The 129,760-nt window shown below is 37.5% G+C and overlaps 9 protein-coding genes across 9 annotated transcripts; 4 read left to right on the top strand and 5 right to left on the bottom strand.

The window, feature by feature from the left end:
* Positions 1 to 9,002: 9,002 nt before the first annotated feature.
* LOC117793065 (protein kibra) lies at positions 9,003 to 33,801 on the top strand. The gene is made up of 9 exons (XM_034633449.1): positions 9,003 to 9,985; positions 27,893 to 28,194; positions 28,779 to 30,471; positions 30,542 to 30,722; positions 30,995 to 31,391; positions 31,457 to 31,768; positions 31,838 to 31,958; positions 32,023 to 32,232; positions 32,294 to 33,801. Exons 1-9 carry the CDS (start codon positions 9,771 to 9,773, stop codon positions 32,682 to 32,684), a joined length of 3,822 nt encoding a protein of 1,273 aa, XP_034489340.1. The 5' UTR covers positions 9,003 to 9,770; the 3' UTR covers positions 32,685 to 33,801.
* Positions 33,802 to 34,647: 846 nt separating this feature from the next.
* LOC117791005 (formin-J) lies at positions 34,648 to 45,074 on the bottom strand. Its single transcript, XM_034630634.1, has 4 exons — positions 44,781 to 45,074; positions 36,409 to 37,557; positions 35,228 to 36,347; positions 34,648 to 35,128 (listed from the first exon to the last, which is right to left on the bottom strand). The coding sequence occupies exons 1-4, from the start codon at positions 44,787 to 44,789 to the stop codon at positions 35,067 to 35,069; spliced, it is 2,340 nt and encodes a 779-aa protein (XP_034486525.1). The 5' UTR covers positions 44,790 to 45,074; the 3' UTR covers positions 34,648 to 35,066.
* Positions 45,075 to 49,944: 4,870 nt separating this feature from the next.
* On the bottom strand, positions 49,945 to 51,570 carry LOC117791201. The gene is made up of 3 exons (XM_034630888.1): positions 51,367 to 51,570; positions 50,648 to 50,928; positions 49,945 to 50,580 (listed from the first exon to the last, which is right to left on the bottom strand). Exons 2-3 carry the CDS (start codon positions 50,772 to 50,774, stop codon positions 50,141 to 50,143), a joined length of 567 nt encoding a protein of 188 aa, XP_034486779.1. The 5' UTR covers positions 50,775 to 50,928; positions 51,367 to 51,570; the 3' UTR covers positions 49,945 to 50,140.
* A 3,318-nt stretch (positions 51,571 to 54,888) lies between these two features.
* On the top strand, positions 54,889 to 60,922 carry LOC117790886 (transient receptor potential protein). The gene is made up of 14 exons (XM_034630492.1): positions 54,889 to 55,368; positions 55,437 to 55,680; positions 55,743 to 55,885; positions 55,943 to 56,144; positions 56,212 to 56,388; positions 57,125 to 57,359; positions 57,422 to 57,720; positions 57,778 to 58,145; positions 58,207 to 58,564; positions 58,708 to 58,927; positions 58,992 to 59,157; positions 59,222 to 59,382; positions 59,445 to 59,596; positions 59,986 to 60,922. The coding sequence occupies exons 1-14, from the start codon at positions 55,223 to 55,225 to the stop codon at positions 60,808 to 60,810; spliced, it is 3,696 nt and encodes a 1,231-aa protein (XP_034486383.1). The 5' UTR covers positions 54,889 to 55,222; the 3' UTR covers positions 60,811 to 60,922.
* A 1,093-nt stretch (positions 60,923 to 62,015) lies between these two features.
* Positions 62,016 to 63,351, top strand: LOC117790556 (cardio acceleratory peptide 2b). The gene is made up of 3 exons (XM_034630037.1): positions 62,016 to 62,156; positions 62,624 to 62,788; positions 62,846 to 63,351. Exons 1-3 carry the CDS (start codon positions 62,078 to 62,080, stop codon positions 63,064 to 63,066), a joined length of 465 nt encoding a protein of 154 aa, XP_034485928.1. The 5' UTR covers positions 62,016 to 62,077; the 3' UTR covers positions 63,067 to 63,351.
* Positions 63,352 to 63,372: 21 nt separating this feature from the next.
* On the bottom strand, positions 63,373 to 70,454 carry LOC117789489. The gene is made up of 9 exons (XM_034628519.1): positions 70,340 to 70,454; positions 69,016 to 69,203; positions 68,739 to 68,947; positions 68,035 to 68,682; positions 67,007 to 67,164; positions 66,736 to 66,937; positions 65,550 to 66,682; positions 65,075 to 65,279; positions 63,373 to 63,890 (listed from the first exon to the last, which is right to left on the bottom strand). The coding sequence occupies exons 1-9, from the start codon at positions 70,452 to 70,454 to the stop codon at positions 63,560 to 63,562; spliced, it is 3,189 nt and encodes a 1,062-aa protein (XP_034484410.1). The 3' UTR covers positions 63,373 to 63,559.
* A 1,829-nt stretch (positions 70,455 to 72,283) lies between these two features.
* On the bottom strand, positions 72,284 to 73,012 carry LOC117790985. Its single transcript, XM_034630612.1, has 3 exons — positions 72,943 to 73,012; positions 72,575 to 72,702; positions 72,284 to 72,512 (listed from the first exon to the last, which is right to left on the bottom strand). Exons 1-3 carry the CDS (start codon positions 72,958 to 72,960, stop codon positions 72,287 to 72,289), a joined length of 372 nt encoding a protein of 123 aa, XP_034486503.1. The 5' UTR covers positions 72,961 to 73,012; the 3' UTR covers positions 72,284 to 72,286.
* An 18,456-nt stretch (positions 73,013 to 91,468) lies between these two features.
* LOC117790251 (opsin Rh3) lies at positions 91,469 to 92,888 on the bottom strand. Its single transcript, XM_034629612.1, has one exon. It carries the CDS (start codon positions 92,839 to 92,841, stop codon positions 91,699 to 91,701), a length of 1,143 nt encoding a protein of 380 aa, XP_034485503.1. The 5' UTR covers positions 92,842 to 92,888; the 3' UTR covers positions 91,469 to 91,698.
* A 4,895-nt stretch (positions 92,889 to 97,783) lies between these two features.
* Positions 97,784 to 99,319, top strand: LOC117790250 (another transcription unit protein). The gene is made up of 3 exons (XM_034629611.1): positions 97,784 to 97,826; positions 97,896 to 97,935; positions 97,992 to 99,319. Exons 1-3 carry the CDS (start codon positions 97,811 to 97,813, stop codon positions 99,187 to 99,189), a joined length of 1,254 nt encoding a protein of 417 aa, XP_034485502.1. The 5' UTR covers positions 97,784 to 97,810; the 3' UTR covers positions 99,190 to 99,319.
* Positions 99,320 to 129,760: the final 30,441 nt, after the last annotated feature.

Here is a 129,760-nt window from a genome sequence, read left to right as displayed (position 1 = left end):
TCCACCGCACAGATATGATTATTTATTATGCTTGTGCAACCCTTCATTCATATGTTCATATAATTCAATTCATGAATTTTTCAATGCAGCAATTTGTAATTATCCGCTTAATACCACAAAAGAATGTACATTATAGATAATTATTTATTGATTATTAACTGAGCTGCCTGAGCGCATGGAATCTGGCAATGCAGCTGCTTCCCGGGTTCATAGTTATGCAGAAGTTACCCAGAAGGGCAAACTTAAAGTTGCAGTCAAAAGCGAACAAAACAAAAAACCTCGCCTTGATGAATATCAAATGCGGGTAAGTGAGGGAAGAGGAGAGTATATATATATAGAATGGTGTGCGTGTTGGCATTTTTAGACTGACGATGCCATCAATTCAATGGATCTCCGTCAATGTATCTTAATGCGTTGAGAGGGCCAACAAAACAAAAAAACAAAAGTCCAGCGTTAAAATTTGCTATAAATGCGGAAGTGTGCGCTTTGCCTGAAACTTTTACCACACACCCTGTACAGTGTACACTGTACACACAGACAGACAGCACACACACACACTCACACACACACAGCCACACCCATAGACGTTACCATGGTTGCTGTTTTGTTGCAAAAGTTTTGGCTTTTAAATGGCTTTTACTTTTTTGCCGTATGGCTCCCAGTGGCATCATAAAAAACAAAGGTAAATCGAAGTAGAAGCTGCCACAAGAAAGACGAAACAATAACAACATCAAGAAGTCTGCTGCATTGTTATAAAACATTAAATTTCATGGCTTGAACAGGACGAAGGGCTATAAGCATTTCGTCTCAGCTGTCGCTGAGAAACCAACAGTCAAGACGAACTTGAGGACACTCTCTTATCATAAGTAGAGCAAAACTTTTCTTACCAAATTGTTATTAATTGGGCTTTATAGTCTATCGAACTGGTCTGGTCAAGAAAAGTTCATTAGACAATGCGTCCCTCGATGGTCTTTGAAATGCATTTACTTTTGGTTACATTCGACCAGTTAAGTCTTTGCTTTTAGCCTTAAATATCTTTTTCTACTCCGACTACTTGTAATTTTCATTCTTCTCACCCAAAGACTCATCAAGCAGTTCTATGAAATGCCAAAGGTGCGTGTTTTGGCCAAGTTAAAGCCTTTGTGACGTTCAACAATGGACGCAAGTCACAAAGCCGAGCGTTGTGTATTAACCAGATGAAGGTTATTTCATTTGCTTTTAATTTAGTCCGACCGGTGAGCAATCCACAAACTGGCAATCAGCAACTGGCAGAGGTCCTTTTGTGAACCCGCACCTGGCCAAAACTCGAGCTACCTGTTGCAGACGGTTTATGTTGTAATCCTTTCGGATTTCTTAAGACCCTGCTGCCCACACACATAAACTAATTTTTTAATACACTAACAGCAGTACAAAGATGTGTGTGTGTGGCATGTGCCATAAATTGTATTTGGTGTTTGTCCTGTGAGGATATTTTGGGGCAGCCACCTTTAGTTGGAATTGAGTGCATATTGTGCAAAACTCATTAGTTGAAATGCGAACACAAGCTTGCCAAGTTGCTCACAAATGGAACAATGAAGTAGTCTAATCAAGCCGACCCAAAGGAAGGAAGTTCGAGGACATCCGGCACATTGTGCTCATACATTATGCATTGTAGTTACATTACAGGCGACATTAAAGAGTTATGTTAGTTCTCGGAATTTGCTAAGAGTCAAGTAAGCAAATTATGTAATGTATGTTACGAATTGTTCAATAACTTTCCATTTCCAGCAAAAAAAGTCTCGATTTTCCATCTCAATAAACCAGCCAAGCTGACAGTCTTGACAGCATGCAAGTACAAGAATCAGATATCTCATCGCTTGCAGTTGCCAAAGCATACCAATTGCCCTATGACCTCTTTGAAACAGATCCAATCATTGTGGTTTAAAACAGATCCAATCATTGCGGTAATGGACTTTCAGTTTACTAGCTGCCTGTCCAACATTATTCAAAGTCTAATCCATTAGGCACTTTGAGTGCCAATCGGTGTTCATAATCAATCATTGAACACATTCTCCTACTGACGCATTCATTTCCTGAATTCATGTTCTTTGCCCAGTTCCCTTGTCCTTTTACAGCCTTTTTTTTTGTCCTATGATTGGCTCCTTGCGGATTAAAGCTTTTCATTACCTTTGCCCTGATCTCGACACTCAATCAAGGCAGCAATTACAGTTCTACCAACTGTAGACTTAATTATTTAAATTGTTTACTTCTTTATATAATGCAATTTACAATTTTATTTATGCTTGATTTTGAAGTAATATTTAAATACATTTATTATCATAATAGTTATCTATAAAAAAGTTATTTTACAGACTTAAAACATCAAGGATAAATTGAACAAAATTGGGTTTAAACCATTGTAAAAATATTTAGCACACGTAGTCATAAGTAGTATGTAAGACTGTATTATATTGTAAATAGTGTTATTTATTAATTATATTTATCGCACTGTAAATATAATTAATCATTTATCGATTACTAAGAAGCGCCCTCTGGCGTAAATAAGAGTTAGCTCAAATGGAGCAAGCGTCACTTTTTGAAGAGACGTCGCCCGGTTAAGACTGAATAAATTATAAAAGATCGGAAATCTGAGTATTTACTTATTAAAATAACCCCTGACTATACCATTAAGTCTGTATATAAATCTATTCCACAGTTTTGATGCTTTGCAGCCTTGCTTATAATTTTCTCTGTTTCCAGTTTGGGAAGATGAAATGAAATGAAATGAAATTGCATATTTGACTGCAAATCAGCAAACCTGATTAGTTCCTTTATGATCATATTATACGAAATGAAAGAATATTTTCGTTTTACAATGTGGGGTAAATAGTTTACAAATTAAACACATTAAAAACACTTGCCCATTGTCAGAGCAAACACAAAGTTGCATCCACACAATTAGGATACAAAGTTGTCGGAAAAACAAACTCAGAACTCAGCACTTGAGATAATAACTTGCCTGCTGGATCCTGTCAGTTCCCAGAACGTGAACAGGGTGCAATCAATGGGCCAACAGTGTTGCATCCTTGGGATCCAAGCTCATAAAACATTTTACCCGAAACGTGCACACCGCTAAGTGGACTAAGAAAGTGGCTACTAAATGTTGGCTAAAGTCAAGCACCAATTTCTCAGATACAAACATTTCAGTTTGATAGTATGAGTATCAAGCGTAATTGTTTGCACCCGCAATTTATTACGATCATTTCGTATAAATTCATGGCATCCAAATTGGTTGGTAGTCAGTTAGTCACCTGTACTCGGTAACTGTAACTGTGACTCTAACTGTATTAGAGGGAGCTCAGCAGAAATGCAAAAAGGGTTGTCGTCCTTTGTCGGCATTCGCATGACAAGTTAAGCCACCAAGGACCAATATCACTTTGCCAGCAGCAGAAGCAACTCTACAACAACAACAACAACAACAGCGACAACAATAACAACGGCATCTGCAAGAGAATAACAAACAATAACAAAATATATAACTGAATTTGTGCCAAGCCAGCATAGTTCATAAATGTATGCTGCTCCTGTGTGTACTTATATATGTGTGTGTAGGTGCGATTGTGTGTGTGTGTGTGAGTGTGTGGTTGCATCCTTTTTGTGACTTGTATCTAGATAAACAAGAGAACGAGAGAGTGGCCATCTACGAAGATTTAATACCCTCAACTCGACAGCGATGATAATCCCACAGATAACAAGAAAGTAATGATAAAACTGCATAGCCGACTATTTAATACCCTTTGAATGTGACCCTATATAAAATAGTTGGTTTTAGTATTGGAAAAGCCTATAAATAAAAGTAAATAAGTAAAATAAAGTATAATTTTAGAATTTGAAAGAAAATGTATTCAAATAATTTTTTTGACTGCACAAAATTATTTCAAGATAAAGCTGTCATAAAAAAATCCTGGAATGTAAAAAATAACCCAATATATGGGTAATTTTTCTTATATCGAATGCAACATTCACGCATTCAAAGTGAAAAACATATTTCAAAACATTTTTTTATTGTGACAAAAGGCGAAACTTATAGGTCTTGATTAGCACTGTTATTGGTGCTAAGATGGATATTGGGCAATTGTTCGTTTTCAAACAAATTTAAAAAAACCAAGGCATTTGCACGCGACTCAAAAATAAGTATTTTTTTTGCGACCAGTTCAAAATTTGAACTTCAAATACTGATTTCAGTGAAACGTGAACGAATATTTTGATGCAATTAATTATGAAATGTTATGTAATAATTTTTTTAATAATGTTTTTTGTCTGATTTAAAATATTAAGTAGTTCTTTTTTAGTTTAATTTGAATCACTGTCGCATGTTTTTTATGTTTTTTGTTTACTTTACATATTAACTTTTAAGTCACCAAAAGCTTTATTACTAGAATTGAAGTGTTTTCTTTGCATTTTTATAAATTTGTTGTTTCTAAAAGAAAGATATCGTCAAAAAATCATTATAATACAAACACTCCATTTTGAAAGTCAGCTTTTAGCAAAACAGACAAAAATATGGAAAAACTTAATTTATTCAAAGATGCAGTCGATATGCTCAAACTAATGAACAAATTTATGTGCAAAATGTTTAAACAAGTAACTTGATAATGTTTCTACAAGAAAATTTCACAAGATGTGAGTTTAAGAACAATTTTACGTTTTTGGCTGCGTTTGACATTTCTGGAGAATTGTCCATATTTAAATTTATAATTATGCGCAATCATTTATTTACCTATTATTTATTTAATGTATTTTATTTTGTGTATTTTATTATTCCCGTAAACTTTTGATATTCAATAGGTATGTCTCAGTCGATTAGACTCAACTTAAGCACTCTTTGGATTCATTTTGTGGATTTATGATGAAGATGCTTTTAAAATGTTTTGGCTGTGTTGCGTTAGGTTGAGTTGCGTTCTGGTGTACCGATGTCACCTTGATTTGGGCCAGGGTTCACTTGCTTGTTTTTTGCTGCTTCTTTGGGGCAACTTCAGTTTAGCCGCAAAAACCCAAAATGAAAACTGCGCTGAAATCTAATTTGTGGCTGTTGCCAGTCCATGTCTGCTGTCGGCTGTCTGCTGTCTCAGGGCGTGCCGAGAGACTGTCAAAATGGGTTCTGGAACGATTTGTGGCCAGAACGAAACCCAAAGCCATACTCAAAGCCTGAGTCTACAGCAAATACTACCGCTGCTCATACTGTATAGATACGATGGTAGTCGGTACTCATGCCCCCTCCCTCCCACTCCATCCATACCCCAGACACTAGTTGTTGTTGCTGTTGTTATTGTTGATGTTGTTTTTGTTGATACTCGCACTGTTGTTGCTTTGGTATTTGAAAAAGCGGATTATGACCCTGATCTGGTCAGGTGCCGCCCACGTGTGCACCTGGGAACATTCTTTCATGTATGTAGTGTGTCCTGTAGCTTAAGTTTCACTTTACCAACTGCATGCCAATGTCACCTGTGTTCATCGTCCTGACCTTAAATGCCATTGCCTCTCAATCCGCACGTGTGTGTAGATGTGAGTGTGTCTGTGTGTGAGTGTGTAGATATGTGTGTGTGTCTGTGTGTTCTAACTTTCTGGTTACTCTTGTTATTGGTTTATGTACCGCATGTGGCTGTCGTCTCTGTGTGTCATTAATATCAGGTTTTTTTGCATTTCTGCATTGAGGAAAGTTATTTTTTAACCTCCAGACTCATTTTCTACATTCTGAGCATAACAAACTCACGGCAACCCAAACTTTGTGGCTGATGTTTGATGATATTGAAATTTGTGTATTTAAAAAAGAGTTCTACCGAAAATGCAGATTCAATTACCAAACAAAATACGAGTTACTTTCAGTATGATTAGTCTTATTATTTAGGCTTCGTTTTCCTGGCAAAATTTACATCCAAATCCATAACTAGAATAAAATCATTAGATTCCATTAACTAATATTGATTACAGTGGTCGGCATATTTATTTTGACAAAAAAAAAGTTAAATCTACTCATAATTTGAACTAACTTTATGAAGATTTTAATATCAATGAAAAGGTCATTTAAATCCTGTTTGGATGATACAAAATTTTCCTTTGTAATTTCCCATTGAAGATTTTGAATTTATGTCGACGTAGAATTGAGTCAAATTTTAAAAATTTTTGGCTTTAACAAAAATGTTTTAATGCTTTTAATAGTGACTGTAAAGAATTTTTCAAATCTCTTTTTTATATTTTTTATGATTTTTTGAAAAATGGCTAAAAATGACTATTTTAGCCACTTTTTCCTCCATTTCGTACAACATTTTTCTGAGATCATCCCATTCAAAAAATCATAAAAAATATAAGCAAAGAGATTTTGAAAAATTGTACAATTGTACATCCTTATACATTGTTATTTAAATAAATAAAAATAAGGTGTTAAAAAAGGCTTAGCTTTAACGCACTTAAACCACGTAAAAATCTGTTTAGTTTTAGAGTCAAAAAGCTTTTATTCCTTTTTAAAATTACTAAAGAAAAAAAGCTAATCAATACTAACAACAATTAGATTGCTTCAATTTATCCGTTCTTTCGTTATTGTGCTTTAATTATTCTTAAAGAATGTGTAAAAAATCGTATAAGACATTCTCGAGAAATAAACAATAGTTCGTGAACAACACTGAAAAACAGCTTTTAAGAAAAGAAAATATGAAAAACAAAAAAAAATTTCCTTTAAGTGGGTATGTTAAAAGTTAGAATCTGACTGTTTCCTAGTGTAATTGAGCAAAGAGCAAAAATCAAAACAAAACGGCTGCTAAACACATCGTTTGTAGGCGTGGCAGCCTTTCAGTAACTCCACTTTTGCCTTATCTGATTAATGCGGTTGAGAAGGCGTAACAAAGGCGACGACAGCACAAAGTGAAAGTGGCGAGGAGGCGAACAACGGAGCAACAGCAAAGAGAAAGGAACGGAATAGGTGAATAAAACATGCGAAAATGTCTACATTATCTTTACATGTGCGATATGTAATTGTGTGCATGTTTTTTGTGCATGTTCATCAACATATGTAAGTGTGTGTATGCATGTAAAAATAATATAGGTCTCAAGCAGATGTGAGAACTAATTAAAATTACATTACAGTGTTGAAAAGTGTCTTTTTTAATAAACAACCACAAAGTCTGCCATAACAATATCAACAGCAACACAACAGACACAAAGAATATTGTTTCGTTTTTGTTGTACCTTTTACTCAAAAGTGAATGAGTTTTCTTTGCTTAGTTACCTGCTCTGCTTATCCACTTCAACTTCGTGGTTGCTGGGTATCTCTTAGTCAGTCGTTTTTTTTTCACTTTCGATTAGAACACGCTTATTTTCTGCTCCTACTTCGGAGCTGCCACCCGGCCCAAAAGGGTTTGACCAAGAAAACAAATTTCGGATCTGGCAAGTCGTATTATTTTAGTTAAAGGTCTCAGAATCAAGTTTAAAGTGTTGTTTTATACTAATTACGATATAGGGAATTGATTAAGAGTGAAAACTTGAGATTTAAAATTTGGAATTTTCGAAATTTTAAAGGGGGGACCCTTAGTATCGAAATCAACATCTAGTAGAATCCAGAGGAAAATATTTTTTTTTTAAGAATTTAATTAAATTTGAATGCTGAAAGAATTCACAGGCCAAATCAAGATAAAAATGACATTCGGCTTGAAAATCGGTTCAGTTTTGATCAAGTTATGACAGTTTGAAGTTGGTCAGACTGCTGACTTAGTCACTTTGCAAGTCCAAATTTTTGTTCAATTTCACATGATTTTTTACAAAAAAATGAAAGGTCTCAGAATCAAGTTTAAAGTGTTGTTTTATACTAATTACGATATAGGGAGTTGATTAAAAGTGAAAACTTGAGATTTAAAATTTTGAATTTTCAAAATATCAAAGGGGGGACCCTTAGCATCGAAATCGAACCTTGGTCGAAAATAATTAAGTTTTCTAAATGAACAAAAATTGAATACAGAATGAATTTAGAGGCCAAATCATGATCAAAATGACATTCCGCTTGATAATCGGTTCAGTTTTGATCAAGTTATGACAGTTTGAAGTTGGTCAGACTGCGGATTTAGCCATTTTACAAGTCCAAATTTTTGTTCAATTTCACATGATTTTTTACAAAAAAATGAAAGGTTTCAGAACCAAGTTTAAAGTGTGGTTTTATACTAATTACGATATGAGAAGTTGATTAAAAGTGAAAACTTGAGATTTAAAATTTTGAATTTTCAAAATATCAAAGGGGGGACCCTTAGCATCGAAATCGAACCTTGGTCGAAAATAATTAAGTTTTCTAAATGAACAAAAATTGAATACAGAATGAATTTAGAGGCCAAATCATGATCAAAATGACATTCCACTTGATAATCAATTCAGTTTTGATCAAGTTATGACAGTTTGAAGTTGGACTTTAACCACAACCGTATCGGTACAAACGTTTCGGTATTCGGTTCTTGACAGAGAATTTATTTCCGTTACGTTTTCAGTCCCTGATTTTCTTAAATAAATTAATTTTTTGCCAAAAACACACACTTTGAATTCTTCGCCTTATTCAGATATTAATAATTTTTTTCCGGTAGTGGCGCCATCTGGCTTTCATTTACTGTAGCAATAGTATCGGTGAGTTTCTTACTTAGCGAACGCACATACTTAACGAATCACACTTATCAAAACTGCTCCACACTGAACAGAATTGCTCCACTTATGTACAAATGCCGCCATGAATTTAATCATGACTCCAATTAAATGTAAGAAGAACATTAGTTAGCTTATCACAACTGCAATTTTTGTTTAAGCATTATAATTAAAATTATATTTCTAATCCGATTTCATTTATAGATAAGCAATAATTAATTATTTAAAGCTGGCATCTAATTAGCAGTGCCATTTTGAGTATGCAGCGACTTAGCAGCTGTTATTTTAACATAGCAGCATACTGTTCCCAACCACAACGTTGAAAAACTGTAATTTTGTTATTGTAGAATTTTATGTTGAAGCGTACGGTCGGTTGCGCGGATAAATAAGTTACAAAAAATTTAAGCACAAGCAAATATTTCGAATTAAATGTGCACTAGTTCGGAAATGTGCCCACAAAACATAGCATAACAAGAAACACAATCAATTTTATACTCGCGGAACGCTATTTGGATATTTTTCGGTCGGTTTCTGTCGCACTTCGGGGACTCAAAAAACCAGAAGCTGATTTATTTTTTAATTTGTTTTAATTAAGTATTAAAAGCAAGCGAATAAACAGCATTTCAATTTTCAATTGCACTAATTTCTGAGTGACTTGTGAGTGAAAAAGAAGCAGCAAAAACGCCAACAACAACAGCAAATACAAAATCCAACAACAATAAAGTGATCGTATGGCGCGTCGTGCGCGAGAGTTTCAGCCTTCGTATGTGTGACTTGTGACTTGTGAGTGTGTGCGTGCGTGCGTGTGTGTGTGCTGGAATGGAATGCAGTTATGAAAAAATAAATAAATAATTGAGAGCGCGCGCCCGCGCCTTGGTAGCTGCCTCTCTCGCTCTTGCTCTTGCTTCCTCTCTCTCTCTCTCTCTCTCTTATCGTATATCGCGCCTGTGGAAGTATGTTGTTGTATGTAGTACATTGCACAAGACAAAGCGAAGCAAAGTAATACCAATAGCATAAACAAGAGAAACCGATACGTCAAAAGAAGCAAAGAAGAAATATAAAAAAAAGCGCGCGCCAAGTGACTGACAAGTTTTTGTTTTTTTTTTATTGTTGCCAAAATGTCGAATCAACAGCAACAGCAACAGCAACAACCGCGACAGCATCCACATCCTCATCATCATCATCAGCAGCAGCATCATCATCATCATCAGCATGGACAGCACAGTGAATTCCCGTTGCCGGATGGTTGGGATATTGCCAGGGATTTTGATGGCAAGACCTACTACATAGATCATATCAACAAAAAGACCACATGGCTGGATCCCAGAGATCGGTAAATATACAATATATAAATATATACAAAATAAGTATGTGTGCAGTTTATAGAGACATCTTGGCGAGAAAGAAAGCCTGACAAAAAAAAACCCATATAAATTCCAACTCAAGTGATCCAACTCCAACCGGAAAGAAAAGGTGCGTCGTGCATCTGCCAGCGTCTGTGTGTGTGAGTGTGTGTGTGTCTCTCTCGCTCCCTCTCTCGCTCTGTGTGCGTGTGCAATGGAATGCGGGAAGAAGAAGAGACAGCTGCAGCCGACAACAATAAAAGCAAAATAAATTACATATTTTAACAGGGCAGCAAAACAAAATACAAAACAAAAAACAAAAAGACAAAGACCCAAATAAAAAAACTTCAAGTATGTAAACATTCCAATGCGATGATTAAGACTCCAAGTATAACTGAACTGAACTGAGCGGCAACAAACAAAAACTGAAATGTAAAACAACAGCAACAACAACAGAAAAATGTACAGCAAAGCGAACGGCACACAGACAGCAAGGCGCGGCAGGGGGGAAAGGGGAAGCGGGTGTCTTGAGAGGAGGAGGAGAGTAGAGGAGAGGGCACTGTACAATGGTGCAAGGGGCCAAGATGAGAGAGCAAAAGTTAAATAAAGCTCAGCAAATGATCTGCAAAAAAAAGAAAAAAATGAAAAAAACGAACAAAAAATTTAAGGCGAGCAAACTAAAAACCCCTCATACGTAATGTGTACATTTGTGAGAGTGTATGCCTCACACAGACACACACACACACACGCTAATAGAGTGATAGAGAGACGACAGCCAGAGAGTAAGAGAGTGAGAGAGCGAGCTGCAATGGGTACAGTAGTTGGTGCTGGCCATGGGGGGAGGAGGAGATCGGGGCAAGTGCGGCGTCCACATCAGGCCATGTATCGCATAGATACATTTTAGTTTGCCCCACGAGCGTTTTGCCGTTTGTCGTTTCGCCTCGACGTTCGCTCACATATTTCTTCTTTTCTTCCCCCTTTTTGTGCTCTCTTTCTCGGTCTTCTCGCTCAGGCTCTCTGACAGTGTGTCTGACAGTGTGTCTCTCTCTAGCTCTTGCTCTGTCTCTTTCTCGCACGTTTTTACCATAAACAATTGCAAATGTATGTAGGAATTTTGCAGTTTCGAAATAATTGATTTCTCAAATTCTTCTACATACATATTCGTAGCTGAATGTTTGTATGTGTGTGTGTGTGTGTGTGTGTGTGTGTGTATGTGTGCGCTTCACGCTTTCAATTAACACAAACATTCCCTTTGTTTGTTTCAAATTGCATGGACATTGTTCAAAATGTTTCACTGAATTAAACAAACTGAAAGCGTTGAAGAATTTTGTTCGTTTCGTTTTTGCTTGGAAATAAAATGAAACATCTGCGCATTTGTTGGTGTTATGCATCAACTAGATTTTGAATACACACAAACATACGTACGTGTACATGTAAGGCCAAGATACAATGTACGGAATATGAATAGAAACGATATTGAGTGTAAACAAGAAGCGAGTCCTTGAAACAGTTTGTAAATGGCGTTATATACAAGTACATGATAGATAGAGTCCCTGAGCTTTCACTACAATCTCTGGGAACATTTGAACACTGATTTACTAAAGAATGTGTCCGATCTATTATACACTTTTAATATATGTATACTTATTGGCATTTTGTGTGTAAAGCACATATTTTTACCACAATTATTTCAAGTCTGTCTCTTTCTCACTCTTCTTGATCTTTTTTGGCTTGGCCATATCTCTATCGTAATATCGCTTTCTCGCTCTCCCGGCATGCGAGCTGTTATTGAATTTTAAAAATTGCTGCCGGTAGCGCGAAAAAATTCCAATAAGCCATAAATAAATTTCTACCATGAGGCGAAGCGAGCCAGGCCTCGGGGCTTTTTGGGGGTCTCGACGTATTTGGAAGCGAGCAAATATTTCCGAAAATACAAACCATCCCAAATCAAGGCCGAAGCCTGTATACTCTTGGCAACAAGTACTTGTTGTTAATATTGATCATAAATAGCTTTCAATATTGATATATTCATCTTAATTCTTTTTATCAATTAAATTAGTTTTAATATGATCTTCCAGTTACCAAAAACTCAACAGAGTCCAACATTCCTTTTAGAGTATTAATATGCTTATGCTCGAGTATTTCACTTGTCTGTACAACATTTCGACGGGCGTTTTTTTTTTGTTATTGTTTTTCTTTTTCTCTTTTATTTCAAATTTTTTTTTTTGTTAACAAAAATCATCGGCGTTGCCGTTGGCCATGCGAGCAGCGTTTTTTGCCCAGTTTTGGCCAATTGTTTGCCATAACCCAGCGACACAGTGGAATTTTTTTGTTTTTTCTAAAGTCTTAGACGCATACATTAGTGTATATATATGTAGGTATATATAAAATAAACTGTTAAGCGACGAGTTGAGGATTTTGTGTGTTGGTGACAGTTTCTCGATTCATTGATCATTGTGAAAAGCTTAAATAATTATGCATAGATGCCAAATGAATTTAGATACCACACATCTTCTAGTCTCAGTCTCGGTCTCAATCTCAGATACATTTTTGAAGTTATAGTCGGCTGATGAATTCAGAGATTCATTGTTAATACAGCTACCTTAACAGCCACCGATTGAGCCGCAACTCGAAACACAAACTTCAACTTAAAGCCAAGCTAACTCGTTTGTTTTACATACAAATCGTTGTTTAGCTAAACTGAGTTGAGTTGAGTTGAGCGGAGCCGCCAAAATGGGCCTCGGCGAAAGCGGCCATTTCTATGATAATTCGAACACAGTGGCGCCAGCGGCGGGGGACGATACAAGAGACGTTGCAACCGTGCAACAGTGCAACCGTGCAACCGTTTCAATCTACGACAAGAGCTGCGTCAATTATCTGATCGATATGCGTATCTGGATCTCAAATGGGCAAACTGAAATGCATTGGCGAGTCGTCGAACGTTCTTATTCTTTTGCTGGTGCTCAATTTGTGCCATTTCTCAGTCGTATCCGTTGCCAATTGCATAAAACCCGCTAAATGCTAATGTGTAAGCGTTTGTGTGCTTGTGTGTGCTGCATGCGTGCTATTATACATTAGATGTGGTGATTTTTTTCTTTTTTCTTTTTGCCAAAGTAGAAACAGTAAAATTTGCATAAAATTCAATTTGGCTGCTGCGAGAAATGCCAACGAATCTACAGACATACTTAAATTTATACACACACACACACACACACACACTCGCACACATACACACAGGCAATGCAACTTGGAAAGCTGCAAAACGGCATTTTTCATTTAATAAATTGCACAAGGCAAATGCAACAACAACAACAACAGCAACAAAGTCAAGAAAAAGTAAAACTATCTACGCAACGTCGAATCTCAGATACACTTGAAGTTTACTGTAACAACTGAAGAAAACATTTAATTTTAATAAAATATAAATCTCACTTTATTCATATTTTAAAAGTATGAAATTTAACTTGTTAAAATTTTAAGTAATTTATATAGATATGCATATATTTGCTAGTTGTACTTAACAGAGCTTTACTGTACCGATGCATATATGCAGTGGCAACAACGGCAACAGCCTGCATTGCATTTGTGCAACAAGTATTTCCACTTAACAACAGCAACAACAACAACACAAGAAAAAGCTGCTGCTGCTGTTGTTGTAGTTGTAGTTGTTGTTGTTGTTGTTGTTGTTGCTGGTCTCGTCCAAGCCGTGATTACAATTTGATTACGCGCATGAATGCAACGCGACGTCGCCAGCAGCAACATTTTCTAGTTTGCAGCGGCCCAAAGCGTCAAAAAATATTTTCTTTGCACTTGCTGGCAGCAGCACTAACAGCAACAACAATAACAACAGCAGCAAAAACAACAACACGACAGCAGCAACGACACTTCACAGCGTTAGCTCGATGCCACATACATAGATACATAATGTATCTGGCAGATACATAAGCGCTGCTGGTCGCACTGCATGTTTTGCCCATTTTAGCGGCTGTTTTTCCACATCCACATCCACAGTTGCCAGTTGCAAGTTGCAAGTTGCGAACTGCCAACTGCAAACTGCAAACTGCAAAATACTAAGCAACAAGCAACTGCGATCTGAGTTTAGCGATCTGTGAGTTTTTCCTGTCAACTCTCTCGCACTTGTTGCCGACTCTTGGCTGTCGCCACTTTTTCCCCTCCGTCTCAGTCTCCGTCTTCGTTTTAGCGCAATCAACACTTGTGATTTTTATCAAGCATAATGATTTCCTTTTCAACATGTGCTAATTAAGAGCGGGTTGCAGGGATACCCTTGAAAATGTGGCCAGTTTGCGAAGCAAAGCAAATAACATTGCCTATTGCTCGACTATCTGGCTATCAACTGAATACCCCCCAACCCAATGTTTTCCATTTCCCCTACTCCCATATCGATTTATAATAATTCAGCTGTCATTCCCGCAGCTGGGCAATTTTTCACTCGCTCAAACTGCAAAACTGCAAACGTGAGCAGAAAATTAAGTTGCCCCTTTGGAAGTGGCTTGGAAGTTGGAGCAGCAAGAGCAACATATGGGGGCCGTCTCCTATATCTATAGTAGCACCAACTGGAGACTCTGTCTCTGGCTTCAACAAGGGCTCTATGTCTGTCTCCGTCTTCTCTGATTCTCTTGCTGTCTCTGTCGCTGACTGTGGATTTGGATTTCGAGCTGCCTGAATGCGCGTTCCGCAGGCGTTTTCTTGGCTTTTTCTGTTGTTTTGTTTTTGTTTTTGGACTCGTCTGCATTGCTGATCGTCGTCGTCGTCGTCGTCGTCGTCGCCATGTGCTGAGCTGGCTCTTGAGTGATCGTGATATATGCGTTTGTGTGCCCGCAGCTCGCAGCTTGGCCTGCAAAGGTAGCAATTTTCCATGCATGCAATGAAAAATAATAAAGCAAAGCAACAGACAAACAAAATACCAAAAAAAAAACCAAAAAAAAAACACAAACAAAATGAACAAAAAGTAAAGCAATCACAAAAAGAAAAAAAAAACCTCAAGTGAAATGAAACGAAACAAGCGCAGGAATGTGCATACTCAAGATAAATTGCTGTGAGATACTTTTGCATTGTTTATGTTGCAGTTGTTGCAGTTGCTATGCCATTTTTGAAGCGGAAGGAGACAGACAGACCCGAAAAATGTAACGATTGACATCAAATTACAAACATACATACAGTTGGTCAAGTAACTGTTTTGACAAACTTAACAATTTTCATTTTTTAAAAATAAATAAAATTAAATAGGAGAAAAAATTTTATATAACAAATAAAATATGTGCATTCTTTTTGTCAAAACAATTTGTTGTATCTTCTAAGTATTTGTACTGAAGCATTTCCAGATTTCATAATCAAAACCAAGTGAACTCGTTATGAAAGATACTTTTTCATATGCTCAAATGTTGTTGTTTTTGATCTTTATTCATATTGAAATTCGGCAACCAACAGATCACTTTTTAAAGGCTGAGATGCCCTTGCTGACCCATCCCAAAAACCGAAACGAAACGAACTAAACTGAGCCCATGCCATACGTTGCCATACCAAACGATACGATGCCATACCATGACATACCATGCCACAAATGGCATGTGTGCCATGTGTTGCAGCTGCTTGGTATGCTATTGCCTTGTTGGTCATTGCCTGGCTTGTGGCCAGTGGCTAGTGGATATTGGCTGGGGGAAGCTGGAGTCCCTGTTTGGCATCTGCATTCCAATCGCTGGCAATTAATTGCCCTAATCAGGCACTGGCCACAATGCCGATGTTCGTTGTAATCAGCTGTTCCAAGAGACGATGCCCAAACACTTTATGAGCTCCCCAAAGACTGAAGGAGCAGCAGCAGGAGCAGGAGATGGCGCAGTGAAAACTTAAAGTCATTGCTAAGGAGTCAGTCTGCCTGCTGCTCTGCTATCTACTCGTCTCTGCTCTGCCCTCTTCTCTCCTCTCCTCTGCTCTGCTCTTCAACTTCAACTGCCGCCCTTGTTTGTCTCGTTGTCTTTTTTTTCTTTTGTTGGCTGCACGAAACTTGTATTATTTTTCAGTAGCACTTTCCGAATGCCATTTGAGTGCGCATAACATATTCTTAAGTCGGCCCCAAAGACGAGCCTGAAAATCGTCGCAATGCAGAGCAGACGATACAAGAGGAGACGAGACGAGAGCAGAAGAGAGAAGAGCAGAGAAGAAGTGAAGTGTAGAGTAAAAAAAAGAAGAGGCTTATGGCCTCTGAGCACGCGTATACGTATTCGTATTCGTATTTGTATCTTTCGGATGCATGCACCGCATGCTGCATAATTAACGTAGCTGAGTGAGAGGGGAAGTATCTGCATCTGCATCGGCATCAGCATCGGCATCTGCATTTGTAACTGTGTATCTGTTATGTAGGTGCTTGAGTTGTGTGTGCCTGCTACTCAATAAAAAGCGCTGTGGAATTTTCATGTTGCTTTTTGTGCTCATGTTTTGTTGTCGAATTTATGGCCTAATGAAGTGATAAGGCAAACCAGACAGAGGTCGTCTCTTGGCTGCATTCCCCAAATGCCACAAAATGTATCTGTATGTAGCTGTATCTGTAGCTGTTGTGGTATCTGTATCTGTTTGTAGCTTTGGCAAAGTATCTGCTGCGTGTGCTGTCAAAATGTTTAGCACAGAGCGCATAATTCATTTTGTGGCCGATCTTCTTGTTCTCGTTGTTGTTGTTGTTGTTGTTTTTTTTCTTTTTATTCTTTTTGTTGTTGTTGTTTTTTTAGCTGCATTCTTCAGATTCTCGAGCTGGAATTTATTGGTTTGTGGGTCAGCATTGCAACACTTTCGGTCCAAATGCGCCAGGCTCATGTTTTTGGTGCAAAGTTGAGAAAAGTGCAATCACATTCGAACGTTGCATAGAATTTGCGACGTGCCACAATCGACAACGACACACACAGACACACACAGACACACATGCAGATACATAGATACTCTTGGCATTAGCTATAGCTATAGCTACAGCTACAGATACAGATGCATGCACTCAAGTGAAGCACATAGAATGCCATGCAATGAGTAGATGTGGGCAAATCGGGAGAGGAAAGGGGAGTGGAATAGGCAAGCAGAAGGGTAAGGGGTTGGGGTTGGGGTTGGAGTTGGAGCTGGGGAAATGCATGCATGAAATGGCCAAGAAACCGGCTCCGATTCTCCGATTCTCTGGCAGCCCGCGTCTTAGAAGACAGCAAAGACAGGCGACTGGCAGAATAAGGAATAAAAAAAAAAAAAATGTTGATTAAACTGCTTAAATGCGCAAAGCTGACATTCATGTCAAAGCAACTCTGTTGGCAGTGCCCCTCTGCCACCGATGCCCCTTAGTGTGGCAGCAGCCTCAGACTCAGTCCACGACACATCGTGTGCAGCTTGCAGAATACAAATAAACATACCTAAGACGTACAAACTGCATACATACATAAATAAGAACATTTTATAGCCAGTTGGAATGTTTGCCAAATACAAAAGGCAGTAACAACAGCAACAACAACTACAACAAGCTGGGCGTAGCGTAGTATGGCAGCAAAAATAGTAGTAAGTTGGCATTTAAGGCAATGCGCGCATTGCTTCAATAAATGCATTCACACCGATGCAAACAAACATACAGATACACACACACAAACACACACACACAGGCACACAAATTGCATTCAATTGGTGCCGCGTTTGCTGCGAGTTCACTGCAACTTTGAAATATTTTCCAACAACAGCAGTTGCTGCCAATGTTGCTGCTGCCTCTGTTGTTGTAGTTGCTGTTGCTGCTGCTATTATTATTGTTGTTGTTGTTGATGTTGTTGTTGGGCTTGCCTCAAGCAGCTTGCTGCACACACTCTTTGTCTCTGTCTCAATCTCATGATGCCGTTCCCGCTCCCACTGCTGCCGCTTGCTAGACTCTATACCCTGTAATCTAAGAAAACGAATGGGCTATGCTACTCTGTTCACAGTTATTGATATACAAATATAGCTAAAGTTGCAGATATGAATAAAGATACTACTATCAAATCTTTCAAATTAGCTATGCCTTAAACCGGAAGTTTTTTCTTAATGTTTAGCTTTTTAAATTAATGTGTTTAGAAAAGAAATGTACAGAAATATCATGTTCTATTATATTTTATCTATTTTATCAATTTTTGTATATAAAATTGATTTTCAATCTATAGAAATGTACTAATAAAATAATTATATAAGATTCAATTCTTTCTTGAAGAAAAAAAATCAAATAAAAATTAAAAGAATTGGGAAAAGAAAGTTTTCCTTTAAAATATAATGTTGCTTTGCTGCCATGATCAATATTTAATATTTATCATTATATATTTATATTACATTATTTAATTTTTAACTTACTCTGTAAAATAGTTTATAGGGTATCATAGCTGTTTGATTCACCCGAATGCTGCATTCTTGTCTGTTCTGCTTTCCGCGCTCCTTCGCACACTCGCCAGCTCTCGTCGTCGTTGTTGTTGTTGTTGCTGTTGTTGTAGTTGTTGTCGTTGTCGTTTCATAGCGTAAATAGCAAAGTTGCTCGTACAATTTTAGAAGAACTTGTCAAAACCGCATTCCTGAGTCGCTGCCGCTGCGCAGTCGACAGCTAGCGCGACGTCGCTGCTGCTCATAGTGTCTATGTGTGTGTGTGTCAGCAAGAATCTGTGTGAGTTGCTTTGCTGGAGGCAAGAGTCGTTGCCGTTGTCGTTGTTGTTGCTGTTGCTGCAACTGCAACGAGTTATAGTTATTTATGCATGTTTGTGCGTTTGTTTATTTGTTTGCTTTGGAGTAAATGATCGCGTACACACTCACATACATAGATACATACATACATACATACATACATACATACATATCATATCTATACATAGTGAGCACATCTGCTGCCGCTGCTTTGGAATATGTATGTACTTTGTGTCATTTGTCGTGCATTTTTGCTCGATCAACAACTACAACATGAATATCTCAATTGGCATACAATGTGTATGTATCCAAAATGTATCTGATAGATACGTAATTAGAATCCCTCTTTTACTGCAGCTGCAACTTCACATGCATCACATACAAATAATGTGTATCGAAAATGTATCGCATTTGACTTATTTCAGATTTGTTTTCAGTTTTCTTCATCCTCATATGCATATGCATATTCATATGAATACCTATTCAGCTACTGTGCTTAACGTTTTCTATTCGCATAGCGCAAATCAATTGGTTATACTGTGCATTCCTCAAACTGCCACGAGCGTTGACCATAAAATCGAAAATCTTTCACGTTCTCTAGCCCTGTCTGTGTGTGTGGGGATATTGAGTGTATTGGAAAAGATAAACAAAAAAACAACAGCGAAAAATGAAAAACAATTATTTTTTGGAATTTTTAATTCTGTTTCGGTTTTTGTTTCGACCAGATTTATTTAGAAATTATTTTAAAGGAATGAGCCAAGTTGAGGCAGCAAAATAAGCTGCTATCAAAATGCATGCATAATTTATTTATTTATGACCTGGCGTTAAAAATAACAGCGCACAAATATTTCGCATACAACAACAACAATAAAAACACCTACGAAACTTAAACAAAACATTTTTGTTATTTATAAAGAAAAGACCCGAAAAATAAAAACAAAAACAACAAATAACAGAAATGTTAATTGGCCCATTTGACATGCGGCTTTAAAAAAAAAAACTTTTTCATTATTTATTTTGTTTTATTTAATTTTTGCATTTTGGTCAGCAGCTTTCATTCTTTTTGGCATTGTTGTAGTTGTCGAAAAGTATGTTCATGCGCCTTTGCGTTTTTGTTGGCATGTAAAACCAAAAGACAAGACATGTACATATATAAATATTTAAAATAAATTTAATGAATAAATATTTGAAATAATTTTGGCCGTGATGCGAATTGCCAAACTGTCTACAAAGTGTGCGAAACGAACGAAAATCACTGAAAAAAATAAATATTTGAGAAATATTTTTGGGTTTTGGTCGTGCTGAGAATTTCCAAACTGTCTGCGAAAGAGATCTCAATGTCTATAAATAAATTACATATTCTATGCAAACACGAGTAACTTGTGTTAATTGAATTTTAAGCATACTTTGGTTCAGTATTTACTATAATATATCGCGAAATGAATTTTAGTCCAGTATTTGCAAATTATTATGCAAATACTAAATTGTCTGGCAGCCAAAAATAAATTTGAATTATTTTCTTTAGCCATAAATTATGAAATCGAAATTCTTCAACAGAATTTCAAAACGATAAAAATTTTGGAAACACACAAAGCAATCAGAAAATCAAGAAACAATAAATAAATAATGGAAAAATTTCCAAGACAAAATAATTATATACGTACAAGTATTTTATATTTATTTTGAAGATTTTCAGCTGCGGCTTGAGTATAAAAATGATTCTGTAGAAATTTTCAGTCATTTCCTCTGGAATTTCGAAGTGAAATTGCTATGAAATTTGTATCAGACCATGGCCGGATTCCCAGCAGTATAAATCTGTGTGTAGTGTGTGCATACATTGTAGGTATGTATGTAATGCATACGTTAATAGTTCCCCCAGCTATACGCTCGACCTTATGCGAGGAATGCGCCCCCAGTTGAACTTAAAGTGTTCGTCATATTTACAGTGCAACTTCCCTTTTCAGCGCATTATATTACGAGCATATTCTATCAGATACACACAAATGCAACTGCAGCTACACCACACATACAGATACAAATGCATATGTATAGTATATATATATATGTAAAAATATACATCTTATAACAAATTTCTGCTGTCGACTGCTGTCTGAGACTTTGACGTTGTCTTCGTCATTTCGCGTTTCGTATTCGCATTCGCATTCACGTTTTTCAGTCGGATTTTTCGCCTTATTATTATTTCAATATGCGACATACATAAGTACATACTCGTACATATCATGTATGTAAGTATCTGAGTATCTACGTATGTGCACATGCGCTCTGCTCGCTTCTCACAGCTCGCAACTCGCAACTCGCAACTCGCTCACTACGGCGCACAGTCGCTTGGTTGCTCTGGTATGTGAAGGTCGCAACAGTTGTTTTGTTAATGACAGAGTACAACGACGACGATGGCAATGACGATGGGGCTGGGGCAACAATGGCGGGAGGTAGCAGGCAGGTGGGGAGGGAGGGAGGGAATTTGAGGCGCACGATCGCGCCTACTAAACTCATGTTATTGCACTGGCCAGCATATCACTTACTGCAACTGCGCAGAGAGTGCTAAACGTATCTATTGCCAGGAGAACGGTTTCTACATTCAGAATTCCGGGAATCAGCTAATGTCAGACCCCAAAGAAACTGCACAGGTGGACACTTTGCAATCCAAGAAGTTCAAAGCAAACTTTTGCACTTGTTTGTTTTGCTTTTGTATTTTTTGTTTTTTATGTTTGTATTTGCTCTTGACGTTGTCAAGGTTTCTTTGTTTTCTTTTTTATAGAGTAGTAGATGTAGATGTATCTACATGCATATATGTAGTATTTAGCAGGAATTTTGTGTGAAATATTTATATATAAGTATGTACACATGTCTATAGATTTGTATATCTCTCATGGCGTGTTCCATGTGGGCGTCTCGAACAACACACGAAAATGTTTCCGAGTTGTCGTGTCGAATTTAAAGCTTTATAATGCGCATACCACGAATTTTTGTTGACGTACCGAATACCGTTTGCATATTTTCCCAAAATGAAACAACAAATACAATAAATTGACGAGAAATGAGAATGTGAAATGAGAATTTCAAAACCAATTTCGTATGCTTGTTACAGTAAAATATTGGCATACATACAAAAAATACATACATTCTTCTTCAGATGGTTGCCAATTAGCATATGTATGGGGGCATTCAGAACCACACACATATTGTAGATACAAATGTATCTGAAAAGACGTCAAACGTTCATCGATCAATGGCACAACGATGAAGGCATAAAAGTTCGCCCGCATAACTCGAAATTTATCATACCCTATGGATTAGAGTCAAAAACGGCATGCAGGCTGTTGACTTTTACTTTAATTGGAAGTCCAGGGTATCTTAGAATTTAGAAGATTTTCATTTCTTAGAATTTTTGCTGGGCGATTCTTATAGATTTTAGTTTTCTATTCTTTGGCATTTTGGTGTGCAAGTTTTTGGAATTTCGAACAATGCCTGCTGAAAGTAAACAATCGCTTCTTCAAATCAACACGCGCACTGACCAAAAAAAAAAAATGCCCGTCAACAAGTCATAAAATATCATAAATTTCAATTTAAGTTTATTTTGCCTTTTCACCGATCCACAGAAATGGGATGCGGAGAGGGAATTGAGGAGATTGGATACCAAGTGGGCGCTTTTGTTGTCTCGCACATATGTTTCTATATTGCCTAGCTGTACTGTATGCGTGTGAGTATGTGTGTGTGAGTGTGTGTGTCTTTGATATTGTGTATAAATTCTATGAATTTTTTAATAGTTCATTTGTATGCAGTTGGCATTGCGCATGGCGCAAAAATTTATTTCAATTGTTCACTTTGGAATTTATGGTAGACATTTTGTGATTTCGAAATGAGCGCTAAAAGCTGAAGAGCCATCACAAGCGTCAATTTGGCTCCTACAACGCTCGAATCGTCTTCACTCTGGTCTCTAATCAAAACAGCTCGATTTGGGTCTTCCACGTAGCTCCCATCGTCACTGTGACTAATGTCATCGGCCCACGCCGGAGCTTTAAGTTTCAGCCTCAGCCTCAGCCGTAGATACTTTGGCTGAGGTCGAACTCTGCTCACATATTTCAATGCCCGATCTTAACGCTGTAATTGACACCCACTTACGAAACTTTGATATCGAGACTCGGAAAGAAAGGCGTACACATATTTATTTCATAGACGGTTGACATACAAAAACCCTCTAACTCCTCTAACTCCCTTCTCCCTTCCTCTCTCTCTCTCACAGTATATTCTGTTCGAAATTGTGAAATACCTTTCATAGATAATGAACAGCTAGAAAATGCCTTTGGGCTTATCTCGAATAGCGTCTGGAGACATGGAAATAATAAAAAATGAAAAGAGAAATACGAGTATATAAATTAATAAGATTGACGCATGCGCAGTTCATTGACTTGGGGCTGTGAAATTATTTAAAATGCACATGGAGCCGGGCCATAAAATGCATTTGATAAGCTCTACACCAAGTTGCTTGAGCGTAGCGTTTCCGTTTTTATCAGCCACTTCCCCCTCCCTGCCTCCTGATCGGGAAATTATTATATGAAAAGTGCGGCGGAAGGAAGTTAAAGTGTGAGATAGTCATGGGGTCGGGAAATGCAGTTAATATGTTTTTAATTAGCCCCGGCAGCAACAAGAGCAACAAATACATTTTCAATGTGAACGACACTTGAAATAAGTTAAAAGAAACCATAAAGCAATAATATTTTTATTTTTACACATCAACACGAAATGAACAACAACGCATGGCGATAAGATAAAGCGACGTACGACCTTTATAGCTTAATTTGATTAAGCTCTTAAATATTTCTGAGCGATGTCTGATAAGAGCAACTGAGCAACCAAGCAACCAACTAGCGAACCAATGAGACACACTCTACAAGCACAAATATGTGATAATAATACTAAACATCTGTTATTTAATCAACAAAATAAAATAGTATTATTTCATGGGATTGCCAAGAATTCTATAGTTCTGTAGATTCCATTTAAGCTCAAAAAGTTACTTATGTAGGTCAACAACAAATTTGTACATTTATCTTGTATCTACACATGTGATAAGTTGTGTGTGTCTTGCATCTTGGAAATGCAACTGTTTTGAGCCATTGTGAACTATTAAGCACTTCCTATACCTATACATTCTATAGAATCGAATGTTGACAATTGCGTCAACTGTTTGTTTATTGACTCGAACTAATAAATACATGTAGGTATGTCAAGGTGATGTGATGATTGCCTGATAAATTGGCTCTAATGCTTATGTGTATAGTGTACACGAGTATGTGGCTTGATATTTTGCATAAATAACTGAGTCTATTCGTTGTTTGTGGTTCTGAGGCTTAAAGCTGCGGAGAAGTGGGCCATGCGATTGATGTATATATGTATATGTATACTTATAATTTTTATATTTATATAAACCGGAAATCGTTGTCTTTGTCGCGTTCTAAGAGTAAAAGAGCGTGCGTTTATTATCTGAGTTCCGTTAAAAACAAAACAAGCGTAGAAATAGAGTAAACAATTAGAGCAGAACTTGACAGTCATCTTAATAGCGACTACGTGCGTGATTTAGCCAACGATTTATGGAATTTTTCGAAACCGGCCTAAACTATCCTATGATATTTTGATTGAATTTGAATTGCTAAATGATCTGTCGTTGCCCTGGCATCACAATGAATGGCCGGCCGATCGAATTGAAATTCTTCAGCTGAATTAATGATTGAAAGAAAAACAGAATTTGAAGACGTGTTTTCAAAATTGTTGTTGTCACAAGGTTGCCGAAAACAAAAGTTAACTTGGCCTGTAAGAAGGAATGCGTGCTCAAAACTGGCTAAGTTCAACCATTTACATATATCTAAAAATATACTCAAAGTCAGCTATCAAAATATGTACGAAATGATTCCCCACAATACAAGAGAAGACAAGGCAAGAAAGAAGAAACAAATTTTATGATCGCCAATTAGCATAAAACGCGTCGTAAACAGTTAAATAATACTGTTTATACAAATGTATCTATGCTATGCATGTATTTGTATCTGTATCTGTATCTGCATATACACATTTATATACAAATATGCAGATGTATATGTATATGCATCTGTGTGTATGTGCATTTCATTTAAGTGCTGCCTAATGACAACTTCGACGTTGCGACGCGTCGCGTTGTCGTCACCATCAATGGCCATATTTAAAGTCTTTTTTCATATGTACAACAACCAAGTCTATGCCTCACTCTGGATATTGCTGTTGTTGTTGCTATTGTGACAACGAAATTCATGCTGAAATTTTATTTTTGGCCCAAAACAGGTTTTTGGGCCTCTTTATTATTATTATTATTTTTTTTTTTTATTAAAGCGCGAATTTATTACAGCGTCGGCATCGAGCCATAAATATTTTGTTTACAATTTTTGTAATTTATGCAGATATCTTGACCGCTCTTACAGTATGCATATAAAATACGAGTAAACCGCCACGTTTATTGTGGCCAGTCAGTTAGCCAGTTGACCAGTTAGCCAGTTAGCCAGTTAACCAGTTGACCAGTTAGTTAAGCCTACAACTGGTGGCTCGTTAGTTGCCTCCATCAGCAATTGTAGAGGAAGCCCTATCTATTACTTGATGGCACACGCACACACCCACTACCGAGTGTGTATTTGTGTGTATTCATTGATTTTTGATTTGCTGAGGTCAAAGTGAGTCAAATCAACTCAACCGCTAATGGAAAACCATAAAAATTTGCATACGCTTTTCTTATTGAGCTGATTAAAGGCAACGTTCGTTTATTGGCAGCTGCGAATGAAACACTTGACACCTGTGTAAACTTCCGCGTCAGTCGAACTCGAAATAATCGTCAGGGTATGGATTTAAAACGGTTCCACTAAAAAAAGAGAACTGATCCTAAGTCAAACACTAAGTGTACGTATAATAATAACATGCGATCAATGATCAATTGTTTCATTTCATTTAGTTGGAAACAGTTAGATATCATTTACATGCGTATCATTGAATTCTGTTTCAGATGTATAATGATATAGCGCATATAGTCTCTCAGTTGGATTGCGCGATCATTATTTATTATTTACACAATAAGTTCGAATGCAAATAAACAAAGACGAATCGTAATTCAAGCAGATAGCAACTGTGCCATTGCCTAACGCCAATGAAAATAAATACAAAACTTGTTGATTTCAAATTATGAATCCCCGTTACCGTTCTATACTATATACGCTGTTCTGCTCTTTACCGTTTCCACATCCACATCCACAGTTCCCCTCCATTTCATTTTCTCCATCAACTTGTGCACCTTTTGTTGACATCAACATCATGTTCTGTCACTGCCTTTGTCGATCGCCAGATCGTTTTCTATGTCAAAACGTACAACTTGGACTTGGACCGGGATTGGGACATGTCTTTAGCTACGATTTCTGTTTGTTTATTTATTACAGCTGCAGCTTTTTATTTCCCCTGCCCTTCCTCCCAACACCACTTATTGGATGTGCCATTTTCCGCTGTCTTTCTCAAATCTAAACAAAGCCGTTTTATATACTTTGTTTCGCTCGATACTTACACTTGTACTTGTGCTTGTATTAGCAAAACGAGCCATAGCCAGAGTAAAAACACATGCAATTTTAATGATTTGTTATCGCCAAAAGCCGAAGTAATCATTTTAGTCCCTGACCAAGTGCACGTCGTCCCACAGATACGTCATAACAAGCTTTTAATTAATCGATCGACAATTATTAGCGATAGATATAAGTACATATATAATTCAAAGTGGTTGTTAAACCTTCTATTTAAATGTGCCTTTAAGTGCTTAATGTGATGAAATGCGCTTAAGTATTTGCATATATATATGATTACAAGTTAAAGTTCCGGCTGTGATAAAATTGTTTTATTAGCACATTGATCGATTCATGATCTGCATATTGCTATGTCGATGCTTAGTCAGAATCGAATGATGCTCTATTTGTTTACATATGATGATCTTTGGCTATCGATTATCTCATTGGCAATACGATCGAAATGTAAGCGTTAATCGCTTCAACGATATTATTCCAGCTAAATTAGTACAAACTCAACAATTACCCCGAAGAGATACGTGTACGTTGGAAAACTCATGGATATGGCAATGTATGTGATCATATCTCTTTAGCGTGCTTCTGCGGCAAGTTTATTCTTGGAAAATTCCCATTGAATGCGCAACTGTCGGACAGTTGAGCCACGATATAGATAGATATAGATACTTGTGTATATTTCTCAACAGAAGAGTATGCAATGAGAGTGTGCGTGCCTATGTGTGTGTGTGTGTGTGTGTGTGTGTGTTCCGATATCTGGCGCATATGGTGTACATTTTATTATCGTAGCGGGCAGCCTTTGCCTTAGCGCTGCTTTTTAATGGCCGCGCAAATTCCATAGCAATGATTAATTAACAAATCATATAAATATGCCAGCCTTAAAGAAAACAAAAATATTTTTCAATTGAAGCACACGAACTGTGTGTGTGTGTGTGAGTGTGTATAGCTACTTCGAATTCAAGCAATTAATATATGAAGATTAGTAATTATCATTGGAATGCGAAATGTTGTTGTCTGCGCTGATATTGAAATTGAATTTCGCAAACAAATAACTGGACAAGTCAAGAAGTAAGAAGCTCTCAGCCGCATCGACGACAACAGCAGCAGCAACGTCATCGTCATTAGCTCTTTTTTTTTATTTTATTTTTTTTGCCGCACCGGTTAAATGCGACCTCGATAAGATTAGACATATGGCATATAGGCTATGTCGTATGTCGTATGGCAACAACAATCGACCAGATAGACATTCCATTGCTGCATTGTAAATATTTGAGAGTCTAAGAAATACTTCTGTTCTTTTTTATTTTGCCCACTTTTACCAAAAAAAATGCACACAGGAAATACCAGACAAAGCTGTCGCTAATCTTATCGAATGGGCCCAGAGAAACGCTTCCAATTAACTGGCGTGGGAACAGTTGGCCACATACGGTAAACAGGTTACGATACATGGCCAGATAGGGCCCCCCAAAATCTTCTCGACGGAAATTCATTAGCCATTTGTTGTCTTTATGCAAACAAGCTGATAAGCCAAAACAAGATACTTTTGTACAATAACAAAATCGCAAACAATGCTAGCTTGTATCTATGTATATCTAAGCTATATCTTTTTTGGTTCTCTTACAGATACACAAAGCCGCAATCTTTTGAGGACTGTGTGGGCGATGAGCTGCCCGTGGGCTGGGAGGAGGCATATGACTCGAATATTGGACGCTACTATATCAATCACATTGCACAGAGCACACAGCTCGAGGATCCGCGCCAGGAGTGGAAGAGTGTGCAGGAGCAAATGCTCAGTGATTATCTGTCAGCTGCACAGGATCAACTGGAGAACAAGCGCGAAATGTTTGATGTCAAACAGCAGCGTCTACTCCTCGCACAGGAGGAATACAATCACCTGAACAAACTGGCGGCCAGCCGCAGCAGCTGTAAGTATCGAATATCGAAGCGAATTTCGAGCATATATATTTAAAAATTATTCATTAAATCAAATTTAATGATACCAAAAAATTAAAGCCACACTTGAAAATAAAAAAAATCCAAGCAACTCTTTTATTAGCATATTATCATTGATTTGCTGACTCCTACAATTTATTTTCAAATAATAAATTACATTGTTCTTAATGAAAATAGTCACTATTTATGGTTTTCGAAAATTAAGAATTACATAAAATATATAAAAGTATTTGCAAAAGATGCAATAATCAAAATTAAAAAAAAATATTATATTAAAGTGTTTGATTTTTGATGTTTTGACTTTCTAAAATCTATTTCCCTATTATATAATGTTTTCTAATTTTTGTGTCTCTTGTAAATTTGTAAATATTTTTATAGAGAATTCAATATCTCTAGTATAGCATAATTTGTATTATCGATGATTTCCTAAGTCTGATAATTATTGTTTGTGTCGAAAAACTGTGATAAGAGATGTCTCAGCTGTCTGATGATAGAATTCTTTTGAAATCCAACTTGTCGATTGATTCAATAATCATGTGTGTCCATGTCTTTGCAGTATGCTCATCGTCCAGCTCCATGAGTCGACACGATCCCGAGCTGCTACGCGCCGACTTGATGCTGGCACGTGAACGCGTCCGTCAACTGAAGCAGGAGTTGAATCACATTACCAATGACATCTCGTACACGGAGCGGGGCATGAATACACTGTATTCGGTGGGCGAGAAGATCAATGCACGCCAGAATGGCTGCTATGATATTGCCGAGGTGCAGGCGATACGCGAGGAGATGCTGAAGGTGCACAAGTCCTTGGTGTCCGGTGAGAAGGTGCGCGAGGAACTGATGCGCAGTCTGGTGCAGATCAAGAACGAACTGAGCCGACAGCAGATCAACGAGGAGAATGCCGATCTCCTCAATGCCGCCTCGCCCTTCGATCGCGTCTGCGTCGCCAGCCAGACGGATCTGTGTGGAGCAGGTGAGCATTTGAACGGCGGTGCACGATTCGCGGAGATGGCCAAGACGAAGCTGCAGTATGCCGAGTGGCGTAAGCACATCAAGAAACTGCAGCAGCAACTGGCCGATCATGTGGAACGCATTGAGCCGGGTCAATTGGAGTCGGACAAGGATCGCATACTGTTGATACAGGAGAAGGAGAAGCTGCTCAATGACCTGAATAGCATTTCACTCAAGTCGCGCAGCATTGAGGAGAAACAGGTCATACAACAGACACGCCACAAGCTTGAGGAGGACCTCAAGGAGGCGTATGAGGCGACCAACACGTGCATTGCGAATCGCCTGCGTTTCCACGAGGAGAAGCAACATCTGCTGGACAAGCTGCAGGAAGCACTCAAGTCCACCAAATTGCTGGAGGAGCGCCTCAAGTCATTCTCCTCGGAGAGCACCTTCTCCATAAGCAGTGGCAGCAGTCTGGGCTCCCTGTCCACGGCGAGCAGCAAGAGCGCTCTCAGCTTTACGGACATTTATATAGATCCCTTTGCCGTGGACTCGCCCATCGATGTGATCGATCTGCAGCGACGATCGCAACGTCTATTCCAGCAGCATCAGCGGCTGCCACCTGTGCATCCCGCCTTGCCACAGCATCAACAACAACAACAACAGCAGCAGCAGCAACAACAACAACCATCCTCAGAGGTGTCACTGTCGCCACGTAGCAGCCTCTCCATGGAAACGCCGCCCGCCTCGCCAATGAAATACAATGCGACTGCGGATCAAGCACACTCCCAGCCCAAGGAGGAACCTACCTATGCCAACGCACTACCCGCTCCTCCCACGTTGCCCACGCTGCCCGCGCCTCCCGCCTACACAGCTCCCCCAGCTGCTCCAGTGGCTGGGGTGCGGGCTCATCCGTATGATCTGGACTCCACTGTGCTGGACTGCATGATGCTGGAGGCGAAACTGCAGAAGCTCAACATGAGCTCGCCGCTCAATCTGAATGCTCCACTTTCACCCATCTCGGAGAAGCCATCGCTGCTGGATCTGCCGCAAGAGATGCTCAGTCGTTCCTCTTCCACATCGAATACACGCTCCGTTTCGGCAGCCGTTAGCAATGAGTCCGTTGCCGGTGACTCCGGCGTCTTTGAGGCATCTCGTGCCCACCTGCCGCGCAAGGAGTTGGCCCAAGTGCAGATCGGCCTCAAGTATCTGAAGCAAGAGGGTGTGCTCGTTGTATCCCTGGAGCGTGCCAACAACTTGTCGGCCTTGTGGACTGCTACCACAGACAACTCACAAGTGTAAGTGTCCAAAAGCCATTCTGTTCCTTCAGACAGTTGACTGATTTTGATTTGCTCTTTTTACTTGTAGTTATCTGCGTGCCGCTTTGCTGCCCAACTCGTTGACTTCCATACGCACCAAGGCACTGGGTGACTTCCAGAAGCCCGTCTTCAATGACACCTTTGCGGTGCCCATTTCGCTGGACAAGCTGCTGACCAAGAGCCTGCAGGTGACCGTCGTCAGCATGACCGGACAGAAGGAGGAGATCATCGTAAGTAGAGTCTTGTGAATTGAACTAAAAATAGATAAGATTCTTCTTAAAAATTATAAAAAATATTAAGTTACAATTTGTATTTTAAAATCATTATTATATAACTAGAAATATTCATTATAAATTGCAATTTAAATACAATAATTATACTCAAAAAATTTTATTTATTTTTGGATAAATATTAACAATTATTTTGTAATTTATAATTTGTATTTTAATATAATTTAATTATTTTTAAATAAATCCTTAAATATATTATATCAATCTTTCAGGGTACTGTGCAGATCAGCATGGCCGAGTTCAATCCGGAAGACTCCACGCTCAAGTGGTACAACGTGCTCAGTTCCAAGTTTATGCCCAGCTTTGAGTCGCTGGATTTGCCCTCCACAAGTGCAGCCGCTGCAGCTGCCGCTGTCGCCGTCGCCACCGCCACCAGCAACAACAACAACAGAGAGGAATCCTCGGATGAGTCAACCATAACGTCGTCACAGACCTCAACACTAACGCGCAACCAGGCACCGCCATTGGAGCTGCAGGCACAGATTGCCGAGGAGCTGCCCGAGCATGTGCGTCTCAATGAGCAGCAATGCAGCGATGACGATGACGACGAGGATGACGATGAGGAGGAAGACGAACAGCAGCTGGTCAGCACCATTGGCCTAACGCATTGTAAGTAGTAAAGAAACCTCAATCTCTTGGACTCTTAACTAAATGCCTGTATTTGTAAACTACAGCAAGCTGCATGCTGGACGCCTACCTGGAGAATATGAAGCAGGAGTATGCCGACAAGGAGACGAACACAGATTGCGCCTTCCCGCCGGAGAAATTGCGCAGTCAGTCGCAGCTGTTGGACGACAGACCCGTGAAGCGTTCACAGACATTTACACCCTCGGCGGCGATCAGCAAGAACCGTTACAATTGCCGCCTCAATCGCAGCGACTCGGACTCAGCCATGCACTTTGGTGTCACCCCACACACCTTCCATCGTGGCGCTGTGGAGCGGCGATCGCTACGCTTCCATCCTAAGGCGACCAAGTCAGCTACAAGTAAGTTGACTCTACTTTCCGCTGATATTTGACTACTGTACCTAACTGGAACTTATATGTATATTATAGAACTGCATCATACTCACATACCGCGTACCAGCTTGGACTTGGAGCTGGATCTGCAGGCGCAGCATAGCAAGCTCTTCTTTCTCAATGATCAAATCTCCAAGCTGCAGAACCTTAAGGAAGTGTAAGTAATCTGAATAAAACACTGACTGCTCAAGTGGTATACTAATTACACTTGTTATCAATAGACTTCAGAAGGCCTGCGACAACAAGGATCCGCTAATTGCGGCCTGGGCCATTGAGAATGAGGAGTTCCAGCGATTGGTGGCAAGAGCCGATCCCGCCAAGTGCCCCGAAGAGCGTCAACTGCAGAAGCTGCTGATGAAGACCGCCAAAGAAATACATAAGCTACGCAAAACAAAAGTGCCCAAAGGTTGCCCAGATTTGGTGTCATTCAAGTAAGTGAATTCGTCAATCCAAATCGAAAACAAATTGTAATATTCTGTCCGTTTCTTGCAGAGAGAAAATCTCGTTCTTTACACGCAAGGGTCTCTCAGTGCCAGAGTTGCCTAGCGAATTCATGCTGCCCGATGCGGATGCTATAGAGGAGGAGGAGGAGGAAGAGGATGATGATGAGGAGGACAATGTGGCCGAGACAGCCATGGCCATTAACACGGCTCTGGTGGCCAGCAGCAACAGGAACAAGAATCTCAGTGAGCATCACCAACGAGTAGCACTGCCTGCACTGGCTGCCACATCCAGCCCAGCTGTCGCTTCAGCTCCAGCTCCCGCTCCAGTTGCCGCTCCATCGCCTGTTCCTGTCCCTGTCGCAACGGCACAGGCAGACGCCAATGCAGAGCAGCAGCGATACGACTATGTCGTCGATCGCAACTATGGCGTGGAGGTGTAGTCCCTGTTCGGCTGGCGACGCCTTCCCACCTACGCTGTACATATTTGTAATTATTTTCTGGTATTTATTTTCATTAAGCGAAAAGTATTTATGTATATAGTGGAGAAACAAGATGAAACTGATGTAACAAAAATCTGTGCCTTATAGAGAAAGTTGGAGAGCTGAATTCAGCCAACAACAGCAACAAATGCAAAACAATAATACTAGTAATGATATAAATACTTTTACATAAAACTTAGAGTTAAGTTATATATATATATTTGTTAGCATTAGATCCATAGTCAGTTTATACTAATTGACCCCATAAATGAGAAACAAATTATCTAGAACTTCGCAACGTCCCGATCCGCCCTGACCCGCCCCAAAACTGAACAACGTGCACATTGCGCGTTCGAAACTGTCAAATTCATATTGAAACCAACTGTATTCTTAAGACTTGAGCAAATTATACGAATGTAGAGGAATATTTTTTATATGCATATAGTGGATAGTGATAAAGTTTATCTTAGTTTAGACAAAACAATCAAAAACTATAACAAAATATATTTATTATAAATGTATGTATTGATGGATGAGTGCATATTACTTCAATCTGTTTAATTAGTTTAATTAGCTTGCGTTTTTGTTAAGCTCAAAACGAATTCTATTAATTTTTTTTATAAAAAAAAAACCTATGAAAATACACAAAAAAAAAGAGCATCTACCATATTAGTTAAACTCATATGCCGAACAGGTATATGCCATTACTAAGAAAGCTCACAAACAAATACTGTTATGTTTTACAGAGCGAGCATGTTGAAATTGTTAAACTATTGCCCTGGGAGCTATGAATTTGAAAAAATTAAACAAAATATTAACTATTAAGCTTTTAACTCTAGATTTAGTTTTAGATTCTCTCCCTCTCAGCTCTTTTGTAAGCATCGCTGTTGTTTTGTTAACATTAACCGCGCCCCCGCTCCCCCAACTCAGTAATAGTAATAACAAAAAAGAAAAACTCCCACATATTTTTATATACATATATATGATAGGAATTTAGCTGTAATAAATTATATGAATGAGAACATGTATATTGTAATTGTGCAATAAACTACAAAAAAATTCTACTGACATAACTGAAGATAATTGTGTGTACATAATTTGGGTGGCATTAACTGGCAAATTGATCAATAGTTAATATATTGAGCTAAGATTATATAAATTTGCAATATTTTATTTGTAAATTTCGCGAAGAAATATTGGTATTAAGTAAAGTATGCAGTGTTTCCGATCTAGTTTAATTTTGTTTGTACTAAAAAAAAATAAGTAAATTTCCGAAAATGGGTATTCTTAATTTTTGTATAATTTTATTTAGAATTTACTTGATTTTTTGATATACATTTTTTTTTTAACAATTAAATTTTCCAACTTCTCTTTTCGAGGGCTGACGAACTTCAAATATTCATTAAAGTGTTTACCTTAATTTAGTCTAATTTCGAATTTAAAATTTGCATGAAATTATTAATATATTTCAAATGTTTTGAATGCATTTTGAAATTTGCATTAAGAAAAATTACTCAGAATAGCAGTATTTACTGTGGCAGCCTAAAAGTATGCAGTGCTTACCAACATAAGTATCTTTAATTTGTAAACTGGCGCCATCTACAGACTAACTGTTGAGTGTGGAATAAAATAAACTGCTCAAAAGTATGCTACGACTATAACATTTTTAACGATTCTTAAAAATATTAAAAAAACACTTGATAAATGCGAAATAAAAAAAAATAATAAGTAATGCCAAATCCAGTTAACTATTTATTAATTGAATTTCCAATAAATTGTACGTTATGTTTTATTCAATTTAACATACGTTTTTATTTAATTCAATTGATTCAGGAACACAGAAAATTTGTTTTGCAATATTTTTTTTGTTTATTAATTAATTCATTTTGTTTTCTAGAATCTAGACAGATTTTAGGAAAAGTTAATTGTACTCGTACTTTATCATAAACTTTATTCACATAAAAAATAAATAATTATTACATTTCGAAATTTGACAATGAGCTTAAAAATCAGCATAAAATTTTCACGGCCGCCACATGTTGCATAGATTCGTCTTCCGTTTTGTTGTAGTCCCGTTGTACTGTACTCGTTGTGTTCATTATCAATATGCTTATGCCATAAGGTGCGTATTTACAAAGTTGTTGCAAGAAGACTTAATTAACTGGAAAGTGATATAGAACGGCTGACATCCGGCCGGAAAGGATTGGTAGACAGTGCTGGTAATGGTGATTTGGATGTGCATATACATAAATTGGGAGTTTTGGATGTTGGTACTGGCTCAGAAGACGGAGTGGTGCTTGGTGGTTGGTAGTTGGTGGTTGGTGGTGGTGCAGTGGCTGGTGCTCAAAAGGCGCCATTGAAGTGCAGATTTTGTGATGCAAATTGCGGTATGCCATGGTTGAGAGCTAAAACTTTACTAATTACTTTCAATTCATCAAGATTTCTTAAGCTGTTAAATTGACTTAAATGATTACTGGGTCTATTTAGTCTATGGTTTGGATTACCTGAGCTCACGCTGGACGTGCCCGCTGCTGACGTCGTGGCTGTTGGCTGCTGCAACAGTTGCTGCTGCTGCTGTTGTTGTTGCTGTTGTTGTTGCAGATACTGCTGCGCATTTTGCTGTAATCGGCTGCTGAGCTGAGGCGTCAAATGTTGTCGATAGAAGTTTTGATTGTCTAGATTGTGTTGCTGGCTGACAATTGTGGTGGCAAACGAGTTGCTTGGATGGATCTCAACATTGGCATTATTTAGGCCAAAGTTGCCAGTGCCCGATTCCTGGCGAAACAGACGCGAACGATGATGTTGTTGCTGCTGCTGCTGTTGTTGTTGCTGTTGCTGTTGTTGATACAGCGCATTGCTAACGTAGCTAGGTAACAGCAATTGTTGTTGTTGCTGCTGAAACTGTTGGTAATTATTCTGGGGCAGGGCTTGCAACAGCGACGCCTCCGCGGGCGCAAAGTTGAACTGATTTGATGCTTGTATGTGTAAATGATTGTTGTTGCTGCTGCCAGTGCTGGCAGCAATGCTGTTGGTATTTTGAGTATTGCTGACAGCATGTTCCGTTGCTTTTTGCAGATTTTGTTGCAAATTTTGGAAAATTTGTTGCACTGCATTCGTTGGTGTTGGCAATTTCTGATAGTTGTTGTTGTGGTTGTTTTGGTTGTTGCTATTAGTGACGCTGTTGCCGCTGTGCAGGGCAAATTTATGAGCCGCAACGGCATCGCGCAGCGGCAATTGCTGCTCAATTGGATATGTGGGATAGATAATGGTCTTGGTGTGTGTACTAGGTATAAATTCGACTGAAGGTCTAATCGAGTAACCCGGCGATGGAGGCTGCAACGTCTGTATTGCCTCCAGTGATGCATGTGGCAGCTGTTGCTGCTGTTGTTGCTGCTGTTGTTGATGCTGCAGTGGCTGCAATGTGCTCGATTGCGCAATTGGCGATGCTTGTTGGTAACGACTCTGGCTCTGCTCTTCGAGCAGCTGCAGTTGCCGCAAGATCAACGCCTGTTGCTGCTGTGCCTGCAACTTCAACTGATAGATTTGTTGCTCCAGAGCGCGCTGACGTTCGATAATGTAGCTGTTGACGCTAGGTGGCGCCAGATTAGGACTGCTCAGTGGCTCCTGGCAAATGATACAATGATACAAAATGAATGTGGTGTCATTTAATCAATTGCTGGCTTACCTTGATGTAGTTATTGGTGGTGCTGCTGGTGCTGATAAAGGCGGGAGTTGTGGAGTAGGCGGCATGGCTGATGCTTGTCTGGGTGGTGCTAGTGGTGCTGGTTGGACTCTGTGTGGTAAGCGGTGGTGCAGCCAGCTCTGATTCCAACACGCTCAGCTTCGTTATGGTGGGTCCAACATGTGGCAGCGGTAGTGCCACCTGTTGCTGCTGGAAACTGTGCTCCCCCTGCAACAGTGGACGAAACTTTTGGGCCGTGCCTCGTTCGTCCAAGTCGACGGTAAAGGCCGTTACCAGTGGTGCCTCCTGTATGCGAATGTCCTGTTTGTCCACGAGTTCAATGTTCTCGCCATCCTCGTTGTGTGTGGGACGTGGCGTTGTTGTTGTTGTGGTTGTTGTTGTCGTCGTGGTGCGACGTCGTGTGGTGCGTGGTCGGGGTGTTGTTGTTGTCGTTGTCGTTGTTGTTGTTGTGCTTTTTGTCGTTGGTGTTGCTGTTGTCGTGATCCTTTTCACATTGCGTATCTCAAACTTGATCTCATTGCTGCCGTCGTGGGAGATTTCATTGCTGCCCAACGAGCTGTCCACGCTGCGTGTGAGCTGTCGGGAATCCGGACCCGCATCCGCATCCGACTGCGACTGCGACTCGATGGAGAGGAGTGAAGAGTCCGCTGCATTCTGCTTGCGTAGCGTTGTCTTCTTCCACAACTTGGAGCGATCGATGAAGGAGGAGAGCAATTGCTCCTGCGCATTGCGTTCATCAAAGGTTGCAGTATAAAACTGCACCGTGGGCACCACAGCCTCAGCCTCAGGACTGGTGCTCACCTCCAGGATCTCTTCCCGCTCGCGGGGTGAGGGCAGCGTGGTGATCTCATTGCGTCTTAAAGGCGCCGCAGTAATCGACTCGTCTTCGTCTTGGGAAACGCTTGAGGAAGTGGCCTCCTCCCGCTCCAGCTTATCGATGGCTCGCAGAAGAGCCTGTCTCACTGATAAGTCCAGCTTCTGAATCGCCTCCCGTGGTATAATCTCATTGCTCTCAGTGCTGACACTCTCCGAAGTTGCCACTGCATCATCATTGGCACTTGCCAGCTGGAGCATAAAGGCGGCCAGCAGCAGTGCCACCAGCAACGCCCAGGGCAGCGTGTTGAAATGTCTCTGTGGAGAGGGGAGAAGGTAATAAGTCGAGTTAATCTCAAGGCAACATTCGACTCATAATAATTAGCATTGAAACTTATGACGCCCGTTTTGTAATTGACGCATTTGTCTGATGGAATTATTAAAGTAAGTATGCAGTCCACAACCTTCTCTATCTTATCATATACATCACGGAAGACTGCGCAGTTCAAGCCTCATTTGAGATAATAGCAAGAGCTGCCTGATATTTCAACACAACTACCTTGAGAGGTAGTAAATAGAGCGAGACGTGTGCTACATAATCTCTAAATCTAAAATGTTGAGGAGTATTTAAGAGAACCATGTACTGCAAGAAAAACTGCAAGTTGTTCTTAAGTAAATGTCCAAGAGATTAAGATAAGTAGTTTCAGTAAAACAGGCATAAAATTCGAATTAAAAGTGCTCGGAAAGCAAATGTCGAGAATAGAAAACCATGCTACAAGTGCTTTAGTTATTTTAAATTAAAAAATTAAATTAAAAATTAAAATTCGTTAATTATTTACAGAAGCAATTGTCTTCAAAATATCTAAATAGTTAGGAAACATAACTTAATAATTGTAACTATAACAAGATTTTTTTATTTTAACAAACTGCTACGCAGTCCAAATTGTCCCTTAGCTAAATTATATTGGTTTAATGATTGGTATATTTTTTTTTTTTTTGAGAATGTCAAAGGATATTCTGTATATAATTTATTTTATATTATTTTATAATTGCACAAGCTATCGGAAAATTTAAATCTTTGCTAATACAGATACAAAGTCTCCATAGCTCTCCAGCTTTATTTTTAATTTACCCTAAATTTAATTTATAATTTCTTTGGTTGGGAGTTGCAAAATTTGTTAACCAGCTCCGTCAAAAAACCATACACGAGTAAGTATTCGTAATGCTTGGCAATGGCTAAGTTAGCTAATCTATGCATGTTCATCTTTCCGGCATTCGAAAAGACGGCAAATCATAACGCATTATGGCTTGTACTCGTAGTCAGTCGTAGCCACAGCCACAGAGAGTGCTGCTTTGTGGAATGTTGCACGTTGCGTTGCTTTTACACAATTTGCGATTTTCAACAGCTTGGCGATTGATTTCTGGCCCTGCCTCAGACTCCAACTGCAACTTTGACTTCTTTAACTGCAACTCCAACTTCAAAACGAACTGCGGTTGTAATGTGGAGTCTGGAGTGTGGAGTCTGGAGTCTGTGGCTCGGAAATGTTTTGTAAATTGGCTTGCAACGCTTGTTTGGCTGTTGCTGAAAGCCTCGACTAATTGTTGCATCAACAAGTGGTGCGGCGATCCACAGCAATCATGCCAAGCCAAAGCAAACTAATCTGACCACCTGTTGCTCTGGTCTAAGCACAGTTAGCATTGGGTCTTGGCACAGGATTTGGCAGTCACGTTTCTGCCACTTGGCACTTTGCCTATTGTTGTGGTAAATTTTACAATTGCTGCCCCGATTTGGTTGCGCATTCATTTCGATTTAAGAGCACTCAAATTATTTATTCAACAATGCGGAATGAAATGCCAAAATTAGCTAGTTGTTACTATCCTTAATATCATAGGATCTGTCTCATGAACTCTGACTTTAAAGAGATATATGTGCAAAAGTAGACATTCATTATATCATCAGCTCATCAAAAATTTTGACTGCCTGATTAGACTCAACTTTCTATCTATTGTGTTGCTGCAATATCAATCAAATTTCAAATTTCAAATTTCAACATGACTCGGCCATTTACACACAATAACATAGCTGTTTCATCTAAAGAAATAATAATAACAATAATTTTCCAGATTTCAATGAAAGTGTTTGTACCTTCCGCCAAAACGCAAGGCTAAGGTTCAAGTTCTGCAAAAGGCCAAAGAGGAGAAAACCTGAAAGCCAACAACAATTGCAGTTGAACTGCCCTCAAAGCAATGATCAAAACAGCAACAACATGCGATGGGAAACTATTGGCACTCAAATAAATATTACATGCTGTTTTTCATGTTGCTCTACCACAAATTTATTGCCGTCTTTCAGCCGGTTGCTTGATTCGCCTTTTTTTTGTATTTATTTTTATTTTATTTTTTGCTGCCAAATCAATAGTTGTTGCCTGTTTGCTTCTCATTTGCGTGTGTTTCACTATGGAAATCATCAATGGCCTCAAGTCCAAGTCTTCAAGTCATTTAGTTGCCTCTTCGCTAATCAAGTTACCTGCTTTGAGCCCAGCCCAACTCAAATGGTAATCATAATAACTTGTACTTGTAACGGCTGTAATACCACTAAAACCCGAAAGCCAAACTAAAAAAATATTAGTTTTTTCAATCATGAAAATATTTGAAATGCTTGCGGAAGCATAACGTTTATAAAAGTCTATATGAATTTCCTCTTCATTTACTCAAATCATTGAGTATGAGTTTTCTCTTTCTGCCAAAGTTCAGAAAAAAAACAATAAAATACTAAAGACTGCAATAATCATAAAAGTTGGATCACATCGCTATCAAATGATAAAAAATTTATGGATATTTGTCCATAGACTATATATAAATAAAAACTTTACTTTCCCCCAAAGTTAAACCCCTTTGATATAAAATTAAATCTTTGAGATTAGCCCATCTTTGGAATGTTTTTAATTTCATTCGCGTGCTGCACTTACATTTAAACAATGAATAAAATGCTCAATAAATTTTTTATAATTACTCTTCATTTATGAGAGGGGCCGCTGAGTTCCGCAAGCGCCACAAGTGCCACAACATGCGGTAAAGTGCAAAAATGAATTAACAATCGAGCAACGTCAATAAATTAGCAATAAATCAATGAATCAAAGCACAATAGCCCAGCTGTCTATATTGTTTTATTGCTTATTATGTGGGTTGAAATTGTTGTAGATGTTGTTATTTATTATTTCTTATTTTACACTTAAGACGCCAGCGGCGAAAGAAGCCAAAATTAAAACCAAAAAGTGAGTGAAAAGTACAGCTTACATAATGACTTGGCCAAATTGAAACTTCACTTTCGGTAGGTTCATTCATGTGCATGTGTAAGACAGTAAGACGGTAAGACTGTAAGACTGGGTTACCCAGTTCCATTGAAAAATGGCACATCATATACAGACATATCGCAAATGGCATTAATTCGAGCTGACCAGGAGAGGGGGGAATAATACGTCTTGGCTCTCTGATTTCACGCCTGTTGATCATCTCGCACTTTGCATTTGAACAGCTGCAAATGCATTTCATATTTCGCATATTGCATTTTACATTTCGGGTAGTTGCGATTGCTCAAGCCTGGAAACTGGACACCGTCCAGTGGCATCCACAATCTACGCACTATTAAGCAGCTGCCACCAAGTCAGTTAAATTTTTGTAGACATTTAAACCGGCTTATAAATTGTGAGGCGTAAGCTGTTTAGCTGGTAACGCAATCTTTGGTCAATGGCCAATTGGCAGATGTCTTTTGCAAATTTGCTGTTTGTTTATGTTTTATGTAGGCCAGCATAAATATTAATATACGTATTATTTTGTAAGCTCTGTTAATAGCTATAAAAAATACAATAAAAAGCAATAATCATGCATGTTGACGCCTTATTAAAAATATACCTTCTTAATGAGCATTAACTACAAATAACTTCTTGAATATTTAATAGGTCTAATATCCTCTATAAACATTTTTAAAAGTGTATATAAAATTCGAGGTTGACTTATTAGCTGTCTGCAACACAGCATGAGGTTGCCCAATGAATTTGTTACAGTATTTTATGAGCTTTTAACTATCTTTGTTGCTACCATGTTTTGTTATCGAACCAAAGCGCAGTCCAATAAAATGCCATGTAATTGTGTGTGTGTGTGTGTGTGTGTATATCTGTGTGCACCTGTCCCACCCATATCTATAACAAGCTAACAACATTTGCATAATTTCACACTAAAAAGCGAAACAGAGACGAGGCCCTTTCAGTTGGATCTTGAATTCAGATTTAAGTCTAAGATCATCGTTGTTTTGACATGCATTTGAGCTTTTGATTGGCGTTGATGGGCAATGGGCAATCGATGTGTGTATTGGGTAATCTCTTTATCGATACTCGATCTATTCATATTCATTGCTTGTTACAATTCATTTAGCAGCCATTATGCTGCCTTCATTTGCATATTTATGTGCATTTAATTGAGTCTTGGTTTCGTTTTGCTCATTTAGCTATAGATAGATACATAGATGCGTAGATACATTTGGTTATGGCTATAGCCCATCATTTTGCCACTCTGCTCGTATTGTTTTTATGTTAAGTACCAAAAACGAGCCAATAGACAATAGTTTGGCTTTGTTAATTGGACAGAGGTCAGTTTTGGAGCTTTGATAGACCGATAACGAGCTGAAGTTCAAGTTGAGCCTAGTCACATTTGACATGTTTTCAACAAATTGAATATGAATAATAATCTAAACAACAGATCAATAACGCTGCAAACTAAACTGGCAACTTGATGGAGAAAATCTCCTAATCACCTGACTCAACGATTGGCCAAGGCAAATTTAATGCCATTTATTTATCCGCATAGCATTTCATAATCACAATAAAAATAAAAATATAAATAATAATAATAAAAATAATACAAAATTACCAATGGGCGCGTATTACAATAAATTTTCAAAGAGAGATAAAAAATACAAATACAAACAACAAGTTACAACAAATAAAAGTTGTGTTTGGTTTGCGTTTTGTTGTTGCTTTTAGTCTTTTTTTTTTGCCGGGGCAAACTCGCGTAATGGCCTGCCCATTGTTTGCACATCTTCGAGGAGGCAGTTGGATGATCAACAGTTGGAGGAGTCAAAGTTTTTTGTTTTTCTATTTTTCTATTTGGCTGTCGTTGTAGCTGTCGCTGTCGCTGTTGTTGTTGTTGTTGTTGTTTTCGCTGTTTGCATCTAATGACACGCTGAGGTAAAAATGCAATGTCAATGGCACTCGGCACTCGGCACATGGGCAATTTCGGTTTCACTTTTATCGACGCCAAAGCATCTGGCTTTTAGGTTGAAGCAGAAGAAGCAGCAGCAGCAGATGAAGATGAAGATGAAGATGATCGAGTCGACGTCATTTGCCCACCTAAAGTGGCAACTGTTTGTTGTTGTTGATGTTGTTGTTGTTGCTATTATTGCTGCGTTTTCATCTGTGGTTGTTGCCACTGCCACTGTTGCTGCTTTGTTTTGCTATATTGTTGCATATTATTATGTATTATGTAAAATCGCTTACATTGTGTGCAGCGTCGCGTCGTGTGCCACTTAAGTTTTACGTGTACCTTTGTGGGTCTTTCTGGGGATCTTGGACTTGCTTTTGACCTTTCAGCACAGTAATAGCTCGAAAAGCCATCAAAACGTTAAGCGTTTAGTTGAAAGGGTCATACAAAACAAAAGACTTAGGCAACGAACTTGCCACCAAATCCTCCATTGTTGCGTGCTCACAATTATGCGCTGTAGGTACTTATTCAAGATTTATTTACGCGCACTGTCAAATACATTTCAACAAGTACAATTCATGCCAGTCGAAGCTAAAGCTGCAACTCCACAGTCACCACACAATATTATATGAATGTGGATGAGTCCAAGAGACGCAGCTTTGTATCAGGTGTCGGTTGCGGATTCAGGTGTCGATGACGGTGTCGATGTTGCTGTTGTTACTGTTGTTGCTGTTGTTGTCTCTGCATGATTTATGTGCTCGACGTGTGTTGTGGAAAAGCGACCTTTTTAGTATGGTAAATTGTTATTTTGACAGTTGCACAATATCGTGCAAAGCCTGTGGATGGATACAGATCTATAGACACGATACTCTCTTATAGCTTGTACCTATCACAGCAGGCGAGCTGGAGCTGATTGTGCGGGCGTTTCGAGCTCATGAATTGAATACCTTGTTGTGAATGAACCGATCGTGAGTGTGTGTGGTGCTTTTACTTTTGTTTAATTGCAATTAACATATTTTTAAATGTTTTCAAGAAATTAATTGCATGCGCTCGAATGATCCTATCATATTATTTATACATGAAAATATATACACTTATCGCATACTAAGTTTAAAGGGCATTGCTAGTGTTTCTCTGTTAAGTTTAAGCCGGCGACAAATCCCTGGACAGTTGTCTCCCTGGGCATTATTTATGATGCAGATTGCTAATTTTGGCTGGAGAAATCAGCAGCAAGTTGGCAAGGAAGTTTGGTGGATGCAAACAGAAAGAAAGACACATAATCAATTTTAAGCATTGTCAAACTGCAATTATGCAATGGTGAAAAGTGAAATTTTTATTGCAAAAACAACAACAGATGCGCGTTTTGGGACGTCTTCTTCACTGATGACTTGCCGCCTTGCCAGTTGGCTGTCCAACTGACTGGATGACTACCCAATTGGTCAGCATCCAGTTGAAAGCCCAGAGCCAACTCTTCTCTCAACTTTGCAACAGGTCGCAAGACAACAACAGTTACTTCGATTGCATAACATGAAATCGGATATGCCTCATGCGGGATTGGAATTGGCATGACATTGTGGCGATAATGAAAGTGGCGTTTCAAAGAACCAGAAAACAGAAACCAGATATCAGACCTACAACCTTCGTGGCATTCAAATTACTTAATTGGACAAACTTGATTTGAGTGTAAACTACTTTATTTCGTTTAAGCATTAAAGTCAAATAAATTGCCATTCACAAGTAACATAATACTTCATTAATCTTGACCATTTCTGGTTAAGGTAACACTTGGTTTTAGCCCTGAGATTAAATGCAATCTAATGCGTTTTATGATCCTAATCAATGACACGAGTCTGCGGTTTGCTCTCCCTGTGAACCAAACGAATCTCATATATCACTAATTGAATTGTTTTATGGCCTGTTGATCATCGCTTCGAAATGAAATCATTAAAAAGCCATTACACAAATGACTATCCATAATTTGATTTGCCAAAAAAAACAAAAGAGCATTTATAAATATGTATGTATGTATGATCGAACGATTGATCGACAGATGATCAAAACTCCCACGATCTCTAGCATGACTTTCAAGGTGCCAAAATTGGGATTTGCTGAATAGTAAATTTTGCTAATTGATTAACGTATACGTCAATCTTTAGTTTCAAATTTGATTAGTAAACATCATGTAGACGAGCCTCTGACAAGTGTCAAACTTTCCACTGATCATAAAACTTTCTATAACTTTCAAATAGGAGAGTGAAGGATTATTGAATATTTCGCATACTTACCACGGACATAATTCCTGCTATAATCCAACTGTTCAATAGCTATTAAAATTGTAATCAAAACCAATGAAATACAAATTAGCTGTTAACGTTGCACAGTTTCATTTATGGCCAGAAATAAACATTTATTTATTGATAGTTTAAAACTGAACCGAGTGTTTTCCGATGCACTTTATTTGTGATGTGTTAATTTCGTTTAATTGCCAAATTTCGAATCGTTTTTTTCAAATTAGCACACAGTTCACACCAACCGGTCGATAGGTCGATTACTAGATGAATCTATCGCGTTTCTTTGCTCGTTTTCGGGGGGGAAGCGTCCGCTGAACAACTGAACCGTCTGAATGCTCGCTGCAGACTGAAACTGAAGCGCAAGCGTTCAATTTTTGAGGTTTCCCTCAGCTGCCCCAACGGACCAGGCTGAAGATGCTGCCGCTATGTTGCCGCAGCGTTGGCGTCGACGTCGACATCGACGTCTACGTCGACGTCAACGTTAGCATCATTGTTGCCAACTGTTGATCACGGTTGTGGCTCTGACTGTGTCTTTGGCCATAGCTGTTGTCTGGCGGCGGCCTAATGAATGAAATCTGCGTTATTTGCAGACATTGTTGTTGTTGTTGTTGTTGTTACTCGTTTTGTTGTTGGCTGTTTGCCTGATTACGAGTATAACACAAGTGGCCCTTATGGGCTTTTTGAACTTGGCTTTGGAGTGCAGCTATTGCAAATTAAATGCTGCAATATCAATTCTTCAAAAACAACAAACAAACTGAGACTGTTATTGAATTAAGCTTTTCATTTGGCTCTTATGCGTGTCTCAGTTTGACGACTTGGCAGACGTCGCCTCATTGGCCACTTTCCAATTCAGTTGGGCTCTGTTTTATGACGCTATCGAGTTATTTAACAACGTTGAGCATCTTCAGCGACGGCAACAGGTTTTGGCCATGCCACAATCCTTGCCCGCAGCGTTCGCCAAATCTTAATGAGCCATGGCCAAAACGGCCAAAACCACAGCCACAGCCACAATCACAGCCACAGCTTAAAGGCCAGCGGGAACACGCGCCACAGATCCACCTTGGTCCATGTTGTCCAGACATCAACTTCCGCCTGCTTGTCGTCTATGCATTTTGAGGCCATTTCGCGGTACAAATTTCTCATTTTCTTCAGATTAGCGCTATTTGTGCATGCAAATTAGTTTAGCTCTCGAATACGCACTTTGTCCGCAGCCGATTTTCCTTCTTTTTTTTTTTGCCATTTCCTCTCAGCTTCGACCTCGATTTCAGTACGGAAAAAAAGTGTGCAAATAATATTGTTGCACACACTTTTTGCTCGCTTTGTCGAACAATCGCCAATTCAACTGTTGGTCAAATCTTTGCCTGCATCAAACAAATGCGATTTGATGAAGCTTTGATGAGCTATGAACTACAGATCCATCACTGGCACCTGGAAGCGTTGATCAACGCACTAAGAAAACCGAAAAAAATGTATAAGCAGACATTGAATATTGTATACTCTATAAATCAGTTGTACGAAATGTACCAGAGCAAAATGGTACAAAGAATTTTGTATCGAATAAAACAATATAGCAATAGATATGGATATATATATTTCAGTAATTCTCGATAAGATCGATATTTAATTATCAAATGTAAAATAAATTAAAGAAATTTTCTCCATGAAGGTAAACATAAACAATAGGATCAATTTTTGTACAGAAACCATTTTGAACACATAAAAAAGCAAGCACATACAATATAAATAATTTTTTAATCTGCGATGAATTCTAAGAAAAATTTCTAAAGATACCATGGATCTAAAATCAAAATCGAGCTTTCACTTTCAATAGAGAAGTTGTAACTATTTCATATATTGATAATTGTCTGTTAGGTATAACTTACCTGTAAAACAAAAAATTAAAATCTCAAGTAGAGGGCGATTTCTGATAAATTTGTAGATAAGAAAAAGTTGGCGGTCTCTTTTCAATTGAAATTTAAAATTAACGCAAAATTAACTTTTTTCTATAAACTTGACAAAAGTGCTAATGCTTAAAATTCAAATTAAAAAAAACTAGTTAAGACTGCCAACTAATTCTTATCTCTAAATTCATTATAATTCACCCTCTATCTGTGTTTTTTTTTTTGATTTGAGGTATGTTTTACCTAACAGACAGTTTCGCCATACAAAACACATGAGAACTTTCCTCGAAAAAAGTGTAAGCTTGATATTGATTTTAGACATATGGTTTTGTGGGCAATTCTTTTTAGAATTCATCGTAGATTACGAGTTTCATAACCGCTTTGTCGCGAAAAAAAAATGGACCCACTCTTACACCCATGTACCAGTGAGGATCAATCGTTTTAAAAGTCCTTATTCAAGAAAATTGATGCAAGATTTAATATTGCATTTTGATAATCACTCAGCTTTTCTATGCGTAACAAACTATCAAAATTAGTAGATCAATTCAATCGAATGACTTCTCATGAGTTGCAAAGTTGTTAGCATAGTCATAATAGCCAGTGTATGTATGACTTAACCAACCGCAGAGCTGTGAAGTATTTACCCGCTTGACATGTGCAGCTCTTCCGCAGCCGACCTCGTCAGGCGGAGAGAGGAGAGCGAAGAGAGAGGGAGCGAGGAAGCGAGGGAGAGAGGCAGAAGTTAGTGAAAAGCGGCGTTTCGGCATGACACGTTACCACATGGCCAGAGTTGAAGCCGGCAGCAGGCACATCATTTACCGCATAAAATTATTCGTATTTGCGAAATGTATTGTAAGGCGCAGCCTGAGCTGAAAAACCAAATATCCAAGACGAGGCACAAGGTACCATGACTCTAAACCTGCTTTCTTCGGCGTGACTTTTGATATTTAAACGCTGCAGAGCCGCCTCGATGCCTTGTGCGCTTTTGAACCCGTTTGCACCCTTTTCCGTTTGGCAACATGTCGTATACGTATCGTGTATGCGTTTCTCTCCAGCCTCAAACAAATTTACAATTTGACTTTTGGCCAAGCGAGTAGGCAGAGTCAGTCAGGTAGTCAGGCCAGATTGTTGCCAGGCTTTTGGCATTTTGTTCATTGAACAAATTTTGATTGTGGCGCAAACTTCGAGTGCCAAAGCCTGATCAGAATCACCAGATGATGGCAACTTCACATGCCTCCAACTGCAGGCTGAACGTGAGCAACATTTGAGATTTTTGGCTACCAGTTTTTGGCAGCGTTGTAAATTGACTTTTATAATTTCTTAATGAAGTTTTGTGGTTTGCAGTTTTGTTACATTTTGAAGTAGCTATTAACTGGGCAAAATCATGTTAATTTAATGTAGTTTTTTTTTGGATTTCATTCAGTATACTCTAAGCCAAAATGTTAATATTATATATTTATGCCACGCCCTTTACTAACCACTTCCGTTTCGATAAGTCAGACACGTGCATGCATAATCTAATCATAATCATCAGCAGTCACTCGATCTCAGCTATATTGTGACATGACCCTGTCCAAATGCCTCATCGAGTCACTCACTCAGCCAGTCAGTCAGTCAGACATTTATGTTTATTAGTGGCAAATTAAACAAGAGATCAACAACTGGTTGGCTCTTGGGTCAATAAATGGCACAAAAAACAAGATGATAAATACAAAAACCAAAAATAATTGAGAAATTTGTTAAATATACAAGTGTATATGGATATATTATAAATATAAATATGATATGCAGGTTCGGCTTATAGTTGGATGTGCATAAAATATAATCGCAAGTGAGACAATGGTCTTTGTATGCCACGAGTATAAAATAAACATGTCAATAAGAGCGGCAAGCAATAATTTAAAATGCAAATAGAGAAAGAAATAGCAATGGATCCATTGATCTACCCGTTTAAGGTGTGAATTATAGATGAACTGGCCCAGAGGAACATACATCTATCTATCGAATCCACAGCAACAACAACAACAAAAACAACACACACACAGACAACATTTGCCAACGCACTTTTGGAGCTCATTTGCATTCGCGTTTTGGATTTGGGTTTGCGTTCGATTTTGGAGGTCATCATAATGATCAGATTGACATAGACATTTGATACGGATCTTCAGCTACGCCTTGGAAGCAATCGCTTGGGTTTGGGTACGAGTTCGCTTTTAGTTTTTTTTTTAACGAAATGAGTTTTTAAATAAGCCAAATCAATCATTTGGCAGCCGTCTAATTGTGCCTCATACTGTGCCCTCACACCCGCAAGGGCAGATTGGGATTCAGATTGACTTTTGATGCTCGCATTGTCTTCGTGTTGGGGCTACTGACATGGTAGGCATTGTTTGACCACATGAACTTCTGTACCATCTATTGACCAGCCATTGTCTGCAGCTTAATGTCATGTTCAGACATTTTTCTTCCCTAGGCTGCCATTTCTCAAGCCGCCTCTGAAATTGTTGAAATACCCAAATAAACGTTGCAGACACTGTGGCTTTGATTGAATGCTTTTTATTACTCAAACTTTTACTTACACACATTGAATTATTCAGAGAAATATCTGAAGCTTATATATAGCTTAAACTTTCTAAAGAGAATACTTGAACTTAAAGTTCGAATCAAGGAATGTAATGTAAAGAATTTCACTTAACTTACTCTCATTTATCTCAAAGTGACACCTGAGATAATTATGTGAACAACAGCCAATTCATAAACAACAAAATGCAAAGTGTTAGCCATTAATTATGTGTGGTCAGCCCAACCCAACCCAAGTCAACCCAACCTAATCACCAGATTGACCTGTTGGGCTTTATGTAACAAAGTGTCGATATACATAGCTAAAGCTAATAAAATCATAAATCTTGTCAATAATTTCGCCTCTACGCTGTCTGTTGCAATCACTTTGCACACTTTGCTTCACATAATTAAAAATAAAAATAAATTCAACAAAATAAATTTGTTTTCTTTAACGTTTTGCTGTCTGTTGGGTGATTAACATATTGTTGGTTCAATCTTTAGTGGGTGATGACTTTATCTAGACATAGAACGCCCACGTTTGCTGACTGTGACTGCGTGTGAAAACTCTTAAGCCAAAAACAAAAGGTTTGCGTTAACGTTTACTCAAGAAATATATTTTAAGCTGATCTATTGTTATGCTGGCACATCATTTGTCATATGCTGATAGACAAGGTTTTCGGCTGAGCAATAGATGACAGTTCATTTAGATATGTTTGGCTTTTATTAGCTTTGAAAATACATTGTGAAAACTCTCTACGCATACACACATTAATATATATAAAAATCCATACAAATAAGTAATCTACAATTTAAATAATATTAATGGAACTAAAAAGACATTGTTTAACATCCATAGAATTTGTTCAACTGGTCAAGATTTGTGTATCTCAGAGCTCAGAGCTGACTATTGGCCAGATGATTGTCGATGACAACTTGAATGATCCTCATGCAATCGCGTTGTCTGGCAATGGTGTTATCGATAAGTTGCTCGATAAACTGACTAGCTTTTATATTCGTATTGGGCGGTATGTCCTGGGTGCAGCTAATGTATTTGTTGAAAATCTCCGTATTTAATGATGTGGCCAAATAACGTTCGCTCTCGTCCTGCTGCAACAGTTTATTGAGCACCTGAGCTGCGGATAACAGTTGTTCCTTGGTTTTATGATAAGCACGCAGCTCCTGCAAGCTGCCATAATCCACGCTATTCAACTGCACTGACCTATTGCCATCGACGTCCACAGTCCCATCTCCGCCTCCGCTCTTAATTGCCTTTTTTGTAAGCAGCTGGCGTATGTGATATTTGCGTTCCGTCACAAAATTGCCGAGCAAGTAGCCTGGAAAGCAAACAAACGACTCATTAGTATATCCACCTGTACTCTTATCCTTGTCCCCTTGGCTCACCTGAGATGAGCATGAAGAAGGCAATCGTCAAGAGCAGTGAGGTGCATGTTCGCTTTGATATATATTCACGATAGTCACGGGAACTGTTGGCCCTCACAGCCGTATCATAGCTCAGCACTTGATGCATTTTGAGTTTCCTTTAACGTATTCGCTTTAATGTGATTTGGTCTTTGCTTACGACTTAGATATAGATATAATATGTATATGGTATTGGAACATTTTATTGTATCAATTGTACTTCAATTCAAGTCGACCCTCTGTTTATATTTTATTCTATGCAGCTGTAAATAGAGTGTAAAAAATCATACAGTGTTTATTATTTTCTTTTACTAAAATTCTCTTAAATATGCATGTGTTTTTAATGAAATCTATGCCGTAGAAAATCTGCTTAGCTTAGGGAATTTTTAATATAAATTCGTGCAAAATTACTAGACACAAATATTTGCTGTGAAATATTTGATAGACCCCTCAATAGATATTTCATAAATTATGATAAAAATTTCATTTTCAGCTTGTGTAAGGGTCACCCACGCAACTGATAAAATTTAGCCAATGGCATGCAATGAAGAAGAAAGAGAAGGCCATAAATAATAACACGTATTTTTCGGATTGATGGCACAAAATATGAAAACAGAAAATCAAATTATATTTGACTATGTTCACAGTGCGTATGTGTAATATTTTCATAATATAATTATTTAATATAAAACCACACTCACTTGACAACGTGAGTATTCTTTCAAACTTTCACTTTCTCTACAATTTAAGCTTGTTTGAATCTGAAGAAATATCCTTTGTTTTTTGCTTGTTTGTACTTTATAGATCGATGCTCTTCGACATATAAATTACATAGAGAATACTCTCACTTAAATAATTCACATTACATCAAAACTAAGTAAAATCTACTTATAAATCTATGAAAATTTAAACTGGCTCGCGCGGGATTTCCTTCGTTTATTGCCGTGCGCTTATTATCCTTCGGTTTGGTGTGCTCGCCTGGCCACCAAGTTGTGCACTGAGCGTCGTTCCGAGCCTGACAACGGCTTTAATAGTCGGCAACGAACGTGACAGTGGTGAATTTCTATCGTAGAGCTCCTGTAAGGGGTTGTGCTTTTGGGTGGGACTTGGGCACAGTTTTCCCTTACACTTGGGTCAAGTTGAGATGCGGCTCTCATGTGTCGTTTAAAAATAGAATAGCCGCAATAATTTCATGATTAACGGGCATTTTAACTTAAACTCTCTGTGTTTGAAGTTGTATAGATTTTCAAACAGTTGGTATTTCCCTGAAGAGAGCGAAAGCGCTTTAGTTTTACCATGTTAATCCTCACTGTTCTGTTGCTTTTCGCTTCTATCGCACTTTTGTTGTTTACAATTCGCTTACTTCAAGAATATCATATGAAACCTGGTCGTGTCAGTCAGATTAGTAAACTCTTTTTTATATAGGTAATTTTACTTTGATGTACTTCGCTTAATCCAGGTGCTTAAAACACCTCAGCTAATAAAATAAAAGCACGAAAGTCGCACGATTTAAGGGTGTTAAATTAATTCCTATGTACGTATAACTCTAAATCGAAATTGTGTTTTAAATAGTTTTTCTTTAACTATTTACAATACGTATGCGTAACATTGTTTTATAATAAATTTTAAAGAAATTTGTACTATATTTTTTTTTAAAATATTTCCTAGATGTACGATATTTTTTGTTTGTATTTAAATATTATTGTAGCTGGAATGCTTGCGCTGTCCCCAAAGTAGCTCCATGAAAACGTATTGTACAAGTAATTGTTGATGTATTTGTTGCTTTGGCTTTTGAGTCAGTGAAAGTGCAACTTGCGCTGAAAAGCAGCAGCAAAACGTCCTCTTCTTGTCAAGGGCTGACAGATACATTTCGCTCGCTTACAAGTGCCTGCTCAAGCGAAAGCCGTGCCAACTTTAACGAGAGCCAGAAGAGTTGGTTGGGAGGATATTCCTGTGGAGGCCAATGTTTCATTAAGTGTAACTGCTTTTACCACGCTCTATGCACACTGCACACACAAATGGCCACCTAAGGGGGAGCTGGATACAAATGCGGACTACTTGTACATATGTATGCGACTCTCACGAGTTTTCCAGTGCAACGACAAGGTGGATATGAAAGGCATACCTGTGTCAGCAACTGGTTTAACACACAGAGTGGCACAATATTTATCCATTCATTCAATATATCCTTAGTAGAGCATTAAAGTATTGGCATTTATATTTTTATTATTTATTTATTTTGTTTTTTTATTTTCTGGTACAATAAAAATATAATTTTAAATTAGTGCAACCATAAATAATTTTATTATTCATGCTTCTAATTAACCTAATACATAACATTTAATGTAAAATTGTGAGTAAGTAAAGGATAAAAAACAGTAAAGTTTTCATATTGATGCTTATAAAGAAGTCAATTAATTGTTGTGACAAGAAAATTAGTGTTTTTTATTTTAGGTAGTTAAACTAAATGTATCTCATTATTTTATTTTTAAACATTTTTTTTTAAATAAGTAAGCACATAAAATAATTACCCAAATAATACAAGAAGTTATATAATACGTGATATTCTATTTTTGTCAAAACAATTGCTTAACTAACTGTATATACTCGACTAAATTTCTCTGTGCAATACAATTTTACTTAACACTAAAAATATGTACACAAATTAATTCGCATTTAATTAATTCGCATTCGCCCACATTGCACTTGCTCGCATTCGTATCTTTAATTTCAAAATTCCATTTCGAACTGCACACAGAAATGTCAGCGTAGTGCATTGCACTCTGCACTCCGCAACTTGAACACGTACGACGCCATTTTTGCTGCCACCCACGAATCTCCCTCTGCTCCTCCCACACTCCAATCCATGTCCTTATCAAAGGATGCACCTTCCACCCCCCTCATCACATTCAAAGCAGCGCATTAATTGCCAAGTGCATTGACATAGAAACATGCAATGCGGACACACAAAAGTAGGCAACGTGCAACTCGAATTGCAGTCAAGGATCGCAATGTGCAACAATTATTACAGATTGTTTTATCCACCTAAAATTGGATTTCTTGTATTTCAATAAATTAGAATTATATTATACTTTAATTGATAAACTTTCATAGCTAAAGTAGCTTAATTAAGTAGTTGTTTATGTGAAATTATAGTGTATAATTGTCACAGCTTTCGGTTACTCTTCCAATTAATCTTTGCAACTTGTTGCTTTCTTTAATTAAGGCTGTTTTACCCTAATTAATCGACGCTTTGCCATTTCCCCTGAGAAATGCTTGTTATTTCTCCACTTCGAGAGAAAGCTTTAAGCTTTGAAGTTACACGTTAGCTTTGGGGTAAGCTTTTTGCTGTCACAGCTGTTATACATACAAGTTTCAAAGCAAGCTCAACTAACTGTTATACAAACATTCAAGCACTTTACGACATAGAGTATGAATAAAAACTAAAGCTAAAGCTTACTTAGTTGAAAATAGCTTTTAATATTCAACAGTTTTTAATGAGCTGTACTTATTCAATGGTGGTCTATCACTTTAACATTTGTTAACCAAGTTCATTTACCTCACTATGCAAATCTATGCGATTTCTACATTCCAAGAAACCTTATAAGCTTAATCGCTGATTTAGAGTCTGAAAACTGTATGCAGTATAATTTGTTCAATGCAAATCCAAGATAATTGTTCAAATTTGGCGTGAACTTACAAAAAATTACATAATAACATTAGTTGTAATTTTACATCTTCTTCATTATCATATAAAAATTTATTTAAATCTCAACTGGTCACAATTTTCATTAATGTCACTTCTAGTAGAAATTTTAAACTTTTAGCTAAGCTTACAAATTTGAAAATTCATACTGCTAAGCATAAAAGAAATGTCAAAAAAATAAATGGCTTTTAATGTCTTACAAAAAAACTACAATTTCCAAATTTATATATTTTATAATGTGCAATAAGAGAAAATTGGCAATAATTTAATGCCATTTGATTTGATTATCAATACTTACTATAGTGTTTAATCGATTCTTGAGTTATAGTCGTATGTGCATATCACATTTTAGTGAACGAGAGAGACGTCCGTTTCTAGGGCTTCCCAAATCGAAAATCGAACATAATTTGTCTTGCATTTTGCACTGTTTCCCAGCATTTTTCACGTGCTGCAACTGGTAGAACATCATATGGAAATGTTGTCTTTCTTTTGCAATCAGAAAACTGAAGTCAATTGGCGATTAGCATAGGGCCCTGAGGGGCCCATTGACTTGTTTTGCATACGCATTGACCGACTTTTAGCCAGACACTAATGTAATTAGCGCCATATACCAAGTCGTACTGGCCATTTGGCTAGCAGTTCAACGTGGCTAATTAACGACTCAACATCGCGGCATTCCAAGGAATACAGTGTTCAAAAGGATAAGGAAAAGAAAAGGATTAGGTCAATTGCCTTGCCAATGGTGCAAGGATATTCGGTGCAGTGCAGTGATAGAGAAAAAGAAATGTGAAAACTTCTTCAATCTTTTATCTTTGATTTTGCTTTGATTTTGTGCTAACAAAGGCCTCATCATGACTGATACAATGACTGATGCCGAAAAGGCGGCTGGATCTCGCCTGGATTACGATCTAATGATGGCCGAGGAGTATATACTGAGCGAAGTTGAGAAGAACTTTATCTTAGCCTGCGAGCGTGGTGATTTGCCAGGTGTCAAGAAGTCTGTATTGTTTGGCATAGTTATCCTTGTTGTGTCCTTGCAGCTTAGTGTATTTTGTATGATTGTAGAATCCTTGAGGAGTACACTGAAACACCCTCTGATAAGTTCAACATTAACTGCACAGATCCCATGAATCGATCTTGCCTCATTTCGGCCATTGAGAATGAGAACTTCGATTTAATGGTTATACTGCTTGAGAACAATATTGAAGTTGGAGATGCCCTATTGCATGCCATATCTGAGGAGTATGTGGAGGCTGTGGAGGAGCTGCTGCAGTGGGAGGAAACCCATCACAAGGAAGGAGATCCCTATGTGAGTGTTGAGCCCAACTCCTTCTGATAATCCTGTCTAAATCGTGAGTCCAATTCAAACAGAGCTGGGAATCTGTGGATCGATCGAAATCTACCTTTACCACGGACATAACGCCACTGATTCTGGCTGCACATCGCAACAATTATGAGATACTTAAAATCCTGCTGGACCGTGGTGCAACACTGCCCATGCCGCACGACGTCAAGTAGGTCGAGATACTTACTAGATACAATACTTCATCATTTAATTTCTGGTTTTGTAGGTGCGGCTGTGATGAGTGTGTGACATCTCAGACCAGCGATTCTCTGCGTCATTCCCAATCACGTATTAACGCTTATCGGGCACTCTCGGCCAGTTCCCTTATAGCCCTCAGTTCACGTGATCCTGTGCTGACCGCATTTCAACTGTCCTGGGAACTGAAGCGTCTGCAGGCCATGGAATCGGAGTTTCGTGCAGAGTACACGGTGGGAATGAATGCATACTTATAGATATAATTTTCTTGCCTTGACTGAATAATTCTGATTTAATCAGGAAATGCGTCAAGCAGTGCAGAATTTTGTGACAGCATTATTGGATCACGCTCGCACCTCTATGGAACTGGAAGTGATGCTCAACTATAATCACGAACCATCGCATGAGATTTGGAGTCCGGGCCATCGTCAGACTCTAGAACGTCTTAAGCTCGCCATTCGCTATAAACAAAAAACGGTTAGAGTGCAGTTTTGTTTTTGAAATAATCATTTATTTTATTTATTTATTTAAATAACTGTATGATTATAGTTAAAACTAAAGCTACAGGGGAAACAGCCATAGCTACTGGGGCTTTCGGCTATTTATTTTATTGATTATTGGTCAACCAAATATCTTTCTATCTATTTTTATACCTCTTACTTAAAAAATTAGTGTGTTCGTTGGAATGTATATAACAGGGAGAAGAAGGTATCTCCGAAGTATATATATTCTTGATCAGCATCAACAGCCGAGTCTATATAGCCATGTCCGTCTGTCCATCTGTCCGTCCGTGTGAGCGCCTTGATCTCAGAGACTATAAGAGATAGAGATACCAAATTTGGCACACAGACTTCTATAGACCCCACGCAGGTCAAGTTTGTTTTATATTTTTGACACATCCCACAGTTTTCAAGATAATACATTTTTTTTAATAATTAACGTTATCTATGAATTTTATCTATAATATCACTTCACCGCAGTAAGATCGTACATTTAGAAGGAGAGTAATAGCTAACCAAAGTTATTAATAAAATAATTATTTTAATATGTTACAATCACCCAAAAGTATGCAGTAGTTTATATGAGGTAGTAATTTCTTTAAGTACTTTGAAATATATTGAAATAAGTCACGGGTATCCTGGTAGGGATCTCGACTATAGCCTTTTCCACTTGCTTATATTTTATTTATTTCTGTCTATCTATCTATCTGCAGTTTGTAGCTCATCCGAATGTGCAGCAACTGTTGGCTGCCATTTGGTATGAGGGTTTGCCTGGTTTTCGACGCAAACAAGCCTCGCAGCAGCTTTTGGATGTTATCAAACTGGGTTGCAGTTTTCCCATCTACAGTTTAAAGTATATTCTGGCCCCGGAATCCGATGGTGCCAAGTTCATGCGCAAGCCCTTTGTCAAGTTCATCACACACTCCTGTTCCTACATGTTCTTCCTGAGTGAGTTATATATCTTTAATCTTAAGAGATGAGGTGCTACATAAAACCTTCTAATTCCTTAGTGCTTTTGGGTGCTGCATCGTTGCGAGTGGTGCAAATTACATTTGAGTTGTTGGCTTTTCCATGGATGTTGTCTATGTTGGATGATTGGCGGAAACACGAACGTGGCTCACTGCCTGGCCCTATTGAGCTGGCTATCATTATGTATATAGCCGCGCTGATTTTTGAGGAACTCAAGTCTTTATACTCCGATGGCTTATTTGAGTACATTATGGATCTATGGAATATTGTGGATTACATATCGAATATGTTCTATGTGACTTGGATTCTCTGTAGAGCCACAGCTTGGGTCATAGTGCATGTAAGCTGGAAACTATATATTTTCTAGATTATACTTTTATTTATTAACTATCTTTAGCGGGACCTGTGGTTCAGAGGGATTGATCCGTACTTCCCACGCGAGCATTGGCATCCCTTTGATCCCATGTTACTCTCAGAGGGCGCTTTCGCTGCAGGCATGGTCTTCTCCTATTTGAAGCTCGTTCACATCTTCTCGATCAATCCGCATTTGGGACCATTGCAAGTTTCGCTGGGACGCATGATTATCGATATCATCAAGTTCTTCTTTATCTATACTCTGGTGCTGTTTGCCTTTGGCTGTGGCTTGAATCAGTTACTTTGGTATTATGCAGAGTTGGAGAAAAACAAATGCTACCACTTGCATCCCGATGTGGCGGACTTTGATGACCAGGAAAAAGCCTGCACCATCTGGCGTCGTTTCTCCAAGTATGACTATTTTATCACATGTATTTAGATATATTATATATATAGTTTAATTGTCTTTTAGTTTGTTTGAGACTTCGCAGTCGCTGTTTTGGGCCTCCTTTGGTCTCGTGGACTTGGTCTCCTTTGACTTGGCTGGCATCAAGAGCTTCACTCGTTTCTGGGCGCTTCTGATGTTTGGATCGTACTCAGTAATAAATATTATTGTATTGCTCAACATGTTGATTGCCATGATGTCCAATTCGTACCAAATTATTTCGGAGCGAGCTGACACTGAGTGGAAATTTGCACGCTCACAGCTGTGGATGAGTTACTTTGAGGATGGAGGCACCGTGCCACCACCCTTCAATCTCTGCCCCAATATGAAAATGTTGCGAAAGACTCTTGGTCGCAAGCGACCTTCTCGAACCAAGAGTTTTATGGTAGGTGGCACACTTTGACCCTATCCCAGACTCAATGAAGACAAATCCTTTTGCAAATCAGTTTCAATAAAGCTCCTGTGGCTAGCTTTGCGTCAATGCTGACTCTCACAGCTCTCCCCTCTTATTCCGCCCCCTCTCCTTAGCGCAAGTCCATGGACAGGGCACAGACGCTACATGACAAAGTGATGAAGCTGCTGGTTCGACGTTATATTACCGCCGAGCAGAGACGTCGTGACGATTACGGCATCACCGAGGATGATATCATTGAGGTACGCCAGGATATTAGCTCCCTGCGATTCGAGCTGCTGGAGATTTTTACCAATAACAGCTGGGATGTGCCCGACATTGAGAGGAAGACACAAGGTAATGAGTAGCCTCAAAACATGTTGCTAAGCCACCCAACCAAAAAACACCCTTCCATTGACAGCTGCCGCCCGCACCACCAAGGGCAAGGTTATGGAACGTCGTATTATGAAGGACTTTCAGATCGGTTTTGTGGAGAATCTGAAACAGGAAATGAATGAGAGCGAGAGTGGACGCGATATCTTCTCCTCTCTGGCCAAGGTTATTGGCAGAAAGAAAACGCAAAAAGGGTATGAAAAAGCCATGTATTTTGAGATAGATAACTAACTAAAGAACTGTTTCTTCCATTTCCAGTGATAAGGACTGGAATGCCATTGCCAGAAAGAACACTTTTGCTGCCGATCCAATTGGCTCGAAGCGCTCTTCCATGCAGCGTCATAGCCAGCGCAGCTTGAGGCGCAAGATTATCGAGACGGCGAACGAGGGACTCCAGATGGACCAAAGGCAACTGATTGGTAAGCTACAATATATATGCTACTGTCCACACTCTGCAACTGAACCTCTCGACAACCGGTAGAATTCAATCCGAACTTGGGCGATGTTACGAGAGCCACGCGAGTCGCCTATGTGAAGTTCATGCGCAAGAAGATGGCAGCCGATGAAGTGTCCACAGGTGAGGACGAGGAGAAACCCAAGGACGAGGAGGGGAAGAAGTTAGATACCAGTGGCGTAAGTCTTTTTGTACCTTTGCTGTTAAATACTCGAACTATATTTTAAAATTTAAAATTATTGTTTCAATTTATTTAATAATTCTTTGACTGCCGCTAGATTTTTTAATATTTAAACTAATTTTTTAGTTGTAAATTTAATGTTTTGTTTTTATTAAAATTTGTATTGCTATCAAATCAAAAGATTTCATCCATGTTGTTATTGTTATTCAATTTTTGATGTTAAATATTTTGTATTTTAAGAAATATATATTTATTTCTTACTTTTAATTTACACTGTTAGTTTTCAATTTCATTTTAAGTGTTCGAGATTAACTAATTTCCTATGTACTCTGCCTTTGTTGTTGTTTTATTTATAAATAATTAATTATACATAAATATTATTTGCAGTCCAAAAAAGCAGCTTCTGGCTCAATGTTGGCAGCTGCCGCTTTGCGAGCTTCCGTTAAGAACGTTGACGAGAAAGATACGATGAGAAAGACGACAGATGATAAGAATTCAAGTGACAAAAAGCCAAGTGACAATAATAAACCAGTAGCTGGTAAACCAGGTGAACAAAAACCAATGCCACCTGCCAGTAAACCATCTTCCACCACATCAAATGGCGCCAAGTCCAACGACCAACAGAAACCCAACGATGCAGCTAAGCCCAATGCACCTGCTCCGCCTTCCAAGCCAACTGATGTTAAGCCAGCAGCTCCCAAGGCAAATGAAACTAAGCCACAAGCTGCTGCCAAGAAGGAGGAAGCGGCTAAGACGGAGGCAGCCAAGCCAGCAACGGCATCTGGAGCAACTGCAAAGAGTGCAGCACCTTCGGCTCCTGCAGATGCAAAGCCGGACACCAACACCAAAACAACAGCCTCCGCAACGCCCAGCGGCACCAAGGCGGCAAATGAATCCAGCGGAGGGGCTAATCAGCCAGCCAAGCCGGATGATAAGAAAACTGGACAGGAACAGAAGGGTACAGATGATAAGAAGCCGGGCGAATCCAAGCCCAAGGAAGAGGCTGCCAAGTCAGCCTCCGATGCAAAGTCTCCCAGTGATGCCAAGACAGGTGACAAAAAAGCTGATGATGACAAGAAACCAGGAGATGATAAGAAAGCGGCTCCAGCCCCACTCAAACCCGCCATCAAGGTGGGTCAAAGCAGCGCTGCAGCTGGTGGTGATCGAGGCAAGTCTACAGTCACAGGACGCATGATCTCTGGATGGCTGTAGGCAAATTTAAGGATTATTTATCAATAGATATTATAATCATAGAAGATAAACGTATGTAAGTTATTAAAATCTGTGTGACCAATAAAAGCGAATGTTAAACAAGTTTCATTTGCAATAATTTACGGATGGAAAAGATAAAGGGTTGTTTTCTTAAACTGTTAAAATACTTAATATTCCCGAATTTTAAGCTTTAATCCATATAAATGAACAAAACTTGAATACAGAATGAATATAGAGGCCAAACCATGATCAAAATGACATTCCGTTTGAAAATCGGTAAAGTTTTCCCAAAGTTATGATAGTTTGAAGTTGGTCACGCCTCTGACCTAGCAACTTTACAAGTCAAAATATTTCTAAATTTTTACATGAATTTTTACAAAAAAATGAAAGGCCGCAGAATCAAGTTTAAGGTGTCGTTTTATACTAATTACGATATTAGGAGTTGATTAAAGGTAAAAACTTGAGATTTAAAATTTTGAATTTTTAAAATTTCAAAGGGGGGACCCTTACCATCAATATGGAACCATGGCTTCGATAGTCGAAAAATAATTAAATTTTCTAAATGAACAAATTTTGAATACAGAATGAATAAAGAGGCCAAACCATGATCAAAATGACATTCCGCATGAAAATCGGCACAGTTTTGCCAAAGTTATGATAGTTTGAAGTTGGTCACGCCTCTGATCCAACAACTTTACAAGTCAAAATATTTCCTTGTTTCGACATGATTTTTTACAAAAAAATGAAAGGCCTCAGAATCAAGTTTAAAGTGTCGTTTTATACTAATTACGATATTAGGAGTTGATTTAAGGTAAAAACTTGAGATTTAAAATTTTTTATTTTCAAAATTTCAAAGGGGGGACCCTTATCATTAATGTGGAACCTTGACATCGATAGTCGAAAAACGGTAATGGTGTTATTCCCTGGTTCAAACTGAAAAGAATTTAAGCTCTTCAATCATTAAGGCTTGTATTTGAAGCATTCAAAGAGCACTTTTCTATGTTAGCCATTTATTATAGCCATTGCAACAAGTGCTTGACTCTAGCAACATTTTTCCACCCACAGGTAGTTGGTTGCCAGTGGCAACAAGTGTTGTCCTGTTGCCAGCTTTGCCTCCTTATCAATATTTTTCTATCAGCTGTCTGCTTTGGTGTATAAAAGGACAACGGTTTTGAGCAGCTACAGGCATAACACCAACAGACGTCAAGAAGTAAACAACAAACGTCAACTTTAATTTGAATAAGCAGCTTTTTGATAAAAAAAAAAAATGAAGTCGTTTATGGGTGCTATTAACGTAGCCTACACAATTCTGTTGCTGATTTTACTCACAAAATTTAGTGTCGCAGGTGAGTTTAATACGAGTAATATTGTTGATTGCGAGGGGAACAGATTTCTAAGACAGATTGCTGCAGGAGCATTTAATCCCATGGCAATAAATCTCAGTGCAGCTGATAGATCACTATAGTACCTCTGGGATGAACCAATTTGTGTTCATTAAACACGCGTTGCATTTGCATAATTTACTAGCCATTTTTAACGTGGTCTGAGAACTAACTCTTTGGATTCATCTTGGTGAATGTGTCAAAGAAATTAAAAAAACGTACACTAGACTAGAGCAAGTGCATCTATTAAAACATGTAATACATATTTGTCAAGTAAAATTCTTTTATTAATTAATTTAATTAATTAAAGCCCTGTATATTTAAATATTTTCATGTATAATTTATAGGAAATGCAAAAAAGTGTTAATTTACTTGTTTGTTGGGGCTTCTTTACACATATTTATGAACATATATTATTTTATTTAAACCAGAGGAACATGATAAGAATCGTCGTGGCGCTAACATGGGACTCTATGCCTTCCCACGTGTAGGACGCAGTGATCCAAGTTTGGCCAGCAATCTGCATGATGCCAGCGATTCCTTTGCTTACGAGAGCATCTATGGCATAGGCGAAGTATCCGCCGAGGATATAGAAGGTGCGTTAAACTTTAACAGCCAAAGTTGATTTGTATATAAGAAGTTCAATTTTTTAGATTACCAGAAACGTGCCAGTTATTTGCCATTTCCTCATTTGGGACGCAACGATGCTGAAATGAGGAAATTGGCACATTTTTTGGCATTGCAACAGGCCCTGGATAAACGCACCGGACCAAGTGCATCATCTGGTTTGTGGTTTGGTCCACGTCTAGGCAAACGCAGTGTCAGTGCCAAGGATTATGCTGCTGCCGCTAAAGGCCAAAAGGAAGGGTACTAAACGATTATTATGGCTGAACTTACACTGAAAAGTGCTCGAGATCGAAATGAAAATGCACTTGTACAAGATAATATTTGCCTTTATAGGGCTTTTAAATTTTACTCATACTAAATATGATTTCTTGATTAAATTTTAAAGAGATCAAATAATTAAAAAAATATTAAAACGGGAACATAATTCTATAATAAATACAAAAATAACTCATGGGCTGGTGAGAACTTTTTGTTAAAGACACTATAAAATATTTGTATTTAAAATATGTAAATACAATATTATGATATTTATTATCTCGCTGTAGTGAAATAAAGTTTAACTGCAAAGTATTGCTACTCGGAATTTATTTCACAATGTCTTAGCCTGAATATCGAAATTACATTAACAATGGATTGAAAAAAGTATCTATATTTGGTGCAATTTTTGTTTTATCATTGTATTATGTATGTATTTATTTTTATTGTTTCACGAAATTCAAATGCAATCATTCTGATGAGGATTAATCCTCCTGCGTCTTGAACTTTCGCAGCTCGCTTTGAATGGCCTCAATGAGAGGTGCGGCCGATGCTGCCGAAGACTTTCGATTATGTCCCGGCGTATTTGCTGTAGACCCAGAGATGGCTCCCATTGAGATCTCCAATATGGTGTCGGGTCTTTGAAAGTGCCCAGCACTCAGGGGCCGCACCAGCGGAGAGTGCGAACCGTGCATGCTGCTTCCCCAGGCGCTGTAGGTCGGCGATGGCGGCTGCGTGGACTGCGCCGATTTCGGAGTCTTCTCTGGCTGTGCGGTGGCAGGTCGCTCGGCTGTGTTGTAGGCCTTGGGAGGATAGCTGCAAGAAGGTGGTTTTATTGTATCGTGACTATAATTAAATAACTTCCTTGATTTTTCTAAATATATCTCAAAATTTATTAAATTAAAAAGTATATGTTAAAGTGGGTACATTTTTTTTTTTGCGAATCGTAATCTACGATGAAGTCTAAGAAGAATTGCCCAAAAAACCATGGGTCTAAAATCAATATCGAGCTTACACTTTTTACAGATAAGCTTTTTGTGTTTTTTATATGGGTTAAAAAAAACCCCTAGATATAGGCCGAATGAATTTATAGCCGTTTTCACGACAGCACATTTGGCTCATTCGACGCCATTTTCATCATTTGGCCCAAATGTGTACAAAATCCGAATGATCATTTTGGATCATTCATAATGAATGAGCCGATTTTTTGCCATTCGCCCCGGGGAATTTCAGTATTTTTTTTTATCGAACACGCGATGTTTATCGATAAACTCGTAAAAAAAAAGCAATTATCACCTTAACCAGCTGTTTTCATCAATAAAATAGGTAGGCATTAAATTTGCGCCAATTATAATATCATAATAAATAATAAAATGTTGTTATTGTTTGCTTTTTATAATTTGTGCACAGAAGCCGAACAGCTGATTTGCTTTGGGTGTCTTAACAGTTTCACATTTGGTCGTGGAAAGCCAAATGTGAGGCACATTCAAATGTGAGCAAATGTGGCAAATGTGAGTGGTCGTGGAAATAGCCTATTAGAGATAAGAATTAGTTGGCGATTTTAATTATTTTTTTTTTAAATTGAATTTTAAGCATAGGTAAGCACTTTTGTCAGAAGTTTTAATAAAAAAAGTTAATTTTGCTAGTTAGTTTTTAAATTCAATTGAATAGACCTTATTCTCATCTCTAAATTCAATATAAATCGCTTTCTATTTGGGTTTTTAATTTGTTTTGTTTAAGAAGTAAGTTCTACCAAGCAGACAATTACCAATTAATGCTTTAGTTATAACTTCTCCGTAAGAAGTGGAAGCTCAATATTGTTCTTGGGCAATTCTTCTTAGAATTTATCGTAGATTACGAATTTCAAAACCGCTTTGTGCATTTTTTGTACTCCATACAAATTGAGCCACTCTAATATGTATAACTTTTATTTTATTAAAATTTGTCCACAATTTTTAAAATATAACTATTTAGTATATTTGTTTCGAGAGCCTATTTACCTGGGCAATCCTGCGGAGGAGCCGCGATGCTCGCGCTTTGTGGTGCGTCGCTTGTTGGTGAAGTCGCGGGAGGGCAATGGCATGGGCAGATCATCCTGGCTGGCGTACATCTGGATGGCGCCCTCGAGTAGGCCCTCGTAGTGGTTGCGTATGGCTGAGGCATCGTGCATGGGACTGGGGCTAAAGTCAGCATAGCTCCGGGCCTCTGCGGAAGATGGTTTGAGGAAGTTGAGTTGTGTTGTGTTGTGTTTTGTTTTCTTGGTAAATGTGGCTGGCTGCAAGTGAATATTATTGGATCTATGGTCTCTATCTCTAGCTGGTTATCTATGTTATTTACAGTTTACATTTGAGTTGTTAGTTAGCTAGTTGTGTGCATGCAACAACAACAACTACAGACTACAGTTGCCCAGTTAGTAACGTGATCGTGCCCCAATTTGCACGTCATCATCATCATCATTGTGTCCACCCGCCTCACCCTGGTTGTCAGCACTGCCGAGTCGTTTCTTGTGCCTCTTCCAGACGACGGGACCCACAAATCCCGGATCGGGATTATCGCTGTGCGACGCGGAACGCACATTCCTTACGGCAGGCGGAGCCTTCGGACTGGGAAAGCTGGCTATTGTTGCTATGGTGCTTTCCCTGCTTCCCAGGGACTTGCGTGACTGCGACTGTGACTTGAGTGATCTTGTCGAGCTCTGCGCGGCCGCTGCCTGAGGCGCCACGGCATTAACATTGTCGTAGTAGGTTACAAAGACGGGATCGAGGACGCGATTCAGCGGTTCTGGCAGTGTGCTCTTGGGAAAAGCCCGAACCGATGCCATGGAGAGAAAGGAGCCCACACTGGCCGTATCCGAGGACTTCTCTGAGGGCTGTAAGCCTCGTGAGCGTATAATTTCATTGTTGATGGCTTGAGGAGACGCAATGGTGTCGTCCTCGTGGAACTCCTTGTCCGTAAATACTGTTTGCTGCTGGAGTAGCTTGTTGCGATGATAATTGTTGTGGGGATTGTAGGCCTCGTTCCGCTGGAAGTTCTCATAGCTGCGACGCATGGACGTCGGTGAGTTGCCCTCCTCCGTGGACGAGTTGCTCTGATTGAGTGAGCCCTGTACAGGACTCGTTTCCAGCGAGCCAACGCGATTCTCGTTCAGGTAGCGACGCTTGGACTTATGCCGAGACTTGTCGCTCTTTTTGTCGGAGACCACAGAGGCATATATGGTATCCTCAAGTCCTCCCTCTGCCCGATCGTACTGATGACGCCGTCGCTTGTGTCCGTCAAAGAGACGGGCTGCCTTCTCGTCCAGTATCCGCTGCACATCGGCACTTGGCGGATTAATGGGACAATAAACCGACGAATCGGAGGTGTTGTCCGTCGAGGAGATTGAATCACGACGAGATCGAGTATGTGCTTCGGCAGGAGGAGCTGGGAAACTAATACGCGGCTGTCTCTCATACGACAAGTTCCGTACACCTGCGTCGCGGGAGCGATTGGTGCTTTGATCCCCACCATGGACATGCTCTGAGCCACCGACAGCGCTGTCCAGCAAGGTGCCCCGTGAACTGGGACGCATGGATTGACCCTCGGACAACAGCTCATTGCGTGACGATGTTCTGCAAGAGTGTTAGTTGATATGATGATCATCCAAGAGATTGTTTTGACCCACCTGTTGACCGCACTAAGTTCCCGCTGGCGTGCACGTGTACGTCCCAGCAGAAGAATCGCTACGAGCAGCAGCATCAATAGAAAGATGGCCAACGAGCTGATTACCACAAGTGCCACATTGTTCTTCACCGAGTTAAAGAATCCCGCATGGCTGCTCCTTGGAACTGGCGCCAAGGCAGTTGCCGTCGGCTCCCTAATGTAAGCTGTGAATGGAAGCAAGAATAACTCTGCAGACAACTCTACTACTCAATCTAAACAATAGTTGAACTTACGTTCGGACTTCATGTAAATGGCCTTGCCCAAGGTATTGACCGCCTCGGTCTCGCTTACCAGCTCCATATCCTTGGCAGCCGTTGTGGCCAATACGGGACGACCATTCACCAGCACCGTGTAGATGAGTTCGGTTTGATTGGCAACGGGACGCTCATGGCTGTTGGGGATAGAGAAAGGGATAAGTTCCAGGGATCGTTATCATTATAAGTAATATTATAAAAATTATTTGTTAAAAATTTAAATATAATTATATTTTTTATGTTTTTTATCAGGCATAATCATTAGTTTTGGGTAATTTAATAAAACTTCCCCCATAATCGTTATTTTTAAACGAAAAAAAAAATTAAAAATCTAAAATAATCTTAATTTTTGATAAAAAAAATAAAGATAAAAAAAATTATAATCATTTTTCGCTCAAAATAAAACTCAACAGTAATTAACGGATTCTGTGTAATTATTAGGAAAAAAAAAAATTGATACTAGTAAAAAAAAAGCTTTGTGATTTCTTTATAAGGATATGCAATACTATTGGTGAAAAGTCGAACAGAATCCGTAAACTACTGTTGAATTTTATTTTGAGCGAAAAATGATTTTTACTTTTTTTAACAAAAATTTTTGATTTTGATTTTTTTTCGATCAAAAATAATGATTATGGTGTAAGTTGAAAAAAAATGTAAAAAATCAGAAATTTATAAATCATTGCGAAAGTGCAGATATTGTAAATTTATAACATTTATAAAAAAAAAATAGCTTTGTGATTCCTTTACAAGGATAAGCAATAATATTGGTGAAAAGAGGAACACAGAATCCGTAAACAAGTTGAGTTTTATTTTAAACGAAGAATGATTTTTATATTTTTCCGATCAAAAATAATAAATATAGTGCAAGTTGAAAAAAAGTAAAAAATCTGAAACTTAAAAATCATGGCGGAAGTGCAGATATTGTAAATGTATAAAGGTTTTGGGTGAATCATTTGTTTCTAGGACAATTGTAATTTGCTGTCTTTTTTTACGTTTGTTGATCTTACAATTTGAGGTTAACATACGCGTCAGATGCATCGACATCGTTTCCACTTTTGTTCCACTTTTGCACATCGGATTCGCTGATTTGCGTGATGTTGTGTATGACAACTCGTACTCGCTCCTCCCTATAGATTGCCTGTTGTCGTTCCTGTTCCTGTTCCCGTTCCTGTTCCCTTTCTCTGTGTAGTTGTTGTGGTGGTTGTTGTTCTTGCTGTTGTTGTTGTTGACTTAACAACGCTTCACGAGCTTCCTGCAACTTCTCCGACCTGCCATTCTGCTGTATGAGTTCCCAGGGGATAAGCGTAACATATGCGCTGTAGTCCATGGACTCGCTGCTTGTTGTTGTAGGTAAAGTGGAGCTGCTAGGCGTCTCGTCCGACTCGCCCGACTCTTCCCAGTGACTCTCCCACTCGGGCCTCTCTCCCGCCTGCCAAACCCTTTTAATTTGGTGCTCACTATCCACATCCATATCCAGTATTTCCACATCATCGTTTGCCCAAGAGGTGCTTGTTGCTGGCCTGGATGTGGATGTGGATGTGGATGTGGATGTTGACGCTGACACTGACGCTGGCTGGCGACGTTCACGTGGCGTGTAAACTGAAACGCCAGCAATTTGTTGTGCCCCATTTATGCCCAGGTGGCGTGTTTGTTGTCTGCAAAGCCCAATTGGGAGTTAAGCTGTTCAAGCTGTACCTGGAACCTGTCTTACCTGGTGAATGCCAAGCGATACAGTCGCGCCAATTTCTCTTCAAGCATTGGATTATCCTTGGCACTGTAAAAGCCGGACATGACAGTCAATAACCAATAGCGACGATCGGTTGAGGAGTAATTTAGTGGAGGCATTCCAGGTGCACCCAAATCCCAATTGCCGCCTCCATCATCGGGTTTGCAGTCGAGACAAATTGGTATTTCAATTTCCTGTAACATAGTTCCCAAACAATACTTAACATCTGACCATCTTATGGAATATTAGTGCCCAGACTTACATTATTGCCATCTACATAGACGGTGGCCACCACAGTTTCCGTCTTGACTATCACATCCTTTCCCTTGCTAATGCCCGTGTGCACTTTCTTGAGATAATCGGGGGGTCCATCGCCCGAGCCTGTCCAAAAGAAATCCTCCAAATGCACCTCATCCTTAATTTCCGGGTAATCATCATCTAAGTCATCATCTGAAAATTACGTATTTTGTTAAATGTTTTGTCTATACTACTAATAGCGGTTCTTTGCAATTTTGCGGCTTGTTATTTAAAGTTTCTTGAACCTTTATGTAGTTACTATAGCAATTGGTGACGGGTGCAAAAAACTTTACAGACAGTTTTGGGTTTGCCTTGCGACTATCAGGAAATTGGCTATTATTATACAATGCAGCTATTTATTTAGTTTACAATGACAGTTAATATTATCTACTAGAATTTGTAACAGCTAGAAAGAAAGTTTTTCATATTGTAGAATACGATGTCCATTAAAGACAATATAATACAATATAAATAAATAGCTAATGGCAGAGTATACACAGATTGGTGTAGCCAAATAAATTAATTTCTATCGACAAATCATGAGAACTGGTTACCTACCCAACGTAGTCAATATTTCTAGCAATAGACGGGGATTCCCATTTCGTTTGCATTATGTTTATATTCCTTATTTTAATGCCGTACTTGGAGTTTGTTTGATCAATTGAAAGCGACTGCAATAGTGGCTGATAAATTATGCTAAGTGTCTCTCTATTGAGTGGAAAGAACCCTTTTCCCCTCTCTCCTAATTTCTGAATATGCTTTAAAGTAGCGCCGTCATTATGATGTCCTGGCCTCAATGATGATGACAATAATAACAACAATGCACAGCTAGACAGCAATAATTTTATCGATTAGCACTTGTGGTATGCTCCAAAAAAAAAAAATAAATAACAGCCGTGTCAAAGTTGACCAATTTGTGTGCGTGTTGGCGGGGCAATTAACCTGAACGCATATTTGTGCACCTGTGTGGATTTGGCAGCGGCAATTGTTTTCTCGCAATTACTCGTAAATGATGTATATTGATTGTCCTAAATTTTGATTTCTGTTGGCCAAATTCTCTACTGTTTGAGTAATGGCCAAAGCACTGACGCATAAAGCTAAAGGTCAAATCGCTTGTACCAGCGTCACACGACAACAACAATAGACTGAGGGTCAGTTTACCCACTGACCACAACTGAAAATATTTCCGAACAACAACAGCAGGCAGCATGAATACGAGTACTCATATTAACTTATCTCTGAGTCTCTGAGTATTACGAATATTTTCACTGGATTGTTGCTCAACTTACCGTGACTTAATTGTATTAATGGTTGTCCAACCAGCTCCCCCGCTCGACCCGTGCACTTGTGTAGAATGCTCAAAAGCAACAAAATTGACACAGCACTAATAAGTATTGCTTTCATTTTTTTTCTCAATTAAAAACTTTAGATTATTTTTTGTATTAATTATAAAAATTTTAAGGAGTATTTTCCGAGGTCAAAGGTCACATTTTTTTAAATTATTGTATATTATTTATATTATTCACTGTTAATTCGAATGAAATTTTCCCGATGCGTTGCATCGCGTTCTCGCATCGCTGAAAGTTGCCCGGGAACTGAGCGCTACGTTCTAACCCGAACTTAGGGGCGCACTCTGGCTCTGTTCTGGTTTGGATTGGTGTGGTGGTTGTTTGGTTATTTGGTTGTTGTTACCTGCATACAATGTTCGTATGCCCCATTGACGTTTGTTTGCTTACTCACGGCTCTCTGTTTGGGCCGCTTTGTGCCTGGTCAGTTACCTGTGGCAACAATCAAACAATCAAATTGCGCGCCAAGCAAACTCGCTTCTAATAAACAATTCACAGTTTCCACTTCCATTGCTTTGTTGTTGGCATTTCACACACACACAAAAAGTGCCGCTAGCTAGCGCTTTTGTTTTCCCCTCATTGTTTTGGTAGGTTTTTCAGTTTTAGCTTTTAAATCAAATATTTGCTATACTACGAAAGTATGACAAGTGCTAAGCTGAAAAGCATTGGCAACAAGTGTATTTTGCGGCATTACAGCAAGCTTACAGCTTTATGTTAACTTCCTGTTTTGTTTATGTTTCCTGTTAACATAACAGAAATTTAACATTAAGCTAGAAAGCTACATTACAGCAAGCTTCCAGTTTTATGTTAACCTCCTGTTATGGTTATGTTTCCGGTTAACATTGCAGAAAATTAACATAAAGCTAGAAAGCTTTATGTTCACACATGCAAACTCTGCTTGCAATGGCACTCTAGTCATTTGATTTTTTCTATTTGGTCGACTCTAAAGCGGGTCAGCTTTTAACAGCTGGTGATCAGCTGTACCGCGTTACACCAGGTAGCTTCTAACAGCGTGCACAACATATGCGTTAATTTTGAAAATTGAATTATGTTTTCATCTGCTTTGACATTTTTAAAGGTAAAAGTTCGCACAACAAGATTGCTGCTAATTTAAAATCCGGATTTTGGTTAAAAAAGATGAGGCGATCGATTTGGAATTCCGTAACCTTCAAATAGCTGCAGATTGACAGAAATTAAAATATATATCCATTTTAAAAGACTCGACCTTAGTCACCACAAAGTTATATATTTCTTCAGAATCATTTAAACTATAATTATAAGTTTTTAATCAAATTTAAAAAGAAAACTAATTTGTTATTATTTAATTTACATATTATCATTGTACAAAGGTTAAGATCTGTCAATTTAAAGAGCTGTTGAGAGTGTGTTGTAGTTTTTCGAAAAAAAAAACACCACACCCAGCAATTGTCAATTTTAATATTATCTTCAATTTGTTTCATGTAAAAAGCTAATCTGTCATCTGCTTGCATTTAACGTGACTAAAAATTAATTAAACATGTCAAGATTCTTCAAAATGCTAATTATTATGCAAATCATGTAGATAACTCGTCGGTTGCATTTTGTCAAAAAAATTCGGTAAAGCTGTGAAAAATCTTGAAGAAGAGTGCTCTTCAATTGAAGCCAATGACAAATTTACAACTTCTAGAATCTTAAAGGTCAGACATTATTACGCAATGTGAATAAACTTGTATTTCCAGATGACCACATGATAATGAAACACACCAACTTGATCTTGACATAACACCAAACTGAACTTGCTGGCAAAGTTCGTTCCAATCTATCAAACCAGTTTCAAACGCAACAAAGTATGAGAAATATTTTCATAATCTTTTTTAATTTTAAAAATTTAAATGCATAGTTCTTCTATCATTAACCAGCAAGAGATTTTAGACCACCAGGGGATAATTTGCGATTCTTAATCATATAGCGGGCCTTGTAACCATCCTTGTCGGCCGTGTACATGGTAATGGTATCGGTATCGGTTTTCTCATCGTAGGAAGAATAGGAACCCATCACAACCAACTGTTCTTCGGGCGTATCCGGATTCATAATAACGCCAACTTCCTCCCGAGTGCTGCCATTGGGTTCTTTCAAACTGTGAGATAATACAAAAAAATTTTATAAGGATTGCCAAGACAGAACTAGATTGATGCTTACTCAAAGCGATAGCCCTCCTTTGTGGGCTCCTGTTTATAAAATTCAGCCATAACTCTGGGAAATAAGTAGTCCACCCAACCAGCTGAGCAGTAGGAGGCCGTAAGAGCCACCAAGGCGGTAAATAAAATCTATAAATGTAATTACAAGGAACAATAGTATAAGGTATAAGTATGTAGTTACAAATTGTATTTGATATAGCTAATTACACTCGCTTAGTTTGTGTGATTCAATCACTGACACAACAGCTGCAGTAGTTCAAGCGCTTAACATTTTAATGACTATTATTCAATTGGAATGTGAATACTTTTAATGCTAATCAAATAGTTGGCTTTAACTCGTAAGACTTCACTCTCGGCTCGGATACTCACCAATTTTGCAGCTGTCATGTTGATGCGCGTTGAAGTTCAAAATCGAGACTGAGATGGAATCGTCTCGCGATCCAACAGCAGAGATCTGCATAGAATTTTCTACCGAAGCTTCGTCGACTGGCAACTGCGACGGCGACGTCCAAGTTTACCATATGATGTGCCGTATACTTAATAATTTTTTAATTCATTGTGGCTACTATTAAGTCAAACCGGTCCCAAATCAAGCACAGATCCAATGTTATGACTACTGTAGCCAACTTGAACTAAAGGTGCTTCATATTGTTGTCTTTTTGTTGGTTAAGCACTTGATGAGCTCCTACATAATTAACCAAATTAATTAATGATGAATGGGCTGCCACCTTCAACTAATGATCATTACGAGGGAGATATCATAAATAATGTGCCTAAGTACACAAGTTTCTCTAAAGCAACATAAGGAGGGACTAATTATAGTAAATAATCACTGTTAACATATTAATGTTTGGAATTACAAACTTAAGGAACTTATTTGTTAAATTAAATAAATGAAATAGGTTTAAGTCTACTAAGAACCACACCCTAAACTGTAAACTACTAATCCATTTTTAAAATTGAAGACTATTGAAATACCAATCGTTACAGATACGATAATTAAAGAGACGGTATTTTATTTCTATAAAATTTAATTATTTGTTTTACAGTTGCACAATAAACTTTAGTATCTGCCCTCGAAAATTTTTGATTTATATAAATTAGTGCTAAACCTGTGATCAGTTTAGCATATTGAAATAGTATTGAATTAAACATGTTTTTATTACTTTGTTTAGCTATTTCTGTTTATAACAAGTTAGCTATATATTTTAGTTATATGTGCTAAATTGTGGCTAAAAATAAATTTATGGACTTGGCCTTACAAACTATTTTTTTGGTAGATTCAATTTACCATATAAAATTTTTTTTACTACCGGCCATAATTATATAATGGCATTTTGCCCTAGAGATTGGAGTATGTCAACAGAGTTGAATAATTTTCTTCTGAAAAATTTAAACATACACATGTGAATGAGTTCCCCTTCTAATGACGTAAAGTGTTAACAGACATTTGAGTTGAAAATAATAAAATATAGACATAATTCAATTGGCAAAAGTTTCATTTCCGGCTTTGTGCGCATCAAAACACAAGTCGTAGGGGAATTGGAGTTAATGCTTCTGTTCTTGTCTCTGGTATGATGTCTGTTTATCTATTGGTTGGCTCTTTGGATGAGCTTTGATTGCGTATTTGCCTGTCTTGCAGTTTTAAAATTGAAGAGCGAAAGCAAGAACGGCTTTGGCAATAAACGAGAATAGCCAGCAAAAACCCTTTGAAAACTTATTTGACTCACATTGTTCGACGCACACAGTCAAAAAGCGGCCAATACTCGTTGCTTGACTGGTTGCAACTAAGCCGCAAATTCGGGCTGCAAAATATGAGCTCATAAGTCGCAAAAACAAAGCAGCAATAGCTTACCAAAGTTGCCCTTGTTCCAAGCACACAAATCACTTGGGCTGTCCCAATGCAGGAACAACGTCAAGCGAGTCGAGCGTGTCGAGCGGGTCGAGCGGGACACGAGACCCGGGACACGGGGCATGGGGCACTAGGCAGGTCCTGCGATTTGATAGTTCGATGAATTTGCAACAAAGTTTATGACTTTTTGCATTTAGTGAATATTTAATTGCCAAGTCGTGCGGAAGTTTTGAATCAGAACGAATCCAAATTAAAGCAAGTGAGAACGCTGTAGTCGTGTGTGCTCGGCTATAAGAAACCTCCTTCTGCATCCCAATTTTAAAATAATTGAGGGTATAAATAGAGTATCGATGCTTTCCACTTGTACTAGTCAATGCATCATAACCATGTCACGTATTCACATTTCTTGACATTCCATTTACTTTGGGTGCCGTGAAATTAAATAAGAAGATCGTGTAAAATAAACAGAACTAATTTGAGAGGCCCTAAAGGGAAATATACCCTAAAGAGGGCATATTAAAAAATAGTAAGAAGTTTATTTTATAATATTTTTAGCAGTTAATTTGTAGATTTCAAGCAACATTAACCAGAGTTTTCAAATATTAAAGACGTTCACCTAAGATATAATATGATTAAAGAACGTCTAGAATCAGGGATGATATTACGCATACGCCGCGATGCCAGCAGCTTTCATTCTCTTCTTTATTGGCTTCTAATGCCTCTGACTATTTTATCCCATGACCAGTTCGCCAGCAGCTCAACTTGTCGTTTATTCTGTCAATTATCATTAACTTCGAAATGCTCCTGTCTTCACCAAGGTTGTCGCACCGTTTACAGGACCCAGCAGTTCTACAGCTCCACGACAGTTTAACGGCACGTACTTCGCAGGTAAAATGTCTAATGCTATATAAATTGTTATTGCTTGTGCGTATAATTTGCGTGTCTGTTTAGACAATAGCAGTGCTACATGTCCCCATTTATTGGTAGTTTGTGAGGCGTAATTTAATTGCATTTTAGACTGTGTTGTATCTGTGAAAAAAGCTCTCAGTATAAATATTTTAGTCAAAGTTTTAATAGAGAACATTCATTTTCGATATAGATTTTAAATTAGATATGTAATGAAAGTAGTCAGTATTATATTTCAAGTACTTTTTATCTATATTGTGCCTCTTAAAGATATTCTTTAAGTACATGGCCAGATAATAATAAACAATATGACTAGGCAGCAAAAATAATGAAAGGCCGGACCAATAAAAATGAGTGGGAGGAAACCAACATGATGCACAAACCGAGAAAAATCATAAAATGCTAGAAAAAAAAAACAAAGAGCAACTTGTGAAGTTACGGCTAGAAAAATAGTGGGGAAATGTGACGGAACTGGCAAATAAGAGCTGAGTATAAAAGAAACAGAAATAGAGTAACATCAGTATGAAAATAGCATAAAAAGTATCAGTGATTTTTTATCAAGTATTCTTCGCTGCAATTGCCACTTTTACTGTACACTTTTTATCTTTATTTGCATTGTGGCTAACCAAAAAGAGAGGAAGAAGTATTTTTTCTGGCCAAGTCGTTTGTTTTCCAAGTAAAGTTTCTGCCATCGAGTTGGATTGCTGGTTTGTTTGTTGGTTCACTTGTTGGGTATTTGGATTGGTGCAGGAAGTGCACCAAGATTCTTAAAGTTGTTGTTGGCCAAATGACAAAATAACATAATGGCAGCACAAAGCAAGTGTCAGAGATTTTGCAACCTTTTTGGCGCAGTTATGCGATTGCAGCTATGAATTAAACTTCGTGTCAGAAGCAACTCGAGCTAGCTTGGGCTATTGGGAACTCTTATCGGACAAATTGTTAAACGCAACTTTTCACACAACTTTTGGCTTCCAACGCAGAGCACAGAGCGCTTTTATCGCGCCACTTAGGGCACGTGGATAACATACATTCCCGAGGGAACACTCACGAGCTCGTTTCTCACATCAAATAAATAATAATTTAATTCCTTTTTTTCTCGTTTTTTTATTTGCATTTTTAATTTTAGTTTAATTGGCTGCCGGTATTTATTGCACGTGTGTATTATGTATTTATTATTGTTTGGCTCCATAAAATGTAAGATTAATGCATTATGATTGTGGTGGATTAATATTGTTGATTTTTATATTCGGATTGCTGACTATTTTTTTAAATTTATAAAACAATTATGCAATTATCTGCTTAAACTCTTGAAATAAATTGAAATATAATTGGGAAATGGTAAACTTAAATAGGGATAAGCACGAAGACATTAATGTTAAATATTTCAACAGACCAATTGATCAATCTGTATGATTAATAACTGCAGTTTAAAACAACTGTCGGGATTAATTAATAAGTATGCGTTTGATTTATTTGATTTCATTTATAAAAAATCGACTTTATTATATCCTTTATAAAGTGTTGTGACAGAAACAATATTAAAACTTCATTTGACGTGTTGTTGTCATGCGTTGTATTTTGTAGACAAAAATACTTCAAGTCAAGCACACAAATGAGATACAAAATAAACAGTCCTACTCACACATATAGGTACAGGAAAATGCTTTGAATGCTATACACAGAAAACAAAGCTGTCGACAGCAAAGCAAAAGAATAATTTTTCGGGACACTATTAAAAGCAAACAAATTTTGCAGTCTAAAAAGTTTCAATAAGGAAATATGTGCAAATAAAGTATATAAAAAGTGTGAAAATTTTTATTAAAATAAGCTCAAAGCTATACCTAATGACACACACACACACACAGACGCGCACTGAGCGACTTTACAACTCTTACTCTGAAAGTGGTTGCCAATGTTTATTAAGGGTTTTCCACTTGACAGTCGAGAGAAAGACAGAGAGAACATTGAACAACAAGTTGCCATTTTCTATTTTCCCTTTCTTGGCATAACACTAAGCTGAAATTATTTTCATTATAAACTTTACGACAGGATTCGTGTGCAGTGGTAAGCGGAAACGGAAATGCGCCATTAACTGGCAAGTCAAGCTTATTAGCTGCAATAAAAAATAATAAGCTGCAAGTTATTGTTGCAATTGTGGCATATTTCTGCAAGCACGGGACACAGACTTTAAGAATGTTTGTGTTTATAAGTGGGAGATCTTTGCTTTATACTTGTATTTAGGCGAAAAACTTTTTTGTTTGCTGCTTTTGCTTCTCTTCCATTGTTCAAAGTGTCTGCTCAAACATTTGTGCGTGCGTGTCTGTCATCCAAGGACACTCGACCAAAGTTGTCCTTTCATGAGCCGAAAAAGTCTAGTTAATTTTATTTCATTTTTAAATTGCTCTACAATATGTTTTAAGTCGTCGAAATGACCAAGATTTTAACTAAGAATTGACTTGTTCCTTGGCCGCCCATAATAGTTAGAACAAAAAGAACAAGATAATGTGTTTTTGACATTGAAAACTGGTCAAATTGGAAATGCGATAGCTACAAAGGATATTTTTTATTATTAAGCTTATAAGTGCAATTCTTAATTTTATTTTGACAGATGTATTTCTTTATTATATTTATCGGAGCTCAAGAGTAATCCACTTCTTATCATCATCTTACATCATCATGTAGATAATAAATTAGAGAGAGGTAGACACAGGGATGGGGCAAAAGAGAAGCCAAAATCGCGATAGTTTAGTGAGAGTAAAGTGGAAAAGTGCACGTAGAATGCATTAAAGCTAAAAGCCTTATTTCCAACTTCAAACCAGAAAAAATGATACACACAAGGAGCAACCCGCAAAGAGTGAGGAGTTATCGGGTAGAGTGGAGATGGTGAAGGGAGCATCGTATGCTGTTGTACTATATGCAGAAAGGCCATAACTTCAAACTGTGGTTTTTACGCTGAATGTGCATTTTACGACTTTTTAAGTGTCAGGGCAAACAAAACTTTGGTCCAAGTCTCTGGATGACTTCAGCTATTCGCAACTGGAAACACACAGCTCCCTCATTCGAGAAGTTTTTGTTGTTGTTTTTGTTGTTGTTTTTGTTGCCACACCCGTACAAAAGCCAAAGCTTATGACGACGGCAAACGTATTTTCTTTTAACAAAATAAACTTTGCTTTTGAAATATTTGCAGGCAAAGAGCACGAAAAACTTAATTTTATTTTTAAAGTATTCGCATACAGACACGTGTAACATACACACACATACACACACACACACATACACAGAGACAAACACACGCACATGCAAAGAGTCAAAACTACACCTACATGCGGCCATTTCCGTTTCCGCTCTGCACCGCTCTGTACGCTTTGAAACTTGGCTCTTCCCGTAAGCAGTGCAGTTAAGTTATCGTCTTTATTGTTTGTCACATACATGACCTCACAATTGTATTCCATTTCGTTTCGCATTGGTCGTTGCGGCTGTGCTTGCAGGCACTGTGACTTAGCTCAGGTCGTCGGAAACGGAAATGGCATAAGTTGTTGTCGCCTAGTAGTTCACACGTAAGTCCGCACAATGAACAATAAAATGGCGTAGCTATGACTCTGATTCCAGCCAAGACTCTAACCGAGACTGCAGGGTCCATAAAAAAGAGGGAATCAAACCGAAACAAATATAGGTTACGGTTTCGTTTCCGGTACGCCCCGAAATAACTATTTCGGTAAAAAGTTATATTTCAGTTTATTCGTTTCGGTTCCGGTATCATTAACGGTACATAACGGTACAGCAAATCAATTTTGAAACAATTTAAAATTTTAAGATGTCGTTTTATAATAAATATGACATCGAAATAAACAGCCCAATGGCAGAAAAAAATTTTTTGAACGAATTTACAAATATTTAATTGCAAAATGTTTTTAGAGGTCAAATCACAATCAATTTTTAGTAGAATCTAGAAAAAAAATTTTTCTTCAAATTTAATAAAATTTAAATGCAGAAAGAAGTAAAATGACACATATTGATTAATATGACATTCCGCTTAAAAATAGGTTTAGTTTTGATCAAGTTATGATAGTTGGAAGTTGGTCAGACTGCGGATCTAGCCACTTTACAAGTCAAAATTTTTGTGCATTTTCACATGATTTTTTACAAAAAAATGAAAGGTCTCAGAATCAAGTTTAAAGTGTTGTTTTATACTAATTACGATATAGGGAGTTGATTAAAAGTGAAAACTTGAGAATTAAAATTTTGAATTTTCGAAATATCAAAGGGGGGACCCTTAGAATGGAAATCAGCATCTAGTACAATCTAGGGAAAAATATTTTTTTCTAAGAAATAAATAAAATTTGAATACAGAATGAATTTAGAGGCTAAATCATGATTAAAATGACATTCCGTTTGAAAATCTATTCAGTTTTGATCAAGTTATGACAGTTGGAAGTTGGACAACTCTTTGACCTAGCAACTTTACCACAACCGTACGGGTACAAACGTTTCGGTTACGGTTTCACTTCCGGTACTAAAAATAAAACGGTTTGGGTGGGTTAACGGTTCCGGTGTTATTCCTTGATAAAATATGTAGCCATAAAGGAATTCCTTTGTTGGGTTGTTTTTGTTTCTTTTCTGCTGATTTTCGAAAACACCTAAAAAACGATATAACAAAAATCTTTTCACAGAATCATATTATTTATTTTAACTGTGTTTTGCTTAATTAATTAACTCAATTCCGCAAAATGATTTAAGCAATTGAAATATTCAGCAAACATTTCAGAGAAATGATTACTTTCGAGGGTTCACAAACTGTCAGCAACAGAGTAAACCAAGTTAAGTGTGTAACATGCGGTTGTAAATTAATGAGCATAAAATAAAATAAGTTCCCTTAGGGGAATTTTGGTATATGGAAATGACAAGCTAGTTTTGGTTTTCAAATACAGCATTGAATATTTAAAGGTTGACCATTCAGAAGAAAATTACACTTAATTAAAATACAAAATCTAAACTAGATGATTTTAACCCACTTTAATTAAAATTGTAAGTATCTAGGCATGTTTTTTAACAAGTTAACCAAGCTTAATTATTACAATTCAAATGTAAATATATTAGCTTATCTTTTTTTCAAAAGTTCAAGAGAACATCCATTCCTTCAACCGGTAAAACTTAATTGTTATAAATATGCCAATTCATTCACAGCTTTTCTATTTGCAATCTTGATGATAGCCCGCACCAAAATCCCATTGGCATAGCCATTGCTAATGTTGACAGGTCTCTTGATACAACAGATGCACAACTGGGCGTATGCGTAACGATTGCAAAAACAAAAAAGAAAATGAGAACGGCACTCGCTGGGCTCGGGAAGCTCCGTTATTGGCATAAACTCTTTTAACTTCGGAAATGGGCCCGGGACTGAACCATAAGCCCATGTTGAATGGAAAATTGCAGCTGCAATTTTCGTTCTGTATTCTTCAGTCCCCCCCTAAACGAGGCACGTTTCTCTTGTTCAAAGTTATTCTTCTGCTGTCAGAAAGTTTTTTGCCATCACCTTCAACCAATGGGCAGTGCCATTGGAGCAGGCTAAAATCCAATAATGGCTCTCAGCGGCAGATTTACGCACACTCACAGCCACCCACAAACACAAACACACACGCATACGCGTCTAACTCCTTTCAAATACTAATCTGCGCGCCATAATTGAAAAACTAACGGTTTTCGTAACGAGTTTTTCGTGCTTTCACTACAAGTGTTCGTATTTTTCGATTCGTCTTCACTCTGTAGAAGTGTGTCTGTGTGTGTGCAAATGTGGTTGTGTTTTGCATCTCTATTTTTGTTAGCGTGCTTTACAATCACACACAACAAAGACATTGGTGAGTTTCCCTTTTTCTGACCAACGCATTTGCGGAAGCTAAACTCGCCCATAAAGTGCAACAAGCATTTTTCCGCTGACTTTTGTATGGGCTAAAGCAATGTTATTAGAGTACACTACACAATTTTACAAGTGGTAATATTTAATCTCATTTATTTATAGCATTCGAGAATCCGAAAAATATTTTGTAAATTTATAAAGATATTATATATTCTATATCTATTTTAAGTAGTTTTTTATGTACTTTAAAATTTTATTTTATCTGTATCAGTAGACTCCATGTGATTTGAATGTGTTAGTATGAATATTTTGTTGTGTGCTTTAGGAACCCACTGATCTAGATCATTTCATTTGTATGTGAGCTTTATTATACTTTTCACTGAAATAATCACGAGCAAAACTAAAGTTAAATTCCATATAAAGCAAATAAGAATTTGCGAGACTGAACTCAGAAAAATCTGCTATCATTCGCACACATTTGAGTGCAAGCCAAAAAATCAACAATCCAAACAAAAAATCAGCATGAAATTGAAAAAATATGACACCTTCATTGCAAGTGGAACAATAACAATGGCATTTCGGAGACATAGAATGAAAAGAATTTTACAGCAGAACTGAGAATTTGTCTGGGCAGGATTGTGGCTTTTTTTTTTCAACAATTTTGTTGTTCATTTTTTGGTTAAATTTCTCGGAACTGAAGCATAAAAACGATAATTTAAAAATTCGTTTGAAAATGCAGCTCGTGAAACGTTGCCAGTTTTGTTATACCCGAACCCAGGAAATTCAAAATTCTGTTAAGCTTATGTACGCATTACAAGGAAAATGATGACTATAAAAATTTTAAAAATTCTTTTTTGCTTTAAAAAAGGCTTTAAAAATATTTTACAAATGGCATACCCTGATGTAAATTCAGCTCAGATTATCTTATCTAAATTTGGCAAATACCACAAACAGGTTTATACATATTAAATTCCGACAAATTGCATTGCGTAAATAAAAGTAGTCAAATTAATAAGCTAATAATAAAAATTAAAGAGATTTAACTAAGCGATAGCCTGGTACGGGTGTAGACTAGTTGATTTTTGGTAAAAATATTAAAACCTTTATCTGTTATATGGCAAAAAAAAATAGTTTAATTCCATAAGCTGGATGGACACACACTCACGTTGTCTGAGGATTTTGGCTTTTTTGTCACGATCTAAGCCGCGGTTTTTGTTGATTGCTCGCATTGTGCCCGGCATTAATATTGGCATTCTTGACTTTTCGATTTGAACATTTTTTTTTTGACTTGCCAACTGAATCTACTGTCTGAGCTGTTGCTATGCGATTTTTTCTGCGAGTGTAGGAAGTGCTCATAGCTCAAATTACCTGGCCAAGTGGTGAGCATTAAATTAAATACCTTTTGTCTGTGGCTATTAAATGAAACGACAACGTTGAACGAGGACAAGGACGGGAGATGCGAAAAAAGCCACATTGGGCACTTTTATGGGCAGAAGAGACAAGCTGAGTTCCTGTCTCCTTTCCGCTCAAAACAAAATGGCGCCAAAAGAAATTCAATCAATTCGCACGTGACAGGATTTCTTTATGCTTTTATTTATTTATTGTGCATGCATTTAATATTTTATTTCTTCCGTAGCTCTTTAAAAAGCCTGCCAGCGGAATGTTCGTGAGCAAACTGAGATTTTTCTATTTTTTAACTCTTTAGCTTTTAGTTCTGCCACACGACAAGCAGGAACTCAAAGAGGACAAAATGCTCTTCAATATTTTAAGTGTGAGAAGGAAAAACAAAACAAATAATATGCAAGGACACCCAAAACGACTTATAACGACATTGGGATAGAAAAGTAGGGCTCGTTAGTTACACTTAACGAGCCAAATACCGTATTTAAGTCAAATGGAGGCTATTTGGAATACACGTAGAGCCCAATTCATGAGCATGAACGTTGACCGTCGTTTGTAGATTTTTGGTGTCAAAACAAATACAATCAATTTGATTGCGTTCCCTTTTTCGGGCCCTGACCCTTGGGCGACTTTCCATAGATTGATAATTTAATTCAATCGCTTTTGTCATTAAAATTGGCTACTGGGACATTTTGACCTCCTTGTGTGCCACTGACAACGAAATGTTAATTCGAGAATTCTTGATTCCACTCTTTGCTGAGTACTTTCCACTCTAACATAGGCATGACATTAGAGACTTACTGTTTTTAGACAGCATTGTATCAGATATTGTGCATTTTCCGTAAGAATACATCGGTAAAGACAAAATACTCTATCAAAAAGTATAATTCGGCCTGTTTTGGCATTGTTTAGATTTAATAGGATTGTGATTTACGACATATATATATATATAGGCTGTTTAGGGCAGCCATCTTAAAGTGTCGTCTAAACTCACAACTGTATACATTATGGTTAATTAACGTTTATTCTATTTTATATTATTTTATAAACAAATAGTATCTATGCTTTAATTGCTTCATTATTGAAATTATGTCTGACATTATCTCTAAAGAGCTTTCAATTTTTGTACAATTATCTTTTAACTCTTACAATTAGCTGAAATATCTCATAAAATTTCTATGACATTCTATGGCTAATCTTCATTTCGCTGTTTGTGAGTCCAATTTCGAATTCTAAGCTGGCTTTTACAGGTGTAATTTAAGAATCACTGCGAGCGGATAAGCAATAAAGAAATCTGAACTGAGGTATGTTTCAGAAACAACCAGAGGAAGCCCAACTAAGAGAGTCCTGCCGAGAGTTTCAATTTGCATGAGATACGTTAACAATAAATTTAGCCTCCTTTGCTGGCCAACGTGCCTGGGCTTCGAATGACAAGCCAAAACCCGAAACGGGTTAAGGACTATCCAAGGACTAGGCACGTTCGCGTCCAAGTGATTTGCGTGTGATGCTGCTGTACGGGAAGGCTTCGATTGTTATCCTCTTGCCCTTTTTTGCGGCCGCATTGACAGGCTTGTGGCTAGAACGGAAGCAGCAGCACGGTCTTCGATGGCGGCAGCATTTGCTGATATGCCAGGACACAAAATGCTCCCTCTGCGGTGGCTGGTTTTCGTTATCACCAGACATGTTGCATCACTGCTGAGATTTTTATTTTGCGTCTCAAATTGTCTGTCCGTCCGTTTGTCCGTCTGTCCGCTTGTGCGTTTTTTGTTCCTTTCCGAAATGGCTTTATCATTTCAATGGCAAGAGATCCGCTTAAGAGACTTACTGTCTGCCAGTGTGCCAGTCCAAAGTCACACTCAAGTGTTTCCTGGCTTAGCTAATGATTCTAAATGGATAGTTATTGAAATCGCTTAAATGCGCTATAAGCCCACTCACGGCCACGAATTCCACGACTTTTCCAGTCACTGAGTTCTGGCTTTTATCAGAAGTTATCATTTACTCCTTTATGCTACGTGCAGTGGTATTAAATAATCGCAATGTCTTATTTATTTATTTATTGTCAAGCTATAAGCAGTCGACACTTAGCTATACATTTAAATTAACAATAAATTAAAATATTACTGTGTAATGTAAATGTAAATATAAATATTCTTAAAATTTTTAATAAATTAAAGGAATCTTAAGAATTGCCAAATGTTTTTAAAAATTGCTTAACTTAATATATAACAATCTTGAGAAGTGTATAAAAGTAAGTATTAAAGTAGTCCTACATATCTAAACTCAAGTTAAAACTTTTAAATTAAATTAAATTAAATTTAAATTATCGCTTGATAAATTAGTTTTTCAAAATGTTAAACGATGAATAAAATTTGCAGACAGCAGAATTTGGTCTGCTGGTATTAATCAACCAAAGCAGAACAAAACCAGAACTTGGAAGTCAGTCTGTCAGTTTGTCAGCCCAAAGTTTTGCCTGCGAATCGCTTGAATATATGGAAATTTTAATTTTATACACAGACACATAAAAAAACTTGTTTTTTCTAGACGTTGGCAACACTTGCCAACATATGCAGTGTGACATTGTGTGTGTGTGTGAATGCATGTCATGCAGGCACTGTATCTGTAGCTTTTGAATTGTCAGAGTTTTCAGCTTTCAAACTTTCAGGCAATGCAGCATATTGATTTTTGATTTTTGTGTATTTTATTTCTACTTTTCAGATTATGGAAATTTTCTTGAAAGTTTGTTGCTTTAAGATTGTTAAACCTTTTAAAAAATGAGAATTATAAATTATTCGAGTATATTATGAAAATATGATTCTTTATGTAATTCTAATAGGCTTAACGCCATTCTTTAATATCTAAAACAAATAGCTAAGTTGAAGCTATGTTAAGTATTTTAAATACCGTTTTTTAATGGAGAGTCTGAGTTGTGCTGAGCACTATTTTATCACTTAATAAGACTGACCTATATATGTTGGCCTAATACCAGTTACTCATTGTTATTTATTGAAAGCAAAACCAAATCCAAATAGTCAAAGGATTTGTAACAAAAATATTATTGAATTATTGCCAATTTGGAGATGAGGTGAAATGGCTTTGTCGGTTTTGTTTTGCAGCCGCTTGGGGCAAGTTTGTGGAATAACAAATCAATTTCATATTAGCCAGGCTTTCTGTCTACGAGTTTATTTCCTGCTCAGAAGCAATACAAAGGCAAATTCTCAAAAAGCTTGTCAGAGAAAATAACTTTTTGTGTTGTGGATTTGAGTGCAAACTATAACAAGATGCTTAAAATATAAAAAAAATTCTTGAAATTGCAACGCACAGAAAATTGAAAAGTGCTTGGGGGCAATTCCCAAACAAACGAAAACAAAATGCTAAAAAGAGAGAGAGAAAGTAATAAAAGTTTGTCAAGCTTCGAAGCTTAAAATGTTGATAACAACCTGAACTTGAAATCGAAAATGATTCGCAATCGAAATTATTTGCGCTGAATGTTGAATATGACATGAATGGAATCAAAGACTCGTTGGACTCGACCGACCTGCACTCGTATGCAAAACTTCATCTTCAGTGAATGTAACAAGCCTTGATGTTTGCCTAATGCAGCATTGTCAACTGAAACTCTGACAACTGCTAACTGCTAACTGCCAACTGCCAACTGCTAACAAGCAGCAAATGGCAGCTTCTACTACAACTTGAGGTCGTAAAACTGCCGCCCCAAGGACAACTTTTAACAACGTCAACCCAGGCGAGCACTCCGTTTGTGCCTAACAAGCATCCACGAGGAGGAAAGAGACGAGGTGGATGTGAAAAGGTGGTGAAGGAGGAGGAGGAGCCGGTAAAGCCATTTGATTTTTACGACTATCGCTAACGAGTTTCACTTCTGCAGTTGTGCAGCCATTGAAAATGCTATGAACAAATAAATACAACGTGGCGTATGAGCGATATGCCTAAAAAGGCAATCAGACCAATTCACGTATAACCTACAACCTGGCGAATGCATCAAATTACTTAGTAAATGCATTTCAAGTCTTCAATTCGTATTGTAAAAATATATGCATACTAATTCCGATAATGACTCGATGCCTCTCAACTTTCAAACCTTTTGTATAACAGCTTTTGCAAGTGTTTGCAAATTACAACGTAAATGACAGATTTAATATCTTAAATAAAATATTCCCTGCTATGTAGAGAGCATCAGGTTGGAGCACATTTTACTTTGAGTCAATTAGGCGCATAAATTAGGAGGAGAGCTCTGCATGTTATCCTGAGGTTGAAGTTTCAGTTTCAGTTTCAGCTTCAGTTTCAGTTCCAGCTAATGTGTTTTACTCATATTTCAACAGCGAAACAGCAAAGTATATGCATAAAATGTACGCGCATAGTTTGCATGTTTATGAGGTCTAGAGTTGCCGAGCACTTTAAAGTTGAATTTACTCAGCTCCCCTCTTATATTTGAGTTAGTTGGCAAGCCAAGGAAAAGCATGACAGTATTTATGTGTGCATTTATTGGCCAACAGCCAAGTGACTGTCTTAGACAGGCCAACACTTTGGCCTATTGTTTTGTTGACACACAAAAACTAACAACAAATACAAATTCTCAAGCAAATAGTTTTTGACGCGCCCGAACCGCAATGCAGTTGGTGTCACTTTGAACCAAAATGCACAGGCCAGGACAGGAGAGACCTGGAGAGGGTAGAACAGGGACAAAGCAGCGGGAGTTCGCGTCCTGAATAGTTGTAATGCAATTATTTGCATGCGGGCGAATTTCTTGTGCAAAAATATTACATAAACTGACTTCAAACTATCAAAAAAGCAAAGCATATTAACTTAAAAATTTGCATTAATCTACTTCTTATTTATGGTTGAATGAGAATTAAAAAATTGTTAAAAAAAAAACTAATAGCTCTTGAATATTAATTCATAAGGAGCAACTATGCATACTTGAAAAGTTATCCCATCAGCTGACTTGTAAGTTAATTTGCCTTAGTTTAAGACCAATTGCAATAATTTGCATATTGCATCGTCGATGTTTATTAAAATCCAAAGCAGTTGCAACTCTTTCGATAGCTCATAAAAATGCCAGCTAAATTAGTTATAAATCAGCTGAGCTGTGTTCTGAGCTGGACAGCAGGGGACATGACTTCCAGCTATGCCTGCAAAGGGGGGCAACTTTGGACGCTAAAATGAAGCCATAAATTATACGAACTAATAATTATATGCCGTCAAATTGTTGTCAGCTATACGAGAAGCCAAAGCGAAAGCCGAAGCCCAAACAAGCCAGGACAAGTTAAGTCAAGCTGAACTCTGAGCAGGCACTGAGTTTGGGTTTAAGGGCCAACATAAATTATACACATTTAAAAAGGGGCAAACAACAACAGCAACACCAAGCCAGCAAGTCTGTGTAGAATATGCGATTTTTATTACAGTTTATGCACTGCACACAAAGTTAACATAATAAGGTCAGCACGCACAGGATGGGCACGAGATGAGGTCGAGGTGAGAAGCACAGTGGGACGGTGGAAGGGTGGATGGGTGGGTGGCTCTGTCGTTTGATGGCTGGTGCGTAGTGGGTGGCGCTTTAATTAAACGTCAAACAGGGCACCGCGAGATGCGCGTTCGCGTCCGCGTCAGAGAGCAGAGTTCGAGGTCAACCATGAGGCAGGCAACACGACAAACACATTTCTCTTTATTACAATCAAGCAATTTGCAACAAAATTAGCCGAAAATGTAGTATAAACATCAGATTTGAGTAAAGTCCGTTTCGCTGTTCCAGATTGGAATGTACTATAGAATTAAAGGGCATACGTCAAAGAGTGTTTATAGCTAAAGCTCACTGTGGTCGCTATGACAAATGCTCTGTGGTCTCTACTTTCTAATCCCAGACTCCCGCGTCTCCGGCTGCTCGTAAAGTAACTGGACTCAAAGCACCAAACAACGACTCAAAACAGAAAAATAAAACCAAAAACGTTTAAATTTTGTAATTTAAATGCAAATTGACAGACAACTGACGAACATTGCAATTAACGAGGGACCAGCGGGCGTATACGCAATGTTGCCTTGCACATCACTCTGAGATTACCAAAACATTGCCACAGTACCACAAGAAGATTAGATACTATGCAGCACATTATTTAAGCACATTGTGATATCGAAAGGGATAAAGCCAGAGACAGTATGATACAGAGAGAGGGAGAGAGAGAGTGATATGCCCATTATATGTGTAACATTGCAATTTTGATACATCAAATTGAAACAGTTAACTAATTTTGTTTTTGATATATTTAATTTAAAAGTTTTTTCATGGAATCATTGTAAATACATATTCCAATATAGCTGAATATTTTGTTTATTTTTATGCCTGAGCTCTCGTAACTTAATAATAATTATAATAATTTTGAAACCTCATGCTTGATACTGTTATTTATCTAACAATTATTATACCCTGAGCCCATTGAAAATGTGCAAAAAAAGGGTATAATGTGTTTGGCAGAATGTATGTAACAGGCAGAAGGGTGCGTGGCAGACCCCCCAAACTAAATATATTCTTGATCAGTATGAACAGCCGAGTCGATTGAGCCATGTCCGTCTGTCTGTCCATCTGTCTTTCCGTCTGTCTGTCTGTCCGTCTGTTTGTCCGTCTGTTGGAACGCGTCGATCGCAGAAACCATAAGAGCTAAAGACTTCAAACTTGGTATGTAGGTTCCTGGATACCATAGGCAGATCAAGTTTGTTTTTATTTTTGGATCGGACCACTATATCATATAGCTGCCATAGGAACGATACATCGAAAATTAAGTTTTAGTATGAAAAACTTCTTTGTTATTTGAGATATCTCGTCCAAACTGACACAATATACATCTGGGCTGGTATTATATATCCTGCCCAAATTTGGTTAAGATCGGACCACTATATCATATAGCTGTCATAGAGACGCTCTGTCAAAAATCAAGTTTTAGTATGAAGGGTATCCTTATGTCGAGTCTGCTCGACTGTAGCCGCCCACTTGTTTTTTTATGCAATTACAAGTAAAGTCTTAATTTCTTTTGGTCTAGTGATATTCGTGGCTTTCCATGCTGATTTTTTGGTATGTCACACGCAAGTCAAAATTTGAGGTTGGTTGTAGTTGTGGATGTGGCATGTGCTTCAATCAGACTTAAGAGCTTCAGCGGTGGGGCAAAGCCACTCATTAAATGCTTCAAGTGCTCACGCAAGCAGTGCAAAATTGTCGGTCTGGGATAATTACGAACTTCGAGCTTCGCAATGTCACTAAGCATCGTTGCGTCGAAATCGAAGTCGCAGTCGCAGTCGCAGTCGAAGTTGACGTTGATGTTGCGGTTGTCCTTCGAGTAAATCCTTCGTTGCCGTTTTCGTTTGTTGCACGTTGAACTTTGAAGGCGTCGAAAAGGCCTAATTATCTTAATTAATGAGTGCGAAAGTGAAATTCGTGGAAGACAAATGTGGCAGGTCTGGTTGTCGGTCCTTGTGGCAGTCACTCAGTTGGCGTGCACCGCAAGGACGTTTGTGGCTGCCATTTTAATTGTCTTTCTTTGTGTCTGTGTCTGTGTACATGAGCGTGGGTGATTTTCATTAATTTTGGTTTCGTTTTTGCCGTTGCCAGCGTCGGTGGCTGCGGACGATTTTGGTTTATGGCCTGTGCCACTTGCCACTCACCGCTCGCTGCTTGCCTTTTGCCTCTTGCCGCTTACTACTGCTCTCTGTGTGCGGTTTGGGGTCTGCCACAAAGCGAGGCAGGAAAGGCACTAGCAATGACTGTTAGCTACCAGGCAACTGCCAATGACTGGGCAACCCAGCACAAGGCCATACTCAACTCAAACGCACTGTGGCTGGGACGAATCTAGTAGGAAAGGTTACAGTAGAGAAGACCCGACAGTAAGAGACCCTTTACTTAATCCTTAAAACAAATACACACACGAACAAACAACTTGCAAGCTTTGTAGGTTTTTAATTCCTTTGTTTCTTGAATAAAATTCGAGTTTATCAGCCAATTGTAATAAAAATTTAAGGTACGCGATGACTATGAGACTTTTTATGTATAACTAAGCTTAAGCTCGAATAGACTCTGAGATTTAGGTGCTCCAACAGTCAGCCGGACGGAATGACAGACTCGGCGGTTGATGATTATTCAGAATATATAAACTTGATGAGCTCTGTCAAGTCTCCTTTAACTTGTTATGCTTATTTCACTTTTGACCAACTTAATAGACTCTTTAATCTTTTCAATACAGGTTCTAAATATAACAGCAACAATAATAATGAGGCGCCATACAAACAGACAGCGCAACACTTTGGCGAACAACAAAAAATATAATAAAATTCGGTAAAATAGGCAGTGGGTCATGTGGATGCAGTGTGGAGGTCAACACAAGACACAAAAGCGCAAGCAGTACAAAATATATATATACAAACTTAAATATGTTTACAAGTAATGTGGAACGTAAGTGCAGCGCATGATTTACAGCGAAAGAGAAGTGATGGATGCGTGGATTGAATGTGGAACTTAAGTGAAAGTTGCGTATTTTAGAGACAGGCCAGAATGCATTTACTTTGCCTTCTTTTACACTACAATACTCTGCAATTTCTGGCAGTGTGTTATGTTCCACTTGCGTTCCAAAACCATAACGTTTCTCTCTCCATTGCGCATACGCATTCCAGTGAGCGAAAGCTTGGCACTCGCGAGAGAAAAAGAGAGAGCTACTCGAATGTGGAGTGTATTGTGGATTGTGGATTGCATGCAGCATTGTTGCGCCCTTCAGAAACTAGCACAACATTTTTGACATTCACGTATTTGTCTTTCACTACTTTTTCTCTGCAGTTCGTTTTCCTATTCTCTTTTTGGGTCGACTGACAACACAATGTTTTTATTTTAGTTTTCTTCATTCTTTGCTTGCAATAATTCACTATTTATTTAATATCATAACAATATAACAGATTTCTACAAATGATAATTGTAAGTTAAAAGATGAATCTTGTTCTCCTTCAGTGTTTTTTGTTTTTTTTCTTTCTTGAGTTAATGTTATAGCATTTGCCTGGCATATTGTATTACGAGTTTAGGTTTAGTTTTATCTCAAAGTCCTTTGGAATATATTCCTTAATGTCCCTACGCTGCGGTTGTTTGTTGTTGCTCCTGTGTGGTTGACGTGGATGCCACTGAGGTGGACTCGGGATTCTTCTCACTTATTGCGAGCCAGGGACAACGCTTCTGCAGCTCCATGCGGTATCTGGGATGGCTGATGGCATACACGAATGGATCTATGCAGGCCACCATTTTGCAGGTGCAGGCCGGGATCATTGTGGCACCCGGAGTCAATAGGCTTTTATCTCCAAAGGCGCCGATGAGTGACATGACGCCGTAGGGTGTCCACGACACAAAGAAGAGGAAGCAAATGGTAATGGCCGCTTTGGCAATCCGAATCTCTGCCGTCTCCTTATTCTTGTCCACATTGGAGCGCAGTGACTCCACATTCATCTTCTTGGCCTGATCCCTGAGGGCCCTCTCGTGGCTAAAAACATGGCCCACAATCTGGCTGTAGTAGTAGAGGATCATTGAGGTGGGGCAGACGAAGCTGAAGAAGAATATGGTGGCCACAAACATACGCGTATCGAAGTTGTCCGTCAGGTAGTCGAAGGTGCAGGAGGTCAAGTATCCCTCGGGCACAAAGCGACCCCATGTCTCCGTGTAACAGGCGACCACAAAGGGCGTGGCATACATATAGATGAAGATGATCATGGCAATGGCCTTTCCATGTGTCATCTTGCCCTCCATGGGTCTTGTGATCACATTGTAGCGATCGTAGGCAATGAATGCATTCGTGGCACCAGCTCCGATGCCCGTGTAGGATCCAATGATGCCATAAATCTGACAGCCAAGATTGCCCAGGGCAAAGCCCTGATTGAAGCTGTTGTAGATGAAGATTGGTGTCTTGCACATCATCAGGAAGTCACAGATGGCCAGGTTGATGACCAGAATGTTGGACGGAGTTCGTAGCGACTTGGCGGCCGAGAATACCCAGATGACCAGACCATTGCCGATCAGCGACATAATCGTGAAGAATATGTAGAGTGTGCCCAGCAGATAGTTCATTGACTCTGGCGGCTCTGCGTACGTCAGCCAGTGCTCGGGTATGTGACGCAGTTCCTCCGGCGGCACATTCCAGCCCAGCAGCCTAGACTCGGCCGAGAGACGTGCCTCCGGTCGCAGCACTGTCGATACATTTCCGATCCCACTTATATTATACTCCATTCTCCATTGACGAACCAACAAACAGTAAACCACTTTGCAGGCCCGGTCGTTGGCCAAGACAAAATCACTGGCCGCTCCGCTTGAGCTTTATATGCTCGTTTAAGCCGTTAGCCGGAATTGGATTACCTGGGTATCTGCATCAGCATTTGTGGATTACAACGCGGATTTATCTAATCCCTTAACCAAATTCGCTGAACGCACCGTTTTGCATTGATTTTCTCGTTTTGAATGCCCTGAGGAGGTCATCAATTCAAGCCGCTTCAATCTGCAATTCGTTTTCCCGTTTTTCCTTCGCTTAAACCCCTTAATTGATAGACATATGTCGCAAGTCCACCAGTTAAAGCATTTCACTTTAATGTTACTACTTCTTGCCTTGACTTGAATGATTTCTACAGCTTTTTTATTTACTTCAAGTTTGTGCATAGTATGCAACGGATATTAAAAGGCATGGCAGACCCCATAAAGTATATATACTATATATTTTTGAACAGCCGAGACAATTTATATTACGTTTTTCTTGTGTCAAGAATTATTAAAACAATTTTTAACATTTAAATATTTGAAATTTCTTTACTTTCGGTAAGTTTCTCCCGTTTTCTAACTCCTTGTCAATGCAAACTAAAGCAATAAAAATAACTGTCATAATACAAATAGATATTAGTATACACCAAACTCTTATTTTTGGCTTGTGCCTTTATTAACTCATAAAACAAAAAGTGTAGCATACTTTCTTGCACTCCCAAGGCGCACTTCAGTGCTAAAAACATAAGTACCCACACACAGACAGACACTGCATGCATATATGCGTAAGTAATTATGTGACACCGATGTGTAGTGTGAGTGTGTGTGTGTGTGTGTGTATGTACCTACAATTCAGGTCATAAATCATATGGAAAAAGTCCACAAGGACATGCAAATGTTTCCTAATTCCCCCGCCAAGCTACACACAACACACACACACCCGCACATTGTATATGTGTGTGTGTGTATATAAGCCTAGCAATACGAGGAAAGTACACACAAAGATTGATTTCCCTTTGTTTGCCTTTTAGCAGCTGTGGGATGTGTTCACCTCAATTCCATGCGCCGTTAAACTCTCCCTCCACCCATTTCCGCCCAAAATCTCCATCTGTACTTCCAGAGAACTATAATATATGAAACCATGGGCGGTAATATTAAAAGAGTAAGTTACAATCTATGTATAACGTGAGCCTGCTAAAATAATAAGTACGTCGATAGGGTGGGGGGAGGAGTGCGAAGCATGCCACATTATTTCTATTCGTGCGTTCCGCGATTTTTGGTAGCAAGGTGAATGACTGTAACGGGAACAAAGCACTCTGCCAACCTCAAAAGCGTTCCCAATGGAAAAGAGGGTCGTACGAGGGGTTGAGTAGATTCCAACGTAATTAAGAACAGCTGTTGGTGACATGTGATTCCCCTTGAGGCATGTCCACGGCTTAGGTTTGATCCAAACTTGCAGAAATAGAGCATGTGTCAACCTAACATTATTTGACACCATTCGCAATTCCCACTTCTCTTTTAATTCATTTTGCTATTTGCCAACAGAGACTAGCATTGATTAAAAAATTTATTAAATTATTGTAGAATTACTAAGAGCGACAGTCTGTTTTTTAACACTCTCACACACACACACATATAAAGAGTTTAAATTGCAATATATTTTCTATATCAGCTTTACTTTTTTTGTAATTTAAACAAAACTTTTAATACGTTTTAAATATATTTTTAATGGTGATCAATTTTTAATGGTGTAAAATTTAATAACTATATCCGTTTATAATCGTATTTATTCCATAATTCGTGTGTTGGCCAATCTGGTTAATGGACTGGATATAACTTTTGGCGTTGTTTTTGTTATGGCAAACAGCTGCTGCCTAATGCCTTTGTTTTTGTTTTTATTAACTTTATTGTTGTAGTTATTGTTGCAACAGGGATGGCAGCAACAAATACAACAGAAACAGCAACAGCAACTTTGCTTCACTGCTCTTTATGCAACAGCAGCCTTAACAACAGCAGTGTGTACAACAACAACAACTGCATCTAAAAGTAGCCCCTAAGGTATAATTTCAATTTCAGCACTTTGCAAACACGCCACAGTTGCGTCATTAACTGCAAAGTTTGCATGCTCAACGCGTCTACAACTGTATCGTTGTTTTGTGTGTGTGTGTGTGTGTCTGTGTGTGTGTGGGGGTAGGGGGCACTTAGTGAGCTCGCTGACGGAAATGGCCAGAAGCAACAAAGCGATGGCAGAGACGGAGATGAGTTCAACGCAACGTCAGGTGCGATGACAGCAGAAACAGCAAACAACAACAATAACAACATCAGCATCAGCATCAGCAACAGCAATAGCAATAGCAACAACTACAACAAGTGCAACAATAGCATCAACACTGCAAAGAAACTAGTTACCCTTATGTTTGTTGTTCTATAAAACTTTATTGTTAGTTGTTTGTTGTTTGTGCACCGCCTCGAGCTAAACATAAAATTATTTCCTTCTATCCTTCCCTGCTGCCAACAACACAGCATTGACTGACTAATGCTGACGTTTAGCAACCAGAGAAAAAAAAAACAACAACTGTACAACATCCATAGCACAATTGGCAACAAGTTCTTATCATGTACTGTAATACATGACATAACTGATTTTTCCTGGTTCGTTTTAATGCATTTCTACAACATTTTACAGCATATTAAAAAACGAATTATATTTTCTTAACAGCGTAGATAAAGTGCAGAGATTTAGATACTTTTCTTAAAGTGAATATAAGTTTTTACTTTGTTTACATCGAAACTTAATCATTCAAATTTAATATTATTGTTTATATAATATGAAAGAAACTTGACAAGCTACTTTTATACGAAAATTTGTATGTTTGCATTGCAGTGTAACCAAAGAATATATAAATATATTTTTCAGATGCACAAACAAATGCAACTCGAAGTATAACTCAGAATTATATCCACCGTTTTTTGCAGGTTGAAATTTTATTGAATATCCAGGCAATAAAAGAAGTCATGGCTTGGCTTTTGAGTGTGTGTTTTCAGGTGTTGCCACTTCCTGCAGCCTCTGTGTGTATAATGTTATTCTGCTTGTATTTTCCCTTTCCCGCCTTCATGATGTTTGCTTTGTTCTGCAAAAAAATGCAGAAAGCGTTGCATACTTTGGCAACTGTCTTATAAGGGGCAATTTTAATGCAGATATCTTAAACTTATTTTTGCAGCAACTCACCGGTGATTTCTCCAATGCTGCGATGCTCTTTCAACCGCTCATTACCTCAGATACACACATATGTTCTTGTATTACTTCAGTTTTACTTTTTCTTCATCATACTTCCTTGCCTTTGACAGCATTTCCGGCCCTTGTCGTACATTTAGTGAGCGCGAAAAACTCTCCACCCCAGGGAACTGTTTAACACTACCAGGCATATGGACAGACAGACAGCTTTAGAGTCAGACAGAAGGACCGTGTGCAGCCAGGAATGGATGTGAGCTTAATATTTTTTAACTTGAGGCGCTTGCCACTTCCGCACATGCTCTGTGAGAAATGGCAGAAGAAAGAAACACACTAGCACACACATTGAAGGTTTTCGTTTTATTGCTTGGCATTTTATTACACAAATTTTAATATTTATTTTAGCTCTCGGCCTGTTTCTTTTTTTTGCACACGTATACGTGCTATTACTGTCTGTGTGCGTTTAGTTAGCATTTTTCTACCACAGCCACATTTTAATGTTTAACAAACTTGCCTTGGAAGGCAAATGCAAACAAACAAAACCACACTAATGAATATACATCTATTATCACCCTTATCTTTTCTATTTTTTTACTTTTTAGTTGCTCTAGGAAAAGTTTGTTGAAATCAAGGAATCAAAGCGAAACCAATAAAGGTTAAGATTTCGGTTTTGGTACGTTCCGAAAAAACTATTTCGGTAAAGGGTTCTATTTCAGTTTTCTTCTTTCGGTTTCGGTATCAGTACCGGTACAAAACGGTACACTATATCAATTTTGAAACATTCTAAAATGATAAGGTGTTGTTTTATAATAATTTTGACATCAACTAAATAGATTTCCATGAGATTGGATACATTTGAGAATCAGCAGCTAAAATTATCGTACAAGTACGAATTGCAGGAAATCCTCATTACCATCTATTTAATTTAAATATTAAATTGCAGACTGGCGTGTGTTTTTTGTGCACTTAACGTATCCAGCATTTATGAATAAATTATTTTTATATATCTCTGGAGAGTTCGAAGCTGGCCACGTACAGGTGCCAATTGATATCGAGCTTTCTGTTCGAATTTAATTAATTGAGAACTCATAAAAGCATTAAATAAGTATTAATTGTGAATGGAAAAGAGGAAGAAGTGACGAAAGCAGAACTCAGATGCATAAATAATGCATAAAAATGACGCTGTCAGTTATTTTTGACGAGGTGCTACCCTTTAAAAATAACCATAAAGTTACTTTTTTGTAATTTTAGTTTTGTTTAAATTATTAAACTGAATTTTACTGAATACGAAAGATATGTTGACCGTCAGAGATTGAATTAATTTTATACTTAATTGCTTTCATTATTTTATACCAGTAAATGAATCATTAACATTTTCTTGTTAAGGATATTGTAATTAAATTGCGAAGGCACTTGGTAATGGAGAAGTGTCCCATAACGTAACGTCGAAAAATAATAAAATATATGTTGTAAATAAAATATGTTTTATAGTTAACGAATACGAATCATGAAAATAAAGTAAGCTTCAATAAAGTACCCAATCACAGTAACAGATATTCCAAAGTCACAGTCACAGTGTTGACATATCGATAAGGTTTCGATAACTATCGGTTTAACCTAAAACCATTCATTAACACTTCCTTTTTTTTGCACGTCATTCCGTCGTTGTTTAAAGTTAATTTAAAGTAGCATTTAAAATCTGAAAATCAATTGACGATGTCTCGTGCATTAGGTAATCAAAAATAATATAAAGGTTTATTAATGCAAACATAAACTTACTGAACATTCTCTTTACTCTTAGATAAAAAGAATATGTCAAACGAACATTCTGATGCCAATTGGTAAGTTTTCAAAGAGAAAATATATTCAAAATATTCAAAAGTGATTTTATTTTTAGCGAAGAGAGTCGAAATGAGTTGTCGAGGGAGATTGTCCCTTCCACTTCCGTTAATGCAGTGCCCGGGATATGGATAGGGTGCAACCTTAGCAGTAGCAGCAGCGACAACGAGTGCGAGGGTGACGTCGAAAACGACAACGAAGAAGACGGGAACAGTAGCAGCGGCAGCGGGAGCGGGAGCGAGAGCGGCAGCGACAGTTCCTCGGACGATTCAGGAGATGCCTCTGAAAAGATAGCTGCAAATGATAGTGAAAATGCCGAGTCCGAGTCCGAAACTGAAGACGCTGTTGCCATTCAGGTGGCTGAGCATTTCAGGGAAAAGTTTAAGGACAAGCTGACCGCTGAGTTCAAGGCCGAGTTGCCAAAAATTGAAACTGATTTGACAAACAGTCATCCGATTCTTATACGAGTTCCGAACTTTATGCCCGTCGTGCTAGATGCCTACGAGGATCACACATATAGCAATTCAATTGCTCAAGATGACCTCAAAGACAATGAATCCCGAGAGGCTTTTATAACCAAACTGAAGACCACGGTGCGCTGGCGCGTCAGCCAAGACAAATCGACTGGAGCACTCTACAAGGAGTCCAATGCACGCTTTGTGCGCTGGTCCGATGGCTCTCAAACCTTTCACGTTGGCGGCGAGGCCTTCGATGTCATCCGTCATCCAGTAGCCAGTTGTCAGAATCAACTGTACATATGCCTGGGCAACTATTATCAGCAGCAGTGCTCCATCAAGGAGAAACTTACTCTGCGGCCCAAACTCGAATCGAACTTTGGCCTCAGTCATGTGCAGGGATTGCGTAAGCGTGCATTCTATAAGCCAATGAGTAACTGTGTCAAAATACTCACGGACCTTACCACCAATCCAGTACTTGATCGCGAGCGCAAGGCCAAAGAGGAGTGGGCCCAATGTCGGAAGGAAAAAGGTCAACAGCGTCGTGATCAGCTAAATCAACGTAAGCCAGTCGTGAAACCAATGAAACATTGCACTGCTGATGATTTTGAAGGAGACGCTCCAATGCAAGAGCCATATAATATCAATCTTGCAAATGGTTCCAGTGCTATATTTTCGAATGAAGCCAATTGCAACTCAGGAATTGGCATCATCAATCAATCAATTATGGAGGGGACCAAAAACGAGGCGGCAAATGACTTCGAGCCTAGCGATAACGATCTGGAAAACCTGTCTGATTAAATGATAATTCAATAAATTCCCTTTGGAATTTACCACTCTCGATATCCCTTCTAATTTGCTGTTTAATAATTCATCTTAAGAACATTTGATGCTCAATTGCATGCCATTTTCTCGCCTTTGCTTTAATTAATTATATGGTTCGGGATTGCTTGGATTTAATTTCTGAATTCCACTTCACTACGGCACGTTGACAGTCACACTGACATAGACAATTTGTTTAATATTAAACATTACAATGTGCTTAAGGAACCACAATTTGTAGTTTCCAGATCAAATGCAAACATATCACTCTGACAATTTAAATTTTAAAAATAGTTCCTCTTGTGTTTACATTTTATTTTTATATTTATAAATTATATATTACAATTCATTTTATATTAAAAATGTTGTCCATTGGAGACTTGTCCAGTTTTGTAGATTTTAATGCTAAGTAATAGTTAGTTGGTTTAAATGGAATTATGAGTCGATGTTAAGTACTTAAATAATAATGATAGTATTTATCCGATCGCAAAAAAAGTGTCTGTTAAGGATATGTACATATGCTTTATTTGCATTTTATTTCCTCTTAAAATTATATGTGCATAATACACACCGTATATGTTATATGTATATATAGTTGTATATCTAGGAGTATCTCGTTTTATACAAAATATTGATTTACATATATTATAGTACTCGTATGCAGTTCTAAACTTAATTGTTCCCTTGCAGCTTCCACCCTTTCAATCGAAAATACATGAGCCTATTTCAATATCACGTTTGTGTTTGTGATTGTCATTGTTGTTGATAATATTGCTATTGTTTACGTTACTGCTGTTGTTGTGCTCATGCATTCAAATGTAACACAGATACGCCTTAGCTTGTTAGGGGCTATAAACTAAACTGTCACCGATTTGGGTTGATTTTAGAGAGGGCTTAGGAGGTGGACCTGTCCAGGGTGCAAACTCTCCGCATGTGTTTGTCGACAAGCTTGTAAACAGTGTGTGCGGGTGTGTGTGGGTGTGTGGCCTGAGGTCGGAATGGGGTTTATAGGTTGCTTGTCCTTTGTGCTAATGCAATTTGGGGTCTGTGCAGCAAATGAACCTTGATTATGTGTTTATTAGACACCAATTTACGCCTATGCCTCAACTGGTGAATGTTGTCGTGGCTTTAGTCACATTGTATAGGCACCTGGTCATAATTCGAATTCGCTTCGCATTGTCATATTAAGTATTATTTGATTTCTTATCACGTTAATATTAATATCGACTGCATTGTGCATTGCCTAGCCAATAATATTACTTAAATAAGACAGCTTAGTTTGGATGAGACTTTAAACTGCTTACTAATTATGGCGACAACTTTGCTCGATAGTAAATCAAGAAGATACGAAAGTTACTGGATCGTAGGATATTAATCTTATTTAGCCTTGTAAACAGAAATTCACCTGAGTCAGCTCTTCTTCCGTAACAGACTGAAAGTGATTTCTAACTTTAAGTGACACTCATAAGCCCAAAACACTGAGATATATTATAGCACATTATATGCTTACTGAATAGTTGCAAACTAAAGCAAACACAATTACAGTCAGGCACTTAAATTTATTTACAGGGCATAAACTCAACACTAATTTTCACAGCCCAAAATACATATACATATAGTATGTCTGTTTATGGTAGCTTTTACTACCATATTAAGTGTTTAAAGTTGTTTTTCTTGCATGGTATGTGCATATACCTTGAAGGCACTAATTATTTATGAACCGACTGGCATGTAATAAAATTACAAGCAACTGCCACAAACACGAATGCTTTTGAAATTCAAGCAAACTGACTGAAAACAGGCCCAAAATTACATTAAACTTGCAGGCCTTCCGGCAAAGCTGGTCAAGTAATTAAAGGCTATAATAAAGCAAAGCTTAAACACATTTATTTATGTAATGATGATGATGCTGACTTCTGAACAAACCACGTGTCAGCTGTCAACGCTGCAACTTGACACTGACCAAAAGAAAGGACCGCAAACTGTCCCTATTTTCATTACATACATACAAACTCACATCTTGGTTTAACTCGCACTCTTCACTTTGTACATTTTATGCCTTGTGCCATATATTTTAAAAGTAATGACAAGAGAGTTTCAAAATTTTCTAATTGCCCAAACAGTCATTAAGCCCAATTCCCTATCTAAATGAGTACCTCTTTGATTTTGCACCCTTCTATTCTCTCATCCTTATTATTAACAATTAGTTTAATTAATTTACTTTTAGTCAATGTTTGTTTATACCAATGATGCTTAAGCTCGCAGATTTCGACTTAGACTTTATTTTAGTATTAGTATAAAAGGACACTATCTATAATAGTTAAATGACTTTCGCTCATTAAACGAAATGACTCCACTTTTTAGCAGCCTTTTTTGAGGGTCAAACGAGAGACACTTCATAATTACACTTTGCAAAATTTGCTAGCTTTTCTTTTATTACCAATTTACTAAAATTTTAATAGCAAGCTTACAATCTTAATGAGCAATTAATGTACTTTGTAGTCACATAGAGAAACACTTAATAATTTTTCTTACACTATAAGGTCTAATATTGGTCATATGAAACAAAAGACTGATTTTTAAGAGAAAAATCAGAATACTTTTTAAAACATCTTTATTTGCATATACTTAGTCTATATTATAATATTACAGAGAATTTAATAATATATATTTTTTTTTCAAATTGCACACATAAATCAAGTAGACACTTAGACTTATTTCAAATTACGTTTTCATCTTAGACATTACATAAAGATACAGAAAACCAAAACGATTCCCGCAGTAAATCCAGCGAATTTGTGTATTTACCTCTTTATCCAACAATTGTGGGAAATGGTCAATTTCAGTTCCGTTCGCATTTGCTTTTTCCGTTGCAGTTACAGTTACAGTTCAGTTTCGGAAAATTTGAAATGCATTTTCACATTTTGCTATTGACAATTGCTGAAAGCGGTGCGAACAAATAAAATGAAAGCCAGCAATAAAACTGGCAACAACAACCGAACTGATGATGATGGTCAACTGTCAGAATATTCCGTGTGCAACTTTCCCGTTTGTTTAGCGCCAGCATAAACAGTTTTAACAGTTGCTGATGCAAGACTAACCAAACCCACTTTACAGTTTACAGGACCTTTCCACCCTTGTCTCCACTTCCATTCACATTCGGAGTAATTACATAATAAAGTGCATACAAACGAGTACGAAAAGAGGACTGAAGGACACACAAACAAACAGATAGAAAGAAAGAGATATAAAGAGTGGATAAAGATGGATATAGAGAAAACTAAATGAGTCATATCAACTAATGTGCTCCTATTAGTTAGAATACCAGTTAAATTAAATCATTGAATCACTTGGTTGTTGGATTAATTATTCTGACTTAGGAAATTTGCAACAATGTTGGTTTTAGATGAAAAATGTGTTGTCAATTATTAGATGACAAGATAAATGAGTGTTCTACGTTCTGTGCGAATTTTTAATGAAAATCATATTTTTGCTTTAAATTTCGATTCTGCATGCGAAATAAAAAGTTATAAATATAAGAATTAAGGAGATGTATCATATATTTATAGTTATAACCCAAGTTTTCATGCTAAATGACGCATACGCACTGTGGTCACAACTTGTAATCGTCTATGTCAATTTGTATCTATTATAAATTGGATTCCTGAAATGCCAGGCAAACTGCCACAGGATACACTTGGATTTGAGTACAGTCCCACACAAGGTCATTAGGTTGTTTCTAGCCGTCGGCGGTGTTCTCAAATTGATTCATTTAAGTGTTGTTCCTGAATAATTTGAGCCATAACCGAACTTTTAATATTTAGAAGGTCTGTGGCATAACTTTAACTTGGCACGCCGACTGAGAACAATACAAAAGGCTAAGCGGTTGAATAGTGCTCACGCATTTCCGTTTCCGCTCGTAATCAATTTATATTCATTTTTTATGTTGCTTTGTTGTTTAGCGTTTGTTTTTAATTGATGAATACATTTAATTGAACTTAATGGATTTTGTATTTGTGTTTGAGTAAAAGCCATTAGGCTGCATACAATAACCCACCTACACATACAAATATATAAAAATAAATATATAGCCCGTTTCTCTAAAACGCAACATTTTTGGAGTTTGTATTTGCGAGTGCCAACTGGCGTAGCGTTTTAATTGAATTTCAATTGATTGCAAAAATATTTCATTTTATACCACAACCAAATTTCATTTTAATTAATTAGAATTGATAACAACAACGGTCTCGCTTGAATAATAGATGGCTCTAATGGCTTTTTCATTTGTGCTTTATTAGAATGTTCCAATAAGAACTTTGGAAAATTTCAATTAAATATAAGCAAATGAAAATAATATACTTAAAAACTACAAATTCTCATTATATTTTTAGCTAATTATAAAATAAATATTTAAATTGAATGAAAGGTATAAGAAATTTTCTGTTTCCATGAAATAAGTATCTAAAAAAGTTTCAAATATGCTAAAAAGTGCAATCAAAGTAACATAGCAAAATTTTACAGATTTTTGTACATTAAAAATATGTTTGCTACTTTACTAGATTGCCAGTTGCCTTTTGGAGCAACCGCGTCGCCAAAAAAATTCCAAGCCAAAGTTTATAGAAGCATAAAAAAGGAGAAAAAAAATATCATATGCAGTGCTTCAGCAGGAGCAGCAGCTGTTTGAGTGTCTAATGTGAAAGTGTGTGTTTATGTGAAAGCGAGAATGTGTATGTGTAGAGGCAAGACACGACATGCAGAATAGCTTTGTGGCCGACACTGCGGTGCTCTGCAAAATGGCGGCAGCAGCAAATGCAACGCTAAATTTGATAATCAATTACCGTGCTGGGAATGGAGTCTGCAGCCAAGAGAAGGAACAGGAGCTGGGACGGAAGCTGGATAAAGGGACAAACTGGCAGGAGAATTTGCGTCTGGGCCACATATGGGCCACATTTACTGCATAAAAGCCAATGGAAATGGCTACATGGCACAAACACACACATGCAGACACACACACACACACATCCACATTCACACTCTAAGGGGAAATCCAAGTAGAAAGCGGCGAAAGAATTCACTTGACTTGCCCCACTGTCCTCTTTGCTTCTGTATCTGTGTGCATAGACATATGTGTGTGTGTATGTGTGGAGTAATAATAAGTAAAAGGTAGCAACGCCTATAAATATCATTTGTGCTTACACATTTGTTGACATTTTCATAACAGATTGCAAATTGGTTGTCTGCTTTGTGCAGCTGCTGTTTGGTATTTATGCATTTATTCAAATATCTGCATATGTATCTTTACCATTGTATCTCAAACCAATTAATAAATTGAATGCTACAAATGCCAAGCTGCATATCCAACACATTATATTCGCTGCTCACATGTGGCCAATACGTGGTTAGAATAAGCATCTAAATTTATGGCTACCTGGCCGCAACTTTTTCGGCTTCCACATTCAATTGAAAGATTGTGGATAAATTTCGGGCTTTTGATTATCAGAATATGGGCAATCAAATATATCCGAAATAAACTGCAGTTGATTTTCATTGCATTACGTTTTCTACAAAGTCTTAAAAGCTGAATTCCTTTAGAACAATTTTATTATTTATTCGCTGGAACAATTTATTCAAACAAATAGTGCACGACAATGACTGACGATTTAAGTTTTGAGTTTCGTGTTTAACTTCGTTTGAATTGAATTTACGTTATTTAAGAAAAATAAAAATAATTTGTTTTGATCAACCAAATAAAAAAACCCGCTTGGTAATTGTTTTAATCGGTATTAATGGTTAATTTTTTAATTGTGGTAAATGTGCACGTTTTTTTTAATGTATAGAGCACATCATTTAAGTACTCTAATTCCGACTTATCAACGCCTCCAGTCCGTCTCCGCCCACATTATAAAGACTCAGCGCTCATCCGATTTATTTTTTTCCCCGGACCAATAAACCAAAATAAAATATAATAAAATGCCAGCTGAGTGGAACACTTAAAAGTCGTACATATATCTCGTTTTTTTTTTATTTTTTTTGGTGTTGTATCTTAATTTCCGTTGATGATGAGCATCTCGACCACATCATTAACAACGGGGAGTGGTAATGCGAAAGTTGGTATTCTTGATGAGCCACAGCCGGAAAGACAAGCCTGAATAGGACTTACTCAGAGTTAATCAAATTAAGTTTCGACTGTCTTTGTGAAAAACAAAGAGACAATGCAGACGGTTCGAGGATGAAGACGGATGAGCAAATGGTCGCGTAAATTAATCATCTTTTATTTTTATCATTGTTTTTCTGCTTCTTCTATTCGTTGAAAGAAGTTTGGTCAAGTCTTGAATTCTAGTTATATTTTTTTTGGATCTTAGTTTTCTGCTAAGTTTATAAACAATTGTTAATAAGGACCCAAATGGCAAGAAGTTATATTTAACAATATTTTACTAGACTTTTAATCATAGCATATTTATCCTTAAAGTTAAATTGATAAATTTAGGCAGTTGAAAATTATATACAAAGTGCTTTAATCTCAAATGATTCCCAGTACGCTTTTAAGCCTATTTTTCTGTTCGTTGTCCTGTGGCTTTTCTGAACTGAACTTACAGTTTTTTACGTCGCTTCTTGTTTTATTTAGGCTCCTACGGTTTATTTTTTTTATTCGTGGTCATCCTTTGGCTCTGCAAAACTTATTACGGAACTTATTAACAAAGTCAACACGCTTTTGGCTTTCACAGCTGAAAGTTTATTATGCCAAGCAGCGTTTTCCATTAAGAGCCACTGTGGGTACTCTATTCCGTTAACACCAAAACGCCCCACAGCCTATAACCCCATGGACTCGTTACCACTTTTTACTGTGATTGTTGTTGTTGTACCGACCAAATTGTTATACTCTTTGCCACTTCTCGGCCTCTTGTCGGAAATGTTGTGCATTATGGGGAAACATGCTCAGATTTCCGTCGCTTCCGGTGTGACATTTATTCATTATGATTTGCTCATTTTTCAGAATTTTTTTTGACGCCTTTTTTCGGCTTTGCAGTTCAACTTTCTTAACTGAGCGAGACAGAAAGAATCAGAGAGAGAGAGAACTGTGTTAATTGGAATTGTTTTCGGTGCCAATGTTTGCAAATAATTAAAAACACTCTGCAGGTTGAGCAGCTTGATAAACGCGAGTTGTTAATTATTTATTGACCCTTCTCAAACTTTTTGCTTAATTTCATTTCTGTAAATAGAAAGTTTTGCGGCTTTGCTTTTCTCTCTTTTACATTTACCAATGGGTTTTCTGGCGAACTAAACACCCTTCCATAACAATTTGAGTAACCCGCATTTGATTCTCCTTTGTGGCCCAAAAAATATTATTGAATCAGCAATATTCGGTTACTGATTTGGAAGGCTTGGCGTCTCTTAAGTAACGCTTGGTTAATTAAGCGAGACGTTTTCCCCAATAATTTCATAAAAGCAAATGCATTAACATTTTCCAACTCAAGCATAGAAACTACCTAGATCTTTAGAGTAGGACTATATTAGGTTAGTTGTTGTTTATAATGTAAGTATATTTATATTTAGTATATGTATTTAGATGTAAGTATATTTCTAGCATGTAGTCAAAAGAATAATTTATGTTACTCAACTATGCAATTTATAATAAAAATATATAAGCCGTTATTATATTAAAATTTCGTTAAACTGCACTTAAATTCACTCCTTTCGATTGCTTTCGGCTTTTCTGCTTTTCTCGCCATTTTCAGTCACATCATAGAAGGGGGGAGAAAAGAAATATCTAATAAATATTTATGACAAGAAAATAATAGCTAATGCCATAAAATTGTTTGCATTGCCGCCACACACACACACAGTCACATACATAGTCACTAACTCACACAAGTACAATTTGTGTACATGATTGCGTACATACCAATAAATGTGTTGTATTTGTTTTTGTAGTTCTCGTTTATTACCATTGCACTTTGAATGGAAGCCCACACATTTTAAATAGAAAACCACAATTGACTTTCTCTATCTCTCTCCATGTGTGTAAAAGAATGTTTGTATATGTGTGTTGGCGGAGTTTGCGGATTTTTGTTTGAATATTTATGTGTTATTGCCATAGTTAGAGGCGTAGTTCAGTTTGATTATATTTAGGCTCGATGGTTAAGCATTTGATACTTGTAAATAATAACGTTAATACTTATATAAATGGCTAAATTTGTGGCGTCATTCAGTTAAGCACAAAAATATTAAAGCATGTATTTTAATATGATCAATATTTTATAAAATCATGGACATGAGAACTCAATCATATTAAGTGTACACGAATAGAAAACGAATAAGCTTTCGAATTAAATTAAACATTTAATTAAAAAGGTGTGCAAGGCAAAGCGAGAAACAGAACATAAAAAAAAAAAATAAAATAAAAAAATATTTGTATCTTGAACGAAAGAAATTCATGTAAAATGCATGACATGACTGGAAACTCAAGTCAAAATCAGGGGCTTAACACTTAAGTGTGGGCACGTTGTTTAAGAAGCAGGACGAGTGCGATTCTGAGTATGAGTGTGAATGTGAGTATTGTATCTTGTATTTTGATCATAAATAAGCACTACGCGGCACTCTCGACAAGGACTTTTGCAAGAAACCTCGGCCTTTTATTTATGTGGAAGCGGGCCTTAAGATTGCCACATGAGTGTTTCGTTCCTTTATTGGTCTGTGTGTGTGTGTGTGTGTGTGTGTATGTGTGTAATAAACGAGGCCAAGCTGGTAACAACTTGTTAATGTTACTCTGTAGCTGCTGCCACATCCACATCCACATCCACTTCCGGCTTGTGCTTGACTCGCTTCATTTTCATGCCTTATTTTCTGTATTCTTGTGCTTTTACTGCCTGAGAGTTTCTTACAGCTTCGCTTTATGCTCCAATTATAAGCAGACAGAGCTCAAGCGTATCCTGTTCAAACAAGTACCGGAGTACATGCAACTGTTGGGAACGAGCTCACAGAATTGGTTTGAATTGGATTGGAGTCCAACTCCATTCTGGTATTTTCTCCATCTCTTTTCTGTTTGCGGTTTGCTGTTACTTTGTTGATTTTGTTTGTTTATTTCCGCTAAATTAATGGCGTCCACTACTGACACTTCCGTTTAACACACACACACACACACACACACACATACACATACACTCACATACATTCACATTCACAGCTGTCAAGTGTCTGCGTTTAATGAAGTTGTGGTTCACTGACGTAGCTCTCAGCTCCTCATCTTTCCACTTCACATCTCCACAGCCACGTCCTGCTACTCATTCAACCCTGTTGTTAATCAGTGTTCTGCCATTATCCTTTTACACGCGCCTCTGATTATGAACATCATTAGTTACCGCTAGCTGCCGCATCGAAGATTTATGGCTGTGCAACAGTGTTCTCTCTCCCTTGGACTGTTCGCCCCTTTGATATCATACTGTAGTTACAGTTAATTTGACAAACATAATTATGGGCTAATACTTAGTGTCTTTCACTTTATTTACCCAAGTTTAGTCCTTACCGAAGACACACGTTAAAATAAGCGCATACAACAGGTTGTAATTTCACCTGAATATAATCATCACATTCTCAATGTTAGTTGTATTTCATCTTATAAAATGAGGGGATGCTCAACTAAATTTCAGGTTTCTGAAATTTATTTTGTATTGCTATAAATTTAAATGGTTTTTATATTAAAAATTTACCACTTACCGTCAGCGGTTTCATTTGGCAATTCCGTATTGTCAATTGACGCCAACGCGCCGCTTAATTGATAACGACACAACAACAACAACGGTACAGACAGCAAGAATAACAGGGTCCAGAGTAGCATACGGAAGGACAATCAAAAGAACGAGAACAAAAGCCTTAGAGCAAGAGAGCAAACAACAACAATGTTTTCAAGTAGTGCGGTCACTTGACATCAAAAACATGCACATGTCGAAAACAATATGGCAACAAGCCTACCTACATATCCCTCTCCCTCTTCCCCTCTCTCTCTCTCTTTCTCTCGATAAATGGTATACGAAATCGGAAGGAGCAAACATAAAAACTCACTTATCCCTCTGAGCGACGCGTTTATGGCTCCTATGAGAATTGTTGGATGTTTTTTTAAGAGCAACAATTTTCCGAACAATTATTACAATTTGTATGGTCAATGCTTCGATTTCCCCCAATACTAGTAATGCGAGTGTTTTGGAGGGGGCGTCAACAATTGGAGTTTAATTGGCGTACTAGTCAAAGGTTAACTGCTAACTTTTGACAGCCGCAATTTTCACATCACTTTCGTTTTGGCATTTAGTTTGAATGGTAAATTGGGCTTATTTTCACATCGTTGTAGAATTCTAGAAGCTATCAGACATATCGAATTATTTGTTGCTTCATATGTGTGGTATATGTCGTATATCCTATTTCTGACCTTAATTGATATTATAATTTCAAAGAAAATTGATCTCCACTATTAAGGTTTCTGGAATTTTTAATAATTTTAAAAGTCAGCATATTACAAATGATAAGAAAATTAATTTTTATGATCAATATTCTAATATCTTATTTTATATGATGTCTGATATATTGCTCAGAATTTCAAATTTAATTTTATTATATTTAATATAAATATTAAATATAATAATAATATATGCATTCGATATTTTGACAAACTTTCGATCACCTCTTCATCTAAGCAGAAGCAGAGAACAGATTTATGTATCTGAGTAAGAGTATTTCTCAGTCGTTATCTATTATATGTTTGTAAATATATAAATGCTGCCTTTTTGTTTCATTTTTTACGCTTCTGGCGTCAAATTTTTATGAATACTGAAAGTGTATTTCATGTAAAGCTGCGAAATATAAAACGCAAGCACAAAAAATATCCAATGCGCCTTTTACTGTTTGGTGTGTGAAAGATAATAACACAAAAACGAGAACTTTTTGATGTATTTGAGCGATATTTCGCGACAGGGCTTGAAAATTTATGATTTTAATTGGTTTGGTCAAGCGGAAAATTCAAATAGCGTCCTCAATTTTTGTACTCATATGTGAATTCATGCATATATGTATATTGATCGGTTGCTCTTTTGCTATTGTAATATGACTTTGTTTGCATTTTTTTTTTGTTTCTTTAACATTATTCAATATTGTATTTTACTTGTGTTTAATAATTTATTATACACGTATTATGATTGGCCTGTTCAAGTGAAAGCAATACAAATGAAAAAAGAAAACTTTCTTGTTGACTTGTCGAACGCAGGCAATTTCGGAAAATCCACAAAGTGCTCATAAAACATTTTCGTTTGTTGGTTTTTATTAGAATTTGCCACAAAAAATTTTGAACAATAATCATTTTTTGAGTAAAATCGAACGGCTTCTTAATTATTTTTCATTAAAAAGTTGTCAACTGATGAAATAAAAAATGCAATTAATGTATTCATTCTCACAGCCTTTCACTTTGTCGTCAGACTATTATGCACAATAAAATATCATTCAATAAAAAATTCATTGAATTAAAAAATAATTGCGATCATTTGTTTAAAAGTTCAATATTTAAATAGCTGCGTATGATGGGAAATTTGGGAAACATTACGGAGAAACACAAAATTGTAAAATATTATGATTCTGTGTGTTTTCTGGAAATTATAATGATTTGCCTATAAATGTAATAAACGTTACCATACATTTTTGAAATTAATATTCTCAAATTGGGGAGTATCAAGCTTTAAATAAGACAAACCAGTAATATCTCAATTATTGCTGGCTACACTAAAAAGAAATAATATCATATTAACATGCTTTTGCGAATATAAAATTCAAAGCTGCACATTATGTATACGCCATGTGTGTTGATGCCTTTTCATAAATATTATTCTGCACTTTTAGATGTTATAACAATGACTATGTAAAGTGTTATTCCTAATTATTGTGTATGAGTGTGATTCAGTGTGTTTCAAAGTGACTGTATGGATAAGAATACAAAGCTGTAAAGCAACAATGACCAGGACAAAGGAGCAGAATGGAGCCATAAAAGCGTGATGACAAAGGCATGAACTGTTAACAAAAGTATATAATGTGGCAACAAACACATACACAATCAAACAAGCTCATAAAACAAAGCATAAATGATGCCTGCACATTTACAATTCCGCATTTAAGCCAAAAACAAATATTTTAGCCTTTAAATACACTTGTAAGATGAACATTTGGGGTAATAATAATCATCATTAATATTAACACAGACTTATTAACTGGATTTTAGTATGTGGTTAGTTCTCCAATCTAAAAATGAATCAAATGTGAGCAATAAAATGTTGTACAAATTTTATGATTTTATTATAAAAGTAAAAAAGTAAATAAACTTTGTGCAAAAGTTAGATTTTAGTAAAACTAACTTGAAATTTGATTTTGAATTTTTTAAGGGTGTCTAGCTCGCAATACCTAACATTCACATTTTTTAAATTTAAATATTTGTACAAATTGGCTTAGCTTTTATTTAATTATTTTGTAGCTCGACTTTTGCTGCCATTTTTTATTTCAGCTGTCCTTTGGCAAAGCAACTAAATATAAATTAAGTTTAAAAATAAATGCAATAACACCAATAAAAGTCTGACTCTGCTCAGGACGCGCTAAAAAAAAAACACTGCATTCACTCGTAAATCCATGCCGAGTTTTCGAAAGGGAAGCGGGCAAAAATGACCTTTGATTTTTCAGGCATTTTACGGAATTTTTCGGGGTATTAAAGATTTATTACGAGCATTTTAGGTCTTATGCATTTATGCGTGGGTGTGTGTGTAGAGCGCTTTAGACCTACATTCACTCGTGTAAACGAATTCAGTCAGATATCCACTCAGTGTGTCTCAGAAGACCTTTTGAGCCTAATGCGTGGGTGTTGCATGAAAAAAAAATGGTAAATTTAATTTAATATTGTCTTGGATAAAAGAACATTAGCTACATACATGGTCACCCACAAAAATACGTATGTGAGTTATTCTAGGAAAACCCGATGCGACACGGAAAAAGATTAAATGTCATTTAATTGTGCAACGAAGTGTCAAGACATTTACAACTACAAAGAAATAAGTCATTGGATCGGAATAGTTCAATAGAATTTTAAATGGTTTAATGCCTTCAATTTATTTTGTTCTACAAAGTAGACATATCCCATTTATTTTTTTTTTGTTTTATTGTGTAGGAAGAATGCTTTAAATATAATAGAAGTTTGTGTATTCTCTATAGTATGTATATTTGCTATAGATCCATAGTAATTATTTTTATTATATTACTTTAGGGACTTTGAACCATCAAAAAAAGTTAAAATTGCTTGCATTAAATAAGTACTTCACATACTCTTACGTATTAACAAACTTACAACTTTTAAATAACTTAAAATTAAATTTTATAGAGAACAATATTAAATACCACTACCACTTGTCTGAAGCATTAAATATAGAGCTGTCAAATGAGACAAATTAATGCGAAAAATTGCATATGGTGGCGATAGAAAATGAAAGCTCATGAAAATGACAGTCATGGTGATCTAACGAGGTGCGTAAATGTGCACAGCTATTGGTGTCGATGTCAGCAGTTGATTTTGAAGCATCAAGCACGCCATTTGCCAATAGATGGACTGATTGATGGTCTGACGGCGACTCATATATCAAATCAACATGTAAATGCGCAGACGCTGACAGAAGTGCGAAGAAGAGACAACGAGTGTGCTACAGAGGCAGAAAGAGAGAGAGAGAGAGAGAGAGAGAGAGAGAGGGAAACTAACAGACAGTTTTGGCCACACGCAAGCAATTTAAAAAGCCATTTGTCTGCTTAATGTGCACAGATCTGAGCCATGGGTGGACAAGGGGCGTAACCTTGCTCCTTTTTTGTTATTGTTATCGGACAAGCGCGATAAGGCCCAAGATAAAGGGAATATTCACACTGTCTCCAAATAAAACATGGCCTACAACACGCCACATAACAAGATGGCAAACAATTCCGACTGGCCGCCTATTCGTCTTTCCTCCTGATCGTCGGGCTGCGTGTGAAATAACTTCATTTCCTTTCGGCCAGCCCTGGAAACAGGACCAAGGGCGAAGCACTCTGTTTACAAGCGTGTAATGTATGTACGTATGTACATATGTGGGCGTGTCGCCGACCGTTGCTCAACAGCGCGTTAAAAATTCAATTTAAAACAAATTTGAACGCAATTTAATTGGAGTGGTGACTCCTCCATTGCCACATGGCAAAAGACGCCACATACGGAGTAGTTTTTATGTGTTCACTTTTTGGACGGGATGGCCACAACATTTATGTTCATATTTAATGCATTAAGTACTCCACTAAATATTTTTATTGAGGATTGTTGGATGACCCTCAGCTATTCTGACAGGGCTTGTTTACTCCCTAATTTATAGGGTACTTGACAATCAGCTTTTATCGCCTAAGCGATATTTATTTGATTTTGATTATACACTTGTCCAATGTATAAGAATTTCAGCTGTGAGCTCGTCTTAAAACAGCAGGGAGTCATTATATAACTTTATTCTTAATTAATCTTAATTATTTTATTCATATTTAAGTAAATGTAAATTAATAAAAATATAGCTAAATTAAATTTTTAAGGCTTACCTTACTCTTATGCTCAATTTCTAATGCCTGAAGACCAAACTGTATAAATGTAGAGTATAGAAGGCATGCTGTGTTATGGTATTACTTTTATCTTAGCAGCTTTTGTTGACTTTATGCTCGCAATTCTTGTGATAACCTCACATGACACACAAAATGGCGAGGCAATGAAACGGAAATCGGCTTAAAATTTACTCGGAACTCAGAAGCTCAAACACACACACAGTGTGATGCCGACAATGTGTGTGTGATTTATGGTCTCCCAGTCCTGCCTGTGGACATGCTAGGCGCAAACACTTTCTGAAGTCGGCCAAAAAAAGAGTCGGAGGCAGAGTCATAGCCATGGGGCATGGGGTATGTCGACTTATGCAACTAATGCAACTGAGCGTCGTCGTCGCAGTCCAGGTGGAAACAAGTTATTTACGGCAAACTTCCGTCTTAGGCAATTTGTAGGGAACGAGAGGGATAATATCAGGCCTAGCTGGTGAAGTTTTTAAATAATTTTTTTGGTATATTTGCGTTTGCCTCACTTTGCTTCGCTTAAATTGGCAGCAATGTTGCATTGTGCCATGGTCGACAATGGGGCCGCGTTATTTGCAAATTATGTTACTTTAGTCAACTCGAATAAATCTTGGGAAAAGTGCGCTCTGCTGCTGTTGCCTACACACACAAATCAGAGGCAAATTAGTTACTCCCCCGCACTGTTAACTTCCCTGGCAACTCTGGGAAAACTTGTTGAGTTGCAAGTTTGCAGCACTCTTGTGCATGAGTATATGACCAAAACTTGCCGCTAATGAGTAAATGTGGCAAAAGTTTAAATTAATATTGGCGAAATGTGTTGCAAGCCCGCTAAGGGCCAAGAATTTTCAATTTCCTTTATGGTCCAGCTTTCTCTCACACTGCCTAATTATATTTTCGACATTTACCGGCCCCTATTTCCAAAGCTTTTGGCATTTACGATGTGGTCATCCATCTTGCCGCCAACAAATCCTTGTATGCATAAGCCTTGCCCTCATCTCAGCTGCAGGTTGAAGGTGACCGATGATGCTATTAGAAATAGCAAAAAAATTAAGATGCATAAGAAACATCACAAAGGCTATAGACTTGAATCCTTGAGGTTATCGTTATCATCGGCGGGCACTAAAGAGGGTTCTGTGTCTCTTTCTGCTTGGAAAAGCCTAAAGAAATAAATTTAAATGTCTTGTGCATAGATAGACGGGAAAGGATACTTATACTTAGTGCTTAAATTTTGATCAACATTTTATTTGATTTAACGCACAAGTTTCTCATCGATTTCCAATTTTCATAGACCTTTAATAATAAGTTTTATATAAATATAAATAAAGTAGTTTTGACTGGATTTTCTAAAAACTTTCAAAAATTTTTCTTTTTAATAAATCTTAGGTGCAAAAATCTTTAGAAAATGAGGATCAACAAAAAAGTTTAAGATTTCTTTCATGGCATTTTTTAAATATTTAAACATGTTAACTTTTCGTATTTCAGCTGTGCATTGCCAATACACTCTGTCAGAAATTGGAGATTTCTATAAAGAGAAAATTGCAATTTGTTTGCATTCAAATTAGTTTATTTTTAGTTAATTACTAAGGCTCTTCTTGCAGCTTTAATAGAAACAGGAAATTTCAAATCAGTCTATAATATTTACATTTAATTAACAAGAAGACATACTACAAAATATTTGTTCAATCAAAATGCACATTAAGGCTTACCTCATTCGAAATGTAATACTTAATTAAATATCTGAGCCCAGGTCAATTAGTAATTTTGTAATCACTTTGCTCGAATTGTAATTTCGTACAATGATTATTTGAATCTGTGTGTGAAATCAATGCTCATAAATGCACTTAAATTAATGAACTCTTGAGTGACCTCTCTACCAACTGAGAGACAGTCTATTCCATTTAATTTGTGTGCTCAGCTGGGCCTAAAATTTGCTAACTGAATCTGAATAGCTTTGGCTAGCACCTGGTGTAATATTGATTGACATGAAGTGGCTGCTTCAACACTATTTCTGTCTCTTTTTCTCCCTCTGCCTCTCTTTAACTGTTGATAAAGTTATTTGAGCATAATTGAATATTAATTTGTACGCTTCGATTGCCATTACGTTTGAACACTCAGTTGTTCTTATCGATAGGACTGTGTGTGTAAATGTTTGTGTCTGGGCCTTGAGCATATTGGTTTATATATCAAAATGTCTCGAGCATATGTGTGTCGCCAGATTGTTTTTGTTGCGCATTTCCCACTTCCGGCACAGCTAGCTCTCTGTGTGTGTGTGTGAGTGTGTGGCACTAAATGCTTCGCTGTGTCGCCTTAGCTGTCAATCACAACTGGTTGACAAATTGCTTTTAGACCCGACTGAAGTGTTGACAACAGCAGCCCAGTTCTTGGCGCCGGTTCAAGATTTGAGGACTGAATGTCTGAGAAATTGCATTTAAACTAACAGCTTAGATTAAAATGTTTTCTGTTTGGCAGTATTGCAAAGACTAAAACTTTGCTCTCTTGCTCAACACTGCTGCGAGCAAGTTACCTTAAATTCGTTCCTTTGGAAAACTTTAACAAAACGCTTAAGGGATACTTTGAAGGCTTTCAGTTAAGAAAATTCGTACAAGTACACAACCCAAACTAAAGCAAAAAATGTCACATAGAGGTAAAAAGTACACTTGCTGGCTTTTCACTTAAAATAGGAGTAAAAGCGACTAGAGATATGCATAGTTATAAAATTACTTTTACTCACTTCCATTGAGGAATTTCCTTAGGGACCTTTCGCAGCTTAAACTTTGCCACGTTGACATTTTCTGTGACCGTCGACTGCCATTGCCCCACTTAAGTATGTCGCTCAGTGTGTCTTTTGTTTTACACTCAAAGGAGTTCAAGGACCAGCTGCTTCGGCTCGAATCAGTAACCTCTTTCTGGGTCACGAAATTTAATACAAATGTGACAATCTCTAAAGACACTTATCCCCATTTGCGAATAAGATATTAAAATAAAACTTCATACACTGAAAATGAACACAAAGTAAAATTATTATCACAATTAAAATAACTAGAAAATCAATACTTATTTACGGGTAATAATAAAATTGAGATATAAATTAACTTCAAATGATTCAGATATTAAACAGCTATTTACGCTCAAAACTTGATTCTTTGCAATAATAATGTCTTATAGGCTATTTCCACTCACATTTGCCACATTTGCTCACATTTGAATGTGGGTCATTTTTGGCTTTGTACGACCAAATGTGAAACTGTTAAGACATTTGATATCCACCCAAAGCAAATCAGCTGTTCGATTTCTGTGCACAAATTATTTATTAAAGAAAACAGCTGGTTAAGGTGATAATTGCTTTTTTTTTCTTGAGTTTATATAAAAATCGGTCATTCGTTAAAAAATACTGAAATTTGCTGGTGCGAATGGCAAAAAATCTTAACATTCATTATGAATAAGCCAAAATGATCATTCGGAATTTGTACTGAAATCAAGTCCACATTCATGCCGAATGATGAAAATGGCGTCGAATGTGCCAAATGTGCTGTCGTGGAAATAGCTTATTAGTTAATTTAAATACCGATTATGCCTTAAAGGAACATCTTTTAAACCTTAACTGTTATAAACTGAAAATAGTATATCGCAGTAATATTGTCTCTTAAAGGTTTAAAAAATAAGTGTGAAATGATTAAATTTTTTTCATAATACAAGTCAGTTAAAAATCATTAACTAGAGCTTGACTAACAAATTGGAGCTGAAACGCTCTAAAATAGATATGGCTGAAGATGTCAAAAGAGTTGTGTACAAAGGTCGGGTCTCAGACGGGCCTAGAATGGCTCATCAGACTGTCGCCAGGCCGTCTAGCAGGGAGTGTGACATAATTTGATAAATGATGATTTTATAGTCGTTTGCATGACACACAGATATATTCATATTTTAGGATACTTCAGGAGAGTACAAAGGGTGGGAGGAAGTTACAGGAATACAGTCAGTGGCAAACTGTAGTTTTCGCCAGCTTTACAGACTTGTTTTTGTCAGGCAGCTGCAATGACAAGCCTTGGGCTGAGCCAGTTTGGAATAAGCCAGGACTAGGATTCAGTTGCCCAGGCAACCCTTTTGCTCACTTTCACTTATGCTTTTAATTCCAAAAGTGTTCCGCCTTCTTCCATAAATTTATGTGTGCGTCAGGTTGTGGACCAATTTATGTGAATATGAAAATGATAAATTATCGTATGTCTCCTTTTTGATGCAATATGATATCCTTGTCGCCGTCGTCTGTTCTGTGCGATGTAGACGGACTGTGGACTACATTGTCTCTATCTCTATCTCTATCCCTGTCACTGGCCAAGGCTTCATCTCTTCCAAAATTTTTGATTAATTAAATTTCACTGTAAGACAAATAGAAGTCTTCATTTTGCTTTGACATGACGACACAACATTTTGTTGTGACACTTTGTGTACAATTTTCCAAATTGAATTATTACCAGGCAAATGTGAATTTAACTTAATTTAATTTTGATGTTAGGTTTGTAGGTGTAAATTGGCTTATGCACGGCATAAGATAAGCTGAATGAATCTATCCTGACTTCAGTCTTCGCCTCACAGTTTTAGTTGTCATACAGACGGACGGACTGACTGAATGATTGATTGGCAAATTGCGAACAGCACAAATCAGAACCACAAGAAAGCTGAATTTTAAATTAAATATATTTTTATTGTTAGTTCAATTAAATTACTAAGTGCGAGAAAAATCAAATCGTTTTTGCTTTTTATCAAATTTCCTTGAAGCACAATTTATATTTAAGACATAAACGTATGCTGGATTAATGGGATCTCAAGTAAAACATTTTCTCTTCTTTTTTCTAAATATCAAAAATTGAGTATGAAGTCAAGCAGAAATTGGATGTGTTTCACATACTCGTAATAGCAATCATAACAGGAAATTGAAATCATGTCTTCAAGCCCTATAATGTCATACATATAGTATAATGTCAATCAATGTCGATAAGCATATCAACAGCACCATCACCAACAGCTTTGTCATCATCATCAATGTCGACATCAACATCAACGTCATTGCATTAAAGTGCACTTCAAAATAGAGAAATAAATATTCACTTAGTTCTATGTGGAGGCAGGGCAAAGGGAGAAGGGAGAAGGGATAGTTGCACATTCCTATGGAATAGCGAGATGAAGTAGATCCTTTCCCCATTTCTGTTGATTGCTAACAGCCCCTATCGTAATTTCAGATAAACTTTATGCCATTAACCCTAACGCTGTCTAGTTGCCCGTCTACGGGACAACTGCAAAGTGCTTTTGAAACATTTTATGATAACCATTTGCCAACGAGCCTTCCATCTCCTCCTCCATGCAGACTTCAGCGACACCCTCTTCCACTTCCAAAAGTGTGTGCTGAGCTTTCAGCAAACTCTTGCATCCGATTTTACTTTCCCCCCCTACAACTTCACATTTGTGGCACATGTGGGTTGTGATGAGTAAGGCAAAGAATATGCAGAATATTGCGCTCTGCTTTCTCCATCTTCACGCTGTTCTTCTTCCGTTCCTTGCCCCTTTTGGGTGTGGGAGAAGACCTCATGCGTTTTCCTTCATTTAATTTGTGCGCAAGCATCTGCAATATGCATTACACATGGCAAATATCGTAAGAATTAATGACAACATTATCTGTGGGGGTATCCTGCAAACCATCGATATATTTGCTGAAACTATATATTTTGATAGCTTTAATGGATTTTGTGTGAGTTTCTTTTTAATTTTTTTTGCTTAATGCTAACCAGAGCAGTCAGAGAATACAGATTCTAACCACATTCATAGACAAGTATTTTAAGCTTTAAGCATCCTTTGCCATAGGTAAAGTTAACTTAGTTTTTTTTGTACTTTAATTTATTTTCTGTTTTCTAATAATTACTCTTTTGATACCGTCAAAAATAAATCTCTTTTGTAAGCCACTTAGTGGTTTCGGGATTGTTTTACACTCTGCATAAAGCAGACATCGTATATCTGGACAAAGGACGAACAATTTATTTTGCGAACATTTAATAAATAAACATAAAAGGTTATTAAATTTAACTTTGATCCCGTTTAGTGTCTACTCAATTTACGAAAGTATTTTGCATTAATTAAGCCAATTTACATAGTTGCCTGACAAAGCCCTATGCTGACTTTGGATGGATCCCAATCTAATCAAAAATCTGTGACGGACATTTCCATCATAATGATGACAAGAGGTAGCCTGGGGATTATCCTTGTTTCCCTGTAGTTCGGTATTGTTTCTTGTCTCCGGTAGCAAAATTAATTTATTAGAATGTCGCATGTTTCATTAAACAAATTCCAAATTATTTACTTGCATGTATATGAGCAAAAACATGTTGACTTGAAATTCTCAAATATATTCAATGCTCACTTTATTTGTCAGTGTTCCCGACATGCATAAAATTTTCCTTTTGGGATGACAATTAGAGCAGGCTCAGTGCGAACATTTAATGATGTAGATTTTGGTTCTTCACGCTCACTTTCTCCAATTTTCATATTTTGAATCTCCACTCTCAGACTATTTGCATCCATAAATGGCAGCAATAAAAGAAAAACAATTACCCATCATGTTGTTGCCTACTCACTCACACCCGTCCTCATTCTGTTTCACTCTGTTTCCTCGGCCCTATCGTTGCTCCCATTGCACTTTGTCCTGACATTTTGAGTTTATGGCTCTTATGCTTGTGTGTTGACTGCGATACGTTGAGTGTGCTCGTCCTGCTCCTGCTTCGTTCAATCCTTTCAACTAGCCGCCACTCCTTATCCTCTACTCCTCAGTCAGCATATGAATGTGCCTGTGTCCGTTACTGTGTCCTTTGCATGCTGCACTTGGAGAATGACATTAAGGTTGCCATAAATGCAAAAGAGCTTCGGTTCTGGTCCTTAGGCTGAACTTTAAACTCGAGTTCTTTTTGTGCAGTTAACAAGGCAAATAACGATACTTGCAGGCATAAATATAAGACAAAGCTTGAATAAAACTACATATTGTTACACTGTTATCACACTATTTATCTCATTACATTATTTATGCGCAGCTACCAAGTTGTCAATAAGCAATGTGTTTTCTTATATTTTTATGGAAAGAGTTTGAACATAAAGCAATATTATTAATCTGAATTTATGCAATTTTTTAGCTATTGCTGCAGTTTGAAAATAAGAGCATTTTAAATGCCTGGATAAGCTAGAAATAAATCAAGATTTATAGACAGACAGATAAAATATATATTATGCGTATAATTTCGTTATATTTAATAAATGAGCTTGCATAATAAACTAAGCAGGAACAGTTATAGAGCGATGATCCCCATAAAAGGCTTCTTATAAACACATTAACCCTTATCTAGATTAAGTATTTTTTATTTATTTATTATTTATTGCTCGTAGTTTGCCAAAATTGCAATTCGCATCTCTTTAGTGAGTGCTTCGCGTTTGCCATAATGTGTGTTATAAGCTACTTAGTTTCGGCTTAATCGCCGTCTGGCAACTGACGGTTTGCCACAAGCTGCCAATTTGCGTAACCCGTCAACTTCCTGGGATCCTTTGCCGGCTGCTAAATGAGGATTCGGCAATTGGCAACGCGTGTTCCGGGCTTGTTGACATGGCATTGACCACGTACCCACGACGAACTCACATGACCCATAACCTGCTGGCGCCCTTTTACAGTCGACGTGGAGCACAAGGAGGACAAAGTCAGCGTCTGATAGCATAATTTAGGAGACAGTGTAGGGACGTGGGAGGTCGATGATTTTCGTATTTCATAAGCCGATAGACGAATCATTATGCATGCCTTTGATGCCTGTCGTCAGAGGTTGGTCCTCAGTTTTGGCGATTGGGGTCAAAGAATTACATTCATTAATTTGAGCGTAGAACTGCGATTCTAAGGCTCGCTCAATGGGACACTTGAATTAATTTATCTTATCGCTTGCTGCATTTAGGGCTTCATGCGTTGTTGACGCTCGAGTTCCACTTATCAACATCAACAGCAGTACAATAGCTATCAACATCATCTCATCAGCATCGGGATCAACATCAACATCATCATCATCAGCATCATCATCAGCATCATGACCATCACGAGCTTCATTTAAGAGCATTCATTTTTATACCATGCGCTTTTCACGCGACCCGTTTTTCTACCCCATTAGAGGCTCAAGTGGGCGGCAGGCTCTGGCTCTGGGCAGCAAAAAATGTTGCATACTTAGGGGCTACAATTCAATTTAGTGTTGCTGTTGCCTTAACTTGCTTTCGTGCTGTTGAATTTCTCTTGCGTGTTGCTTTTGGCTGTGTGTCAGCTTCCCATGCCTCACATTGTCGCAAGTCAATTATTTTCTTGTTTAGCAAATTGCTAGACATTCAGGTTTAGTGTAGACATTGTTGCTCAAAGCTAACTTTGTTTCACTTTCCGATGTCTTACATACTTAGTACATACATATACGTAGTCCTATTATCATCTTTATCATTGTTGTCGCTTGTTAGAGTTTTATTTCTCGTTTTCTCCGTTGTGGTTCACAGAGGTTTGTCAGCACTTCAATTGCTCTTCATGTTATTTGAGAACCTTATGATGTGCAACATATTTACTGGTTGCAGTTACAAGTGAACGCAGTTGACAAGAAGCACATATTCACACAGACCTCTACATGCTACCAAAACATTATGTGATTCATGTCTAAGAGCTATTAAAGTAATAAAATGGATCTATGCCAAAATAGATTTAAATCGAATTCCATATTATACATTGTCGGTTCGTTATTGCACACTATAAGAAGGTTATATATAAAATATTTATTAAACTGTGAGATTCGCTTGGGGTTTTATTCGTATATAGACAGATAGAATTAAATACTTATTTTTTCATAACCCATTTGGATTTCATATTGGACTATACACATTTTAAAAGTCTGTAATCAGGGAATAACACCTTAACCGGTATCGGAACCGTTATCCGAAATTAACCGTTTAAATTAATTCTCTTTCAAGAACCGAAAACCGAAACGCTTGTACCGGTACGGTTGTGGTAAAGTCGCTAGGTCAAAGAGTTGACAAACTTCAAACTCACATAACTTAAAGAAAACTGACCCGATTTTCAATCGGAATGCCATTTTGATCATGGTTTGGCCTCTTTATTCATTCTGTATTCAAATTTTGATCATTAAGAAATTTTTTTTATTTTTCGACTATCGAAGCCATGGTTCTATGTTGATGGTAAGGGTCCCCCCTTTGAAATTTCGAAAAATCAAAACTTTAAATCTCAAGTTTTCACTTTTAATCAACTCCTTATATCGTAATTAGTATAAAACAACACTTTAAATTTGATTCTGAGGCCTTTCATTTTTTTGTAAAATATCATGTCAAAATTAAGAAATATTTTGACTAGCAAAGTTGCTAGATGAGAGGCTTCAGCAACTTCGAGCTGTCATAACTTTTACAAAACTGTACCGATTTTCAAGCGGAATGTCATTTTGATCATGGTTTGGCTTCTTTATTCATTCTGTATTTAATTTTTTTTCATTTAGAGAATTTTATTATTTTTCGACTATCGATGCCATGGGTCTATGTGGATGGTAATTTGAAAGTTCCAAATTTTAAGTCTCTAGTTTTTACTTTTGAGTTGATTAACTCCTTATATCATAAATATTATGAAACGACACTTTAAACTTGATTCTGAAGCCTTTCACGCCCACCAACAATCAATCTAACATGCAGCCAATGTAGTTCCTCCTCAATGGTAGCAACATGCGAGGAAAACTCGACCTAAATGTCATCTAGCACGCGTGTAAACAAAATCGCTTAAATACATTCGCTTAAACAGAGCACCGAAAACGCCCCAAAATAAACAGACAAGAGTTGGGATCCCGTCGAGACTGGATCTTGGCCAACAAACGCATTGCAGCACTCTGAGACACACATCGTGGGAGTCGCAAAAATTGTTTGTTTATTAGTAATTGATGACTGAACTTGCTCATCATCATAATCTGTTGACCAGTGACTCACTATTATAAGCTCCTCCAAGTGTATGCGTCTTGTGAATATGTACAAATCTCCAATTTCTAATCAAATGTTTATGAATATTTAAGGTTAAAGAGAATGGACTTACTCAATTATTGTTTGCCATAATTTTACCGAATGGTTTAAAGGTTTATATAAAAGCTTTCATTAGAGCAGAGAAAAGCAATTCGAAAATTCATTGAAAGATAATCACCTCAAAAGAACCCAAATTACTAAATTTTTCTAGAGACCAAACCTAGAAATGGAGTTCGAAACAGGCACAGAATAACAAAGGAGTAAAATTAATATTTGAATTGGACTTCGGAAAGAGTGGGCGAAAGGAAGACTAAATAAAAACAGTTAGGTCAGTCTGTTCATCTTTTACTTCATGTCAAATGAAATCCTTGCAGTATCTACAGTCCGAACTGAAGCACAACTGATGTCATTGGTCACGGCAAGTGGTAAAAACATTCGCCCAGCTGACGAATACAGCAGATACTTGTCCAAAAAACTATTTGTAAGCCTGAATTTTTGTTTCGTCAGTGCACTTAACACCAATTTTCCTTTTTTGGACAAAATAAACTTAAGTATTCCCAGCATTCCAAGATTGGGTCATTATTTGGCTTCATTGTTCCTCGCTCTAGTTGTTGTTATTACTGTTAATAATTAAATGCAGTTTATGCCACATTCAACTCGCACTGAAATTTCTGCAAATTCCATTTAAAAGTATAATCAAACTGCCAACAGCCGAGGGAGAAAAAATTGAAATTATTTTTCCAACAGGCGTTGCTTTGCTTTTCTTTACATGCACACACAAATGGAGATCTCTTCTGTCTGTCTGTCTGTCTGTCTGTCTGTCTGTCTGTCTGTCTGTCTGTCTGCTTGTATCGTTCCGATGTAAATGTTGAAGCTCTACGCCATTTGGCTTGTCCTGCTCCTGCCACTTGAAGACTTTGCACTCTGCACATGGCCTGCATAATGAATGGAACGTCTCTGGCATCTTATAGTCTTTCAGCTTACATTTCTTTACATTTTAAGAGTTTTCATTTGTGATTACAGTACACAATAAAAGCAGAATTTGTGGTTACTTTGCTGAAATGATAATGGACAATGCTTGACTCACATAATATTTGAAAAAAGGAGAACTCCAGGTTATGAGACCAAATAAATTTAATATAAATAAAATATATAAAGAATTGATGATAATTTTGTTAGTAGTAAAATATTTACACATTATTTATAATTTGTTTATTATAATTTTACACTTTGCAGCTTAAAGAAATATAAGCAAAACTTTTGCTGAGAATAAACCGGACAAATATGCGAACATTTATCTCCATTGTTGCAGCACAGCAGTTGTTGATTCACAATGGAAGTGTATCACTTCCGCCAAGCAGCAGTCACAACGGAAATGTCAGATAAACGCTACTTGCGGTAGGCTTCATCCATTCCTGTGCAGCAGGATGATGTTCTCAGAGGGGGATTTGATAGTGCAACACATTGGCAAACGGCACACATTAATCTAAATTGGTAAATGCACTTTCACCCGGACATATCTTATGGTTACAGTGTAAGCTATCTCTATATTGTAATTACTCTACATACGGATTGTAAAAAATTTGACTACAGACAATTTTCTTAAATTTATTATTTTTATACATCAAATATTCTTTCAACTCGAAACGTAAAGATATCGAAAACAGCTGTTCCTTACACATTTGAAGTGAAATTTTAATTTAATAGTAGTTTAAAAAAAAATATCTGAGTATTGAAAATTAATTGAACTACGTTTTCAATTTTAAGTTGCTTAGTGATTAATTACTCATACGACCTGTGAGTTCTTACAACGCAATTGCCTAGTTGCATTTACAGTCGAGTAACGCACAAATATGGCCTCAAATTTCTGCAATTCAGTTGGCAGTTACTCGTTATGTAAATTGAGAGAGCTCCGTGGCCCTTGTTGTTAGACAAGCAACAAAGTGAGCGAGGTTGACTTGGAGGCGAACTTTAAAGTGGCTGTACCTTAAATCTACTGGCAATGGTTCTGGCACATGCACATGACAGATTTGATGTAAATTTGAGTAAATTATGGCCATTGCGGTCCCATTTGCATGTCAAACAGCAAACCCTTTGCTCCAGTCCTTTTCTTCTCGTCGTCCCTGTTGGTTATCAGTCAGAATGCTCAACATTAGATTACAGCCAAATGAGCAGCTGCCATTTTTCTCTTTTTTTTGTGACTCTCTGTTTTGCTTTCCTTATCAACATAATAAACGTTTGTGCATGCCTAACGACTGAAGGCCAAGTTCATTGTGTGTGAGTGGTTGTGTGTGTGTCAAGGACATCCGCTGACTGGAAAGGACGTGTGTGTGTGTGTGTGTGCCCGACTGACCCGACTAATTTTATGCCCATTTGCTGGGTGTGCTGCAAAGGTTCCTTTCACATGTCGGGCAAAGGCGTCAGCGTCTAAAGAAATGTGTTAAGTTTATCTAAATTGTTAAAACATTTACCAAATGACCTCACGTAGCAAAATTTCAACTTCCTGGCCGCTGCCTTGCCATTTGGTAACCGGGTCGAGAACAGGCTCAAAGCCAGAAAAAATGTATGTCATGTCTATCGCTAGATCGGTTGCGGGAAGTCCTGTGCCGCTGTCCTGTGTCCTGGGCTTGTCTTCCTGAGACGTGACACCCTCTTTCGGGGAAAAAATCCAGCAAAACACCAAAATTGTTATATGTATTTTCACTAAGACGACTGCAGTTCATTTACTTGTCCGTATTCCTCCATTCACTGTTGTCTATTGGTTTGCCAACATGTGCTTTATGGCATTTTGATGCACGTTGCAGGGCAACCCTATTTTTTCAGTTTTTCCCTTTCCCTTTCCCTTTCTTTTCCTTTTTTCTTTTATGGCACTTTGACGTTTATTATGCTTGTTTTGTCGAGCAGCACGTATTTTGTATATTAAGTATGCGCACTGTTTGACGTTGCCTGCCAGTCAAATTACAGAGCTCTTTAAGACGTATTCAAATTCTCACACGTGAAACATATTAAATTAAATTCTGTCATTTTTAAAGCTGAAGTAATTTTAAGTTTACAGTTCGCAAAGGAATGAATAATAATATTTTCCCTTTATATTCAGAACCAAAATTTATTGTGCTGTATTTTAATAAACTTGCTGTCCTCAAATTTGGATTAAATCAATAAATGCTGTGTAAATTAAATTACATTTTAAATTTAATAAATATTGTACTTATGTGTTGTACCTGTCTTCAGTTGTTAAATTCTCCATTTTTAAACATACATTTAGAAATAGTTTTTTTTTGGCAAATACGTCTAAAACTTTAACTCACCTTTTATACTCATTTGTTTTTCAAACTTTATATAAACCCACAACCAAAAATTCCTATATATGCAAATGCAAAAATATTCTTTGGAATGCAGAATTAAAACTTAAGAATTTATTTCCAGTATCACATCTATATGTGCTGCTAGGAATTTTAGTAATGTTCAAGGAAGCAAACTTTTTCAGACTATTACCCTATGTTTTTCTACAAGACTGAAGTCTAATATATCTTCAATATTTTTAGAATGGTCTGTGTATACATATTTGAAATTACTATTGGAATCACTGAAAAAATATTTTATCTAATTTTTAATTCAACTTCATTTCGGAATATTTATTAATAAATTTATGAAGTCCTACTCTTAAAGTAAAATACACCTGCAGTTGTATTAAAGCAAAACACACACCCGCATTAATTGTAACATTTTTGAGCATAAATATGCAAAGTTGGGCAAGAGTTCACATCAGATTTTAGCATTCATCTAGTACGAGTTTGTTTGTGTGTGTGTAAAGTGCTTGTGGCTTATGAGAAGTTGAGTTTTGTAAATTTATAAGTTGACTAAATGAATGTGTAGCATTGCTCCCGGCAACGTACAGAGGTTGTCCAGGAAAAACACTACAGAAAAATGGAAAAATGTGTTCAAATTGTTTGAATTTTTGCTTTCATGTTAATGCTAATGCTCAAATAGAGTACGAGTGTGCACTTAATGTGCGTATGTGTGAGAGTTTTGGACTTTTTTTAATGCTTGTTTTTCTACAGAGCATTTATATAATGTTACTGCCTGCGCCTGAAAGTATGTTATAAAAATATTTTATAACATGTAAAAGCATCGATAAAAAGGTTGGTTTTCCCCTTCTCCGCTTTCTGTTGCCTTCATCCTGTTTATTGCCGCTGTTTCTGTGGTCGCACTTTATCCTTTGCCAGGCTCGTTACTCATTTCGTTTTTGGGTTATGTTTTGCCTCATATTTTTTCTTCTTTCTGTTATGTTATTTTGTTGCCCTTTTGATTTGCCGTTTTACGGAAAATTACATTAAAGTATGTGCTAGAATTGGCGCTGTAACAGGTTGTAAATAAAAATGTGTAACATTTGACTTTCTCTGATCATGAAGTTCCCATTTGTTGACCAACAGCTTAATAGAGAAATATGTACGGCTTTTTCGTGAAGACAAGTTTTGTGCTGAATTATTACATGTAATACTCATTGTGTTAACATTAAGTTTGAAACTTAAATCCATTAATTATGCACTCGAAAGTTGTGAAATGCAGTTGCAGATAACCAACAAAAACTCCGATTATTTACACTTTCCGCTACAAAGTTTTGATGATGGACTCATATGTAATTAATTAGGTTTTGCATTGGACTGCAGCATAAATGCAAAGCGAAGCTCGTTAAAAGTTCGAATATAAATTTAATATACTCGAACGCACAGACCAGACGGGGCAGGGGCTTAAAGAGTTGCACCAAACGAAAGCGGCAAAAAACGTATTTTGATAAGCGGCTTACGAGGAGATATTACTTTCGACTAAACGCCCCCCGCCCCCCTACCCAACACGCCTGAAGTGTGGCAACATTTGCGACACTTTTCGGGCATTTAATGGGCATGAGATTTTATTTTTAACTTTTTTGTTTTTCTTTTGCTAATTGTCAGTGCAAAGCCGTAAGCGAGCACAAACTTTTTCGGTTTTATTTCTTTGCATTTTTGGCTGCTGGAATCACAACTTTAAAGTAGAAATTAATTTCACTGTAAATGCGCATAATCAAGTGTGAGTGGATGAATTTGGAAGCCGGCCAAAATGATATACGCGAAGTATCTCAGACTCTTCATCAACGGCTCACAAAAACTTTCACAGCAATCGGACAAAAAGATGAAGTATTTGAGCCATCAAGCCTTAATGAAATGACAATCTTGTCCGCCTGTTTCAGACATTTGGCGAACGAACTCGACATTAGGGAATAATACTGGTCCCGATAACCGAAATCTACCGTATCATTTATAGTATCGGAACCGGAACCAAAACCAATCTGCTACGATTTCGGTACATTTTTTTTGTTTGTTTTTATTTTCTACTTCTAAATCTTTATGAATTTAAAATTAATTGATTTCTTAAAAAAAAGTTTTACTCTCTGTATCCTTTCTTAAGTATTTTGAAAATTAAAAATTATAAAAACCAATACTTTAAAATTGATTCTGAGACTTTTATACTTTTGTAAATCATGTCAAATTGGAATTCCAATTCATGTCAATTAATGCTAGACTTAATCAAACCCACAAACTTTTTATCATTATACATGACACAATTGGCTTTTTCTGCCAAGGATAATTGCACTGGAAAAAGAAACTGACACTCGAGTCGCACATAATCTTTGCAAATTTTCATTTTCTTTACACACTGTCGGACTGTTTTCATTTCTTTTAACATAAAAAATAAAGAAGAAGAATGGGTATTAAAATTAATGAAGTTCAGCAAGCAGCAAACAATTTCGCAAGCACCAAACGCAGCCTTTTCTGAAATGTAAAATAACAAAAAGCAAAAAAAGAACATCAGGATAAAATCT

Source organism: Drosophila innubila, assembly GCF_004354385.1.
Source record: "Drosophila innubila isolate TH190305 chromosome 3R unlocalized genomic scaffold, UK_Dinn_1.0 2_E_3R, whole genome shotgun sequence".
Classification (NCBI taxonomy): Eukaryota; Metazoa; Arthropoda; class Insecta; order Diptera; family Drosophilidae; genus Drosophila; species Drosophila innubila.
This window is presented reverse-complemented; position numbering and strand designations above follow the sequence as displayed.

Bases quoted from the DNA above. Each gene is read 5' to 3' on its own strand.
- LOC117790886 (XM_034630492.1), top strand. From the start codon at position 55,223: ATGACTGATACAATGACTGATGCCGAAAAGGCGGCTGGATCTCGCCTG. The intron at 56,145-56,211 runs GTGGGAATGAAT...TGATTTAATCAG, and splicing joins AGTTTCGTGCAGAGTACACG to GAAATGCGTCAAGCAGTGCA. The intron at 57,721-57,777 runs GTAAGCTGGAAA...AACTATCTTTAG, and splicing joins CAGCTTGGGTCATAGTGCAT to CGGGACCTGTGGTTCAGAGG.
- LOC117793065 (XM_034633449.1), top strand. From the start codon at position 9,771: ATGTCGAATCAACAGCAACAGCAACAGCAACAACCGCGACAGCATCCA. The intron at 9,986-27,892 runs GTAAATATACAA...GTTCTCTTACAG, and splicing joins TGGCTGGATCCCAGAGATCG to ATACACAAAGCCGCAATCTT. The intron at 32,233-32,293 runs GTAAGTGAATTC...CGTTTCTTGCAG, and splicing joins CCAGATTTGGTGTCATTCAA to AGAGAAAATCTCGTTCTTTA.
- LOC117791201 (XM_034630888.1), bottom strand. From the start codon at position 50,774: ATGCATCAAGTGCTGAGCTATGATACGGCTGTGAGGGCCAACAGTTCC. The intron at 50,581-50,647 runs GTGAGCCAAGGG...TTTGCTTTCCAG, and splicing joins CTTCTTCATGCTCATCTCAG to GCTACTTGCTCGGCAATTTT.
- LOC117790985 (XM_034630612.1), bottom strand. The intron at 72,513-72,574 runs GTAAGCATCAAT...ATTATCTCACAG, and splicing joins AAGGAGGGCTATCGCTTTGA to TTTGAAAGAACCCAATGGCA.
- LOC117790251 (XM_034629612.1), bottom strand. From the start codon at position 92,841: ATGGAGTATAATATAAGTGGGATCGGAAATGTATCGACAGTGCTGCGA.
- LOC117791005 (XM_034630634.1), bottom strand. The intron at 36,348-36,408 runs GTAAGCCAGCAA...ATCATTTGCCAG, and splicing joins CCACCAATAACTACATCAAG to GAGCCACTGAGCAGTCCTAA. The intron at 35,129-35,227 runs GTAATCCAAACC...GTAAAGTTTTAG, and splicing joins CACGTCCAGCGTGAGCTCAG to CTCTCAACCATGGCATACCG.
- LOC117789489 (XM_034628519.1), bottom strand. From the start codon at position 70,454: ATGAAAGCAATACTTATTAGTGCTGTGTCAATTTTGTTGCTTTTGAGC. The intron at 68,948-69,015 runs GTAAGTCTGGGC...ACTATGTTACAG, and splicing joins TCTATGTAGATGGCAATAAT to GAAATTGAAATACCAATTTG. The intron at 65,280-65,549 runs GTGAGGCGGGTG...CATCTTCCGCAG, and splicing joins CGGCAGTGCTGACAACCAGG to AGGCCCGGAGCTATGCTGAC.
- LOC117790250 (XM_034629611.1), top strand. The intron at 97,936-97,991 runs GTAAGTTTTCAA...TTTTATTTTTAG, and splicing joins GAACATTCTGATGCCAATTG to CGAAGAGAGTCGAAATGAGT.
- LOC117790556 (XM_034630037.1), top strand. From the start codon at position 62,078: ATGAAGTCGTTTATGGGTGCTATTAACGTAGCCTACACAATTCTGTTG. The intron at 62,157-62,623 runs GTGAGTTTAATA...TATTTAAACCAG, and splicing joins CACAAAATTTAGTGTCGCAG to AGGAACATGATAAGAATCGT. The intron at 62,789-62,845 runs GTGCGTTAAACT...TCAATTTTTTAG, and splicing joins ATCCGCCGAGGATATAGAAG to ATTACCAGAAACGTGCCAGT.